The 144,179-nt window shown below is 42.7% G+C and overlaps 1 protein-coding gene across 4 annotated transcripts; it reads right to left on the reverse strand.

Moving 5' to 3' along the window:
• Nucleotides 1–32,929: 32,929 nt before the first annotated feature.
• LOC109866733 (ephrin type-A receptor 7) lies at nucleotides 32,930–108,692 on the reverse strand. 4 transcript variants are annotated; one of them, XM_031800709.1, is made up of 17 exons: nucleotides 108,504–108,670; nucleotides 106,763–106,827; nucleotides 102,942–103,611; nucleotides 87,086–87,241; nucleotides 81,037–81,372; nucleotides 52,155–52,279; nucleotides 49,153–49,321; nucleotides 48,349–48,460; nucleotides 47,318–47,373; nucleotides 45,182–45,307; nucleotides 44,541–44,726; nucleotides 42,777–42,838; nucleotides 42,180–42,389; nucleotides 41,709–41,858; nucleotides 39,952–40,145; nucleotides 39,038–39,193; nucleotides 32,930–38,773 (listed from the first exon to the last, which is right to left on the reverse strand). In XM_031800709.1, exons 1-17 carry the CDS (start codon nucleotides 108,595–108,597, stop codon nucleotides 38,659–38,661), a joined length of 2,982 nt encoding a protein of 993 aa, XP_031656569.1. In that variant the 5' UTR covers nucleotides 108,598–108,670; the 3' UTR covers nucleotides 32,930–38,658. The 4 variants fall into 4 exon arrangements, with proteins under 4 accessions (XP_031656569.1, XP_031656573.1, XP_031656571.1 ...); XM_031800713.1 differs by having other exon boundaries at nucleotides 38,269–38,773; nucleotides 45,182–45,295; nucleotides 48,349–48,457; nucleotides 108,504–108,692; XM_031800711.1 differs by having other exon boundaries at nucleotides 38,269–38,773; nucleotides 45,182–45,295; nucleotides 108,504–108,692.
• Between the last annotated feature and the right edge of the window lie 35,487 nt (nucleotides 108,693–144,179).

The following is a 144,179-nucleotide window of genomic DNA, read 5'->3' on the forward strand; positions in this document are numbered from 1 at the left end:
CTCAGACCTAGCCAGGCGGATTTGTAGAGGCCTGCCAGGCATGCTCTCATTGGTCATATCTGGTAGGCTAGTCTGGGATTAGTGAGGTGGAGAGAGGGAGGCATATTCGCCCCTGTGGCGAGGCAGCCCCTACCAGGCTAGCCCGACCAGCAGGCCTTTATCAGGGTGTGAATGGAGATGGCCTGCCACGATGTCCGACCGCAGAAAGGGCCAGGGCCGTCACCTATTATCCCTGTCTTTTGTTGAGAGATGGTGACTATGGAGGAGCGGGAGGGGGATTTGAGGTATTCTGAGACACGGCTAGGGCCTGTGAAGGCCAGAGTGGAATGTGATCGGAATCCAGCGGTGTGTTTGATGCTTTCGTTCATGTGACCTCTTTTCTCCCTGCCTTGCCGTGCTCCGTGTCTCTGAATCAGTGGTAGGATGGATGAAAGTAGTAGGTCTGGCCCAGGCCCCTCTGGACAGAGCCCCAGCCCCTCTCCCCTGGCTCCACGGTCCACTGAGCCTCACTGGGCCTCACTAGGGTAATGAGCAGGGATCTCCGGCTAGCAGGTTAATGTGCTTTTATTGCCATGGTGGAGGTAATAGAGTTGTGATGACTACACCTGCCACGGCCAGAAGGAGAGGGGAGAGAGAGAAGCCACCGTGACAACTCCCAGAGGTCTAGAGCTGTCTATACGGGCAAAAGTGCAGCTGACAGATAAAGCATCTGACAATGACATATTGCTGTGGAACAACAATAAAAAATGACTAGAATTTTAAAACGTAATCCGTCTCTCTTCTTCACTGTTTTGCCCTCTTGTTTCGGGCTTGCTCTTGAAATTTTACATAACAGCGAGAGGGTAAGAGAGAAAATTACACCCAGACACTTCTCTCTCTACCCCCAATTCAACCCACACGCATCCAAAAACACTATACAGCATTAATAATTCTGCTTCTAAAAAAAAACAATAGAAGCTGGACCGTCTTTGCTGGATTTACAGTGTTTTCTGCCTTGCTCTCCCGTTCTGAAGAATTCCTATTCATTATTGATTACTGGAGGGTTTGCTGACATAATGGACAAGTGTTTTGTTCACTGACCTCTCACCTGATTGCTTATTATTTCTATGGTTAAAATCATTTTCAGAAAAGAGCCACTCCATTGTACAGAGTCATCTCAGCTGGAAAGCAATGGTGTAACATCTGTAATACTGTCAATACAATCACAAGGCTACGGTTGTTCTTAAAGTTAACGGGCCACATTTTGTTCAACTCCAAATTCTTCATCATACTGATCAAGAAAATCCCATATTACAGGGGCCTCTGTGAATATGAAGTGACTTGTCAGATTAAGTTTTACATTTCATTTCACCCCGCTAGAAAATCACTTTGTAACAAATCACTCAACAATTGTGCAAGGGGTTTAACTTGAGGAGGCCTCAAAGCAATGTGAGGTTTTAGGGGGAAAGTTTATTTTGCCAAAATGTAATCCGTTTGGAATTGATTTAATCCCGGATTCACAGGGTGAATGGTAATATGCACTCACATAATGATAGCGTCTCCTGCAGAGTCCAACAGCCTTCTACATTCCTCGTCTGTGAGTCGTAGACTGTTTGCACAGCAAGGCTTTTCATTCTCCTTTCACATCACTTTGACGGCAGTGTAAAATGCATGGAATATCTTAGCACAATTGTTCATTCCTCAACAGTGTCGGCTCAGCCCCAACAATGATCCAACTTATATCCCTCCAATTCGGTTAAAACAACAGATCAGAGCTACTACATCTGATAGGAAGATTTCTGGCTAAGCTTTTTGTTTTTACAATTATTATTCATATCCAACATTTTACTTTCCTACAGTTGCTGTCTGGCTTTGTGTTTGTGTACTTGCGTGTGTAGCTATATCGTTTACATTTGACTTGTCGGTACCTTTATGCTTGCGTGTGCGCTGGCACGTCTTCATTTGCCTGTGTGCAATTTTGAACCTAGGAATCAGTCTTATATTCTGGATCCCCTCCACCGTATTTCAGTTGTGTCCTGGCTACACAAAGGCCTCACAACTGAATAGCACCATTGGACATATTTGTGGTCGCACTGAAAAACTGCCTATTTATATGTGTTTGCCCTGAAATCCAGCACTCCTCTGTGCTCACCACTCCTCTGTGCTCACCACTCCTCTGTGCTCACCACTCCTCTGTGCTCACCACTCCTCTGTGCTCACCACTCCTCTGTGCTCACCACTCCTCTGTGCTCACCACTCCTCTGTGCTCACCACTCCTCTGTGCTCACCACTCCTCTGAAAGTGGGATTATGTCTCCTAAGGGTCCATTAAATCTCTAAACCCCAATTACACTGCTACTAGTTGATTTATGGGTTTATTTTTAATGACACATTAAAATGCAATTAGCATCTGTATCCAGAACAAACTGTGTGTATCCAATGAAGGTCTTTCAGTATAAATGACATGGGTTCCCCTTTACCATATCACAGACAGACTCTTTGGCAAGAATTCATTCAATCCACATGTATTAACTTAGGCTACAGGAAAATAAAGTTTAGGAAAGTGTGAGAATTAATAAATGACCTGATCTGGATTCTATCGTGCTAAGTAGAAAAAGGTATGGTCTGTGGCTATATTTCACCTGCTTCTCTTTTTCTCTCAATCTCTCTCTCTCTCTCACTCTCTCTCTCTCTCACACACACACACTCACACTGCAAGTTCCAGTGATTTGCAGTTATGGAATCCTGTTAGCAAATGAAAATTCATTGATTTTTCACAAAAAATTTTTTCGATCCGATCTAACATGGAAGCGGGAACTTCTCCAGGCATTGACCTCAAGAATTACCAGAATTATTCGATTTACTCTACATGCAAACATTTTCCACTCAATACTGCCACTGACCTGCAGTCAGCAAACAAAAGACTGTGTCCCTTCAGGAAGATAGTAATCTTTACACACAGTGAAACACAGAAATAGCACAGAGATCAGCAGATTGCATTCTGGGATGCCGCGTTGCATACCGATCAAGCTCACCGTAATGTGTTCTCTTTAAAAATGAATTTGCTCTAGACAGGCCTAGAAGACATGTAATGCAAAACAGATGTGCTGTTATTCTTCTGGGTGTTAGACGCATTTACCAGAGCTTGTATACTGCACTTTGAACCTAGAGCTAAAGCCATCTCTTTAGCTAGTTTCCTGCATTTTTCATATAGCTGATCGCTTTTCCTCATCAGAAGATATCTGTATTGACAAGGGGATAGACTAATGCAGGGGGAGCTCACCCGTTCCAATATCCCAATCAGCATATCCCAATCATCAGAGACGGCAAACGTCTGCATTGATTTGTTATGCTCCCTTGATACTCGTGTAATCAGAGGATTCAGATTGTCCATGTGGTCATACTGTACCTTTGAAATGCTCCGTGTGGATGGAAGGGAACATAAGATTTCATATAGATTTATAAGTGCATCAAATGCCATAGCAGTAATCCTCCTAAGTGACGTAAAAGGTGCAGTTGAAATTCACCCAATTCCACTATGTTTTAAGGGAAACTACACAGCAGGAAGAGCCTCCTACTGAAATCACAAAAAAGTTATTGAAAGAATGTATTAATTGGGGCCTGATTCTGTCTTGCTTTTAAAATTCCTTTCATCGTCTGTGTCATGAGGAAAAGTCTTTGTCAGCGACAGGGAAAGTTGTGTTCGACAAATCAGAAGCAACAGGGGAGAAATGGGTATGAGATCAGAGGAGCAGCCACATGGCTGAGTTAGTGTGCGGTGACAGCTGGAGTGAGTGGAGTGACCTGCTACAAGACAGCCTGCGTCAGCAGAGATGACACGAATACAATTGATCTTGCCTCCACTGTTGGAGCGACCTCGTATAAAAAAAAAAAATTCTGACAAAGGGTTTGACAGCATCTTTCCACTGAGAGTCAATGCTACTTACCCTTCCCAGCTCCTCAAGTAAAAGGAGGAAGTGTCACTTTAAATCGGATCCAACACTTCTATCTATCGCTCAATGTAATACTCATAAATAAGCTGCTTGCTGTAGCTTCCACCACTCCTTCACCGGATCATAAACCATCGTAACACAGGTGGAACACGTGGGTGCTAGGGAATACAGTAATCATTACGCAAATCTGCAACGACAAAAGAATTGAGGATTTACTTTGGGTGGAACACATGTCATGGAAAGCGGTCCAAACGGTGTGATGAACTGGGGAAGATCGAGCGTCTGAAGTTTCTCTTTCCTGTTCCCGTATTGCTCTTCCGTCTTTCATACGACCGTACACAGTTATTTAGGGTCATTTGCGTATGGGACATGGGAATATACTAGCCTGAAGATGGGACAAAGTGACATTTATCAACTGAATACATCTTGATAGCTATTACAGTATGAGACATAACAGCGCTCACTCTCCGATCATCAACTGCAAAGCCTTATGGGAGAATAATATTTGGAGGATCCTTTTGTCAACGACTCCACCTATCAATCATGCAAATTACCTCTCACCTTGGAATATGACATTGTGCTAATTGCAGCCATTTCTCAACTGTTCTGATGGTGTGACACATATATCAGATAAGACCCTACCCCCCCCCCCCCCCCCCCATGTTTAGACTGCATCAATCATGTCCCTTTCTTTGGAGGTGATATTACATGTTGATAGAAACAATATTTGGGAATTGAAATGGGTTGTCTTCCCTTCTCCCATTTCCATTCAGTTGTCAAATGTGGAAACAATCGATTTTTTTTTATCTACCCATTTTGTAGCGCGTTGGTTTATTTCAGTTGAAAATGCTATAAAATAAAAGCCAGGAAAAACATCAACTTCAAAATGAATGGCTGTTGAATGATTACATTCACACTCCAACTTTCAAGTTTTAACGTCACGTGTAGAAGTACTATACAGCTCCAACCCCAACAATGCAGTAATCAATAACAATGTAAGACTACAAATAACACAAGGTAGAACAAAAACACACCAGAAAAACTAATAAGAAGTACATAACAAGCTATCTACAGGATCAGTTCCAATACCACATTTACAATTTACAGGGATACTGGATCAATAGAGGTAGATAACTGTAGTTGAGGACGGAAGTTTACATACACTTAGGTTGGAGTCAATAAAACTCATTTTTCAACTGCTCCACACATTTCTTGTTAACAAACTATAGTTTTGGGAAGTCGGTTAGGACATCTACTTTGTGCATGACACAAGTCATTTTTCCACCAATTGTTTACAGACAGATTATTTCACTTATAATTCACTGTATCACAATTCCAGTGGGTCAGAAGATTACATACACTAAGTTGACTGTGCCATTAAACAGCTTGGAAAATTCCAGAAAATGATGTCATGGCTTTAGAAGCTTCTGATATTGACATCATTTGAGTCGATTGGAGGTGTACCTGTGGATGTATTTCAAGGCCTACCTTCAAACTCAGTGCCTCTTTGCTTGACATCATGGGGAAATCAGCCAAGACCTCAGAGAAAAAATTGTAGACCTCCACAAGTCTGGTTCATCCTTGGGAGCAATTTCCAAATGCCTGAAAGTACCACGTTCATCTGTACAAACAATAGTACGCAAGTATAAACACCATGGGACCACGCAGCCGTCACACCGCTCAGGGAAGAGACGTGTTCTGTCTCCTAGATATGAACGTACGTTGGTGAAAAAGTGCAAATCAATCCCAGAACAACAGCTAAGGACATTGTGGAGATGCTGGAGGGAACAGGTACAAAATAATCCACAGTAAAACGAGTCCTATGTCGGCAAGGAAGAAGCCACTGCTCAAAAAAAAAGCCAGCCTACGGTTTGCAACAGCACATGGGGACAAAGATCATACTTTTTGGAGAAATGTCCTCTGGTCTGATGAAACAAAAATAGAACTGTTTGGCCTTAATGACCATGGTTATGTTTGGAGGAAAAAGTAGGAGGCTTGCAAGCCGAAGAACACTATCCCAACCGTGAAGCACGGGGGTGACAGCATCATGTTGTGGGGGTGCTTTGCTGTAGGAGGGACTGATGCACTTCACAAAATAGATGGCATCATGAGGTAGGAAAATGATGTGGCTATATTGAAGCAACATCTCAAGACATCAGTCAGGAAGTTAAAGCTTGGCCGCAAATGGGTCTTCCAAGTGGACAATGACCCCAAGCATACTTCCAAAGTTGTGGCAAAATGGCTTAAGGACAACAAAGTCAAGGTTTTGGAGTGGCCATCACAAAGCCCTGACCTCAATCCCATAGAAAATGTATGGGCAGAACTGAAAAAGCGTGTGCGAGCAAGGAGGCCTACAAACCTGATTCAGTTACACCAGCTCTGTCAGGAGGAATGGGCCAACATTCACCCAACTTATTGTGGGAAGCTTGTGTAAGACTACCTGAAACATTTGACCCAAGCTAAACCATTTAAAGGCAACGCAATCAAATACTAATTGAGTGTATGTAATGTTCTGACCCGCTGGGAATGTGATGAAAGAAATTAAAGCTGATGTGAATCATTCTCTCTAATATTATTCTGACATTTCACATTCTTAAAATAAAGTGGTGATTCTAACTGACCTAATACAGGTATTTTTTACTAGGATTAAATGACAAGAATTGTGAAAAACTGAGTTTCAATGTATTTGGCTAAGGTGTATGTAAACTTCCGACTTCAACTGTACAGGGGTAAAGTGACTAGGCATCAGGATGTAATAAACAGAGTAGCAGCAGCGTATATGATGATTGTATGTGTGTGTGCGTGTGTGTAAAGTCAGTATAAATGTGTGTGTGTGTTCTAATGTCAGTGTGCGTGAGTGTGTAGAGTCCTGTGAGTGTGCATAGAGACAGTGCAAAATACAAAATAAAATACAAGGGTTTACTCAGATTGTCCATGTAGCCATTCTGTTTGCTATTTAGCTGTCTAATGGCTTGGGGATAGAATGCTGCTCAGGGGCCTTTTGGTGTCAGACTTGATGCACCGGTACCGCTTGCCGTGCGGAAGCAGAGAGAACAGTCTATGTCTTGGCTGGCTGGAGTGTTCAATGATTTTCCGGGCCTTCCTTTCACACCGCCTGATATAGAGGTCCTGGATGGCAGGGAGCTCGGCCCCAGTGATGTACTGGGCTCTCCGCACCACTCTCTGTAACACCATTCGATCGTAGGCGGTGCTGTTGCCATACCAAGCAGTGATACAGCCAGTCAAGATGCTCTCAATGGTACAGATGTAGAACCTTTTCAGGATTTGAAGGCCCATGCCAAACCTTTTCAACCTCCTGAGGGAGAAGAGGCGACTGTGAGCGTGTGAGTGGACTATTTTAAGTCCTTAGTGATTTGGACACCGAGGATCTTGAAAGCTCTCAACCTGCTCCACTGCAGCCCCGTTGATGCATTTCCTGTAGTCCAGGACACATATGAGTCCTGCATTTGTCATCACCTCAAGATCGCTTCTCTTCACTCTGAACCTTTGTTTGGGAAGTTATGGGTTTCATTGATTGGTATTTTGAAAAACATAGTTTACTAAATCAGAATAACAAATATCCTTATACTGTATATGGAAATCATGAAATAGGAAATCACTTGAACCTTGTGTAAAGTCACACTTCTTTTCGGCTTTCTCAAAGCCAAGTGATCAGATGAATCGTTTCTCACTGGTTCCAAATCATTTTCCAAAGAATATATTGCTAAGAAATCGCATTCCACAAGGGTGTCTTTGTGCCACCTATCTCGCGAAAGACGTCTGGAGAGCAGGACTACATGGTGTTGTGACTGTCAAACTGGATCTAATTGAACCCTGCTGGAAGGAATCCACTAATCCTCTAATTTTCTGCCCTGTAATTGTTCCCCATGTATATCCAATGTCAGACAACTGAAATATGGGTTACTGCATGTGTAGCAGCAACAACACTAATGATGTCCTTGTACAAAACGACCAGCCTCTGAACTCTGAACTCCGACCTCAAATTCTTCTGTTATCTTTAGAGATAATTGTTTTAGCACTCAAGGGGGACCTGTTGTTTGTCTTGTTCTTCAGTGATTCATGTGTGAGTTTATTCTCGATGTCCCCCCACGCAACCATTCAGCTCTACAAGTATATTGGGGGAAATGGATGTATTTGATGTTATTCAAAGGCATCTCTGTTTCGGCTTAGCTTAGCTCTTTCCCTCCCTCCACCCAATTCTCTGTCTGCAGATGTGTGCTGCTGCTTGCAGCTGACAGCTGAGTTCGTCATGGAAATAAAATAAGCAATTGTAAATAAAAGTTACATTTCTTGTTAACAATTACTGTTGAATGGAGACCAGGAGGTTAAGCTCGGTAATCAGTGAATCTGCATAAACAAGAGAAGTATTGACTTATGTAAACTACAGGCATTCTCCCCCAAAAATAAGACATAGGTTGTTTCCCAAAACGCACATTTACACTGAACAAAAATATAAATGCACCATGTAAAGAGTTGGTCCCATGTTTCATGAGCTGAAACAAAATGTCACGGAAATGTTCCACATGCACAAAAAGCTTATTTCTCCCAAATTTTGTTCATTAATTTCTTTACATCCCTGTTGATGAGAATTTCTCCTTTATCAAAAGAATCCATCCACCTGACAGGTATGGCATATCAGGAAGCTGATTAACAACTTCTTAGGGATAGGGGTTAGTATTTTGATGCCTGGATGAAAAGCGTGCCCAAAGTAAACTGCCTGTTACTCAGGCCCAGAAGCTAGGATATGCATATACAGTGGGGCAAAAAAGTATTTAGTCAGCCACCAATTGTGCAAGTTCTCCCACTTAAAAAGATGAGAGAGGCCTGTACTTTTCATCATAGGTACACTTCAACTATAACAGACAAAATGAGAAAACAAATCCATAAAATCCATAAAAATTGAGCTCTATAGGAGAAAGCGCTGCTTCCAGCTGTTTGCTTAGAAATTCTAGGGACAATTAGGAGGCCTGCGTCGTGTGACCGTAGCGTACGTGTTGGTATGTACGGCAGGACCAAATCGGAAAGATGGGTAGGAGCAAGCCCATGTAATGCTTTGTAGGTTAGCAGTAAATCCTTGAAATCAGCCCTTGCTTTAACAGGAAGCCAGTGTAGGGAGGCTAGCACTGGAATAATATGATCGAAAGGGGCAGGCATTTCACTGGATGTTGTCAAATCTATCCCGCTAAAGGGATTGGCATGCGAAGGGATTACTAACAGGTTAAAACTTCTTAGGGCTGCAATCCTGTTAATGGGATCGATATGACAACAGCCAGTGAAAGTGCAGAGAGCAAAATTCAAAACAACAGAATTCTCATAATTAAAATTCCGCAAACATACATTTATATTATACCGTTTTAAAGGTAATCTTGTTATTCCCACCACAGTGTCCAATTTCAAATAGGCTTTACAGCGAAAGCACCACAAACGATTATGTTAGGTGTCCACCAACTCACAGAAAAACCCAGCCATTTTTCCAGCCAAAGAGAGTAGTCACAAAAAGCACAAATAGAGATAAAAGTAATCACTAACCTTTCATGATCTTCATCAGATGACACTCATAGGACTTCATGTTACACAATACATGTATGTTTTGTTCGATAAAGTACATATTTATAAATAAAACAATCTCAGTATACATTGGTAAGTTACGTTCACTAGTTCCAAAACATCCTGTGATATTGCAGAGAGCCATCATTTTACAGAAAATACAATTCTTAGACATGGAAATATAGATATACCTCTCCTTAATGCAACCGCTGTGTCAGATTTCAAAAAAACTTTACAGAAAAAGCAAAACCCATGCAATAATCTGAGACAGCGCTCAGAATTGATTAATTTTTTCATCATGTTGGAGTCAACAGAAATCAGAAATCACATTATAAATATTCCCTTACCTTTGATGATCTTCATCATAATGCACTCCCAGGAATCACAGTTCCACAATAAATGCTTGATTTGTTAGATAATGTCCATTATTTATGTCCAAGTAGTTACTTTTGTTAGCGCGTTTAGTACACAAATCCAAACGCTCGTGCAGGTCCAGCCGAACGTCGGACGAAAACTTCAAAAAGTTATATTACAAGTCGAAGAAACTTGTCAAACTAAATATAGAATCAATCTTTAGGATGTTGTTATCATAAATCTTCAATAACATTCCAACCAGAGAATTCCTATGTCTGTAGAGAAGCCATGGAACGCAGGTCGCTATCATGTGAAATGCGTGTGACCCGGACCTTGCTCTCTGCCAGACCACTAACTCAAAGAGCTCCCATCCGGCTCCACAACACAGTAGAAGCCTCATTCAAGTTTCTAAAGATTGATTGACATCTAATGGAAGCCCTAGGAAGTGCCACTTCATCCATATCCCACTGTGTATTCAATAGGGGCTGGGTTGAAAATCGATCAACCTCAGATTTCCCACTTCCCGCAACTGTGACTGAGGAGCAGGCCGTTTACTCTGGGCTCCTCTGGGCACCTTTCATCCAAGCTACCCTGCAGCCATAAGAAGTTTTAAACAGCATGATAATTGCATAGGTGCACCTTGTGCTTGGGACAATAAAAGGCCACTCAAAAATGTGCAGTCTTGTCACACAACACAATGCCACATATTGTCATGACTCAGGATAAGACTCAGATGCAGACACAGGAGGCGAATAGTATGATTCTCAGAATATTTATTATAACAAAAGGGGCAGGCAAAAGGCAGGTGGAGGGCAGGCAGTGGTTCGTCAACCAGATCAGTGTCAGGTAGTTACAGGATGACAGGCAGGCTCAGGTCAGGCAGAAAGGTCAGATTCGACGGGAGCCATGATGGCAGGTCAGTCTAGAGGAATGTGTCCATTCCAGTACCGGGGAACGAGCAGAGTCCTGGACAAACATCCAGTTAGCTGGGCCCCCCTTCCCCACCCCTGTACTATATATACACCCCAGATGACTGCAGCCGCTAGACAGGAGGTAGGGAGGATGATCTCGGGGTCAGACAGTGTAGCAACGGGGCTATACAGGCGTGAGAGCGTGTCATGCTTCACATTCTTGAACCCAGGGCGGTAGGATATAGTAAAATTGAACCGAGTGAATAATAGGGCCCATTGAGCCTGCCTTGAGTTGAGGCGAACTGGTTCAACATGTCACGGAGCACATCATTGAACAGGGCCTGGAACACTGTTATGTCCGAATGGCATAACAAGGTACTCGTGGTGCCCTCTAGCCGTGTTAAAGGCCGTCTTCCAATCGTCTCCTTCCCGTATCCGAAACAGATGGTAGGCATTCCGAAGGTCCAACGTTGATACACGGGTGCAGGGTTTTGTACTTCTTCTCCACAAAGCTGAACCCTGCGCGATGCGGAGGGACAGATGTAGCTAGGGCCTTGTTGAAAACCTCCCAGAGGTTCTGGTATTCTGTGGGAATGGTGGAGAGATCTGAGGCTTCTCCCAAGCTGGCAAGAAGACGTCCCGCGCAGGTTGTGCCGACTTCGCGCATGGCAGAATGGGCTCGAACCCATGATAGAACCAGTAGCCCAGTCGTTCAGGGGATTGTGCCTCTGGAGCCATGAAAACCCCAAAACCACTGGTACATGAGGAGATTCAATGAGCAGGAACTGAATAGACTCACTGTGATTACCTGACACTTGCAGGTTAATAGGAACCGTATTGTGGGTAACTCTGCCAATAGAGCGCCCATCCAGCGCTCTGACGTCCATAGGAATGGGGAGAGGTTGTGTGGAGATTCCCAGCTCCGACACTAGGGTAGCGTCCATAATGCTCTTGTCGGCCTCAGTGCCAATAAGCACCTGGAGAGATTTGGACTGGTCACCCCACAACAGGAATAGACTGGTAGATATGTAATGTCCTGTTGTTCTACAACACAGCTCTTGGTGCTGAGTCTGCATAAGCGTTCGGTAGGAGACAATCCAACCCTGCTCGGGTGACATCGGATTCTCCTGATGTTGTAGATGCTGGAGACTTCCGTGATTCCTCGGAGGTGAGGTGGGAGCCGTGGACGAATGAGTGTGACTGAGAACATAACTTCTCTCCCTCCTACGTTCCCGTAGCCGCCCATTGATGTGTATGGTCAAGGCCATGAGAGAGTCGAGGTCCATGGGAAACTCCCGGGCTGCGAGCTCGTCTTTAACCACCTCCGATAAGGAACGTGTCAAATAGAGATTCCGGTTTCCAGGCAATCTCGGTGGCCAAAGTGCTGCGTAGTCTGCCACACAAAGGGAGTTTTGATGCAGTTGAAGTAGGTTCCGAGTAGCCTCGCTCCCAGATAACAGAGAATCAAACACCTTTCTACCCTCCACCATGAACTCCTCCAGACTGAGGCAAACAGTGGATTGTTGCTCCCACACCGCCATGGCCCAGGCGAGTAGCCCATCAGCATTATCATGTACACTATCTTTGAGCGATCTGACGGAATCAAAAAGGGCTGCAGCTCAAAGATGAGGGAGCACTGGGAGAGAAATGCCCGGCAGGTTCCTGGATCTGTAAGGGATTTCCTCCTCTTCTTCCGAAGAGGAGAGGCGAAAAGGATCAGAGGACCAATATGCGGCGTTTTAAGTGTCCATGGTTCTTTTAATACGTAAATGTACACATGAACAACTGAATACAAAAACAAGAAATGTGAAAACCCAAAACAGTCCTATCTGGTGCAAATACAGAGACAGGAACAATCACACACAAACACACAGTGAAACCCAGGCTACCTAAGTATGATTCTCAATCAGAGACAACTAATGACACCTGCCTCTGATTGAGAACCATACTAGGCCGAAACATAGAAATACCCAAATCATAGAAAAACAAACATAGACTGCCCACCCCAACTCACGCCCTGACCATACTAAATAATGACAAAACAAAGGAAATAAAGGTCAGAACGTGACAGGATCTGAAGCGTAGCACTCCGGAGGAGGTAAGCGTGGTTCTCAGGAAGCCAGGGCAGGCTGGAGAGAAGTGTCACTAGTAGCGGGATTACTGTGAGTCTGGGTGGGTTACTGCTCTAGCAATGCAGTGAAAGAGTAGTCATGGTGTCCCGCCAAGGTCTGGAGTCTATCCATAAGGGTTTAAAGTAAGTCCTTGTGTCTTCCAATGGCGGCTCCTTTGAAGGAAACAGAGTTGTGGAGCTGGTCCGAGTCTGCTGGGTCAGTCATGGCCAGTTCGTACTATCTCGACTCAGGACATGACCCAGATGCAGACACAGGAGAAGGATAGTACGATTCTCTGAATATTTATTATAACAAATATGGCAGACAAAAGCAGGTTGAGGGTAGGCAGTGGTTTGTAAACCAGGTCAGAGTCAGGCAGGTACAGGACGGAAGGCAGACTCCGGGTCTGGACAGGCAGAAAGTTCAGAACCAAGAAGATTAGAAAACAAATACTTGATAACAGGAAAAACGGGAAACACGATGGTACAACCGGACAAGACAAGATGAACGCACAAGAAAACGCAGGTATAAATACACAGGGGATAATGGGGAAAATGAGAGACACCTGGTGGAGGCAAGCACAAGACAGGTGAAACAGATCAGGGTGTGACACAGATGTATCAAGTTTTGAGGGAGTGAGCAATTGGCATGCTGACTGCAGGAATGTCCACCAGAGATGCTGCCAGAGAATTGAATGTTAATTTCTCAACCATAAGCCGCCTCCAATGTCGTTTTAGAACATTTGACAGTATGTCCAACCAGCCTAAAAACCGCAGACCACGTTTAACCACGCCAGCCCAGGGCCTCCACATCCAACTTCTTCGCCTGCGGGATCGGCTGAGACCAGCCACAAAGACAGTGGATGAAACTGTGGGTTTGCACAAATTAAGAATTTCTGCACAAATCATCAGAAACCATCTCAGGGAAGCTAATCTGCGTGCTCGTTGTCCTCACCAAGATCTTGACCTGACTGCAGTTTGGCGTAACCGACATCAGTGGGCAAATGCTCACCAACAATGGCCACTGGCATGCTGGAGAAGTGTACTCTTCACCCGTGAATCCCGGTTTCAACTGAACAGGGCAGATGGCAGACAGCGTGTATGACGTCGTGCGGGCAAGTGGTTTGCTGATGTCAACATTGTTAACAGAGTGCCCCATGGTGGTGTTGGGGTTATGGTATGGGCAGGCATAAGCTACGGACAACGAACAAAACTGCATTTTATTGATGGAAATTTGAGTCCACATAGATGAGATCCTGAGGCCCATTGTTGTGCCATAAATCTGCCGCCATCACCTCCTGTTTCAGCATGATAATGCATGGTCCCATGACGTGAGGATCTGTACACAGTTCCTGGAAGCTGAAAATGTCCCAGTTTTTCCATTGTCTACATACTCACCAGACATGTCACCCATTGAGAGTGTTTGGGAGGCTCTGGATTGAAGTGTACAACAGCGTGTTCCAGTTCCCGCCACTATCCAGCAACTTCACACAGCCACTGAAAAGGAGTGGGACAACATTCCACACACCACAATCAACAGCCTGATCAACTCTGAACTATGCAAACGAGATGTGTCGTGCTGCATGAGACAAATGGTGGTCACACCAGATGCTGACTGGTTAACTGATCCATGCCCCTAACTTTTTTTTAAGGTATCTGTGACTAACAAATGCTTATATCTATTCCCAGTCATGTGAAATCCATAGATTAGGGCCTAATAAATATATATAAATTGACTGGTTTCCTTATATGAACTGTAACTCATATAGAAATCAACTGTCTACAAACTGGTTGAGGAAGACGAGGAAGTAGACGAGAAACACGCCTCCACAACCGACATCTCAGATCATACAACCTTTGAGTACAGCCCAAAATCTACACGGGAACATTCTCAGTGCTAGGGAGAAAATAACCTTCCGAAGAAATTCTCCATTTAGGTCAGGGTGAATTGCCATAAGTTGATTTAGATCCTTTTCCAGACAGTTCCCTAACTGAAGTATGATTTACACTCATCTAAGTAATATCAGAAATATCAGTGGCACCCCACATCTCTCCCATTAACCCTGGAGGGCTGATCAAGCTGGAATCGGGGCATGATGGATGTTGGTGGGATTTCGACTTCCCATGACCCTTTGCACCACATACCAAACTTCACTGGCAAAGGTGACTGGGAGCTAACTTATTTTACATTGAATAACACCCCACCAAGGTTATTAGGGAACATGTGCTCCATACATCATCGAGGCTACAGCTGTAAGCAGATTTTCACACAGGAGCAATACACCAAATAAAGAGCAGCTTACTTCATGTATCATAAGTTCCTTCAACATAAATTCTCAATATTCGTACAAGTCCGACAAGAGTTCTGTTGCAAGGTGCCATTTTAAATACTCTCTACGTTGTTGGTTTATCAACTGGGAATCGATCTGTGAGATGGAAAATACAATGTGTCTAAGGCACAGCAACTACTCGGTACACTTTCCAGGAACAAAACAGACCCATGTGGCCCTGTCTTTCTTTCCCCCCCCAAGTCTTTCCCATTAACCCATGGGGAGAGTACTGGGCCTCGATCAATAGTGGCCCCATTAGAGACACCCATGGAGGGTGGGCTCATGGCATTGACTGGTCTTTAGCCATCATAATAAGAGTCTGGTAGCAGCAGTTGTGTGTGTGTGTGTGTGTGTGTGTGTGTGTGTGTGTGTGTGTGTGTGTGTGTGTGTGTGTGTGTGTGTGTGTGTGTGTGTGTGTGTGTGTGTGTGTGTGTGTGTGTGTGTGTGTGTGTGTGTGTGTGTGTGTGTGTGTGTGTGTGTGTGTGTGTGTGTGTGTGTGTGTGTGTGTGAGAGAGAGAGAGTTAGTGCATGTGTGCTAAGGTGTAGAGAATCAGAGCAGTTGGTCAGTCCAGTTAAAGTGTTTATCAGTCTGATGGCTTTGTAGATACTATAGAAACAGTCGCTGAGCCTGTTGGTATCAGACCTCATGCCCCGATACTGTCTACCCAACGGTAAGGGAGAGAACAGCTCGTGGTAGCCCTGTGTGGGGTCCTTGATGATGCTGGGGCCTTCCTCAGGCACCGTTCGAGTAGATGTCCTTGACTGGTAGGAGCACGTTCCCAGTGATTTACTGGGCCGTCTTCACCACCTGCTGGAAGGCATTGAGGTCGCGGACAGAGCAATTCCCGTACCAGGCCGTGATGCAACTGGTCAGGAAGCTCTCTTATTTTGAGAGGACCCGGGGTGGCATGCCGAATTTCTTCAGCCGCCTTAGGAAGTAGAGATGCTGTTTCGCCCTCTTGACACGAGTGGTGGTGTTGGTCTATGACAAGTCCTCAGTGATGTGAACGTTGAGGAACTTAAAACTGCTGATTCTCTATACTGCAGTCTCGGGGCATGTTCCCTCCTCGGCTTCCTTAAGAGTCAGTGTGGAGCAGGTGTTGTTGCCAATCAGGAAGTCCAGAAAAAAATATGAAACAATAAAACATTTTCCTTTTTAGATAAAACTATACTAAATATGTTCACGTCACCAAATACCCAATTAAAACACACTGTTTTGCTATGAAAGTCTACACTAGTCTCAACAACACACTCTAGACTAGCACCATTGTGTAGCTGGAGGACAACTATTCCCCCTCTTCCTCTGGCTACATTGACTTCAATACAAAACCTAGGAGGCTCATATGCCTTACCCCCTTTCATAGATCTACACGGCAATTATGACCACTTCCCAGAGGACGTCCTCCAACCAATCAAAGCTTTTGTAATATGAACTAACATGTTGTCCAACCAATCATAGGATTAGGAACAGAGAACTAACTTAGTGTGGTGTATTGTGGTTGTGCCACAGAGCATTATGGGGGTTCTACGTGTTGAGAAGCTTGGTGAGTTGGTGACATATTGGATAGAGATTGAGAGTGAAGAATGATATTTGAGCATTTTTAGGATATTATTAAATTCGAACTAGGTGAACTTGCACCTGTGGAACGGTCGTTAAGACACTAACAGCTTACAGACGGTAGGCAATTAAGGTCACAGTTATGAAAACTTAAGACACTAAAGAGGCCTTTCTACCGACTCTGAAAAACAGCAAAAGAAAGAATCCCAGGGTCCCTGCTCATCTGCGTGAACGTGCCTTAGGCATGCTGCAAAGAGGCATGAGGACTGCAGATGTGGCCAGGGCAATAAATTGCAATTTCCGTACTGTGAGATGCCTAAGACAGCGCTACAGGGAGAAAGGATGGACAGTTGATCATCCTCACAGTGGCAAACCGCGTGTAACAACACCTGCACAGGATCGGTACATGCGAACACCACACCTGCGGGACAGGTACAGGATCGCAGCAACAACTGACGAGTTACACCAGGAATGCACAATCCCTCCATCAGTGCTCAGGCTGAGAGAGCCTGGACTGAGGGCTTGTAGGCCTGTTGTAAGGCAGGTCCTCACCAGACATCACCGGCAACAACGTCTCCTGTGGGCACAAACCCAGCGTCGTTGGACCAGACAAGACTGGCAAAAAGTGCTCGTCACTGACGAGTCGCGGTTTTGTCTCACCAGGGGTGATGGTCGGATTCGTGTTTATCGTTGAAGGAATAAGCATTACACGAGGCCTGTACTCTGGAGTGGGATCGATTTGGAGGTGGAGGGTCTGTAGTCTGGGGCGGTGTGTCACAGCATCGCCGGACTGAGCTTGTTGTCATTGCAGGCAATCTCCACGCTGTGCGTTACAGGGAAGACATCCTTCTCCCTTGTGTGTTATTCTTTCTGCAGGCTCATCCTGACATGACCCTCCAGCATGACAATGCCACCAGATACTGACTGTTACTTTTGATTTGACCCCCCCTTTGTTCAGGGACACATTATTCCATTTCTGTTAGTCACATGTCTGTGGAACTTGTTCAGTTTATGTCTCAGTTGTTGATTCTTGTTATGTTCATACAAATATTTACACATGTTAAGTTTGCTGAAAACAAATTCAGTTGACAGTGAGAGGACCTTTCTTTTTTTGATGAGTTTACAAAGAGCTTGCAGAGGTAATTGTATGATGCTTTACTTGCTGGACATGTGGAAGTTTCTACTGTCTTATCTGAGATGTTGAAATCAATTCAGAATTATTCATCCATTAAAAGTGAGATTAAAAAGAGAGTTTGATTTAGTGCATTTTTTGGGGCGCGAGCTTAAGTAGGCTTTTTACTTTCCTCCAGTATTTATTTAGAAAGGTGATTTAGAAAGGTGATTTAGAAAGGTGATTTAGAAAGGTGATAACACATAATCACTCCGGGCAGACACAAACAAAAACTCAGTACATAAATGTTGCAGCAGCCTAGACTGATTTTTCAGTCTGATCACCTTTAGGCCACTAACAATGCGCCCTGTCCATCTGGCCAGGGTAATAAAATTGGTAACGTTATGCATTTATAGTCCATTTGTTTGTCAGGAGAAAATGTGAATGGGATCAAATTTGGTTTATATAAAAACATGGGCTGGCTAGGCTGCCTAAAACTTTTACATTCAAAATTATTAACTGGAATGAATCACTCAACATAATAGTTGCACAGGCCTGCATGATGCAAACGGGCCTGCATAAAGCCAGCTCAGCCATGTGGGTTCTATTGTCTATCAGTTGTTGTCTCTATGTCTGGGTAGAGGAAACCCACCTGTTAGCCTAGTCTAAATATAATTCATATGAACAAGTATAAGGTTGCTGCAGTTTGACAAGGTTGTCATCCCCAGACCTTGATTATAATTTTTTTTTTTTTTTACAACTGATAAAATAACTCTCATACCCTATAGGGTCCAGAGTTGTCCTGGTTAGCTTACCAGATAAGGAACAACTCTGGGACCCAGGGGGAAAAAATTGCCCCACCACTCTGGGACCTATGGTGCCACCAGTCTGCTCGCAGTTGTCAGGTATGTGGAAGATCAGGGCATTGTTCAGGAACATTTCTTGTCAAGTGGGCGAGATGCTGTGTTTGACTTTGTGAATTCTGAGATATCTGAGTCTAACTTCATGGAGAGACTTGTTGCGCTGCTGTAATGTAATGCATCTGCTATTTGTATTTACACCTAAGTCCCATCCTGTTCCCTTATTAGAGGTCATGACCTCTCCACTCCACTACCATTGTCAACTCTCTCCTGACATGAACTGCAGCCATGTCTCATGTGCCTGCTCATCCACTGGCACATTGAATGTTTCCTCTCCAAGCACTGTGAGTAGACCTGTCAATTTTCTCTCGTTACTTTATGTTGAGTCAATCTCATACACAAACACAATCACATTATCAAACATAAATGATTTACTCCTTGCTTGGACAAACTCATTCTTAGCTCTTTTGTCTAACTGTGTAGTGTATTGTGCTATAGTTTTTTGTCTTCCCAGTCCAATCCTGCCCTCAGTGGAGGAGTTGCGCTCTTCTCCAACACCATCCACCCATGAGGAGCCTGTCCTGCACTACAAACACCTCAACCCCTGTCCTGCACTACGAACACCTCAACTCCTGTCCTGCACTACGAACACCTCAACCCCTGTCCTGCACTACGAACACCTAAACCCCTGTCCTGCACTATGAACACATCAACCCCTGTCCTGCACTATGAACACCTCAACCCCTGTCCTGCACTATGAACACCTCAACCCCTGTCCTGCATTACGAACACCTCAACCCCTGTCCTGCAGTATGAACACCTCAACCCCTGTCCTGCACTATGAACACCTCAACCCCTGTCCTGCACTATGAACACCTCAACTCCTGTCCTGCACTACGAACACCTCAACTCCTGTCCTGCACTACGAACACCTCAACCCCTGTCCTGCACTACGAACACCTCAACCCCTGTCCTGCACTACGAACACCTCAACCCCTGTCCTGCACTACGAACACCTCAACCCCTGTCCTGCACTACGAACACCTCAACCCCTGTCCTGCACTACGGACACCTCAACCCCTGTCCTGCACTACGGACACCTCAACCCCTGTCCTGCACTACGAACACCTCAACCCCTGTCCTGCACTACGAACACCTCAACCCCTGTCCTGCACTATGAACACCTCAACCCGTCCTGCACTATGAACACCTCAACCCCTGTCCTGCACTACGAACACCTCAACCCCTGTCCTGCACTATGAACACCTCAACCCCTGTCCTGCACTACAAACACCTCAACCCCTGTCCTGCACTATGAACACATCAACCCCTGTCCTGCACTATGAACACCTCAACCCCTGTCCTGCACTACGAACACCTCAACCCCTGTCCTGCACTATGAACACCTCAACCCCTGTCCTGCACTACGAACACCTCAACCCCTGTCCTGCACTATGAACACCTCAACCCCTGTCCTGCACTACGAACACCTCAACCCCTGTCCTGTACTACGAACACCTCAACCCCTGTCCTGTACTATGAACACCTCAACCCCTGTCCTGTGCTGAAGTCAAGCCTCTGAACACCTCAACTCATGCCTCATACCCTCCTTCAATTACTGCTGTGATTCCTTCCCAACACTTTGTCAGTAGCCCTCTCATTCCCATTCTCCATAATATTGTACTATAAATGTCTTTACTAAATGCTTTAGGTTAAAATAATTCATGTTTGACAATTTGTTAAACACACTTTGTCGTGTCCGCGCCTACACCGTAGGTTTCCCATCCTCCTCAATTTTTTTCAAGTCACCAGTCTCCTCTGAACTGTACTCATCCATCAGGCCCTAGTTTATCTCTCCAGCCACAGCCACCAACAGCTCCCTCTCCCAGGTACACAGCACTAATGGCGGCCTCTCATCTATTCTAGTGGGTTTCAGTGTTATTATGAGCTGTGATTATTGGCTACTTAGGCAGCGCATTTATCAGCTGTGTTTATCCAAATCAAGCATCCTGCGAGAGGACAGCCAAACAGCTGTTGACCACTTTCTGCTGCTGGACTACTATGCATTCACAGTGTATTATCTCAGGTCTCAATAAATTGTTGCTCATTTTATTTTAGTCCTTTGGAGATTGTCTTTTGTTGTTTTTCACATTCATAAGGGCTCAGGTACAATACCACTACAAAGGGATAGAGAGGGGAATTGCCGTTAATTTACATATCAGAGAAAATAAAATCTGCACAAGAATGTCATCGTTTTTATAGGGACGGGGTAGCATGCATGTATCGGTGCATAAACAATCATAAAGCAAGATTTCTTCTATATCACAAACCCTGGTCTATCACATTTACCCAGTTACCCCTCTGCGGCCTGAGCCCTTGGCATCTCCTATAGTATCTATTCATTTTACCATGAATAATGTGGCGCATCTTGTGTGAGATGGAAAGATAATGGTGTCACAAAGCTGGCACACATCTCTCTATTGACAATGGGCTACTCTGTGATTTCACTGCCTCTTCATGCCTCGCATTGCTGGCCAATGAGAGGGCTATTTGCAGAGAAGATGCATGATTGACCCTTCAGCTGACCCTCAGTAGGGTAGCACCCACGCAGCTCACAATACTTGACCTCTTGGTGCAGTGGATGGTAAAGATCAGGTCTGATTTTCAAAGATTTCTTCCCCACTTCTCCCCCTCCTCTCATGATTCCCTTGAGGCGTAAAAACAGAATTGCATCGTTATTTTCCAAGGTTTGACTTATTTCTATCCTCCCTCCTTAGAACCCAGCTGAGCAAGTGGTACCAATGCTCCAAGTCTGGAACCAATAGAAACCTGAACAGCTTTTACCCTCAAGCCATAAGACTACCAAATAGCTTCCCGGTCGATCTGCATTGACCCCCTTTTGCAGTAACTCTTTTGACTCATCACATACGCTGTGGCTACTGTTTATTATCTATCCTGTTGCCTAGTCACTTTATCCCTACCTATATGTACATACTGTATCTACCTCAAATACCTCGTACCCCTGCACATCGACTCGGTACTGGTATCCGTTTAAGCAGCAAAGTTATTGTTACTCATTTTGTATTTATTCCTAGTGTTATGTTTTTTTTTAAATATATTTTTGTCTGCATTGTTGGGAAGGTATATAAGTACACATTTCACTGTTAGTCTGGACCTGTTGTTTTACAAAGCATGTGACAAATACAATTTGATTTAATCAATGATCTTTGCACTTTAGCTGACTAACCCTTCTGTAATGTTATAGAATTAGTCATCATCATGCTCTCATTACACTGCAGGGAACAGCAAAATGCAAGGAGATAGATAGGGAATATCTATGATGATGATGATTAGTAAACACCATTGACCTCTCTGAACCCAAGAATTCTGATTTATTGAGGTTTCATAAGAAGGGCGGCTGGACATAAATGGCATTTCAAATCCTCCCTCAGCCCCAAAAAATGTTATCATTAATATATTCCACCATACTATGTGCAGCTACATGGCTTTGTGAGGCTCGTCTTCACAGTCGGCCATTACTGGGCCAGAAATAGAGCCTTGACTAGCTCATGCCATATGAGCTGTCTTCGCTACTGACCAGCAAATGGCAGGGATGCCGTAAATCATTTCTCTCCACTGTGTCTTTGAAGAAACCATCAGATCTGCCAAATCCATCAGCCTTCTCCTCAGAGGCATTTGCCAGCCTGTGAAATTGATCATCTTCCCAGGGGATGGCAGTCCATAGAGGGGGAGCCATATTTTACTAGCCCCTAAATACTTAATGCTGCAAGGTGCCATGGGCCAGACCGTAAAAAGGAAGCCGTGTGAATCCATGGTGTCCAGGCTATTCCCAATCAAATAGCCCGCGGTAGACTGATATGGTAAAAACATCTGAAAGGCTTTTCATACTCAAGACATGCAACACTCTTCATAAAAAAAACAGGATTTTTTAAAAGGTATTAAAAATAAAAAGGATTATGATTTAGTATTCTTAGGGGTAAGACGAATGTCAGATTTGCATCAAAAAAGTGACAATTATCCATTTATCTGCCTTGAGCAAACCAGGCTTCAATCAACTTAGCATGAGTTTGCGGAGGTTTATGTCTTTATTTTACCCTAATAAGGACTGATGATTCTTACCTTGAAGCGTTTGAATGTCAAGCAATGACATGACTCTGCTGTCATTATCTTAGGTGAGCAGACAGAGACTGTGGTTATTATCCAGAAACCTTTCCCTGCACTTTGTTAATTATTTCTCTGCGTTTCCAGGAAATATTATATAAGCAGAGAAATCATAACGTTTCTGTTTGTCTTCTGATGGGAAGTCGTGTCTGAGGGAGATCAGTGAAATCGATGACAGATTGTCTCTTCAATTCATACAATCATTATGTGAATTACATGTTCTCATTAATTCAACTCATATTTCTTAAAGCCAAATGTGTGTTTTTAAAATGTCCTTGTATTGGATTTTCATGCTTTTAATTTGCATACAATCCTGTTCATTTGTCTTTATATGTCAAATAAATCGAGCCCCAGAGGATACATTTCTTCCTTCGAATATAAATATACTTCCTGATGTAATGATCAAACCCGACTGATGATTAAACCTAAATGGAGACGTTTGAGTTTTGGCTCATTCTTCTTACCTGACAGAGTTGGTGCAATATCACGTCCACTGTAGTTTCAATGACATACCTGACAACAACAGACGACATATGTTTTAAAAAATAGTCTTCAATTACATATATTCACGTGTTTTGTGGAAAGACTAAAGACAGACTCTCAAATAATGCTATTAACGATCTCAGACAATGCTATTAACGATCTCAAATAATGCTATTAACGATCTCAGACAATGCTATTCAACATCTGCAGGCTTTGCTGAACAGATATCCACAAATTATAGTGTGTTTTTGAATGTTTAATCAAATCCTTAATTGCTTCTTTTTTTAAAGTATATTTTAAGAAAATGTTATCGGTCTTTACCTGGCTAAAAGAGAAGGTAAAAAATATATTTTGTTTACAGGAACCCAGTCTATATCTTTAGACGAAGTTCTATGTAAAAAAAAAGGACGGGGGCGCTAAGAAACTCAAAAGATGTGATGATAATTAACAATAATTCTGACCTGAATGTGCAAACAGATCTGCAAGGAAGGTGGATCCTTTTAAATATGCTATTGGACCATAAACATGCAGTTGAAGTCGGAAGTTTACATACACTTAGATTGGAGTCATTAAAACTTGTTTTTCAACCACTCCACAAATTTCTTGTTAACAAACTATAGTTTTGGGAAGTCGGTTAGGACATCTACTTTGTGCGTGACACATACTTTTCCCAACAATTGTTTACAAACAGATTATTTCACTGTAATTTACTGTATAACAATTCCAGTGGTTCAGAAGTTTACATACACTAAGGTTACCGTGCCTTTAAACAGCTTGGAGAATTCCAGAAAATTATGTTATGGCTTTAGGAGCTTCTGATAGGCTAATTGATATCATTTGAGTCATTTGGAGGTGTAGCTGTGGATGTATTTCAAGGCCTACCTTCAAACTCAGTGCCTCTTTCTTGACATCATGGGAAAATCAAAAGAAATGAAACAAGACCTCCACAAGTCTGGTTCAACCTTGGGAGCAATTTCCAAACACCTGAAGGTACCACGTTCATCTGTACAAACAATAGTACCCAAGTATAAACACCATGGGACCACGCAGCCATCACACCCCTCAGGAAGGAGACGTGTTCTGTCTCCTAGAGATGAACATACTTTGTTGCAAAAAGTGCAAATTAATCCCAGAACAACAGCAAAGGACCTTGTGAAAATGTTGGAGGAAACAGGTACAAAAGTATCTATATCCACAGTTAAACGAATCCTATATGGACATATACCTGAAAGGCTGCTCAGCAAGGAAGAAGCCACTGCTCCAAAACTGCCATAAAAAAGCCAGACTAAGTTTGAAAACTGCACATGGGGACAAAGATCGTACTTTTTGGAGAAATGTCCTCTAGTCTGATGAAACAAAAATATAACTTTTTGGCCTTAATGACCATCATTATGTTTGGAGGAAAAAGGGGAAGGCTTGCAAGCCAAAGAACACCATCCCAACTGTGAAGCACGGGGGTGGCAGCATCATGTTGTGGTGGTGTTTTGCTGCAGGAGGAACTGGTGCACATCACAAAATAGATGGAATCATGTGGTAGGAACATTTGGTGGATATATTGAAGCAACATCTCAAGACATTAGTCAGGAAGGTAAAGCTTGGTTGCAAATGGGTCTTCCAAGTGGACAATAACCCCAAGCATACTTCCAAAGATGTGGCAAAATGGCTTAAGGACAACAAAGTCAAGGTATTGGAGTGGCCATCACAAAGCCCTGACCTCAATTGAAAATTTGTTGGCAGAACTGAAAAGGCGCGTGCGAGCAAGGAGGCCTACAATCCTGACTCAGTTACACCAGCTTTGTCAGGAGGAATGGGCCAAAATTCACCCAACTTATTGTGGGAAGCTTGTGGAAGGCTACCCGAAACGTTTGACCCAAGTTAAACAATTTTAAAGGCAATGCTACCAAATGCTAAATGAGTATATGTAAAGTTCTGACCCACTGGGAATGTGATGAAAGAAATAAAAGCTGACATGAATCATTCTCTCTACTATTATTCTGCCATTTCACATTCTTAAAATGAAGTGGTGATTCTAACTGACCTAAAACAGGGAATTTTTACTAGGATTAAATGTCAGGAATTGTGAAAAACTGAGTTTAAATGTATTTGGCTAAGGTGTATGTGAACTTCCAACTTCAACTGTAAATTATTCGGTCCAAATAATGAAGATCCACACTTCTTTGAAAATATATATCATAATTTATTATGTTTACAGGCAATACATGAGTCAATTATTATGGTGTGAGATTATAATACGGTTTTAGGTACCTCAATGGACCGTAAAGGAAATCACACTACAATCTATCACCCTCATGCACTTAAGGATATTAAGAATATTATGGATATTGGAACTAGTGGATATATGGAGGTTTAAATATCCTGACCTAGTGAGATACACAGTACATGGCAGAGGCTCAGTCAAGCTGGTTGTCTTGACTACTTTCTTATGTCATTTTCGCTGGCTCCAAAAGTTAAAAGATAGGAGACAGAATGTGGTCGGACCATCAAATAATTTGTATACACGTTACTCTTACAGAATTTCCGCAAGGTCGAGGATATAGGATTTTTTAAAATCAAAGTCTACTGGAAGACAACTTGTTTTTAACCAAGACAGAATAATTTATAACAGACTTTTCTCCTACATAACATGGGTACAGCATATCCACTTATTTGTTCTTAACTGATTTGCCTAGTTAAATAGAGGTTAAATAAAAAATAAAAAATATTTCTATGGGACACTTTTAAATGTGCCTTTAGAGGCTATGCAATTCAATACTCATCATTAAAACAAAAACTATTTAGGTTATAATAGTTTCATCTTAACAAAGGAAATCGAGGAACTAACAGTACAGATAGATGGCAATAAAAGCTGTAACATAGAGGCATAAAACAAGTTAGAGGAAAAAGAAAAAAGAAATGGAAGAACTTATTCAAGAAAGATCAGGTGTATCATATTATAAAAATGAAGCCAATTTGATGGAATATGGGGGGGGGAAATGAACCAAATCGTTTTTGTATGTTCAACATAGAAATGCTACCAAAAATAATTTACAGAATCTTGTTACAAATGACGGAGTCACCCATGATTCACTAAACAATATTTAAAAAAGAGGAAGTAAAGTACTTTAAGCATAAGTTTTCATTTCAGTCTCCTCCATCTCCACTAACTGAAGTTAATTGTAAGGATTTCTTTTCTAATAATAGTGTAAAATTAACAGCTATACAGAAAGAGTCACGTGAAGACCTAATTACAGAGGAGGAACTTCTAGATTCAATTAAAGCCTTCATAAGGCTTCACACAATTGCGTCGTCCGGGGTTAAGGTTCGGCCGGGGTAGGCCGTCATTGTAAATAAGAATTTGTTCTTTAACTGACTTGCCTAGTTAAATAATGGTTCAATACAACAATTAAAAATGTTTGTTTTTTAAGTCAGGGAAAACTCCAGGGCTGGATGGCATAACAGTTGAGGTATATCAAATATTTTTCAATGTTCTCAAAGGTCTGTTTTAACCGCTCCTACTGTTATACTCAGCAAGAAGATGAGATTTCACTGTTACTGAAACAGGACCCAGGTGGTAAAGATCCAGTCCACCTAAAAAAAACTGGAGACCCCTTACACTTCAGTGCTGTGATGCCAAAATCCTAACAAAATGCATAGCGTGTAGAATTCAAAAGGTATTGTGTATTAGTCATTGTAATCAGACCGTTTTTTTTTTTACATAGACCATACATAGGAGATAATATAAGACAAGTATTGGAAACAATAGAACGCTATGACATCTGGGAAGCCACGCCTGATATTCATAGCTGACTTTAAAAGTACGACTGGAATTTATATATAAATGCCTGGACTATTTTTTATTTTGGAGAATCTCTTATAAAATGGGTTAAAGTTATGTATACTCACCCCAGGTGTAAATAGTGAATAATGGCTACTTGTCAGAAGGTATTATATTGTCAAGAGGAGTAAAAGAAGTTTGTCCACTATTGGCATTAAAACCAATAGTGGACAAGCTATTAAAATCAGATCCAACAATAATATCAAGGGGCTAGACATCCAGGGCTTAAAAACTGGTGTCATTATACACTGATGATTCATATTTTCTTTTAAATCCGCAATTTAAAATGTTTTACTTTTACATTACCTCGTAGTTTACTAATAACATTTTTGACAGTGATGTGGACATACACTGTATTTAAATTCCGAAATAAATTATTTCACTGCAATATATTTGAATAGAAAGTTAGCCAAATTAGATAAGATCTTGGTACCATGGAAATGACAACACCTTCTATTTGTAATATTCCACTTTACCTGAAATGGCAAGCCAGACACAATTAAATGGGTCTAAAATAACTATACTTAAATCTGAACTGGTTTTCTAGCAGACTACTAAGAATGGCTCACACCGTGTTCAAGAATGGCCTTTTTCCCTTTATTCAGGTTACAACCTCTCACTTTCGGTTATTATAAAAAGAAATCATCTCCAAAATATTTCTATTTTTAAAACAAGAAAGCTATATATTTTGGTTGCAATTTATGCTTAATCCACCAGAAAAGACAGAACAAATATTACTAAAAATATTATGCTTAAACACAAATATACCAATTGATAATAAAAAATATATATATACATTTTTTTTTAAGTTTAAAAACGGTATAATCTTTTAAAATCATATCATAAATAGGACTGGTGGAGTTATGTCACACATGCAGCAAAACAAATGACTTGGATATGTCTGCTCTATCCAAAATTACAACCAACTGATTGCAGCATTACAACCAAAATGGAGGAGGCAAGTGGAAGGGGAGGAGGTAAGAAACCTGTCTGTTGGCCCTGCATTATAGACCAATCTTGGCTAAGGAAAATTGTGATGAATACAAAAGTACACCAGTTTCATTTAAAACTTGACAGCTGCGCCATACAGGTTTCAAAATAGCACAGTAGAAACATTCATGTCAGCTATAAATCAACTGGACGGTCTTCAGAGATAGATGGGAGGGGTTTTTGAAAAAAGATAACTAATGTAAAATATACTGTGTCCGTAAGCTATAATTAGAAGCATAAGTGTTGTTGTCCATTATTTTACTCAAATTAGGTGAGGGGCGGTAGGGTTGGGAGAAAATAACGAAGAAGCAAAATATATTAAAAAATATATATATTAAAAATAATATATACATATTTACAAAAATATATATATTGGGATTGGAAATGATGCAGACAACTACGTTGATAGAAGACACAATCTATCAGCAATATTGAATCTGATCTACTCCCTAATTTTTTATTTTATTTATAAATAAATACATTTATATTTTGGCTGCATTAAAACCCCCACAAACAAAAACATTTGCATGCTCAGTGTCATCATTATTTAGTATTAACACACTGGGATCAGACATTATAAATAGTCCTGTGCCCAGTCAATTACATTCCCAGATGTCCTTTGATGTAGTGTCCCCCAGCAACATGTACCTTTTCTTTGTTTGGGGATTTTATTCATGTTGTGCAAATGACATATCTGCCCTTGTCTTTTTCATTCTGACAAGTCCACTAGCTCCAGTATACATATTTCAACCAGAAGTGGGTTATATGAGGCATTAAGCAGCAAGGAAGGCACGTTTTCTAGTTAGGCACCTAGTTAGGCACCTACTACACACCTGACTAACATCGTATACTACATAGAAGAAAACATAAGAATATTGAATGGTGAGCACTTCCGTTATATAGACTTTATTGTATCAGAATGGAGTGTCGTTTTAGACTTTATTGTATCAGGAGGGAGTGTAATTTTTAATTTTTTGTTTCTTGAGTGTACAAGGATGGAGTTGTATGCATTCATTCAGTCTGGAATATCAGAGCAAGGAGGGCTGCAGTAAATGAATGATGAGCAGGTGAATGTGTATTTGCATTGTGTCCGAGAGCCCAGGATGACCCTACCCTGTCCTCTCTGTCCTTTCTACAGTTGATGGGAACAGGAGGTCGGTGACCCACACTGCAGGTGCCAGCCCACACAGGCCTGTGGCCCAGCCAGATGAGACTGAGGACCACTCCATAGCCAACCCAAGAAGACCGTGGAGGAGGCCAGACTACCTCCACCACACGTTTCTCAAGCTCTTCAAGGTCTGCAAGCCCCACAAGCTCCTTAAACTCCACAAGCTCCACAGTCTCGTGACAGGAGCAAGGCAGTGCCCCCAGTCCTGCCACAGCCAAGTCACAGTGAACAGGAGAGCCCTGTCAGTCATTGTGTAAATATTACTTAGCTATGTACATCCTAGCTATAACTCTGGGCTCACGAGTGGGGCAGCATTCTAAGGCACTGCATCTCAGTGCAAGAGGCATCACTGCAGTCCCTGTTTCGAGGCTGCATCACATATGGCCGTGATTGGGAGCCCATAGGGCGGCACACAATTGGTCAAGCGTCGTCCGAGGTAGGCCGTCATTGTAAATAAGAATTTGCTCTTAACTGCCTTACCTAGTTTAAAAAAATCTACCTTTATTTAACTAGGCAAGTCAGTTAAGAGCAAATTCTTATTTACAATGATGGCCTAGGAACAGTGGGTTTGCTGCCATGTTCAGGGCCAGAACAACAGATTTTTACCCTGTCAGCTCAGGGATTCGATCCACCAACTTTTCAGTTACTGGCCCAAAGCACTAACCACTACGCTACCTGTCACCAGGTAGCCTAAATAAAGGTTAAATATGTATGTAGATATTTTAAACCCAGTAGGCTATTTAATGCACATGAATCAAAACACCATATGAACAGCTTTGGACAAATACCTAAAAAAGTTAAACTCCCTGTTCACCCATGACTGCGTGGCCATGCACGCCTCCAACTCAATCATCAAGTTTCCAGACGACACAACAGTACTAGGCTTGATTACCAACAATGACGAGACAGGGAGGAGGTGAGTGCACTCGGAGTGTGGTGTCAATGAAATAACTTCTCACTCAACGTCAGCAAAACAAAAGAGATGATCGTGGACTTCAGGAAACAGCAAAGGGAGCTCCACTCTATCCACATTGATGGGACAGCAGTGGAGAAGGCGGAACGTTTTTTAAGTTCCTCTGCGTACACATCTCGGACAAACTGAAATGGTCCACCTACACAGATAGTGTGGTGGATAAGGTGCAATAGCGCCTCTTCAACCTCAGGAGGCTGAAGAAATGTAGCTTGTCACCTTAAACCCTCACAAACTTTTACTGATGCACAATTGAGAGCATCCTGTTGGACTGTATCACAGCCTGGTACGGCAACTGCACCGCCCACATCCTCAAGCCTCTCCAGAGGGTGGTGCAGTCTGCACAACGCATCACCGGGGGCAAACTACCTGCCCTCCAGGACACCTACAGCAACCAATGTCACAGGAAGGCTAAAAATATCATCAAGGACAACAACCATCCGAGCCACTGACTGTTCACACCGCTACCATCCAGAAGGCGAGGCCAGTACAGGTGCATCAAAGCTAAAACAGCTTCTATCTCAAGGCCATCAGACTGTTAAACAGCCATCACTAACACAGAGATGCTGCTGCCTACATACAGACTCAAATCATTGGCCACTTCAATAAATGGTCACTTTAAACAATGCCACTTTAATAATGTTTACATATCTGACATTACTCATCTCATATGTATATACTGTATATTCAACCATCTATTGCATCTTGCCTATGCCGCTCTGTCATTGCTCATCCATATATTTCTGTGTATATATTCTTATTCCATTCCTTTACTTAGATTTGTGTGTATTAGATAGTTGTTGTGGAATTGTTAAATTACATGTTAGATGCACTAGATATTGAAGCACCAGCATTTCGCTACACTCGGAATAACATCTGCTAACCATGTGTATGTGACCAATAAAATTAGATTTGATTTAATTGTAGATTAAAGGTTTTGGTCAGCTGTGAAGAAATGTCATCCATTTGGTATGACTGCATATTATTCTGGTTGCCAGGATTTTGTCTGTGCTAGCAGAGAGCAGAAAGCCTTTGTGTGTTAGCTAGTAAGCGCAGAGAGAGACAGATTGAGCCACAGAGGAGTCTGATTATCTCATCAACGGCATGTACCTGTAGCAGCCCAGCAGGCACATGCACAGATCGGGCTGTACCTGTGCAGATCCCAGTTATCTAAAAGGATCATGATCTTTTAACCTGTGGCGGCATACTAGCATTTATCTAAGCCAAGTATATTCAAATACATTTAAAACTGCCTCTTAAACATTCATCTCAATATCAATGTTGACCTCAGTATTTGATGTGAATTGTATGAATAGTAGGAAACTAGTGCTTCAGATTATTAAAGAAATAAAGACATTTCTCCCCCTTAATCCTCTACTGGCAGTCTTTCAGTTTTTCTCCCTCCCTGTCTGACGGTTGAGTTTAGTGCAGTGTATCTGGGAGACATAAGCTTTTCCTATTCAGACATGGAGAGAAGGCTTTTATAAAGAAGATCACTATTGTAACACCTCAAGCAACTGACTGGAAATAAAAACCTCCCCTTTTCCAGCGAGCTTGCACTTTGCAGAGCTCCTTTTCTTTACTTGTTCTGTTGGCGTTTGCATGTTTTCAGCATGAATGCTATGTCCAATCAGCCTGCAACCACTCAGTGTCCCCATAGTTGTGAGAGAAAGAAAAACAACCTCTAGCAAAAATACCTTTAACATAAATCTGACAAACTAGGAGCCATGAGGCTGGAAGAACACTCTGTGTTCCTATTAAATCAGTCCAACTTTACTGTGTATATCAAAATACGTAAACATTTTCCCATCCCTGTTAGATGGCAGGGTGATAAGCAGGCTGCAGTGTACTGTAGGGATTAGTGGTGACAGAGGAGTAACCATGGATCCTCTCTTCCTCTCCCAAAAATGCATGGATGGGGGCCAAACTCCCCTGGAAACATACATTATGGATCTGTCTTAAATGGCACCCTATTTGCTATATAGCGCACTACTTTGACCAGAGACCTATGGGCACTGGTGAAAAGTAGTGCACTATGAAGGGAATAAGGTGCCATTTGGAACAGATATATGTTTTATGATTGAATTCCATCAGCCTCTGGGACGAGATGTTAAGATTCCACCAACTTAATAAAATAAATATTACAATAATGGGAGATATAATCTTTATAAATCCTTTAAGGTTCCTTTGTTTAGCCTAAGTCCCCCAGGATGGAGCTTAATTAGATTTTTGTGCAAGGTTGGAGGGCTGGTAATGTCTTTTTAATGACACCATCCCTTGCTGTCTTTCTTCATATATACTTTACCCACCCATGTCATTCACACACACACACACACATCACGCAAACACACACACAATCACACACACACCATCATGCAAACACGAAACGGTCATGCATTCCATTTGTTTACATTCAATCAAAACAAGTTTGACCATATTCTTACTTTAACATTCAAAGAACACTGATTAATGATTTACAAAATGGTGCATGCTGATGGATATATGAAACGAGATCCTATGTAAAGACATGACACTAATTACGATGGAAAAGAGTCCAATGAGAGAGGATTTCTATAGAGATTGTATTATATTTCCAAAAATATATGTACAGTCTATTACAAAGGTTACGAAGCAACAAAAAAAAGAAACGTCTATTTAACAAGAAATCGTCTAAGTAATGATTTTACACTTCTGCTGTTTGGGGAAAATACTCTTGACCAATGAATACTCTCAATACTCTCATCACAGAAAAATAAATAATAAATTGACAATTCGTATTACTGTACATTAAACTAAAAGGCAAAAATAAAAACAAAATGCAATTCTAAATGGGAAACCTATCAGCTGTCTTTGGTCCTAAATGAGAAGGTATGTACAACTGAAATCTTCTGGGTGACAGTAATCATCTGCAAGTGAGATAGAAAAATATAGTGCATTTTCAATGTATTCAGAGCTCACTACAGAGTAATGTGTGTAAAAAAACAAAAACAACAACAACAACAACATAAATAAAATGTACACGTTTTACAGTTAGAACCTATACAAAAGTTTCCCTAGGGATCTCTGATCTCTCTGACACCATCAACAGTGCTGAACTCTTTGGAATTATCCACCATCTATGCAAAAGGCGCGTTCACAATTTCAGTTTGTCCAAAAGGTATGGAGAATATTAACCAGTCTACTTCAATATTTTTTTTTTATGACATCTCATTCTTGAATCCAATAAACCCGCCACACAAACTGCCTTAAAAACTTAGTTGAAACACAATAACACACCCATATATTGAGTTAAAACATCCTCAACTACAAAATGGGTTAAAAAAAAAAGTTAAAGCGAACAGTAAAAGGTGACATTTCCTGTGAAGGTTACAGATTATTTGTATGGCGGATCGATTGTATCCACGTCTTAATCTCAATTTGGCTCAAATTGCTGTCTCTACGGGACCCCTGACTCAGAGGGAGAGAGGGAAGGGGGAGTGGGGGGCCTCCAGCACCGAGGTGTGAAGGCCCCCAGGGGCCCGCTGTTTGAGATCAGAGCAGGGGAGAGTAGACAGAGAGAGAACGGGAGAGGGGCAGAGAACGAGGACTGACTGCTGCCTGCCTTGTGAACTGGGGAGTTTTGTGCTGACTGAATGCCTTTGCGCTGGTATTCAATTCAAAGGGCTGGCATAGACCCAATTGCTGAGCTTTGCTGTATGGATAAAGAGTGGCTCTGTCTGTCTGTGACACGGGGCCCAGAGCAGGCTGGGCAAGGTCTGATTCCCAGGTATCCCCCTACCACAGGGGTGAGTCCCTTTGGACTGAGCACAATGGAAATGTATCTAGGAAAGAATAGACAAAATCGCTAATGGCTTTACAAATGCTAAGCTTGCAGCCAAAGTCCATGATGGTGTTTCAGGGTTGGCTTTCCGAAGACCATTTCATTCTCTACAGGCAAATTGAAGGGCATCTTAAATAATCATTGGGAAAACTGCAGCTTTAAAAATCTGTATCTATGATGAGTCCACAGGAACAAAGACAGCATCAGCTACAGCCAAATACTCTAACATTGGGTGCATATACAGTACCAGTCAAAAGTTTGGACACACCTACTCATTCCAGGGTTTTTCTTTATTTTGACTATTTTCTACACTGTAGAATAATAGTGAAGATGTCAAAACTATGAAATAACACATGGAATCATGTAGTAACCAAAGAAGTTAAACAAATCCAAATATATTTTCTTCAAACAGCCATCCTTTGCCTTGATGACAGCTTTGCACATTCTTGGCATTCTCACAACCAGCTTCATGAGGTAGTCACCTGGAATGCATTTCGGTTAACAGGTGTGCCTTGTTAAAGTTCATTTGTGGAATTTCTTTCCTTTGCAATGTGTTTTAGCCAATCAGCTGTGTCGTGACAAGGTAGGGGTGGTATACAGAACATAGCCCCATTTGGTAAAAGACCAAGTCCTTATTATGGCAAGAACAGGTCAAATAAGAAAAGAGAAAAGACAGTCCATCATTACTTTAAGACATGAAGGTCAGTCAATATGGAAAATGTCAAGAACTTTGAAAATTTCTTCAAGTGCAGTTGCAAAAACGATCAATCGCTATGATGAAACTGGCTCTCATGAGGACCACCACAGGAAAGGAAGAACCAGAGAGACCCTCTGCTGCAGAGGATATGTTCATTAGAGTTACCAGCCTCAGAAATTGCAGCCCAAATAAATGCTGCACAGAGTTCAAGTAACAGACATATCTCAACATCAACTGTTCAGAGAAGACTGCGTGAATCAGGCCTTCATGGTTGAATTTCTGCAAAGAAACCACTACTAAAGGACACCAATAAGAAGAAGAGACTTGTTTGGGTCAATAAACATGAGCAATGAACTTTCAACCAGTGGAAATGTGTCCTTGATGAGTCCAAATTTGAGATTTTTGGTTCCAATCGTCTTTGTGTTTGTGAGACGCAGAGTAGTGTGAATGGATGATCTCAGCATGTGTGGCATCCACCATGAAGCATGGAGGAGGAGGTGTGATGGTGCGGGGGTGCTTTGCTGGTGAAACTGTCTGTGATTTATTTAGAATTCAAGGCACACTTAACCACCATGGCTACCACAGCCTTCTGCAGCGATACACCATCCCATCTGGTTTGGGCTTAGTGGGACTATCATTTGTTTTTCAATAAGACAATGACCTAACACACATCCAGGCTGTGTAAGGTCTATTTGACCAAGAAGGAGAGTGATGGAGTGCTGCATCAGATCACCTGGCCTCCACAATCACCTGACCTCAACCCAATTGAGATGGTTTGGGATGAGTTGGACCGCAGAGGGAAGGAAAAGTAGCCACGTGCTCAGCATATGTGGGAAATCCTTCAAGACTGTTAGAAAAGCATTCCAGGTGAAGCTGGTTGAGAGAATGCCTAGAATCTGCAACGCTGTCAAAGGCAAAGGGTGGCTACTTTGAAGAATCTAAAATCTAAACTGTTATTTAACACTTCTTCGGTTACTACATGATTCCATATGTGTTTTTCCATAGTTTTGATGTCTTCACTATTATTCTACAATGTAGAAAATAGTAAAAATAAAGAAAAACCCTTGAATGACTAGGTGTGTCCAAACTTTTGACTGGTACTCTATGTTCAAAATACTGTGAAACCCCCCCCCCAATTTTTTTTTTTTACACAACTGCAGTTGGAAATATCTATATTTTCCTTACTTTTAATGAGAAAGAAATGAGTGAACCGACCATTTGTCGGAGAATAATACATTGCTGAAGACATATATGATAACATTCATTTTGTTGTAAAAGGTGAAGACTGATGGCACCATTAGGTTGGCTTTTTTTTTTTGCACATCTTTGCAGAGCCCATTCCTAATCTCTGTGCCCTGATTAGCATACAAAGGGGCAGGGAAGTTTTTTTTAAAAAGGGGGAAAAAAGCATAGAAACACTTTTATGCATGTTACATCACCCATACTGTTTGCCTGGCTCTCCTGAATGGCTAGGGCTGGGACGGTAAGTGATTTTCACAGTATGATCATCGTAATAAGGAGTATCAGGATTTTTCTATATATCATGATATTGGGTTATTAGATGCTGTAAGTACCTCATGCCAAACTGAAGGCCTTCAAATGAAGTGTGGTGCAATGGAAAGGATGATGTCATGACTAATGCGTGTGCCTCTCTGCTGCTTGAATGTCATTTCACCCCACGGTTACAGCCATATGTTCCAAATATAGTCATACACTGTGACCTTGTTATTAAGTCATTAGCATATTCGGGGATACCATTTCGTAAGTGGCATTACTATTGAATGATTTGATAACTTAAGTATACCGGTATATTATCCCAGCACAACAGGCATTTCTGTAAAACCTAGCACCTTCAAATCTCTGAGATGGACCATTTCTACCTGGACTAATTATTGCTTTGTTTGGTCAAGCATCAATCGTGAAATTCAACATACGCAAGTGTGCATGATTTTCAAGTTCAGGATGAATGGAGCAGGTTGGCATTTACTTTCATGAGTCTTGCCTTGGAGGCAGCTCTGCAGGGTGGTCACTAGCTTGCACAACCACAAAGTCATAAAACCTGATTTGAAACCTAAACTCTAACCTTAACCCTAGCCTTGAGGGGTTGGGTTAAATGCGGAAGACACATTCCAGTTGAAGGCATTCAGTTGTACAACTGACTAGGTATCCCCCTTTCCTTTAACCACACTGCTAACCCTAATGTCTAACCCGTACCCTTCATTTAAGACCAAAAAGCGAATGTTTGTTTTCATGAATTTTTACGATATAGCCAATTTGGATTTTGCAGCTGGCCCATCTAGCGGAAACTGCTCAGTTCTGCCTCCAGGGAAAGATTCGTAACAATAAACGTCAACCTGCATGAAATGATACCACAAAGAAAATGGGGAACCTTTCCATTCAGACACAAGACATGTCTCACTGAACTGCAAAAAACATTGCCATTGAATAGCCTAAAAAGAATGTCAATACATTAGTCTAACACATTTTAAGGCATTATTACTTCTAGAAAGTGCGTACACAGCATTTCCTAGATTCACCCTCAACCACCGTATTCACTAAAATACGAAACAAATGCCATTTGCTGCAACATTTTTTGTTGGGGGGGGGCATTTCAATGGCAACACCATTTGCAGTGGATCAAGTCATCTCATTAAGTTTCAATACAATCCTTCTGTAGAACAATCTGTCTGTGGAAACGTTCAATTGATGAATTGAATTCAACGACGGAAATCATAGTTCAGATTGAAAGCACATTGGACAATACGATCAAATGATTCATGTGGTAAACATGAACATGTCAAGAATGTTGCCACTTTGATGCTTGATATTAGATATAAAAGTTGTGATCAATCTCAAATCAACTTGAATGATTGGCGTCATACTGTTTCAAAATCTCGACATACAAATTTGAAATCTGATTTTCCATCACAAAATGGGAGCATCTGTGTTCAGGCAAATGCGTACGAGCAAAGCACTCCTGTAAGCTTCAAACGACCGAGAGAACACTACTATCTCTGAAGTCACTTCTCTGAGGTGCAGCATACCGTTGTTCACTTCAAAAACATCAGGAAGAAAAAAACACAACTCACTGCAAACAGTTAAAACAGCCAGTAGTGTCTCAAGACAAACTGGTCAAAGTACCTCGAAATCGTCTCCACCAAAATGTTCAGACCACCATACTCATCCTTTTGGATGGGAGCGTTTACCCTGTTGTCAAGTCCAAAATAGAAAAAAATAAAATAAAATTGTAAGGGGAAAATAAAAATGAAAGATTACTGTACGTACCACACCATATCACTGTGGCTCCTGACACTAACAAAATGAACAAACTGGTAAATAAAATACTGAAAAACCACCGCAAGGGGAGTAAACAAATTGTTTGAAATCTTCTTTCTTTTTCCTTTTTTTGAAGTGAAATCCATTTTCATGGTGCACAAATAAAATCATTCACGAGGTTAAAAGAACAAGGTAATACGTAACAAACTCATTTTCCAAAGCTCCATCTCTATTTGATATGTTGTTGAGAGTTCCTCAGAGCGTTTTAAGTTCGGCATCATGTTCAGGTAGTATTCTGTCATTCTCTCCTTAGTACCCGTTCTAAAGAGGGGTTAAAATCCTTCGCCAAGGATCACAGGAATTATTTCATTCCGAAACATCCGGAAAAAAAATAGTCAGATAGGAGACGACTTCACGTCACATGATTTTCAATGATTATCCTGGGAGGTTTTGCCTTAGTGCTGCTCTAGATAGCCCGTCCACAGGGGGCACTGTAGTCTGTCATCACACCTGGATTCCTGTGCCATGGAGATGCAGCATCTGGGCTCTCATAGTCTGTATGCTGCTCATGATCTTCTTCTGATGGCCCACTAAACTGATCCCCAAGCTCATCACATCCCTGCAAGACAAGACGGCCAATGATAAATCACAGCAGTGGACAACAGAGAGGCTCAAAACATCCCGTGGCGTATAGCAGCACCAGGTATTTCATTAACGGAGAAATAGATCTGAAAACATGACAGGCTTGTTTATGAATCACAATGATGAAATAAAAATGCAATACTGCCATGTCCAAGGATATTGAATGAGAAAATAATTATATGACCGAACTGGCTATATTGGATTTGACCTCCACACGTGTTTTAAAGTTCAGGTTTCTTACTCAATTGACATCCTGGCCACAGAGTCCAGTGAGCTGTAGCCAGCGGCGGTGAAGTTGTCTCTGTATCTCTCCATCTTGATGGCCTCCAGCCACTCCCCAACCGAGCGGAAAGTAGTGAAGTCTGGTGTGCTCTGATCTAACAGGGGACTAATCGGTCTGTTGGATGAGCAAGAGGAAGCCATTAACGTCTCATGCGAAAACTGAAACATTCCCATAACAAACACAAACTGAGCCGGGAGCAAGACACAAAAGACAGCCAAAGACATCCCGGGGTAACAGTAAATTGCATGTGAAAAAGAAATTAACACATTTCAATCGATGTCAAATTCAAAAGTGCCAATGCCATCTGATCCTCTTTTTCAAACAAATGTGTGTGCTAAGTAACTATCAAAAACTCTCAACATCATATGGATGGTAATTTTACTTCAAACCTCCACAAAATGGCCTTCAAAAATGGAAGCACTTTCTAACCGTTTTTTTGGGGGGGAGGGGGGGGGGGGGGTTACACTGTCAATCTCACCCAGGGAGATTGTGTTCTGAATGTAAATAGAATTAATTTGACAAATGTCCCAGAGGGTTCCAGAGTTCCCACAGCACTTAAAAACCCCAGGAACTCATTACAGGGATTGATTTAAAAGCCCTGCTATTGACCATAAAGCCATGGAAGCTGCTTTGGCTTATTGATTCTCCGGGATTTATCTTTCATCTGTGAACTCCTGTGGATAAATCAACCCCTGGATGCTTTGGATTGTCCACTAATGTAGCTCCATAGGAAAGAAATATGAAGAAGCAATACATACTTCCATATGTATTACAGCTACTTTGGTCAAACGTTATAACTGAAGCTGCTAATTTATTCCATTGGAGTTGTGTAGTGCTCAGTTACAGGGTTTAATGAGACAAGCTTTCCTTACCTCGTGCAGGTTCCCACCGGGGTTTTCAAGGTATTGGGATTGCGAATCATCTTATCAAGGATGCCAACTATTTGATCAAATTTGGGACGATCGGCCCTGTCTTTCTGCCAGCAGTCCAGCATTAGCTGGTGCAGGCCTGGAGGGCAGTCCATGGGAGCAGGGAGGCGGTACCCCTCCTCTATGGCCTTTATCACCTGGGGAAACCAAAACACAAGTCTTTAAGGGCTATTACCACTACGATTACCACCACATTAACACAAGTCACCATTCACTACAGTTCATTTCCATTTCATTCTCTAATCAAGATGATTGTAAACAGGAAGTGTCAGTACAAGTCTTGTGTGGTTCCCTATTTACAGAAGTGGTGCTTTGAGAAGAAACAGGCCTAACCAGATGTGATCACTCAGTCTCAGCTTGTTAAGATGACGGTGAGACCCAAGGACCCAGAGTAGCAAGACCCAAATGAGGATATATTGAGAGTAGCATCTAGTGGCCCTGTCTGATACAGAGATGGGTCTCTAGAACACCTGCCCATGCCTGTCATACTATACAAATAGACCTGATTGTAATTAATTAAGCAAACAGTGGCTCTGTTTTCCCTTAGATGCATCCTTCATATTGTTTGTACTCTTTGTCCCATCAATAGACTGCATTTACACAGGTCTAATGAATAATGAAAATACACAAAGTTGCATATCTTCAAGCTACATCTATTCTCACTCTGTCAATAGCTAAAAACAAAGTCCGTTGAAAGTCAAGGGGGTGAGAACTAAACATTAAACATTAGGGGCAATGGGCACCTTTGATTTGAGACTCAACCGTCTCTTCCTCTATTTCGGGGAATGTGAGTTTGTTTATTTTCTGCACATGTTCATCTGTTATTCCTTGTCAGGGCTATTCAAACAAGACTGAGCTACGGAAGAAAAAGTGTCAAAGGAGCTGTTTGCCAACATCTTGACAGAGGAACTGTAATCTCTGACGTTGATGCCTGTCAAGCACGCTTCTTCCATAACCAATCATGTTTAGCATTTCTAACAGCTGATTGTTCAATCAGCAGGCCTCCCATTAGGAGGAGCTGAGCGTAATATAATCCTATTTAGTCTTTCTGCTGAGGAGAAGACTGTTTGTCCTACTGGATTATGTCATCTTTAACTTCGCCACGGGAGAAAACTACCACTGGAGCATCTTTCAGACAAGTACTTGCAAACAGCGGCAACTTAAACCCTTTTACCGCTTAAGTATCACCATTACTGACTTTCAAATCGGCGACCAAACCCTTCTAAAGCCACTTTTACGATCAGCACGGTGAACAGATTTGCAATGTTCATCTGTTCCAATTTAGCCTGAAACGAAGCAGCGGCCGCAGCTAAAACTGAAAGTTCTACATGACTAACTAGATAGCTCGGGCATTATTGAACTCTGACAAGTAAGGTTCAATTATCATAACTCAGTATAAAGGTTCAGAGCAGTTTTGAAGTCCAAAGAGCATTTTGTATGCCAAGTATCCAGTCTGTTTCTTTATATTATCATATAAAAGCATTCGATGAATATCAATCTCGGATTAAAACAGAATGAATTAATACCTAACAATCCTCCTCATTCAACTCTAAATAGTCATTGTGGCTCACGTTTTAATCAGTCCTAAGAATTCAGCTAATTCTGTCCATTCTGTAATACGATAGCCAGTCTCTGAGTAACATGCGAAACCTGACATGTATTTTTATGAATGATTGACTTCGTGTAACAGAGCAACTCACATCTTGATTGGACATGTCCCAGTAAGGCCGTTCCCCATAGGACATGACCTCCCACATGACAATGCCATAACTCCACACATCACTAGCGGAAGTGAATTTACGGTACTGGATGGCTTCCATTGCTGTCCATCGAACAGGTATCTTTCCACCCTGTTCAGTAAAATGCAGGTCAGTGGCTGGAGTAAAGATCAAATTCATTATATCCTGCATCTTCCCCTAAAACATCAATTAGAATAGAGTTACAACTTTGCACACAGGGTCAGCAAAACTTCCAAACGTACAAAGCTAAAACTTCACCAAAGAGACTGCAGGCCTTGCATATTGAATAACTAGGCCCAGACATGCATGGGCATGCATGCGTAGTTTATACTCCATTCCCATGCACTGGCTGTTGGCTTGATTTGAGTGTTCAGAGAGAGCTCAGGGAGTCTAGGCAGGGAAAGCAATACGGGGCTGGTTTAATTGACTCACCGTTGTTGTGTAGACAGCCTCGGGATCGTCATCGATCACTCTTGACAGGCCGAAGTCAGACACTTTACATACGAGATTGCTGTTGACAAGTACGTTTCGTGCAGCCAGATCTCGATGGACATACCCCATGTCGGAGAGATATCTCATCCCCGCTGCTATGCCCCGCAGCATCCCCACTAACTGGATCACTGTGAACTGACCATCGTGTTTCTGTACACAACAGAGGAAAACAGTCAGCTAAGCAAAATCCGCTCAGTTCACAAAGGCATTGCAGTGGTATTATTTATAGAATATGGAACTCTTAATGCGAACATACTGTATTACACATAACTGGTAAGGGAGTTGCAGTTGACTTTTTTTTTTTTTTACAGTGAACCTTTCATTTAACTAGGCAGGTCAGTTAAGAACAGTGACAGGCTACCCCGGCCAAATCCGAACGACGCTGGGCCAGTTGTGGCGCCGCCCTATGGGACTCCCAATCACGGCCGGATATGATACAGCCTGGATTCAAACCAGGGACAATAGTGACGCCTCTTGCACTGAGACGCAGTGACGCTGCTCCACTCGGGAGCATTGAACACGTTGAAAGGTACTCACCCTGAGAAAAGCATCTAACGAGCAGTTTTCCATATATTCAATCACAATCATCACCGGTTTGCCTGAAAACAAGGGTGACACATCCATTATTTGACAACAACAAAAAAAAATGGTTTATTAACAGCTTGCTAAATTACATTTCAGCCTTTAGTGTTATATTGAACCATTTCCTTCATTGGTTTGTAATTAAGTGTTAATATCTGTTCCTTATGTTAGGCTGTCTAAATGAGACAATATAAACCAGGGAGCAAGCCTAACTTTATCAGAAACACTACATGTACAAAAGTTTGGGGTCACCCCTTCAAATTTGCGGATTTGGCTGTCTCAGCCACACCCGTCGCCGACAGCTGTAGAAAACTGAGCACGCAGCCATGCAATCTCCATAGACAAACATTGGCAGCCGAATGGCCTTACTGAAGAGATCGGTGACTTTCAACGTGGCACCGTCATAGGATGCCACCTTTCCAACAAGTCGGTTCGTCTAGCAGGGCAGATTTCTGATCTGCCCCGGTCAACTGTAAGTGTTATTATTGTGAAGTGGAAACATTTAGGAGCAACAACGGCTCAGCCAGCAAAGTGGTAGGCCACACAAGCTCACAGAACTGGACCGCCGAGTGCTGAATCGAGTAGCGTGTAAAACTTCCTTTGGAAGCAAAGACAGCACAATAACTTTTTGTTGGGAGCTTCATGAAATGGGTTTCCATGGCTAAGCACCCGCACACAAGCCTAAGTTCACCATGCGCAATGCCAAGCGTCAGCTGGAGGGGTGTAAAGGTTGCTATTGGACTCTGGAGCAGTGGAAACATCTGAAGTGGTGTATCATGCTTCACCATCTGGCAGTCCAACGAACAAATCTAGGTTTGGTAGATGCCAGGAGAACACTACCTGCCTCTATGCGTAGTGCCTACTGTAAAGTTTGGTGGAGGAGGAATAATGGCCTGGGGCTGTTTTGAAGGGACATTTTAATGCTACAGAATACAATGACATTCTAGACGATTCTGTGCTTGGTTTGGTGAAGGCCTTTTCCTCTTTCAGCATGACAATGCCCCCATGCACAAAGCGAGGTCCATACAGAAATGGTGTGTCGGGATTGGTGTGGAAGAACTTGACTGGCATGCACAGAGCCCTGACCTCATCAAACATCCTTTAGGATGAATTGGAATGCAGACTGTGAGCCGGGCCTAATCGGCCAAGATCAGTGCCTGACCTCACTAATGCGCTTGTGGCTGAATGGAAGCAAGTCCATTATTAATACTTTTGGTCTAGAAAAAAAAAAGTATGTGCACACCTGCTCGTTGAACATCCCATTCCAAGATCATGGGCATTAATATGGAGTAGGTCCCCCTTTGATGCTATAACAGCCTCCACTCTTCTGGGAAGGCTTTCCACTATATATTGCTGCGGAGACTTGCTTCCAATTCAGCCACAAGAATTTGACAAATTTGACAAACTGACTTGTTGGAAAGGTGGCATCCTTTGATGGGTGCCATTTTGAAAGTCACTGAGCTCTTCAATAAGGCCATTCTACTGACAATGTTTGTCTATGGAGATTGCATGGCTGTGTATACACCTGTCAGCAATGGATGTGGCTGAAATAGCCCAATCCACTAATTTGAAGGGGAGTCCACATACTTTTGTATATATAGTGTATGTACATATTAAGAATGGTCTTTGAGTGCACTTGCTTTACTTTCTTGCTGCAGTTGTAGGTGTGTGTGTGTGTGTGTGTGCGTGTGTGTGTTTGAGAGAGAATGCAGTCCTTACCTCTGGTCACCACTCCCTCCAGATGGACAACATTGGGATGGTCAAACTGGCCCATAATGCTGGCCTCACACAGGAAGTCCCTCCTCTGTTTCTCTGAGTAGCCCACCTTCAGGGTTTTAATGGCCACTGACATGTCCCGTTTCCCTGGGAGCTTCATCCGTCCACTACACACCTCCCCAAACTCTCCTGTGAGACGGACAAAGAGACAAAACCACTCATGGGTCATGAACCTTCAGAAAAACAAGCAAAGGAGCAAACGAGCACTTTTTTTTACAAAGTGCTTAGTGTATGTTCAGAGAAAACAGCTGTGCTGCAGGAGATAATAAATTGGAGTATAACATATTGTTCTGCTCAAGCTGTGGATATATAGATACTCTCATTGACTGCATCTCTAAAACTGATGTGGCAGCAATTCATCAGCCGTGAAGCATCTTTGCTATTGTCGTACCTTTTAAAAAGATGCAGGCCCACACATTAACTGCAATGAACCCCCCCCCCCCCCTTTTTGCAATTGCCCTATCAATATACAGCGAGGATAAACCGTGTCCCCATTCAAAGTGTAAATATGTGGCTGTCATTGTGATGTATGAGCGTACGGTATGACTAAACAGAGAGAGCTGGGAGACACCAGCCAGACTCACCTGCTCCAATAACTCGCTCAATCTTAATGCAGGACGCGTCCAGCTCCTTGGCAAATTGATGGACAGCCCTGTTCGGGTCCTCGTAGGTTTCAGGGTCAATGTATGTTTTGGTGCCTGGAAATTTAACTGTAGAAAGGTAAGGGGATTACTGTTACGATTAAATATGCATACAGCATGCCGGGCCGACCGGGCGCTTGTCAGACACACCATAACCAACGGCAACCATTCAGAAGGAATTGCTAAACAGCCAGCTGATGGAAAGCACCTGTGTCAAAAGCTATTTTTTATGCAAACACCCTTATACCAGACATTTACTATTTTCCCACTTTTTTTTTTCTCTCCTCCGATAGAAATGACAACGTCATTAATATTTTCTTCTCAACCACCTCACAAAAGGACCAACAAAGATTTGAGCAGCCCAGAATGAGCGTTGCCCGCCAAGGTTGTCCGCTATATGGAACAGGGGGTTTGGAGCTAGCTCAGTCTATCGAGCTCTGCCAGCGAATGAAGAGTCTGTTAGACAGACCCTGATACACAGTAATGCCCGTCATAAATGCAAGTTATTTCCCTACGGTCCTTTCTGTGGCTTGATTAACCTCCTGGATCGTACGGCCCGGTTAATGGTGACTGCAGTTATATCACAGTTAGATCAGTACAACGAATACATGTTCCCGAATCATGTATCGCCGTAAAATACGAAGATACACAATGATACTGGAATGACTCGTACCTATTCACGCACACGTAGGGCAAATGGGTAGTACAAAGAAACATAAGCATTTAGCTGACCGTGGTTTGAGAAAGAAATGTATTAAACACCACACTCATAAATTACACTGTTATGGTACATGAGTGTGTTCCCGCTGACCTAATTTGTTCATATCAAATCCCCCACCTAATTACAACATAACCTGCCAACTACCATACCACAAGCTATTTAATGAGATGCATATAGCTGAAGACAATAACATACAAGGAGAGAACAGACACACCAAAACACCATAATTAAATTACTAATCAGCTCCGGGCTCAATAACGACAAGCAGAAGAAGAAAAAAATCTGCAATATCCTCTGTTTGCGTCCCGGAAAGCCATATTGGCCCATCCACTAACAAACACTATGCATTGTTTTCCAGCTAGGAGCTCCAGCGATGGCAGCTGATATTTCCCTCCACTCGCTCCTATAATTGCTTCGTCCATCCAAGCTGTCACTGGATCTGATAGGGAGACGTCTTATCACGACTGCTCGCGCTACACCGCGGACAAATTAAGCCTACATGTTGAATTCACGCACTATCTGGCTTCTGTCGCCCTGGCAGCGTTTCCTCATTTAATATTGTAGAGCAAGTCCCTCTATTAGGCCCAACAACAGCGGAGCGCTCTTGTTTGTGTTTTCATCACCCAGTGTTTTTAGCAAGAGGGCCTGTGCCTTCCTACAGCTTGATCTGTCAGATACTTAGCAGCCGAGGACCGTGGAACGCCAACACAGCCCTCTTTCTACCGCTGTGGCCATGCCGACACCCTGAACCTTTGTTTCCAAATCGTCAGTTTGCCTCCAGCAACAGATCATTACGGCTTCGCTTGGGCAGATGTCTGCGGCTGCATCTCCAGGGGCATCGTTAGGACAGGGTGGTGTGGTGTGGTGTGTGTGTGTGTGTGTGTGTGTGTGTGTGTGTGTGTGTGTGTGTCGGTTAAAGGAGCGTGGAAGGAGAACCTTAGGATAGAGTGAATGTATCTCTATCTCTACGCCAAGGAACACCGGGAGACGAACAGTATACGCCGAGCATACGAAAGAGCCTGAAAAGTTAGGGGTTTTTCATTTTTAATGAAGACTTATCACTTTGAGCTCAGCCCTGGCTCACGGCTCTCTCGCAAATCTCATACGCATGTATTTGCAGTTTGGAACTAGGCCTAATGTCCTCATCTCAACAGATTTGTCCATTAAATCGCAAACAGATGCTCGTGCGAGGGTTCCCGTCTTTCATTCGAATAAAAACCTATCAAATGAAAGGGATCAAACATTACGGCGCGGGGGGCCTTGTTGTTGGACCCATTTTCCGTGTCGCGGCGAGGCCGTGCTGTAGTTGAGGTGTTTCAATGTGTGCGTGTGAGCTGGCGGGGAAAGAAGGGACTCACATTGGAAATACAGCTCCTCGTCTCCTTCCTGGTCCGCCTTGCTGTAGCCACAGTGTCTGACAGGGAGGGAGGTAGAGGGACACACAATCAACTGATTGGGCAGAGGCAGAAGGCAGTCTGTTTTGCTCGAATCTTAATGCAGCCATGACACTGTCTATACAGATACAGTACCAGCGGAGAGGTATGAGTGTGGCTGCTGAAGTTGAACTAAAGTACCCTCGTGTGGTACTACTACATGCTGTTCTCTGTAAAAGACTGATCAGCATTCCTTGTAATGTTCATTTGCAACACTGATGTATTGAATGCACCCTCAAGCAGGTAATTAATTGCACTATACAATAGTGTTTGCTGGCAAACTGAAAATTGGATGGATGGGAAACATCCAAGCCACACATAGTTGACATGCAGGTTAATATGTCAAATGTATATAGAGATTCCATGTGTACAAGGCTCTACCCCCATGTAAGGCATGCTGTGATGAAATGCTATCCATAACAGTAATGAAGCATCATTGGAGGAGCGCACCAGGAAATGCCGGTAATGGTGACTGACACACAGGAGGGTTGCTCTGGTAGGAGATGGCAAGAAGCACTGACAGACAGTACTTCATCCTACCTGAGTGATTTACTGTATATAACACCACAGATGTAACACATGCACACACATACATACACAAACACATGGGTTAACGGACACACGCGCACACGGACACGCACTCGCCATCACCCTCTCACTCACACAGAAATATGAGCAAAAACCTTTCATTTTAGAGTACACTTGTCTCTATAATGGATCCGTTACAACAACAAAAAGACATGCAAAAAAAATATATGGTCCGTTTTTCTTCACAGTGTGAGGACTGGGAAAATGATGCATCACAAACCATTAGCACAGCATGCCACAGATGATGGGTGCGTGTGGTGTGTGGTGGCCTGACTCCACGGCTATGGAGGCCAGTGAGTGACAGTAAGGCTAATTGACAAGCAGAGACTCACAGCAGCGGAGAGTCAATGGGGCCCGCGAGAGCGTACCTTCTCCCAATGATGAAGCCGAACACCATGAAGACCAGGATGATGGTCCCCGCCACGGCCACCACCGCGATGATGATGACGGGATTCTGCTCGCTGGAGACAATGGTGGCTGCTTGGAGAGGGACACACACACACACACACACACAAAGGGCACACAGTGTGAACTTTCAGCACATCAGACGTTGGAATCTACAGGGCATAATAGAACCAATGAGGAGTGAGCGGGGAGACTGATAACCCCCTTCTCGCCCTTTACCACAGAGACAAGGGTGTCTAGTTCTATTTCTAGCCTCCGCATGCACGGCTCCACTGTTTCAGAAAGTGGGCTTAATAGTCCCAGATGGTAATGCTGGTGCCCTTCTCCTGAAACAACGACACATTCAGGTTGGATTGTCTCCCATTCAGAGACACATTAAACTGCTAGACTATTTGCATTGACAAACCACCAATTGCTCAAAAGAATGGGTGCAGTGGCACTTTCTGTTGTCAGTGCAAACGGTGCATTACTGGGAGAATTCTTGCATTTTAAATCAAGTGAGTTCAGTTGCTATATAAACACCAGCGAGAGAGGACAGCAATGATTTCTGAGCCCTGCCACTTTAGTTGAGACCTACTGCTCCTTGTGGACGATCCTCAAGCATATTTCTAAAAGGGAAAATTGGAGCTATGAGATCAGCAGTAACTCGGCGAAGGTCTGAACACACTAATCATCTCTATAGAGTGTGTGTGTGTGTGTGTGTGCTCATGCGTGTGTCCGTGCGTGCCTTTCGTGTGTGCACGCCCATGCATGTGTTCTGCTGGTACCTGAGGCCTCCTCCTTGGTGGTGACCTCCAGCCGGGGTCCATAGGTGCCGTAGCCGGCCGCGGTGAAGGCTCGGATCTGGAACACGTAGGCAGTGCTGGGCTTCAGGTTGTTCACTGTGGCTGACGTGGACCTGGACTTCACTGTGGAGTAGATGCGATCCTTCTGGTCCTTTAGAGAGGAACAGACATTGGCTTTGTGTTATGTTAAATTAGTCCTGTCAATCATAGACACCAAGATACAGCCATTTTTGTAACATACATATGTATATATATATTTTTAAATTTTACCCCGTTTTCTCCCCAATTTCGTGGTATCCAATTGTTTTAGTAGCTACTATCTTGTCTCATCGCTACTCCCGTACGGGCTCGGAAGAGACGAAGGTTGAAAGTCATGCGTCCTCCGATACACAACCCGACCAAGCCGCACTGCTTCTTAACACAGCGCGCATCCAACCCGGAAGCCAGCCGCACCAATGTGTCAGAGGAAACACCGTGCACCTGGCAACCTTGGTTAGCGCGCACTGCTCCCGACCCGCCACAGGAGTCGCTGGTGACTGATGAGACAAGGATATCCCTACCGGCCAACCCCTCCCTAACCCGGACGACGCTAGGCCAAAAATATCTGGCAGGTAGGCTACCTGCACTAGCTATTCCTCACAATCGAAATGTTCAGCCAGAGGTGACTTGTTTTCCGAAAGAAACTCCGACTCGGAGATCATAAAAACGACCCAAAAATGACCCAACACTTTAGCCCTGGAAAGCCAGCGGACCTCTGCATGATAAAGCACCTGCTGCTGCTTTCCCGTAATGGCAGCTGCCCCATCAGTGGTCACACCGACACACCAATCCCACGGAGCCCAGGAGCATATCCATTGTGTTAAAGATATCCTCTGCAGTGGTGGTGGTGGGCAAATCAGCACTAAAAACGAACTGCTCCTCGAAGTTATTACCCAAGACGTGACTGACATAGACCATTAGAATTGCATGGTTGGCCACATCTGTGGATTCATCAAGCTGCAGTGCGTAATGGTCATTTGCACTGATGCGCTGTGATATCTGGTGCATTGCGTCATCAGACATGTCCTGGATTCTCCTCCTCGTGGTGTCATTGGATAGGGGTGTGGTTTTAAGTTTGTTGGCGGCTGACTCTCCCACGATTTCAGTGCACATATCAACCACAGCAGGGAGTATGAGATCCTCTGTGCTGGTGTGGGCTTTTCTGCACTTAGCAATGCGCTGGGCCACAAGGTATGATGCGTGAAGTGCTTTTTCTTGTACCTTGCATACGTTCTTCAATGAATCTTGTGAGGCCTCCAGATATTGACATTTTCCTTTTTAAAAAGTCAGCTGTCTTATCTTTGTGGCTTGGATGCTTGGTGTCCAGATGCTTTTTCATTTTGGAGGGTTTCATGCTATCATTAGCTAACAGCTCATTGCATAGGACGCACTGCGGTCTACACTCACCCTGCCTGTCTTCTATATACAGTACCAGTCAAAAGCTGTCATCAAGGCAAAGGGTGGCTACTTTGAAGAATCTCAAATATAAAATAGATTTGGATTTGTTTAACACTTTTTTGGTTACTACATGATTCCATATTATTCTACAAAATATTATTCTAGAAAATAGTCCAACTAAAGAAAAACCATGGAATGAGTAGGTTGTTGGAAGCAGCAGAAGATGAAGTGGGAGCTGCATGTTTTAAAAAGTTGTCCATGATTTTAGCCTACATGAGTTAAGTGACAGCTAACTATCAACACGTGCAATGCCTGCAGAACACATCTGCATAGTTAGCTGTCAATCAAGCCAGCTGTCTGAAGAAAATCTGTATTATCTGATTGGACGTGTCACATTTAAAACAAAACAATGTGGCAGAGTGCCATTTTTATTGGATCAGTGTGTGTGTGTGGGGCGAGGACATTATTGTATTGGTCAGTGAGTGTGTGCAGCGCGAAACCCTGCGAGTCAGAGTGTAGCTAGCCTTTTCAGCACTGCGGACGCGCTGCACGTGTACAGTCTGCACCAATAAGCGGTGCGGCGGTATCCTTTCAAAATAAATGTTTTGGTGCAGCGTTTACCTAGCAAAGTAATGTTTTTTTGTGTTTTATTATTCTATCTTTTATGTATATATATATATATATATATATACTTGCACAAGTCCCGCAACCCCTTAAAATCCTCCTGTGACCACCAGTTGAGTGAGAGTCACTGCTGTAAACGCTTTCTATCAAAGCCAATAGGCAGAAAAGAAGCTCTGCGATGCCAGGCTCGGAATCGGTCTGGAATCTACAGACTGCGTGTACTGTGTATTTTGTTGTTGATCTGTAAATTATTTTGTCGGCAAAAACACCAAATGGATTGCCAAAGACTATTAGGAGAGAAGTCATGCTTGTTTCCAATTTTACAGCTGGGCAGACTACAGCCACAGTACGTGACACAGGAGACTGATTCCTGGCAGCCTGAGAGGTCGTGCTCAACAGGGTCTGGAACCTCAGGAGCCATGGAATCTAGCCCTTTGATTTGTTGTGTTAAACCCACTCTCCTCAACCTCATCAACCTCCTCACTCATCTGTTCAGAGTTAAAGTACACGGGAGCTCTATTATATATGAGGGGGCGAGAGAAGATACAGTAAGAGATTGTTAATGCTGGCAAGGTAGTGCAAAGAAGTGTGTGCTGCCTGGCATGCGTGTGTGGGTGGCTGTGAAGGACCAGGGACTGATTAAAATCTTATGAGCATCTCATTCAATTTTGAGACAAAGGAACGCACTCGCAGAATCCTGCTGATTCTACTCGCAGCGTCTTGCAGATATAATGCAAAATGAAGAGTAGGCTAAATGAAACTAAGAAGAACAGGAGAGAGATAGGGGGAGAGGGTTGAGGAGAGCCAGAGTTGGTATGTGTTCAAAGCTGCCACACACAATCAGACAGACAGACTGTCTCTGTCTCTGTCTCTGTCTCTCTCTCTCAAACATTAATGGATTCAGCGGGGCATCACACACTCACTTTTTCGTAGTACTTGATCTCATATTCGGTGATGACCCCATTGGGCTGCTCAGGCTCCTGCCAGGAGAGCTGGATGCTGCGCTGCTGCACTCTCTCCTTGATGACTTCACTGACTTGGGAGGGAGCTGTTGGAAAAAGGCGTGTGTCAATACGTGATGGGCAAACATACTCACAACTCACATCGTGGCACCTGTGTGCTGGAGTCTTTCTCAACTAAGTATACTTATTTTACTTTCTCAAACTCACAGTCACACACACACACACACACACACACACACACACACACACACACACACACACACACACACACACACACCACACCACACGTCTTGCAAACTAACCTTGTAGGGACACACTATTCAGTCCCATTCAAAATCCTATATTCCCTAACCCCTTAACCTAAATCTAAACTTTACCCTAACCCTAAACCTAGAAATAGCACTTGACCTTGTGGGGACTAACAAAATGTCCCCATTTGGTCAAATTTTTGTTTGTTTACTATTCTTGTGGGTCCCCATAAGTATAGTTAAACATGTCCACACACACACACACACACACACACACACACACACACACACACACACACACACACACACACACACACACACACACACACACACACACACACACACACACACACACACACACACACACACACACACTCCTCCACTAGCTGCTAAACAACAGTCTTTCTGTGGCCCTCGTGGCTTTGCCACCACTCTGATGAATATTCACATGGCCACTTTTAAAATGTTTACACCTCATAATGGAAATTTCAATTACTGTCGAAACAGCGGAAGATAGCGTTATCTCAACCAGTGTAAAACTGGAACGTGGGTTATGAATGACAATTAAGTTGAATTAATTCCGTTGATACTCCGGATGGAACAGGCAGCACTTATTCTCCCACATGGCAGAGGCATTCAAAAAGCATTTCGGAGAAATGTACCTGTTACCTTGTGACACCTAGTTTATAGCTGAGTAATTATCTGTTGCACTGGGCATGAACTCTGAAAGTTGGTCTATTTTTTACTACGTCTACTGCACAGACAGTGTATTGTTGCTGCACCTGGTGTGACGAGCTATGAAGTTACGATTGTAATTGTACATTGTAGCAGCTCTGAATATTGAAATTCTCACACATTTAAAAAAAAATACAAAAATAAATGTCCACAGTTAAACAAGAGGAAGTAAACACATAGACGCCTTTCTTTAAGCAAAGATAATAAACCCAAGACATTAAATTCCAATATTTGTGCAGATGGGACATGCATTGCTCATTGGTGGTGTGAGCTTGAAGACGGACAGATTGACGGCTGATACCCTACTCCCATCTACAGTATCAACCACACAGTCGTGCCTCAAGGCCAGCTGGCTTCTGAATGAAATGACGCTTTTATTTTCACAGAACCACAAATTGCGGTTCCCCGATGCGGTTCAACTCCGAAACTTCAACAGAAAATAGTCCTCGTTGAACGTTAAGTTATTGATATTGTAAGAATATGTCGGAAAATACACAACCCAGAGACGGAGGAAAAGAGGTCAAGAAGATGACAAGTCAATAGAATTAACAATCAATGGAAATAGTGTATTTTTTCTGTAATGGGGAATTATTTATCAATGGGTCAGAGTCATGGCAGGAATTAGTCTATACAGTGAGCCTGAAATAGGGTACTTGTTATTTGGCCATTGGCCCAGTTGTACTGCAAGGACTTCTAATTGGTCAACCACAGGCTAGTGCTGGGTAATAAAACAAGATCCTGTCCCTTTGTTCTGGGGAGATAATCACAGGAGAGAATCACTGGAGAGAACCACTGGAGAGAATCACTGAGAGCATCACTAAGGACAGGAGAGCATGACCATCTACTTCCAAGCTTAAATTGCTAACAATATTGAGCAGCCATGCTCAACTGGCGGACCGCAGTTCAGATTCGGACCCAGAACGGGTTCAATATGGACCGAGGGTCCCGACAAAACACAAAAATCACATTTTTAGGAACTCAATTGGGCTTTTCACTTTCTGAACAAGGTTCAAATTTGAAATGAACCGGCAGTTAACCTCTTGTTATGTTACAACAAAAAGCCATTTTTAACCTGTCAGAAATGTCCATACACCTTAGCCAAATACATTTCAACTCAGTTTTCACAATTCCTGACATTTAATCCTAGTAAAAATTCCCTGTTTTAGGTCAGTTAGGATCACCACTTTATTTTAAGAATGTGAAATGGCAGAATAATAGGAGAGAGAATTTTTTATTTCAGCTTTTATTTCTTTCAACAACATTCCCAGTGGGTCAAAAGTCTACATATACTCAATTAGTATTTGGTAGCATTGCCTTTAAATTGTTTAACTTGGGTCAAACGTTTTGTGTAGCCTTCCACAAGCTTCCTACAATAAGTTGGGTGAATTTTGGCCCATTCCTCCTGACAGAGCTGGTGTAACTGAGTCAGGTTTGTAGGCCACCTTGCTCGCACACGCTTTTTCAGTTCTGCACATACATTTTCTATGGGATTGAGGTCAGGGCTTTGTGATGGTCACTCCAATACCTTTACTTTGTTGTCCTTAAGCCATTTTGCCACAACTTTGGAAGTATTCTTGGGGTCACTGTCCATTTGGAACACCCATTTGCAACCAAACTGTAACTTCCTGACTGATGTCTTGAGATGTTGCTTCAATATATCCACCAAATGTTCCTGCCTCATGATGCCATCTATTTTGTGAAGTGCACCAGTCCCTCCTACAGCAAAGCACCCCCACAACATGTTGCCTCCACTCCCGTGCTTCACGGTTTGGATGGTGTTCTTCAGCTTGCTTTTTCCTTCAAACATAACTATGGGCATTATGGCCAAACAGTTCTTTTTTTTGTTTCATCAGACCAGGGAACATTTCTCCAAAAAGTGAGATCTTTGTCCCCAGGTGCAGTTGCAAACCGTAGTCTGGCTTTTTTATGGCGGTTTTGGAGCAGGGGATTCTTCCTTGCTGAGCGCCCTTTCAGGTAATGTTGATATAGGACTCATTTAACTGTGGATACAGATACTTTTGTACCTGTTTCCTCCAGAATTTTCACAAGGACCTTTGCTGTTGTTCTGGGATTGGTTTGCACTTTCTGCACCAAAGTACGTTCATCTCTAGGAGACAGAACGCGTCTCCTTCCTAAGCGGTATGACGGCTGCGTGGTCCCATGGTGTTTATACTGGCTTACTATTGTTTGTACAGATGAACGTGGTATCTTCAGGCATTTGGAAATTGCTCCCAAGGATGAACCAGACTTGTGGAGGTCTACAATTGTTATTCTGAGTTCTTGGCTGATTTGTTTTGATTTTGAGTTTGAAGGTAGGCCTTGAAATACATCCACACGTACACCTTCAATTGACTCAAATGATGTCAATTAGCCTATCATAAGCTTCTAATGCCATGACATCATTTTTGGGAATTTTCCAAGCTGTTTAAAGGCACAATCAACTTAGTGTACGTAAACTTCTGACCCACTGGAATAGTGATACAGTGAATTATAAGTGAAATAATCTGTATGTAAACAATTGTTGGTAAAATTGCTTGTGTCTTGCAAGAAGTAGATATCCTAAACGACTTGCCAAAACTATAGTTAGGTTAACAAGAAACTAGTGGAGTGGTTAAAAAACGAGTTTTAATGACTCCAACCTAAGTGTACGTAAACTTCCGACTTCAACTGTATCTAAATATTGTCGTTTTCACAGCCAGATTATGTATCCAGTGACCTCGACCCCCAGGGGTCCCCATTGATTTCGTGGTATCAAAACACACAAGACATGGCAAAATGTGTAGAACTGACGGAAATTTGCTTTAAAACTGCAAAATGTTCTATCTGCCCCATGGCATGGTGTTGAGTTGCCGGGAATGAGTTTAAAAATGGCAAATCTTCTCCAAGCCCACAAGAGGGGTGGGAACATTTTGAGGTCAAATGGGTCACGAGGTTGGGGTTTGTTACTACGCCGATAAACAACAATATTAATCCGAACCTTTGACATCTGAGAAAAATGTGTGAACGGACCTTTTAAAATAGTAGTTGAGTACCCCGGATATAAAGTATATCCTATATCCTATAAGAGGAGATGGCAAAGGAATTCCTCATAGGAAGGAGGGGAGGAAAGAGCCCTAATTGTGTGGGAAGGAAGGTTGGTGTTGGAGCTAAAAGTAGATAAAGTGCTGATGTTTCTGTGTCATGCTGCTCAGTGACCCGGTGGGAGAGGAGCTCTCGGCGCTCTCTTTGCCCTAACACGGCCTGACCCCAGATTTGTTTTAAGATGCCCTCCCCGCTAATGACTGCTGCTGGATTAAAACCTTGTTCGGGCTCATCTGCATTCCTGACAATAATGCACACGGTGGACAGTGGACACCAAAGACCCTGTCACAACCCCCTGTTTTGACATGTCACATATAATCCCATCAACCCAACCAAAACACGTGAACAATATATCCTTCTCACGATGGCCCGGGCAGTTACAGGGACAATTAAGTTTTCCTTTCCGGAGTCACAACAAGCGGTTAGGGCAGCTTAACTTGGACCAGCTTTGATTGCTTGTTCTCTGCACCCTGTCATGTGACTAGCCCTTTAATAAGTGCAGACAGCCTCCCTTCTCCTGATTGATGTAAGTCCTGGTTTTGAGTTTAGAACTGCCTCAAGACACCTCTAGTGTGTGTTCCTCTCTGAGGTTCTGCTCTGGCATTTTGTTTTCATATAAACGTGTCAATTACCCTGGGAGGATTTCAGCAGCCATTGACGTGGGTAGATAGATAGATAGATGCAATCTAAAGTGACATTTGTACAGCTGAAAGCACTTGTAGCTCAGTAATTGGATCTTTTTACACTTTACTGTCGGTTACTTGGCCTCCATCGACTATTTGTTTGGAGGTTGAACGAAGACGCTGGCTATTGTGTGTCTCTCTCTCTCTCGCTCTCTCCCTCTTTTCAGCTAAACTAGGACAGCAGCAGCAGCTTGCGTGAGCCACCGTTCCTCAAAGAAAACATGACAAAGCCAATAAAATAGATTGAGACGTTCAGTCTCTTGTCTGAGATCTGTAATTATACTGAGGTGTTTCTATGATGAGTTGTAACACTGTGACACACACACAACCAGACCTCATCATCAGCTTCACCTCATTTAGCCCCCTCTGGCCTTAGGCATTCTGCTGCTATGATTCAGTCAGTCACCCAGCAGCCCAAAAAATGTAACTCCTCCATCTCACCGCTCCCTCCCCTCCCTCCCTCGCCTCCCTCCCTCCCTCCCTCCCTCACTCAGCCATGGGTGACATAGAGACAAACAATTTGCAGATCAGTTCCACAGGAGAGAAAACCCTAATTCCAGGATAGTAATTCCAAAAAGTAAAGGGTAGCATTGGCCTTTAAGAACCTGCTTCTCCCCTGTGGATTACTACTCAGGCAGCACCCTGTGACAGCCATTAACGACATACTTCAAATTATGGAGGCCAGAACCCAGTCAGCCACTCTGAGACTTTTAACATACCTGAGGGGCTTAGTGTACCAGAAAATGGTATAAGTGTTATGCCTGTCTCTAAGTGACTGTTTGGGGGAAAGCATTTGTGCAATCGCTCACTCTGCAATATTATAGATCTTATTAGTGACCCCCCCCCCCGACACCTCCCCCTGTAAAGCTAACTGATCCAGAAACCCACTCTCTCTCTCTCTCTCTCTCTCACGTGCCGCACTTGAAAACCTTCATGAATACATTATGCAGGGACATTTTAATATCCGCTTCTTTCACTCAGCCGGTTGGTTCTGAGTAAGTCTACAGTGGCGAAAGCCGTGTCAGAGGCAGGAAAAAAAATGGCAGCTCGTTAACGAAGCTTCTTTCTTTCTGCTCCTCCGCTCGGCTTGTGAACCAAATCTAGGCTCTAAACTACTCGTCTTTTAATTACCAAACTACTGAAGTCACGCTTGAGTATCTTACGCCCACACTGTTGATTGATTATACTAGATGACTTACCGTATACCATCTTAAAAGCCACAGCTACTTGACAGCATTTAAATCCAATACAAGGGGTAGATTGCTGCATCTATTCTTCAACAGGCTCTGCGCAACAGACAGGAAATCTTCTGACAACAGGGACATTTGAAATCAAATGTTCTTGGTCACGTGTGCCCGAATACAACAGGTGTAGACTTTGCAGTGAAATGCTTACTTACGAGCCCGTTCCCAGCAGTGCGTTAAAAAAGTAAGCCACATATATGATGAATTTAAAAAAGGAAAGAGCAACACAATAAACACAACAAATACAATAAATAACGAGGTCATATACAAGGAGTGTCAGTACCGAGTCAATGTGCAGGAGTATGAGGTCGTTGAGGTAACTGAGGTGATAAAACATGTACAAGTTGGCAGGGGTAAAAGTGACTAGGCAATCAGGACATAATAAACTGAGTAGCAGCAGCTTATGTAGAGTGTGTCTATGTGTGAGTGTGGCGTCAATATGCATGTGTTTGTGTGTTTTGTATGTGTGAGCGTATGTAGTGTGTGTTTGCGTGTGTGTGTGTGTGTGTGTGTGCGTGGTATGCGTGAGTGTGTGTAGTGTGTGTTTGCGTGTGTGTGTGTGTGTGTGCGTGGTATGCGTGAGTGTGTGTAGTGTGTGTTTGCGTGTGTTTGCGTGTGTGTGTGTGTGCGTGTGTGTGTGTGTGTGCGTGGTATGCGTGAGTGTGTGGGTTGAGTCTAGTGAGAGTGCATAGAGCCAGCGCAAGACGGTCAGTGCAAAACAATTGAGATAGATAAATAAATAAGTAATATAGGGGTCAATGTAAATAGTCTGAGTAGCCATTTGATTAACTGTTCAGCAGTCTTATGGCTCGGGGGGCAGAAGTTGTTCAGGTGCCTTTTGGTCACAGACTTGGCACTCCGGTACTGCTTGCCGTGCGGTAGCAGAGACAAAAGTCTATGCCTTGGGTGGCTAGAGTTTTTGACCACTTCCTTTGACACTGCCTTGTATAAAGGTCCTGGATGGCAAGGAGTTCGGCACCAGTGACGTACTGGCCGTACACACTACCCTCCGTAGCCCCTTGCGGTCGGATGCCGAGCAGTCAAGTTGCTATCAATGGTGCAGCTGTAGAACTTTTTGTGAGGATCTGAGAGCCCATGCTAAACTTTTCAGCCTCCTGAACGGGGAAAAGGCATTGTTGTGCGCTGTTCACGACTGTGTTGCTGTGTTCGGACCATGATAGGTTGTTGAAGTGGACACCGAGGAACTTGAAGGTCTCGACCCATAATACCACAGCACCGTTGATGTGAATGGGGGTATATTTTGCCCTCCTTTTCTTGTAGTCCATGATCATCTCCTCTGTCTTGCCCACGTTGAGGGAGAGGTTGTTGTGCGGGCACCACACTGCCAGGTCTCTGACCTCCTCCCTATAGGCCAGGTCTCTGACCTCCTCCCTATAGGCCAGTTCTATGACCTCCTCCCTATAAACCAGGTTTTTGACCTGTCTCCTCTTCATCGTGTCTTCGGCAAACTTAACGATGGTGTTGGAGTTGTGCGTGTCGTGGATGAACCCATGCAGTCGTGGGTGAACAGGGAGTACAGGAGGGGACTGAGCACAAAACCCTTGAGGGTCAGTATGGCGGATGTGTTGATGCCTACCCTCACCACCAGCAGGCGGCCCGTCAGGAAGTCCACAGATGTGAGTGGTTACAGATGTGAGTGCTACAGTGTGTTAGTCATTTAGACAGGTTACCTTGGTGTTCTTAGGTACAGGGACTAGGGTGATTTGCTTGAAATCTGGCCTCCACAATCACCCGACCTCAACCCAATTGAGATGGTTTGGGATGAGTTGAACTGCAGAGTGAAGGAAAAGCAGCCAACAAGTGCTCAGCATATGTGGGAACTCCTTCAAGACTGTTGGAAAAGCATTCCAGGTGAAGCTGGTTGACAGAATGCCAAGAGTGTGCAAAGCTGTCATCAAGGCAAAGGGTGGCTACTTTGAAGAATCTCAAATATATTTCGATTTGTTTAACACTTTTTTGGTACCTACATAATTCCATATGTGTTATTTCATAGTTTTGATGTCTTCACTATTATTCTACAATGTAGAATTTTAAAAAATAAAGAAAAACCCATGAATGAGTAGGTGTGTCCAAACTTTTGCCTGGTACTGTATCACTGTGGGGACAAGGTCTTCGATGCACTTATTAATGAAGCCGGTGACTGATGTGGTAAACTCCTCAATGTCATCGGATGAATCCCTGTTTCGCTAGTTTAGCATCCGCTTCATTGGACCACTTCCATATTGAGTGCGTCACTGGTTCTTCCTGTTTGAGTTTATGCTTGTAAGCAGGAATCAGGAGGATAGAGTTATGGTCCGATTTGTCAAAATGGAGAGCTTTGTATGTGTCTCTGTGTGTGGAGTAACGGTGATCTATAGTTTTTATCCCTTTAGTTGCACAGGTGGTAGAAATGTGGTAAAACAGATTTCTGTTTTCCTGCATTAAAGTCACCGGCCACTAGGGGCGCCACCTCTGGATGAGCATTTTCTTGTTTGCTTACGGCCTTATACAGCTCATGGAGTGCGGTCTTACTGCCAGCATCGGTTTGTGGTGGTAAATAGACAGCTACGAAACATACAGATGAAAACTCTCTTGGTAAACAGTGTGGTCATACTCAGGTGAGCACAACCTTGAGGCTTTCCTAATATTAGAGATCTGTTGTTAATAAAGAGACAAACACCACCACCCTTGGTCTTTCCAGACTCTGCGGTTCTGTCCAGCCGATGCATGAAACCAAATTGATTTACATTATCCGTGTCCTTGTTCAGCCATGTCTCCGAGAAGCATAGCATATTACAGCTCTTAATGTCCTGCTGATAGGATAGACTCGAACGGAGCTCGTCCAGTTTATTCTCCAGCGGTTGCACATTCACCAATAGAACATTTGGATAGAGGCGATGTATTCATTCGCTGCTGTAGTCTCACAGCGCCGGCCTCTATAAGGTCTTGTCCGGGGTTAATCAATATGTCATTCGCCTCACCCTCCTCCTAATCGAGGTTAGCTATTTTCGGTCAAAGGAAAACAATGGCGGAAACCGGTGGAGGCTGCTGAGGGGAGGACGGCTCATAATAATGGCTGGAACGGAGTGAATCGAATGGCGTCAAACCATGTGTTTGATATATTTGATACCATTCCACCAATTCCGCTCCAGCCGTTACCACGAGCCCATCCTCCCCAATTAAGGTGCCACCAACCTCCTGTGGCGGAATCATTATGCACCAAAAAATACACAAAGTAGCAATTGGTCAGGAGCCCGTATAAAACGGCCGCCATTCCCTCCCGCGCCATTCTTTTCCCAACACCATAAACACCTACAAACAACATAGACCCGCATTGGCTTATTATATAAATATTAGACTACGGAAATGGGTGTGATATCACACAGACAGCAACCACCTCAGACCTGTATTACACAAGTAAGTTGTTTTTCGTCTGTCCAGCGTCCTCTGGTTTTCATCCTTGTAGAGACCATAATTTTGATATTTATGACCCACTTTGTTAAGGCACTCAACTTTAATAGACTGGGAGCTTTTTTTAGACATCTTTTCCAGAAGTCTATGAAAACATCAAGATCGGCGACAGAATGGTCCCAGGGTTTACGCTAACGAGCTATGACATAATTCTGATTACTTCCCATTTGACATTGTGACTCCCATAAGAGAGAAAAACTCCCTGGTATTAAATGTTGGCGGCGCCCAGGAGAGAGAGGGACGCTGAAGCAGTGGGCCAGGGGAAGTATAACTGGTGTGTGTGTGTGTGTGTGTGTGCGCGTGTGTGTGTGTGTGCGTGCGTGCGTGTGTGTGCGTGTGTGTGTGTGTGCATGTGTGTGCGTGTGTTTGTGTGTGTGTGTAGGTAGTGGTTGATCTCCCTCATTGTTACACCTAGGTTCCCGAAGCTATATAGCTTGATTGGCTGTGAGGCAGTGTAGTGCTGCCTGGGCTGAAACCAGCCGGGGCCTAGTAGCCTAGTAGTGAAAGGTATTCAAATCACTCAGTAGGCTGCACACTGGGAGCAGACATGAAAAAGAAGAGCGAGGGAAAATTCCCTTTTTGTGTTCAGCGCAGTCAGTAGAGGCTCAGTGAGTCTGGAAATAAAAACCTCAGACAATGATAGGCTCGGCCTTTGATGAATGTGAGTGGAACTATCGGAATTGGCGTGACAAGGTTCTGGCTAGTGGGCCTCCACCCGTGAGTGTCCTCCGCCCGCCCTCTCTCCTGCCTGCCCGCCAAGACGAGCCACACACGGAAATGTGCTTCCCCATCTGCCGCTCACAGCTTTGTCGCCTCCATTTAGAGCCGGGGAGGGAGACAGAGAGAGAGCGACCACTGCCGATGTAAATCGTTCAGCCAGTTAAGTAACGCTTTCGTTTTTTTTTTTGAGGGCTTCAGCTTTCACGTGGATGACATCGCTGAGTGGAGTTCTTTGTAACTGAGAAATGCCCAAGCTCTGCTCGGGCACCTTCAGCTAAACGAGGCCTGTCTCCTATCACTGCCATCACTTGGCAATCTCATTCTCTTTTCAAACCAGACATTACGAACAGACAATAAGGATCTATAAATTGTAGCTAAAGCTATAATGTCACATTATTCATCGGTAGGTTACACTTCATTGATCACCTCTATAGTTGATCTGATTCTAATTCAGTGTGAGTGCTATGTATAAATGAGGATGTGTGAAAATACCCCATTTTTATAAGTACCCTTGATGGGGTGTGATTCAAAATAGAGTTAGAAACGGCTCGAGGACAGACCACTGCCTGCATAATGACAATGCTGGAATATCGGACACCTTTGCAAAGGAGGTCACGGGGGAATCTGTTTCAAAGCAATTAGCAAATACTGATTTGGGGAGGCTGGCTCTTTCATGTTCCATCGGAGAACTGACAGCTCCACAACTGAGGTGCCAATGATGAATACATATCTAACACTTCAGTACTGACAGCTAGACGGGAGCCTTCAAAATGACATTTTCACATCATTATTTTCCCGCTCAAAGACCTTTTTAGGAAACCCAGCCTCCCTATCGTATATTCATTTGTATTCTCCTGGATCAGTGAGATATCGAATCCAAATTTCTTGGCTTCAGAACTTTTCTGAAAGTGTCACCGTCTATCATGTACTGTATGTTACTACAATTTTTTTTACATATCACGTGACAATGATATACTATATCTTTAAAAAACTAAAATTGAAGAAAAGCTTTCGGGACCGGAATTTGAATCACCAATGAATAATTTCACGATCGCCCAATTTTATGTCTGCAAAGAAATGAGATTTAATGCGTTTCAGTAGGTCTCATATGTGTCACCCTCCATAACAACATGAGTAGAGCTTTGTGCCGGGCTGTGAAGCTGTGTGTGTGACTCATAGCAGAGGGTCAGCGTGGAAAAAAATTGCTTTAAATGTTCATGCTACACTGACATTATGCGCCATGCGCATCATTCCCCCTCCATCGCGTGCTGACAGGGAGTTCGTTCATTCGACCCTGCCCCTCCATGGCCGGCCCATGCTGTGTGAACACTGTCCTAATCTGTAAATAGCATTCGGTTGTGTAACAGATGCATAAATCACTGGTCAACTTTGTTACATAATTGTTTAGCCAGCAGGGACCCCACTTATTTAAAATCCACTCCGCTGCTCTGTGTCAGTGGCCAAATTAGGGAACAGGGCTAACCGGGCTGGCAGCCTATCATCAGCCTCTCTGAGACACACCCCGATTCCTCCAAGAGAATAAGGAGAGTTGAGGTTTTGTTTTCAAGGCCAGGGGCCATAAGAATTCTGTCTTCATTAGGACATTTCCCTGCTTATAATAGTCAACTGGGCTAATGTACTATAATGATGGCACAGACAATAATACATGTCTGACCCCAGAAAAAGAAAGACACTGTAACATACGGAGTAAACAAAGGTTTGTGTACTACAGTACAAACCACAACACTACACCGAGACCATGCATTCACCCCTGAAGTCAAATTTGGCCCCTTTACATGCAATAACTTCCTCATAAAATGTGCACTTCAGCTACACATTTCTGTCAAATCCTCTGTTGCTCACATCGGGGAGTATACGAGAGCTCAATTTAACGCAATACATTTTACTAGCTGCCAAATGAGGGCTTTCGTTGACTTCTGTTGGCAATCAAAATTTCACTGACTATAAACAGAAGGCCTGGATGTGAGAGGAGAAGAATGTCAGCGGCGCTATAAACGCAAGCGTGTTTCACGGCGGTCGTCAGAAGTCAATGACAAGGTCAGAAACGGAGTGAGAGCTCTGCGGCTTTGTAAATAAATCCTGGTTTTGTTGAGAGTCCATCTGAACTCACTTAATTAGATTAAATCCCAGTTGGAGAACAGAACAGAACAGCCTTCCTGGAAGATGTACAGTGCCACATCCCGGATCCCTGCTCCTAATTGCAGCATTTCCCCAAGATCAACGGAATTCACCGCCCAATAATGAAGTCATAAAAATATGTCATTGCCCATGCTCCTCCAAATCCCTTTTTTTTCTCTCCTTGGGAGTCGTATTCTAATGATGATATCTAAGTCCTGCTCAGCACACTGAATGTCACAGGGAATCGTCTGTGAAACAACAGATGCGGCCCAGATGAGAAATGAAAGGAGCGGGACGGGCGGTAATGTACTAACGCAAGACGCTTGGTTCTGCTTATCGCCCGCCTCAATGACCTTTCTACTGCAGGCAGCTGCCGGGCATGTCTTTTCAGATACACTAACAGGCCTGAGCAGAGATATGCGTTTGCATACACAGTGGCGTCGTCATTTATCTTAATAAAACAAAGGGGCTCTGGCGTGAAAAGGCACAGAGGCAGATTACAGCAGTGGCTCACGCGGACAAACGTTCCTAAGAGTAGGTCTGACCGCGACTGTGGATATTTACAGGATCCGCTGCTAACCAGCCACAAGGCCCTCCACCTCCTCCTTGCTTCTATTAAAGGTCAAAGCACAGCCCCAGGCCCCCGGCGCATGCATCTGAATCCTTGATTGGATATTCAAGCCATACAGGGATTGAAACGCAAGATAATTCATAAAATGCAGTGTGCTGGTGACTGATGGGGCCCTGCTTGGGTCAGAATCCAGGCATGGCTATTATATAGGGGTTTGGAGCATTATGGCTACTTATCTATGCCTTCCCACAGAGGCAGCTCTGCCTGCCTTAAACTGCCTTAACCCTGCATACTCATTCCCTTATCAGCTGCGAATAAATCTTGTGTTTTTGGCAACGCCGCGGCAAATATTAACATTTCAAATTAGACCTCCACACAACCGTTTCGCAGGAATAGGGGGAAAATGTGATCGCCGAGGGTTATCATCATAAACATCCATTCTAGAAATACCTCTGTCATCACCAAGATGATCATATTAATCAGTTCTTATGCCCTTAATCACAGTCTTGGACAGCATCCATCGCAGGGAAATCATATCCAGAGCCCCTCCAGCCAAGTCTGTAATTTTGCACTGAGCACTGGTTGGACGCATTGTGCTGATTGCCAACAGATCCAGGCCAAGCCGACAGGCCTCTCCCTGTCTGCCTCTACCTTTTTGGAAACACTGAGTCAGGCCCATACCTGTGGATTCCAGGCCAAAGGCAGACTATCGTTTCCCCCAGTGTGGGAAATAACCCTGCCTACTTGAAACAATTTGAACAGATGCAGGGGTGCAGTATGTCGGGAAAGAAAGAGATCATCATCACCCCTGGTACTGTTGTGGCCAGCGTACCAGAGTCTGTCCAAAAAAAGGTGAAGCAGGAGCAGCAACAATCATCAAGGCTGTGTTTTCAAACACCACGTATTTGCGGTAAAAGTGTTTTTTTTTTGTTCTGTTTGGCAAGCAGACAGGAAATGATCAGTGGAAAGAGGGACACATCTGTGCGAGTGGGGAAATGGTACCAAAATTGGCATCACGGAATCACAACAGTGAGATGAGAGGCGAGCTGTGTTCTATTCAACAAACACTTGAATGTCGACTAAACAAAAAAAAAGCTCAGAGTATTAGCCCCCCCCCCCCCCCCCCCCCCCAAAAAAAAAAAACGACAACAACTACAAATATTTTAGCCAACCTCAGTAGTTTTCACCACAGCTCTGACACCCTCCAATTACTGCCAGCTCTTGATTCAGGTGATCTGGGTTTCCAAAGCCACAGGTCACGCTCTCGGGAGGGGAGGTATGCTGCCCCACAGCTCTCTCATGTCGGGCCCGTAAATCCCCCCCCCCCCCCCCCCCCCCGCAAATCCAATAAATGCCTCAGCCACAACCCCACCTAGCAACCCCGCCTAGCAACACCTCATTCTACCTCCTATTTCACCACGCCATCAATGTTACCTCCGCCGCTACCGCTGCAAACCACAACCCGGCTTTGCGCTGAGGTGATAATGACCGTACATGGAAGTCGGAGGAATAGACCGAGTGGGCGTAGGACGGAGCATAACTCATTCCGCCCGTGACAGGCGAGCGTGCCTGTCCATGTAAAAGAAAAACATCAGCTTCAGCTGTGCCCCATCCGGGAAACGAAGAGAGAAGAGAAGTGCATTACTGGAGTTAGTGTGCCTAGCGATGAGGGACAGAGCTGGCACGCCCACCCAACTCCAAGCAGCCAGTAATGACGGGGAAGGCCCCACATACTAGCAGCAGTCCCACACTGGGGGAAGATGACTAAACCCTGCCTCAGACACCCAGACAAACCTAGCCCTCAGCCCGCCCTCCGCTGAGCCATATAGACAGCTAAGACACAGATTGCGCAAAACAGTCTGCTTAGTCACGGCATAGTTTTGGAGGTCGGCTTTTTCAGTCTGTCATCGACGGTGAGCTGCACTATCATTCATCTGTCTGATGTGAAGCAAGCTTGATGTCTTCTTTATGTTCAGACAAAAACAAAATGACAGGCCATGACGAAAAACAGACACAGGCACACACACATACATTGACAGGGTGTGGCCCCCGTAGCTCACTTTACACTTCAACGTCATGCTTCAAACATAGTTCTCTCAGAGAATAAAGTAGAAATGCACAGTATTGACGGTTCATCCATCTACAGTATATAGATGCGCTGATGACTTGAAATGTGACGGTCCAACCAAACGGAAACACAAACTGATTGTGATTGTGAAACCCAATGTGTGTCTATGGGGCTTTCCCATATACAGTAATACAGCCTTCCCTCCCCCCTGGGATTTCAAATGGCTGTGATGTGCTACCTGCTAAAAACAATAACCTCACTCAGGTTGCTTAGCCAAACCCAGAGCTGACTTAGAGAGGATCTCTCTCTCTCTCTCTCTCCTCTACAAAGACCAGTCAGACAGTGTCCTTTTGTCCCTCCTCCGCCCTACCAAGCCAGCTTCCAGGACATGTGATTGGCCATAATTCGCTGGGCACAAATCGGCTTCAGTTTGCCGTGAGAGGCGCAACACCACTGTAATACCCAGCAGATAACCAGGTTAGCTCATTTTCCCTAGAAAGCAGCCCCCTAAATCCTCTTCAACACTGTGCTATGTGGGATCAGAATCACAATCAAAAACGAGAGTGTTTGAAGGTAGCCGCCCCACCTCTCAGCTGGTGGGATATTGGCTAAGCTGTACTGTCCACAACAGTACGACCCTTAACCCAGGAAATAGAGCCTCAGGAGGTTCTGTCTGCTGATGTAGAAGGATGTGGTCTGTTTGCTGTTGTTTTGTATTCAGTACCTGAACTGCCATTGGTTAAACTAATTCCCCCAGACCGCAGCTCTCAGGAAAATAACTGATCTCTCAACACAATAGCTGAAATGATTCTACTGCTACACATGTCAGGGAAATAATTAATGGGGGAATTATAAATGTAGTATTTTTGGGGTATTCTGACAATACTAGTAAGTGCATGTGTGACTGTGTGAATATGAATCTGTTCTCACATTTTGACATAGTGCCAGAGCCCAGGGTCCCTATCATTATGAGTTACATTGGCATCATTATTTCATGGTAATTATCCCTCAGAACGTTATTCAGTCACCTGATGAGAGGATATATTTGGTTACTAACTCTTGGACTTTGTAATGACTCTTTCCTCTCCCATCAATCTCTGACATAAAGCAATACATCGACACTATCAGTTAGGTAGCCTACGGCACTGTCACGGAATTCTTCGTCCTCCTCTGACGAGGAGTGTGAAATGTCGGACCAATGCGCAGCGTGGTATGTGTTCATGATGATTTATTTTACTGAACACTGAAAATACAAAAGAACAACGTGAAAATAAACGAAAACCCGAAACAGTCCTGTAAGGTGCGTAAAACACTAAAACAGAAACTAATCACCCACAAAACACAGGTGGGAAAAGTATGATTCTCAATCAGAGACAACAAACGAACCATACCAGGCCAAACACATAAACACAACATAGAAAAAAAGAACATAGACTACCCACCCCATCTCACGCCCTGACCAAACTAACACAAAGACATAACAAAGGAACTAAGGTCAGAACGTGACAGGCACTATGAATAGAATTACAAGGAAGTCTCTAGTATTGAATGACAAACGTTATAAAAGCTACAAATCAAAATTTGACTCAAGGTTGAGAAACGTTTTTTTCTTTGTCGAGGACAGACCAGCTATATTTATGGAGTCGGATTTTAAGTACCCGCAGAAAAGCAGGACAACTTTTTGTAATTGTTCCATTAGCTGTGTAATGTTTTCTGATTTGGATGACCAAAGCGAGACATTTGAATGGCTTTACGATTAAGTTATTGATAGTTGCTTAAAATGACACCCCCCCCAAGGAATGGTCCAATGAAATCCGTTTCTCTGGTTGTATGAAAGGAGGAACACGACCAGCGGAAAGTATTGAAATGTAATAGGGGAATAGAAAGGCTGGCAAAGGTCTTTGAAGTCTGATTAAAGTTTGGAGCTTGGCTAGATACAAAAAAAAACAATCCTACTCCAAATTTTCTCTCGGGAATTGTATTTTATTTCTCTCAAAAGAGAGGGCAGGTGCAGTATGAACACAAGTTTCTTTCACGGGGGGGGGGGGGGGGGACACATTCCCTAATCTAGTACAAATGAAATCGCACTCTGGTCAAATAAAATTCTCAGTCCTCCAACTGGAACTAATCAGTAGTCAATGCCTTGAATCACAATCTCATTGTGTTGCTTCTCAGGGCGTTTTCACACGTGATTCTGAGCTATAGTTCCAATCAGATCGTTTGACTATTTGCTACATTGTATTGTTGGTTGGTTTCACATTGCCACAGTTTAAACAAACTAAACTGCCTAGACAAAACTCTGTGTCCATGCAAGTCCATTTGGTTTATTGGAGAAAAATGCTCACGTTAAATCCATCTATGGATCATCATGTAGCATCACTTACGTGTCCTAATCGTCATATTACTTTCGCTTTGGTCTTCCAACAACACGCGGGAGGAAAACAACGCAATCGACGCTCTAACTGCGTCACGCAGTCAACACGATATATTCAGTTACCTTTAACCCCTGTGTAGCCCTGGTTTCCTCTAATCTGTTTCAGAGTTATGATAATGTGTGCATTTAATCAAACGCTCGCAGTCAAACAACAAATAATACTGTTCGAATCGAGTTATTTTAGTTTGGTCCGCACCAAGGTTAGGAGCGAACCCCAGTGCGTTGTTTGATGTGCTCCTGATTCTGGACAGAGTGTTCACACCAGTCCAAACTAACCGAATTAAGGGGGCAAACGCCTCAATGTGGATTTAGGACAAGCGATGAGGGGTAAGGGGGCTAAGGGAGCGTTTGTAATGCAGATCGATATTCTACACCGAGTAGGACCACCAGCAATGCAGATAGCACAAACACACCACTTTTACACAGATAGTAGATTTTTTTCCCCCCCTAACAATGGGCCCAAGGGATAACAAAATTATCTGAAATTGGACTAAGACGGCTAAATGCTGTGCATATAGCGGGAGTTAGTGACCGAGGATCCCTCAATTGAGAGATCCAAGTAAACCTTGTTGATGAAGATGAGCCAGGTGTCACTTCTATCAGCCGTTGCGTATTAGAGGGAAGGATTTGCCATTACAGTAATTGGTCATTTCTGTGCGTTGTGAGACAATAAGGAATAGGCTTAGGCCTAAGTGGGAGGGCTGGACAATCGTTTGCTTTCAGGCCGTTGAGCTTGTCCCAAACCCCCTTCCCAATTACCCCCACAGGCACAGTGACAGACCGAGGCTTTCGCTTCTCTTTGTGTCACGTCGTATGTTTTTCTTTAGCAAATCCAAATCCACTTTGTCGCCAGTTAATTGGCGGACGTTGTCGTATTATTATGTAAATATCAGGAATGTTCACACAATTTAACACGAGCTACCTTTCAGTTATCTGGAGGTGACAAACGAACAGAACTGCCAGTCTGGGAGATCAGCCTCTCACCTGCAAGCAGCAAGCTTAGTAAAGCCATCGTGGAGCAGTATACCTTTACAGTATCAACCCATGTGCCAGTTACCTGTACTGTTGTATCCACAGTGAAACAAGAAGGTCTTGCCAAAGTGTATTAGTCTAGCCACTATGTGAAAGTATTTATTTTTTGGGGCCACGGCTACTCAGTGGTGCGACAGCGAGGCAATTTGAGAGGAATTCAACACATTTCATTATGTCGGTCTCTGAGGACATCAGCTCCTCCAAGTTTCATTTAAATTGAATTTTTCCTCCGAGAATACTTTTCAGAAAACAATCCCCAAAAAAACACAATCCTGGCTCTCTTCAAAGAAAAAGATATTGATAACTCCAGTAAGAAATATGGTCGTTTTATATGCATGAGGAACTGTGTGACCTAGAAAGCACTTTTTTTTTTGCCTAAGCTTTAGGCACATCCACACAATCACAACAAACAACAAACACAAAGAATATCAAAAAGACTGAATCTGGTCATGCAAGAATAATGCATCCCCAACACAGACTATTGTCTAATGTACTACCTGAAGAAATATCCTGAGACACCACGGAGGGTAATTAAGCCATTTATCAAGCAGTGTTAAGTTGTGAAACCATGTTTTTGGCACCTGAGTATAAAAGTATTACATTTCACTGATGCTCAAGGTTAATTAGGCAATTAAATTCCCTACTACATGACTCCCTAGCTAATATGGGACACCGAGCGGACCCTTCAAAAAAAAGTATTTCTCTAGATCATCTTACAGAACTGTCGAAGGACTTCGTTTAAGACAACCAAAGATGACCACAGAGATGACTCCACTCTCTCCTCTGGGCATGGATACTGAAGAAAAGGAGGCAGGGAGGAACGTTGGTTTCAAAGCCCACAGAAGGTCACTTCTCGACAGTTAGTCCCAGCTTCTCTCCAGCCCAGATGTGTCCCATCTGCTCCACAACCAGTAACCAACTCTGCGAACTCTGCGGACGCTATAATCTTTTTACTGTTGTTTTTATATCAAATCATTCAAAGCAGCCTAGCAGATGGCTGTCATATATTCCCCGTGCTTTGATAAAAGACAATGTGTTGTTGTTACGGAGCTGCTGGTGTAGCTACGTTTGGGGAGGTGAGGGGCTCAGTTAGCACAGCTGAGGAGACTAGCAGCTAGTGAGATGAAACCGAGCCATAGTCGCTGTAAGGCTTTTGAGGCGACAGCTTTGGGGTCAAGAGGTCGACCATAATTACCAGCGGGCCTTTTCAGAGGTGGCAACTGCTGTTTGAAGGTTTCCTGGATTTTTGTTCTTTTTCATTTTTCCTCACGTTCTGAGCCGAAGTGTTCTTCTGACTCAAACTCATTATTATTTCCAAGTGTGATGATCTGAATAAAGGGGGAAAGGGTGAAGCATGGGGTTGAAGACATAATTAGTTCCTCTCACTGCAGGAGACAGTATGCTGATGAGACAATGAAAGAGTGAAACAACAGACCTGTCAATCTGCCTCTATTCTTTTCGTGAGCAATGCTCACAGACACAGAGAAAAATCTCTCTCTCTCTCTCTCACTGCTATCAAAATACATTGTTGTGTTATGCAACATACAAGTTCTGCCAAATCCCTTCCCATAAGACAATCTGTGGTTCTCCCAAAGCTGAGCAGAAAAGAAGAAGAAAAGTAAGCAGGTTGCAGCTCCTGTTCTGCCGCACAGAGTTGTTTGCTTGTTGCAGACAGGTTGCAGCTCCTGTTCTGCCGCACAGAGTTGTTTGCTTGTTGCAGACAGGTTGCAGCTCCTGTTCTGCCGCACAGAGTTGTTTGCTTGTTGCAGACAGGTTGCAGCTCCTGTTCTGCCGCACAGAGTTGTTTGCTTGTTGCAGACAGGTTGCAGCTCCTGTTCTGCCGCACAGAGTTGTTTGCTTGTTGCAGACAGGTTGCAGCTCCTGTTCTGCCGCACAGAGTTGTTTGCTTGTTGCAGACAGGTTGCAGCTCCTGTTCTGCCGCACAGAGTTGTTTGCTTGTTGCAGACAGGTTGCAGCTCCTGTTCTACCGCACAGAGTTGTTTGAATAGAACGTTTCTCTCTGTATAAAAGCCTTGGTGACAAGTTGAAATAGACTGCAAATGGATATCAAAATGTCCTTTAACCTCAGGCTGACCGAGCTGTTTTCCAGTGTGTGGCAGTCTAAGCAGACAGAGTTAAACCTGTCACCCTGAGTGAAACTGTCTGGTTCGTATGAAAGGTATCCCCCGAGTCTACACCCACAGCAGAGCTGGGAAAATACCCTCTGTAAAAGGAACAAACCATCAAGGTCTTGAGATTGGGGAATGGCTTCGTGGGAGTGTGTGTTTTTTTTCTCTCTCAAGTCTATGGGGATTTGGCAACTATCAGGCACCTATGACATGCATCACTATTTAGGTTTTATTACCAAACTCCTTTAAGTTCTTCGGGCAGGAAATGAAACACTTGAATGGCTATTCTGCAAAGTGCTGGAGCCCTTTCCAGCCAGGGTATCTAGCATGGATGAGCATGTGTTCCATATAAACACAGTGCCTGGGAGTCACAGGTGCATGCTGAGTTTGTGTGTGTGTGTGTGTGTTTGTGTGTGTGTGTGTGTGTGTGTGTGTGTGTGTGTGTGTGTGTGTGTGTGTGTGTGTGTGTGTGTGTGTGTGTGTGTGTGTGTGTGTGTGTGTGTGTGTGTGTGTGTGTGTGTGTGTGTGTGTGTGTGTGTGTGTGTGTGTGTGTGTGTGTGTGTGTGTGTGTGTGTGTGTGTTTGTGTGTGTGTGTGTGCATGTGTGTGTACATATCAGAGAAATAGAGAGAGTGTATGAGTGTTTACTGGGGCCTCTCAGTCCCCGCCATGGGCAGTAAAGGGAGTAGAGCCTCTGCATAGCATCACAGGCCAGCCTCGGCTTGCTCCACTCACTGGGGAACTGGACTCATCCAAAGGAGCTCGCTGGTCCATCGTAAACACAATTTCTGTTTCAAGCACTTTACCTTAATAAAGTTGTTACAACGTCACTTCATTCAGCCAAACCTCTATCTTTTGATCCATTTGTCGCCGTGGATGTGTACTGTATGTATACTTGTGTATTGTATACGTACTGTATGTATACTTGTATGTATATTTTTGATTTTGTATTTATTAGGGATCCCCATTAGCTCTTGCCAAGGGAGCAGCTACTCTTCCTGGGGTCCAAACACATCAAGACAGGTACAATACACATAAAGCTAAATGTAAAACAGTACATCATATAACATCGCTAAACCAACACATATCCGCAACACAAACTGCACAATAAACACTGTCAAATAAAACCACAATGTACGTGTGTGTAGAGCGTGTGTGTGCATATGCCTGTGTCGGTACCTGTGTGTGTGTGTGTGTGTGTGTGTCTCTTCACAGTCCCCCGCTGTTCCATAAGATGTATTTTTATCTGTTTAATAAAGAATCTGATTCTACTGCTGGCATCAGTTACCTGATGTGGAATAGAGTTCCATGTAGTCATGGCTCTATGTAGTACTGTTAGCCTCCCATCGTATGTTGTGAAGAGACCTCTGGGTGCATGAAGAGACCTCTGGGTGCATGAAGAGACCTCTGGTGGCATGTCTTGTGGGGTATGCATGGGTGTCCGAGATGTGTGCTAGTAGTTTAAACAGACAGCTCGGTGCATTCAGCTTGTCAACACCTCTTACATCTTGAAGGCGCCGGAGGTAATTACACACAAGAGTTTCATACTACTGCCGAGTACATTCTCAACAACTCAGAGGTATACAAAAAGTGTGACGTCATTGAAAACAAAGGGTTGTGCATTGCGAAATCCATTCCTCTGCATAAGAATGAAGGCATTGTCTTTTCGTTTCATTGTTCGCAGGTCATGCTGTTATTTATCCCAGCCATCATCCGCTATTTCCACCCAGCCGTGGACTGCTTCATTTTAGGAGCTGTCAGTCAAAGAAACTCGTTAATAATAAGAGTCCAATCAAATTTTAAATGAACTATATTAGAGTTCCAGATATTTCTCAAGTAGACATTTACTTTGTAAGGACATTCATTTCACTGAGCTCATAATCTATACTACATGGAATGTTCCTATATGCCAGTATCTCCTATATGCCAGTATCTCCTATATGCCAGTATCTCCTATATGCCAGTATCTCCTATATGCCAGTATCTCCTATATGCCAGTATCTCCTATATGCCAGTATCTCCTATATGCCAGTATCTCCTATATGCCAGTATCTCCTATATGCCAGTATCTCCTATATGCCAGTATCTCCTATATGCCAGTATCTCCTATATGCCAGTATCTCCTATATGCCAGTATCTCCTATATGCCAGTGCTCTTAAACAAATGAGTATATATGAAAAATGTAGATTTCTTGTCCTAGACATAAAAAGTGAAAATTTGAATTGTTGGAACAGTTGAAAACTAGCTAGATGGCTTAATCTGGCATATTTACAGAAATGTTGATTTGATGTGCATTGTCCCTGTCAAATGCATGTAAAAAAGTATATGAATATGATGGGTGTAAATGTTCTGGGACAGTGAAGAGTTCAGTTGCTGTTGCTAAGGTAAACGATAGTTAGCCTGGGAAAAAATGTGTGGCCTCAAACTGGTTTGCAGTTTCACAAGCGTCTCAATAATGAAACTGGTTTCAATCCTGAATTCTGTGGGAAACACCGGCTAGAAGATAAAACTGAATAAGAATCAGTGCCGTAGACTTTTAACTTTGACGAGATTCCCAGCTGAGCAAAACAACATCATAATCACAAAAGAATTGCAGTTCCCGGCAGTGTTTTCAATCCAGATATCAAATAACATTATTTTCTACAAATGTTCACGCATCACTGCAAACGCAACACGCTTAGACACACACACATAAACACAAAGGAAGTATAGAATGAGAGATTGACAGATACTGCTTTCGTCAACATTATCCCAGCTATGAACGAGTAGGGAACAAAAAAACAAACATTTTAAATGCTATTTAGTGGACGGTAACAAATGTGTTTTTCACAGCTCCTCAACACAGTCTGACCGTGTCTGTAAATGTGTCCTTTCCGAGGCAGAGAGAGAGAGAGAGAGAGAGAGAGAGAGAGAAATGGGTCTGTAATTCCGACAGAGTGCATGGAGCGCTTAAACTCTGTGTGTTCTCAGAGAAAGGGCCCCTCTGCCACTGGGCTGTCCACTGGTGGTGATAGGCACCAAGTCAAGGGGAAAGAGGGAACACTGTGGGGCTACTGTGAGAGAGAGCTCAGTCATGCACGCCAGATTCAGGGGGATTTAGGTGGCTCGTCTGCCAGCAATAAAAGACTGAAACAGGATACTTGGGGAGATTAATTACCTAGATAGGCCACGATAATGCCATTTAAATAGGAAAGTAATTAAAGTGCACCTTCCATCAAAATTATTCATTGCTGACGGATTGGGTGACAGGCAAATCAGGAGGCATTTACAGAAAGCAACAGGTTAAGTGCCGGAGAGCTTGTGCTTCGGGGAGACTGCCGCTGTCTTATTGCAGCTGTTGAATCGGACTGCTTTGCCCGGCTCTCATCAAATTACTGCATGTGGAGGGACAGAGAAAAAAGAGGGGGGGGGGGATGGGCTCCCAGGTAACATAAAACCACTGACAAATGCAACAAAGGAGGATCCGCTTAACTTTAAAGTGACACCGGCCGCGATGGTGGTGGTCAGTGGGGAATCCTCCGAATCAAATCCACGACAGTGTAGGACATTAAAAAGAACATTAAAAAGAATCAATCAATGGGCCTTTGTTTCCATAAGTGTTGCTCTCACCAACACTTTGAGAAATATCCATTTTGCAGTGATAAAGTGGAGATAAAGTGACCATATACTGTATATATTACCGTTGGAGAACCACAGAGTATCAGCTTGCATGGTTGCCCGTTTAAACACGTCTCACTCCCAACATTTATCCAACTCATTTCACTGTGCTAAAGGGGCAATCAGCAGTTGCTACATCCCTTTTTTGGACTTCAATTTAATGACATGTACCCATTGATTCTTGAAGAATATGACTCGCGATCAACTGTCGTACCCCCATCAGAACCCCAGATAAAAGCTTGTTTTACTCCAATGTTTGTAACAAAGAAAATGTAAACAAACACTATACAGCCTCAAAAACACAGTTGACACTATAAGTTCGATATCATGGATGGTCAAACCTTGCGTCTATAGCTCGGCCAATGAATTTTTGAGAGTGATGACATTTCTCCAGCCCCTTCCCTCAGCTTTGTTAATGTCTCTACTGCTGATTGCCGCTTTAAGGGAGATTAATTATCCCATCACAGCACTAATACTTGTTGCTATAGACCGTCATACAAATGACTGACAGCAAACAATAACGTAGTCCTGACAACACTAGCAGCCCAACAACTTGTGTTGAAAGGGAGATATTTGCTTCTCACGCAAGGCTAGAGCATAGAGGCTTCTCAGATCAAAGTGAAATGCTTAGCTGACACTCACGCGTGCCACAAAGCATTTTCTCACCGAGTAAAATGGTGGCAAAGGGAATAGCCCGTTGTTCCCTTTGAGTGTTTAAATAGGTCTGCACTTGAGGACACTCTGATCTCATTCGAAGTAAATATGAAGTTACACAACAACAGTCCTGAAGGAGATGATCTAAAAATAAACCGGGAAAGCAACATCGTTTTTCTGAATCCATTAATCTACAACAATTGATTTAAAAACATTTTTTAAAAGGCTATCAACGGTGCGATCTATTACAGTTACAACCATGAAGGAGGATGAAAGGAAGAATAAAAGACAACCCCCGATTTTCATCGCGGTGTAAATAAAAACATATCGCTAAGTTATATCCCAATCCCACGCTGACTCATACTAGAGGGCTCTGAACACAAACAGCAACAGTAGACGTTTCTATCGGTATGTAACCTGTTCCCTGCTCCTGGCTAATATGAGCAGTCAGCATTCAAATCCATTTCCACAGCTTCCCCCCTTTCCCCCTTCAAAGGTGCAATGTGCAGAAATTGCTTCGCCATTTCCTGGTTGTTCATATGACAAAACAAGCAATGTAGTCTATAGTGTAGATCAGTGTTTCTCAAACTCGGTCCTGGGGACCCCGAGGGGTGCAAGTTTTTTTTTTTTTGGCCTAGCACTACACAATTGATTCAAATAATGAACTCATCGTTAAGCTTTGATTATTTGAATCAGGTGTGTAATGCTATGGCAACAAAAAAAAAACTGCACCCCATTGGATCCCCAGGACTGAGTTTGAGATACGCTGGTGTAGAGAATAACATATCAACCGCTGTGAAATATCTCTTCAATGATCAAAAATATAGCACTTTCAGCTGTTTGAAGCTGCTATTAACTTGACAACGGGAGGCATAGAAATAGCGCACATAGAACAGATCTACCGCTTCTTCGACTTCAATGAGATGAACCTACAGCTCACATTTCTATGCGAATTTGGTCGGTCGCCAAAAAAAGTGACACATTGCAGCTGTAATACATTGTTTACGCCACTTTATGCTCACACCTTAGCAGCATCATCCACTGTTCTGTGGCTGAGTGTCCCGTCACACATAGTGCTCCTATAGCCATTCCCCTTAACCAATTCCAATCATATTTCTACCGTGGTTCTCCACAGGGAATTTTCGGGTTGAGATGTGATGTGTTGAGATGTGATGAGATGACACACTCTCTTGAATAAATATGAATGGTTATTCCATCAGCAGTTCTCACTCACAGGCTTCTGAGAGAACAAAAAGTCCTTCTCTACAAGTGTAGCGGCATGAAAGCATTCGGAGTATGGAGGATCTTCGAGGGCAGCTCTCTAGAGTTGTCAAGCGACAATAGTGCCCTGATTGAAATGCACTCTCCGTCTAGCTAGCCTAACTTTTTTTTTCCGGAAAAACTCCACCTCGTCAAGATGTGATGACAAGTTCATATTAATTTACCTGTGTATGAGGACGTGGTGAGGATGCGAGGGGGAGAGTCGAAGACAAAATATGATGATGAACTTGCAATTCGCCACATCTCCAACAGTAGTTATTTAAACACACTTATAGACAGAGCTGGGAGGTCATTTGGTTTCCCCGGGAACAATAAGCACTCAGCACCTTGTGCAGATCCTCGACTCATCCACGGCTGCAGACTGCCTCACAGCCTTACTCCTTACACGTCCTTTGGTATAATTAGGGGAGGTGTGAATTCCTAATCAGATGAATCACCATCTGCATTTTCGCAGTCACCCTGCTCCTCTACTTCTCTCCTCCTCTCCTCTTCACGGGTTGATTATCCTTCAGCAGGAGAGAGAGGCATTACCTGCTCGATGGTCTCTCCTCTCCTCTCTTCCAAGACTTTTTCAGGACCACGGCTCACTCTCTCGCTAACTCCATCCCGAGGAACGGTTCATCAATTCTGGATGGTGAGGCGTAAAAGGGTTTATTATTGCAGTCATTCATTAGCAATGTGGCCCGACTTGTACATGCTTGCTCGGGAAGGGGGCCATTGTTTTAGGAAGCAGCCGACGTTCCAATTAAAAAGCGCTGGAGCGTTCCCTAATGGCCCGGGCACAGGATCCGGACACGATGAAGGCCCAGTGGCCAGTGCTGAAAAGCACTGCAGGACAGGGTTAACGTCTGGGCTGCAACCCGCGCAGCAACACTGATTAAGCTCGCTCTCTCACATGAGGATCTCACTAACAATATGTGTTGGCGCATCATCAAACTGAAGCCAAGCAGTATGCTACATCCCCAATTCTTCAAATGTGTCATAGTGTATCTAGGCTATAGGGTAACAAAACATCTATAAACACATCTAATTACATTAAATAGCAGTGAGCATCTCAAACTATGCAATACTTGCTTCAAATAGTAGCCTAATGCTAGCTTTAAGACGTAAACCTAATTTCTTCCTCATTCCCTCTATTTCCCACTATTTCTGATGGCTAAATATACCGCAGGGTTAACAGAGCAATTGTCTGTTGTCAACATGCCACGTGTAATTATAAGAGGCTCTGAGGGAGCCATGTGTTAATTGTTTCCCCCATCTTTCCCTGCAGGTCTCCCTCCTTGCAGTGTCCTTGTGTCCTTGGCAAGGCAACCCCTAGAACCATCCAGCGTGTGTCTCTGTCATGAACCGTGTCACGGAACATACATCATTCCCTACAGTTTAACCCACATTCATGCTGCTGCCTGGCCACAATTATCCATTCTCTCTCTCTCTGTCTCTCTCTGTCTCTCTCCTTTTGACAGTCTTAGAATGGGGGGGCTGTTTGCGATATTTGTTCTTCCATTTTGACTATTTGATATATATTTCTTAGTACACGCGAACAAACAACACAGTAGAGTATTCTAAACGAGTGCACTCAAAAAGGTCTGAAATAAAAACAGATACCGTATGCAGATTCATCTTACTAGGAGAGCATCACAGGACATGGCTGCATGTTCAGGATTGACCCAATTCTTTCAAGGAAAAAAAAACGAAAGAGTTGCAGCTCTTCTGCAGTCGTGTATAGGGCTGGGTTGGGGTGAAGTCAAGTCTAAACAAGACAACATCAACAAGTCTAATTTCAGGTCATCTGAAAGGTGGTTCAAAGTCAAACCTCAACATATACCAACAAGAGCCTCAGTGTGCGCCACACAAGTCCCCGAATTCTCGTAGCTACTGGTTAGCAACATGGTTATGATGATGATATTCCCCAAACACTCTTTACAAGCTACAATGGCTGTGCAACCCTCTTTTAATGACCCTAGTTAGTATTCCCTTTTGACTCCAACTGCGCTTCATGGACGCTTGAGCATGAAAGATAAATCTTGTTTGCTGGATCCATAGAAATAATGAATTTAAGAAAAGGTGGAGTGCTGGCTTCAGTTGGAGTGTGTCACCAAGAAAATACAACATTTTAATTATGCTAGGTTCCCAGGGGAGCTAGCGACACGCACTGTTTCCGATGGTACAACTCGCAGCAAGCCTTGCTATGCTACTAATGTTTTCCACCGTAGCTCTGACACACATATTAAATGAATCTGGGTAATATGCCAACTGTAAATGCTGTGTATCAGCCTATGGTCATTAATGCCAATGAGGTATGATTAAGGTACTTAGCGTGTTTTCAGTTGAACGGCAGACCTCAGCGCAAAATAGCCATTGGTTTGTATGTGAAATGCGCGAAAGTTTGTGTCGTGCAAACGCTAAGTGCAAAGGTTTGACATGATTCTGTATCCTAAAAGGGCCAGATCTGTCTTGCTTATCCTGAACATCTAGGAGACCATGAAGTACTGCAAATGAAAACGTGTGTTTCTTTGTAACTTAATCATGAAGGCAATTCTAGACCACACCAGCGGAATATGAAAGTGCAAGGAATTTAGCAATCGTTATTAATTAAAGTGTACAAGGAAGGGTGGATGTTAGGACGTAGGACCGTGTTCTGGAATCTAGCCAAACCCCCAGAATTTGATCTCTCTTCAGCCAATCAGACTCCTTACTTGCTTGACTGGTGGCGATGCTGACTGCGGCGAACAGCCTCTGGGTGCGGCTGAGGTCAGATACCCCGTTGACTGCCTCAACCTCGAAGGTGTAGTTGGCGTGGGCCAGCAGGTCCACCACGCTCACGTAGGTGTCCACTAATCCCGCCTGCTGGGGGGAGTATCCCACGTTCCCCCCGCACGCTACGCACTCCTCGGGCTCCCAGCTGCAGCGCCGGCACATAATCCTGTAGGTGACGTCGTTGCGGCCGCCCGTGTCAGCCGGCGGGCTCCACTCCAGGCTGACCGTGGTCTGGTTGATGTTGTAGACCAGGTTCTGTGGCGCCGAGGGAGGTCCTGTCAGGGCGGGAGGCAGACAAAGAGGGAGAGGAGGGAAGGAAGGAGGAAGAGGAGGGAGAGTTAAATAACGGAGTGCCAGGGAGGGAAAGTGACAGCCGACTGGGTGTGCGTACTGACTGGATATGCGGTTCACTGTTCTGCTCTGTTCTCTCAGACTGACTGGCACGGAACATGCCAGCTCTGACCCTTTGGGCCACACTGACACGCAATTATAATAGAGCTCAAATCTAAAAAGAAAAACTAGTGCAGGTAGGTAGAGAGGAAGTCAAACACCAGCAAAGCCAAGGTCAATGAGGAGTAGGCTGCGAAACTGAGACAACACATGGGGACAATTACAATGCATAACGACTGCATTCCTACCACTCTGATTTGATGCGGGTACATGCTAAGTATGAAGGTGAAGGTGTTACGTATCGCTCATTTGTCATGTCAACTGTGTAATGGAATTGCCTTTCGAGTGTGCTTTTAGCACTGTTAAAGAACAGGTACCTGTTTAAAGGAGTGAATGGTTCATGCGAGGTGAAGGCAGGTCCTTTTTGGATGCCCGTTCTGTTCATTCAATAACCATGCATTCACAAGTCACGAATTGTCGTTAACTTTCAAACGTGGAATATATCAGAAATGTAACATTGGCAGGAATATCCAGTTGAAATGATTGAGATGTCATTCCATTGTAGAACTATTTATCCTGAACAGGGGGATCAGAGGGAGGCATTATTAGCTCTCCCTCAGTCCTCCCCAATATACAATTATCCCAGTGTGAGACAAAGGGTTTCCTTTCCAATGAATCGCAGAGACAAGACACTTAAAGTTGATGTTTTTGAAAAATAGCCCCCGGAATTTACAAGTGAGATTAAATCTTGAGTTATCGCCCCACAATAGCCTCTATATAGAATATCACTGGAAGCACACTACCCACGTGTTCAATAAATGATCCGTCCTTCACTAGAACATAAACCATTGTCCTCTGAACAATAACAAAGAATTACCCTCTTCTCATAAAAACAATGATTTACAAATTGCTGCTTTATTCACTCAAATTCAAGCCCTTGTTTTTTATGACCCAGATGTTTATATACTGTAGGATTCCAATTGAGTGATCGTTTTATGTCCCTTTTAATGCACTATAGATTATGACTTGTATTCCTTGTTTTTAAACGCATCTTTCATTTTCTCTGTGAAATACTAAACGACTCCATTTTCATCCAAATCCAAAGAGCTTCTCACCACATTTATTTAGACAAAAGTCTTTACAAATTGGTAATACTTATGCATAGAGCCAAAACTATAATTGTCTGAGTCATTATTTATATTATTTTATTTAACCTTTATTTAACAAGGCAAGTCAGTTAAGAACAAATTCTTATTTTACAATGTCGGTCTACCCCGGCCAAACCCTCCCTTAACCCGGATGATGCTGGGCCAATTGTGCACCGCCCTATGGGACTCCGGATCACGCCAGTTGTGGTAGAGCCCAGGATCGAACAAGGGTCTGTGGTGACGCCTCTAGCACTGAGATGCAGTGCCTTTGTGCCACTCAGGAGCCCAATATTGCACATTAGGTTATTTTCCTAATTCCTCCCATTAAGAAGAATGAGGCAGGCAGAACAGAGCAATCCATATTCACGGCTACAGAGGGAAATGATGAGATGGAGCCAGTGATACTCTGGGCTCTGGAGATGAAAGAGACACATGTGGCAGCTGAAGAGGAGAGGCGGCACGACTCTCTAGCTAGAGCCAAGGCACGACTTCAGCACTGTCACCTACACTGGACCCGGGCTCATAAAGGACTAGTTCACTATTTTACAACTTGATGTTAGACAGTTTCTCACCCTGGAAGTCGTCTATGGGCCAGGAGTAATGTAATCCAGGGTTCAGTCTTCTTTAAACAGCCACTACAAAGTTCTGCTAGCCTTAGCCACCACAAGCTACCAATCAATGGAAGCAATGGGGGCATGTGTTACTTAAAGGTGATCTGGCAACAACAACTAAAATGTACATGCTCACATGCCACCATCAACCCCATTCCTTATTAGCTTGTGGTGGCTAAAGTTAGTAGTGGCTGTTTAAAGAGAACTGAACCATGGATTACAGTTTCTCCTGGCCCATAGACGACTTCCAGGGTGAGGAACCAGCTAACATCAAGTTGTAAAATAGTGAACTAGTCCTTTAATCCTCTTCAGGGACGAAGAGCGAGAGTCACACACCTACACGCACAAACACACGCGCAGGCACACACTCATCTCTCAGGCGTTTGTTTGTACTGCATTACCATGGTCACGGTTACCAACAGACAATAGCTTGTTTTATTTACTCAGCCACTCTCATTGAGTCTCAGGTGACAAAGATCAGGGTAGTGATTTCAGAGATAACAGCTGGAGGAGGATATTGAATTAGAATGAATTTGAGTGGTCTGTGTTTTGGTCTTGTTTTGCGGACATGGAATACAGTGAGTGCTTCCCTTCGCTGTCCTAGACTAGACATAGTGCTTCCTGTTCCCTGGGTTGGCTTTGTTCCCCCTGCCACCACACAGTTCTCTCCCTGCCTCTGTAAGGTGAGGTGACACTGTCCTCCCCGTCTTACCTGCAGCTAGGAGAGGCGACATCCTGAGCCTCTGCCGTCTGTCTGCTGATCCTCGTAGCTCAAGGGCTTGCCGCCCTCGCTCTCTCTCTCTCTTTTTCCGTCTCTCACTCCTCTCCTCCCGGTGTCTTATCTCTTTACGTTTTCTCCTCTCACCCCCTCCTCCCGGTGAAGTTTCATTTCACGGATTAGCCTTCCATAGCCCTCACAGTCTGAGACGTCTCAATCACAAGCTTCTTCCTTCCAACACCGCATTGTGTGTGTGTGCGTGTGCGTGTGCGTGTGTGTGTGTGTGTGTGTGTGTGTGTGTGTGTGTGTGTGTGTGTGTGTGTGTGTGTGTGTGTGTGTGTGTGTGTGTCTGTGTGTGTGTGTGTGTGCGTGTGTGTGTGTGTGGGTGAATGTGTCCTGTCACCTCCTTCTTATAGCGTAATACAGCTGATTCTCCAGACACTGGGTGAACCTGTGATATTGCTGATGAATAACCGCCTCTGACAGCACATTCACTCGTTAACCAAATCGAATGGACCTTTTTAACTGAATGATATGGCATAAACCAAGATGGCTGACTCTTTTTGGATAATAGCAATAGTTACTAGATAATTAGGTCATCTTGCTGAGCCTGTCTCTCTGTGTAGAGCTGAGAGACCTGAGTTAGTCAGAGGGCTTAGGAGAAAAGACTAATGTCCTGATTTGCTGTGAGAGAGAGCAGAGCTAAAAGAGAGAGGTGCTTTTGGCCGTCTCAGCCCTCCACTGCCCTATTAGGGGGCTACACACTAATTGGAGGGATGGAGGGAAAGAGGGGAGGCTGGGGGTGAACGGTATTCAAATCAGCCAAGCACTCATCCTTCATCTGCAAACATGTGTCGTGACCTTTGACCTGGGTGGTTTAAAACCTGGCTGAGTGAAGCCATGTGGAAGAGAGGGAGGCCGTGATAGGAGGAAGAAAGGAGGAAAGGGACTCCTACGTTCCACTGGCCCTCATCCGTCCCCTAGCAACTACAGGCTCCAATCAGGATGGAATCTTTCTTTCTCTTTCTCTCTCTCTCTCTCTCTCTCTCTCTCTCTCTCTCTCTCCATTTCTCATTATTTCCTTCTCCCTCTCTCTCTCTCCCTCTCCCTCTCCCTCTCTGTGAGATGTCAACTTGTTGAGGTTGCAAATTTGAGTGGGACGACGGGGGCGAGATGGGGGAGAGGGGTGGAAGGGGGAGATGGCTGCTCACAACTGCCCTTTTCAGACCCTGCTAGAGCCAGCACTGCTCACAGCTGTCACATGATTGATGCCCACTCCCCAACCTGTCAGCAGCTTCAAGGCTTTGCTCCGCTTCTGGAAAAATGCTCCCAGCCTTCCTGCAGTGCCATCCCCATACATTTCTCATTATCTCCTGGCTTTGCATAAGAATGGAGTGAGCAAATATTGGAAAAACAATATCATACAATGTGTTTTTCCTTCTCTCTCAACACGCAATATTTGCAACAATGATAATGGAAAATATATTGTCCGACGGCCTTTCAAAACTAGTGTCTTAATTTCCGTTTTTGCCTGTTGCAGTGAATTACCTCTCCCAATATATCCACGTTTCATCTTTATCTTCCTCCTCGTCCAATCTTAGTCTCATAAAGACATTCCTAATCCATGTGCTGCAGAGATCTGTCTCTCTGTTTGTACAGAGCCTAAGATAAGGGAGGTTTACAAGCGCCCATTTAAAAATCTGTCAATCAAGCTGTTTGCTCAAGCAATGTAAATTCACTTTCAATTACTATTGAATTCTACCCCCAGACCAGACCAGACCAGACCCCACAAAGGCTGGCCCACATTGGGAAAAATGTAGGGATAATGGCGCAGCACACCTTCTACAAAAAGAGTCGCATTCAAACTAGGGATTTTGTGGCTAATTGAGGTAAAACAGTAATTATGTTCATAGATTATGCATGTATGAACTACACATTGAAACATCCAGCTCAAAGCGGGAGGTTTAAAAAATCAAATGTAGTAGTCGCCAAAGTTCCAGAGCTCATCTTTATGTAGATAAACAGTGGAATCTATTAAAAAGTCAACTTGGCCATTGCCATTTCACATGTCTGTTTCCACCAAAGTGATTCTTCACAGCAGAACAGACAGAGGGCAACGGGAAATAACAGAATAATATAAAACTTCTTCGTGGTCAATTGCGTAGCAGTAAAAGTGATTGTTTTCATCTTCCGACAGTAAACCCACAGGACAGGCTTGGTGGGGAGCGAAATGGATCAGTCTTTCATAAAATCATCTGAGTGGTTACCGCGGAAATGTGGGCTTTTTGTTTACTACCGGGTTCTGATTGGAGTAGCTAGGGGTTGGGAAAGGGGGAAGGGGTAAGTAGAGTCGGTCCTGTCTTTGTTTCAAGTCAAGGACTGAATTAAGACTGGCCAGAACAAATATGGACAGAGAGAGAGAGAGAGAGAGAGAGAGAGACGCTGGGATAAATCAGACTTACAGAGGAAGTCCACTTTTCCACCTCTCCTTATTAGCCCAGTCCTTGTACCACCCTGCCCGCTCTGCTGTTCCTTTTAAATTAGGCCTCATTTCATTACCTCTGTGTCCTCCCTCCCTCCATCTCTGTGGAGCCAGTCATTGGTTTGAGGTGGTGGTGTAGCCCTGTAAAGGCCCCCCGTGAATCTACCTGTTTGGGAGCAACAGATGTGGATTTTGGAGCAAATGAGCCCCACCCTCTAAAATGAATCCCCTGGCCTGTGTAAACAGGTCATCAATGCCTGTCACATAATTGCAACACTGACCAGAGCAAATGGAGACACAGGGTGCTGCTGTTGACTGTAATTGCAATCTTTTAGACGGGAAATGGCAAATTGCTCCTCTGATCATTAACTACCAGCCGGGGGAGGGGGGGGGACACACACTCAGGCCCATGAACATAATTATAAAGACATATTGGGAAGCAGAGGCAGGGGACTGGTATGGGCTCTGGAGTAGATTAGATGGTGAACAATCCTCCAGATTGAACATTCTCAGTGTGGCCAGTGGAGGTCTGGAAGGGAGACTTGCATGTGCACGTGCAGGCGTGTGTTCATGAGAGCATAAATGCAGAATCTAAGACAGGTCCTTCCTGTATTTACCTAGCAACGCTCCCGTACTTACTTGTGCAGGCTACAGAGGGTGGGTCCGAGAGTCCCCGGTAGTAGCCGTCCTCACAGTCGCAGCGCCACGAGCCCTCCCGATCATTGTAGCTGTGTGCTGGGCAGCGCGAACACTGCAGGTCCTGGGACGAGGACTTGTAGAACCCACGGCCACATGCTATAATCAGAGGAAGAAGGAAATGGGGGGGGGGGGGGGGGGGGTTAGTTCACACTTGAATTCGCAGAAAAGAGAAAGGGCATGATAGAACAGAGAATTACACTTTTGTTCACATCACAGAACAGCTGGTGTTCGGATCAACCTGCCCCTCTGGCTTCATCAACCAGCTTGACAAAACCCCACTTAAAAAAAACGCATCACAAATATCACCATGTCAAAGCCTGCACTGAATGAGGGAGAAAAAAATGACTGCTTATTAACCTGAGAGGCGAAAATAGGGCTATTTATGTTCAGTTTTTTTTTTATATCCCCTGGTCAGTAAATAAATACGTGTTTAGTTTATCAAAGCCCAGTCTGAGCGTTGTCCTAGTCAGGCATGCAGTGCTAAGTGAGGTGTGAATAGAGAAAACAGACAAGGTTGTAGAAACCCTTAATGGATTATTGGAGCGTTTCAGCTTCGTGAATATGCTCGTATCCCGGGGATAAGAGACAGTGTATGAATTCATCCCATCTGGTCACATGGCTGTTTGTGTGATGGGTAAGAGCCCTGTTTTTTGGGGGGGTTGGTCATGTCACATGACCTGGATTTGAAACTTTTAAGCCTTTTCCAGTAATGAGAATTATGCCCCCAAAAAATGAAAGCGTTTGTCTGAGGATGGCGCTGGACCATCTGACATGAAAAAAAAAAAGTTTGATGAAAGTAAAGTTTCAATTCCAGGTCACGCGACACGATCGACCAAACAACGGGCCCTTAGAGATGAGTTAACTCAGCCACTTGTGAGTTATTAGGGATCATTGTTTTATGCATCAAATCAAACACTAAATCTGGAGGGGTGGGGGGGGGGACAGGGACAGTAACTGACAAGATCCAGCAATAATGCAGCAACAACAACAAAAACAGAACAATTCCTGTATAACAAATGAAACGATTCATACAGAGGGCTTTGTGAATCACATGCATGTTCCAAATTCACTTTTAAGCATGAGTGAATAGGGAAATGTCTATTTTTGGTCTGGCTTTTTCAGTCTCAACACTTCAAGACAAGCAAGCCACAGTGACCCGCTGTTTGTGGAAAATCCAACGCTAAGCCTTGTGGGGAAGAAGGGAAAAAAAAACTCAATCTAGGCCACATGATTTCTGTTCCAATCTGCAAAGGATTGTACATGCCTGTAAATAGCTCGGCATACAAACTATCAAATTATACAAAACATTTATTTTACATGAGCCGCTGGGGAAATGGGCAACGTTTTTTTTTATACCGAAGTCCCCTCGTTTCACATCTCCGTTACACCATTTTCCCCCCGGAGATTCAGGATATTTGGCCGTACTTCTGTGACAGGTCTAAAAATAGAGAGGATAAAGGAACCTGGTTTCCCCTCATTCTAACACCTCCACAGCGCAAGGAGGAGACCGAGGGACGGGGTATCCCCATTTCAGCAACATGAAAGCCCTGTCACTCTCTATTTATCTCACCGCACCAGCCTCGTGAAACAAGACCTTTTTTCGGAAGAGGGGAAGAATAGACGATTTTATCTCGAATACTTCCTCACCTGAGAACGGCAGTAATTGAAAACAGGGTTTTAAAGCTGCGAGAGAAGTGCCTTGTGATGGGAGCTGTGTGCTGCCTACCGAAACATATTAATCACACAAATTCTCATGTACCAATCCACCGTAACGTTAGACATTAAGTGCAAACAATGTACCTACACGTATACCCACACCTAACGCACCACACAATCCTCTGATAAGACTACGTAAATATTCACATATGTTAGCTTGTGCCTGTGATAACACCAGAGCAATCCATTTTGCAGAACGTTCAAGAATGGTCAGCGGTGCTGTTTGAAAGGCTGCTCTCTCCTCTCCCACCACGCATGGCTGTTTAAACACTCTTGTTTGCCTTTGGGTTTGGGTAGTGGTGCTCCGCTGGGTGGCCAGCAGTGTTGAGGGGAGGCCCAGCTCGCTCCCATTGCGACTGCCATCTCTGCCTGCCTGGCTCTCAGGCATCCAGTCTCCAGATTAGTGCTATCTCAGCCACTAGGAACAACAGGGCTTTCAATAGTAAACAGTACTCCAAGTTAAAGTTCCCATGGAACAATATGGTTTATTTCCCGTTTCTTTTCTTTTTGTTGTCTTCCATGATGGGCCCCTGTGTTTATCAATGTGTCTGACCGGCTGTTTACAGAAGCAACGAGGCGGCAAAGTAGGGCATCAAATCAAACAGCTGTGTGACATGGGTAACCATTTTTCTGGGCTCGCCTTGGCTCTCCTTCTCCCGTGCTCTCTCTCGCAGTGCACTGAGTGACAAGGGCAAACACAGCCATCCCAGAGCCTGCATTCCTGTCCAAGCAGCGCAGACGCTCTTGGCCAGTCCCTGGTCCTGGAATCATCAGCTGAAAACACACTCTGTAACAGAGATGTTGAAGCATTAGATGAAAGCGATTGATAGTGAGTGATTTTCCCCTCCTCTTTCCTTTGCAGCCACATATTTCTTCAGAGGGGGAGAAGGGAAAAAAAAACTCTGCTGTATAATTACCCTGGGTTCACTCTCTAGTGCTTGTCTGTAATATCAGGGCAAACCTGGGGGCGCCTCTCGTACAGTACTTGAGAACTTCGCTAACAAAGTGTTACACTGGCAGTGAAACACTTTTAGAACACTGTACGAGTCTCCCGACTCACGATAATCCCTAGCACACCCTAGATTGATCACAAACCAACAGACAAACGTATAATTCTGCGCATGTGAGGGGGCGGGGGGGGGGGGGCTAATAGGCTGTGCTTGTTGACACAGGCGAAGGGGGAGGAAAAACACTGAAAACAACCAGCCTCATTTACACTGCGAATATAGCCAGTCCTTAGAGAACAGGGCTGAGGTTGGAGCAGAGAGAGCGAAGGAGGGAGGAAGAAAACACCAAATCTGACATTCCACCCTGCTCTTTAGCGAGGAGTAACAGAGCCAGCATCTGTCATTTTCCTTCCAGTGGTCAAACGCTCTCATTCAGCGATGGGGGGGAAAACAGTGTGCAAGTCAGCGGTTTTATGCACCGCACTGATAGAAGAGAAAAGGCCTCAGTTAAGAATGACTTTGCCCCGACTCACTCTCACGTCCTCTCTTCTGAGGACGTTTAAATCACTCTCCGCATTGTGTGAGACAACGAGAGGATAAAACAAGAAGCCGTTATCTGGAACAGACACACACTAAGAGACGAAATTCTCAATATTTATTTTTCCTCAGAGTCTGGCTTCTTAACATTTTTGAATTGCATCCAGACAGCGGCTCTCACTGTTTGGCGATTAAATGACAATCTGGATAAAGGACACAGAGGCGGAAAGAAGGGAAGAGGATGGATGAGATTCCTGCGTTGACATTTTGTGACAGGCTGACATATCGCTTCCTGTGGCCTTACCAGACGATAATTATTCCTAATGTCCCGGCGCAATGGCACTTGAACTATATTTCCTGTGTTTAATCTTCCACTTAGATTGACAGTTTGCATTTAATTTCAACTTCTAGCTAGTGTTACCATTACAGAAAAGCAACGGTTTTTACCTTTGTTTTAGAGAGTCGGTGAAATATGTAAACAACCCCTCTTCCACTTCCCAATTAACCCTCACAACTAATCAGGTTCTCCTTATCAACTATTGAGGACAGAGGGGACTTCAGGGTCTTAACAAGCTAGAAGTAATATAGAGTTTCTCCACATCGGTCTCATTGTACTATGGTAGGCCTTCAGAGGGACAGGCGTAGCCCCGAGAAGTAGTCCCAGTAATCCTGCCTCGGTCGAGAGTGGGGGGGGAATGGTGGTGGTGGTGAGTGTTGAGCTCAGTGCTGTGCTCCAGCTCTCCTGGCCAACAGTGCGATGAGATGGACTAGTGTGTGCCAGTCTGTCTCCATGGCATGCCGTGATGATCCCTGTCAGAGCCGGGCCTTCCCCTGGCCACCCTCCCATCTAGCTTGATTATGTGTTAAATCCGCATTGCGTGTCCCATCTAGCTTGATTATGTGTTAAATCCGCCTGCGTGTCTTTCAGGATGGATGTGGAAAGAATGCAAGAGTCGGCCGGCCGGCAAGAGAGGAGAGGAGCGAAGGCTACATAGACCCGGCAGGAGAGAGAGAGCAGCGTGGAGAGGATAGCACGAGGGAGAGAACTGCAGCCGACAGGACCAACAGGCAGGCCAGGCTCTGCTCGCTGATGAATGCCAGGTGGAGCGGGTCAAACGCGATAAAGGAAACAGTTTATTTTCTTATTTCAAAAACGCCATTGCCTTTCCTTAAACAGTCTCCGTCGCCACCGCCACTGCTACGATAGGGAAACGTCCTTATAAATATCAACTGTAAACACAGGCCCCACGAAGGATGGGATTCTAGTCTACGCTGCTTTTTATTCATCCATTTCCTCCGGGTGTCTTTCTCTCCTTCCTTGTTTTCCTTTGTTCTGACCTTGGTGCTTAGTTGTCTGGCTAGACAGCATAAACACATCTACCTCCTATTCTCTCTGCTAGACATTGTTTCATCAACTCCATTATACTGCTAACTCACTGTTAATATTACCAGGGACATTCTTTGCCAGTAAATATATATATATTTTTTAAACGCCCTGTTTCTAAATGTTCGCAGAGCCATGACATGCTATTTCAGAATCATTGCTTTAGATCCATGTTTGGGTTTTTATTTCTAAAGCATAATTAAGCAATAAGGCACGTGGGGGTGTTGAATATGGCCAATATACCATGGCTACGGGCTGTTCTTAGGCGGCGATGCAACCCCGAGGTTGTTGCTATTATAAACTGGTTACCAACATAATTAGAGCAGTAAAGATAAATGTTTTGTCACCCGTAGTATGCGGTCTGCCATACCATGGCTGTCAGTCAATTAGCATTCAGGACTCGAACCGCCCAGTTTATAATATACAATTATGACCGTGACACTGTGTCGTAGCTGGAAAGGGATGCCAATAGCTCTGGAGAAGCTGATTTCTTCTGCATTTACTTAACATTGGCTACAGGGTGTATGCTGTGTGGCTTAGATGTAACTTGTGTGCTTGCCTGAGTAAATAGTATGTGTTGGGACATCCATCAAGCTCTGTTTACTGACATGTTATGTACGCTACACTCTCTTTTATATGCTAATGAAATGTTGTTTTACTGCGTCCGCCTAGCAACAGGTGTTTTTACACTTTTCCACCTCTGTGGAAGAGGAAAACAATATTCAGGTAGCCTTTCTATTAAATCTCCCTTTTTTAATCTATAAAGAAAGAAAAGAAATAGAAACTAAGCTGAACAACTGGGCTTTTTCCCTGAGACATGTTCATCTTTCACCTTTTGAAAGGCGAGGCGCCTAACCAGCTCCTGGAAACAGTGGCACAACACACACAGAAGTGGAGGGAGACAAAACTGAGACCCTGCTGGAACCCTCTTCGCAGGGGACGCAAATTTAGTTTGAATGTCTAAACCCTTCCAAACAAGTTACTTTCAAACACCTACACCTCCTGTGGGCTTTAGATGGTGGGGGGGAACAAGGCTACAGGGAGCGAAAAACTACAAAATGATCAGATTAGGAGTCTTAGCTAGAAAGAACCAGATTAAATGGCTAAAACACCTAAAAACTATCATATTGTCGATAATTCTTCCCACATAGGCCCACCACGCACAGCTGGATTGGCTGGCTTGGCACATCCAGACAACTGCTCCATTCATCGGTGCTAACTGTGCTTAGGGGGAGATAAGTAGCTTTACCATGAGAAACAAAGAGAAGATTAGCATTCCCTTACACTGTGTTAGAGGGCGCACTCCCTGAGGAAGTGTCTGGTTAGATGTACCGAGCTAAGATCAAAACTAGCCTACCGATTATTATTATTTTTTAAATCTACTCTGTTCTGGCTAACCAAACATTCCATATAATTTCAGTCTTAAAGTATTTGGGTTGTAGAATTAGAAATATACACATCATTGGGAATGAAATCTAACAGGGAAATATGGTTTCAATTTCACAGCAAAATAGAACTGATTTAAATGATTTAGGCCGCTGATTTAGGCCCAGAGCAACAACAAAAAAATATCATGGGTTTTATATACTGTATATTTCCACACTTTGGAACAATACTGTTAAATTGCGATTTTTTTAAATGTAAGAGCTGTTTGAAAAGACCGCCTGAAATTTCCACCTGTTTTGGTGGGAGGGAGTTTCGGCATTCCATGGTGACATCACCATGCAGTACATTAGTTAATAGACCAATAAGTAAGAGAGTTCTAAACCTCTCTGCCAATAACAGCTAATTTTCTGTTTTCCCCTCCCCACTCAGACCACTCCCAGACAGTCCTAGCAAAATTCTTGCTTGAGAAATTACTAAGAAGCTATTTTTGTTTATTTTTGATGATTTTAATTGAAAACAATCACTGCAAGGTGCTTAATTGTTACCCAGAAATGATTTGATATTGAGATAAAAACCACTGCATTGGACCTTTAAGTAAAATAGCAGGGCAATCTAAATACTACTGAATACATTATATTTCTGACATTCACATTTGTGTTGACTCCACATTGTCGTCCGTAGTACCAAAGGAAGTATCTTTAGCCTCACTTGTAATTGTTCAAGTGTTAAACCTAAAGCCAAGACATCTATGTTAAAAATGAAGTCTAGTATCGGGTGTGGTGATAATCATGCCAGCACATCTGATTCAATAATCAATATGTACCGTAGTTTTGGTAAATGTCGCAACAGTTACAAAAGTCACATGATAGGTGTGAAGAAAACATAACATCATTTACTTATAACCAGTTCATAACTAGTTTCCAAACTTTTCAAAAGACATCTGCTCTTAATGCATTACAGCCTGTGCTGCTGCATGTTGTCAGAAATACAAATAAGCAACAATAAACTCCAGCACCTGTTTCCTCCCTCAGCTTTCATATTGATTTACTGCATGGATCTGCAGATGGAAAATGAAGGATGTTATCACATTAAATCAATTATATTACAGAATTTATAGCTCTGGTCCCGCCTGAGCAGAAACTGAACATTGCGTCCGGAACAAAACTATAGCCTCTTCCAGAGAAAGAGAGAGGTCTTCACTTCTTTAATTCATCATGCAGGGTAAAGGCTTTCCAAATGAATTTCCAGTGACATGGAAAATGTCCCTGCCTAATCGTCTTTTATTTAGTTCATTTAACTCGCATGGCGACGGGAGAGAAAAGTCTTAAGGGCAGCTAGGCCGGGCAGCTACATTTTAATGGAGGATGTGGTCAGCTCTGAGAGGACCTCTGCTGAAAGACTTCTAAGGAAAGGAGAAGAGACTGTGCTGCTCTGGAGATAAAAGCAGTGGGCCAAAGGTTTACCCAGACCCAAAGCCCCCTGCAGCCACAACGAATCAGCACTCAAAATGTCCCCAGTCAGCAACTAAGCATTATATCCAGATTGTGCCAATGCCCCCCCACTCTCCCCCCTCCCTTCCACCCCACTCCAATCCCCATGGTCCCACTACTGTGACAGAAAGGACTGAAACACAGGGACAATGTCAAACCAGCCGCTAGTTTCCCCACCGTGGTCCAGCCCCCTTGGCCTCCAGTGACACAAAGGTGTCCATTTGCCCTCAGATGGCCGTGCTGCCATGCACGATGCTCCAGAGACAGCCAGAGCCCCTCAGGAGGCCAAGAGAACCATCGATCAAGATTTGACAACCAGCCACACCAAATATATACCCAGTTCCTGTCCTGACAACCAACCACACCAAATCTAAACCCAGTTCCTGTCCTGACAACCAACCACACCAAATATATACCCAGTTCCTGTCCTGACAACCAACCACACCAAATCTAAACCCAGTTCCTGTCCTGACAACCAACCACACCAAATCTAAACCCAGTTCCTGTCCTGACAACCAACCACACCAAATATATACCCAGTTCCTGTCCTGACAACCAACCACACCAAATCTAAAACCAGTTCCTGTCCTGACAACCAACCACACCAAATATATACCCAGTTCCTGTCCTGACAACCAACCACACCAAATCTAAACCCAGTTCCTGTCCTGACAACCAACCACACCAAATATCTACCCAGTTCCTGTCCTGACAACCAACCACACCAAATCTAAACCCAGTTCCTGTCCTGACAACCAACCACACCAAATCTAAACCCAGTTCCTGTCCTGACAACCAACCACACCAAATCTAAACCCAGTTCCTGTCCTGACAACCAACCACACCAAATCTAAACCCAGTTCCTGTCCTGACAACCAACCACACCAAATATATACCCAGTTCCTGTCCTGACAACCAACCACACCAAATCTAAAACCAGTTCCTGTCCTGACAACCAACCACACCAAATCTAAACCCAGTTCCTGTCCTGACAACCAACCACACCAAATCTAAACCCAGTTCCTGTCCTGACAACCAACCACACCAAATCTAAACCCAGTTCCTGTCCTGACAACCAACCACACCAAATATATACCCAGTTCCTGTCCTGACAACCAACCACACCAAATATAAACCCAGTTCCTGTCCTGACAACCAACCACACCAAATATATACCCAGTTCCTGTCCTGACAACCAACCACACCAAATCTAGAACCAGTTCCTGTCCTGACAACCAACCACACCAAATATATACCCAGTTCCTGTCCTGACAACCAACCACACCAAATCTAAAACCAGTTCCTGTCCTGACAAACAACCACACCAAATATATACCCAGTTCCTGTCCTGACAACTAACCACACCAAATATATACCCAGTTCCTGTCCTGACAACCAACCACACCAAATATATACCCAGTTCCTGTCCTGACAACCAACCACACCAAATATATACCCAGTTCCTGTCCTGACAACCAACCACACCAAATATATACCCAGTTCCTGTCCTGACAACCAATCACACCAAATATATACCCAGTTCCTGTCCAAACAAATGATTTGGAATGGGGAAAAACAGACGGCTTGAGTCAAAAGAACATGATCTGTTTTATAATTTGTTATAACTTGCTTAAATGTTTTATTTGGTAATAACCTAGCACAGAAACACACTCATTGTCTGCCTCACAAAGTAGCTTGTATTCCTCTGTGCAGTGCTTTTGCTCTTTGTAACCCCTAGTTATGAGAAAAGGGCAGTTTCTTCTGCTTCTCATTAGTGTAACGTAGCATGGTTCCTTCCTCAGAGAAATGTAAAGAGCACAAAATGGTTTAAAATGTGAATTTGGAGAGCTTTTGAATTGTACATTTGGACAGTTAACAAGGCATTCATTTTAATGTTGGATCCAATGTCTCTCCCTTTTAAATATATACTACCACTTCCCGAATGAGAAACAAAATAATACAAAATGAAACTTTCCCCTGGATATCAAGTCTCCTAGCGGCACAATGCTGCCAGGCCTGACATTCTGCAGGAACGTCCACATGTCAAATTAAATGCAAATGCCTCGTTTTCCTAACAAAAAAAGGTTTTACTGGGCTCACTCTTTTCCATTCATTTTGGTTTGGTAAATATTTGTTTCAAAGTCATATGCAAAACTAGAATAGCCGATATGCATCGATTCACATGATTATAGGCCTTAATCTAACATTAATGCATATTGGGTTAGGGCAATATCAAACGAAAAGAAAACTCTATTATCTTTCATGTTTGCTCCTACTGTTTGTCATTCTTGCAGATATTATATTTATAGATAAAAGTGGATATAATGAGGGTATAAAATCCACACCTAAAAGTATCCGGCACAAGTCTACCCCGCAGACAACACGTTGTTGCTCGCTTGCTGCCTGGTCATTGGTAAAAGGCTTTTCTTTCACCTCGCTTGATAAGCTGCTGGAACTAACTCATGTACATATGAATATAAATCACATAGTAAAACATAAACCACTTAAAACTTGTCGGGACACACCAACGTGTCCAGAAGACACTAATAGATGACATTTATTTAACCCCCTTCGCTGAATAACTGTTGATCAAATGGGGAAAAATCAAATATATTATCCCTCTGCTCTTTGAGTCATGCTAGTTCAAAATGGAGAGTAACTAACTGACACACATTAATCATCTATAGATATGTCACTATAAATAAGAGCTGTCAGGCCAAATTAGAGACCCAAGTTGAATTTCATGAATAGACAGAATCCTAGTAAACCTTCTCTGTTTTAAAGCAAACAAAGACAACGAGGAGAGATATGTGGGTAGACATTGTTGACCCTAAAATGGAGACCTTTGCTATTTTGTGTCAGATTGTGTCATTTCCAATGTGACACTGGGGTCTCTCATTGGCTATGCATAAGGTCAGGGAATATTAACTTCCTTTACACATGGCTACAAACAAGGACGGGCTGGACAATGGAGGCCTGCCTCTTGCGCTTAGTAACGTGAGCGCCCTGGATGACAGGACACTGCCAAGATGGAAGATGGATGATCGCAGCAGATGACCCTTGGTCATCAAAAGAGTCACCTCTCCGGCTCCCTCTCTCTCCGCACAACAATAGCCCCTTCCGCGTGCCTCAGCAGTCCTCATCTCCACTTGCACTAACAGGTTCAGACACCTCCATCGATCCCCAGTTCCATACCTCTTGAGATTGCGGGCTTTACTTCTCTTTGGCTATCTAAACTGTGGCACAGATGTCTTTTTTTGTAATTGCTCAGCCGCTGACTCTTGGGAGGCATGCTATCGGACAGGCGAACACGATGTCAGAAGACAACGTCTTGCCATTTAGTGGTACTGTCCCTGTGGGTGAAAGTGATATGTGACTGGGCCCGGGGTCTTAGCACCTAGCTGTGTGTCAGGGAGGGCCTTGTCTGTTGTCAGCGAGGCTCTCTCCTCTGGGAGCTCTGCAGACTGGTGGCTCTGCACTTCAATCTTCCTTTAAGAGGAAAATCAATAACTTATTACATAAGCTCACACTTTTTCCCACTTACACCCAGAGCAGGCAGAGGGGGGACTTAGAAATGTGCTTGGAAGTGCTCTGTAGCATGAAAGCCTAGTGTTTTTTTCCCCAGTTTTTCCCTTGTTCTCCTTGTACAAAACAGGCACATGCTCTATTACACAGTAACTATACATTTGGGGTGTGTAAATAGGTGAGGGTGTTTACTATCTAGGTGTCTCTCCAGCTACTAACAAAACTACAATTTCCAGCAAAATGAACAATAATATCCCAAACTTGGTAAACACGTATAAGCCAACATACTATTTAGATGAATCCGCCCAAAATACAAAACAAATTGATTTTCAGATTCGATGTAAGCTGTCGACCATGTTTGTGTTCAAAAGCAATAGATACAATGGCACATCTGTGCCTATATCACTCTGCTACCTGCCAGGTCAAACAAAAACCACAGGAACAACCCTGACGCTGTTTACAGGAAGTTAGCCAACACTGGCGGTGACAAGACTAGCCACCATCTATCCCCAAATTACTTCAATCTTGAGTGATTTGAATCCAGTTGCGTCTCCTGGTGATTCCGTGTGTACCGTTATTTGCATAATTAAGCTTGGTAACGGTTACAAAGGATCGCCATTTGGAGCATTAAATTCACACCTTATCAATCAGGAGGAGCGTCAGATGCATGGGGTCCCCTGACTCCTGGCTTCCTTTGAAATGCTAAGTAGTTGCCTGGGCCTGGAGCCGGGCTGGGGCCTCTCTCCCCTTCACACAGACACACCTTGGCTTCTGTGGTCAACCTAGGTCCTTCCCTCAGGGGCCTCGGCCCATCAATCAGCCCCAGACTAACTCCTGTCCGACTTCCTGACACCCCAAGATGGATGGTATCAGTGTATGCAGGATGCTATATCCTTTCATTAATTCTCATGTTAGCATGTAGTGATAGCTCTGGGATAAGGTTTTGTTTTTATCTGTTTACTGGAGGTACCAGGCCTTTCACACTGGAGAAATAGTTGAGCAGGTCAATAGTTAATCAGTTTTCAGGATAGGCTACTAAAAAGGGCAACTCCGACACATTTAACATTTGGGTTGCTATAATGAAGTATTTAGCAATCTCCTACACAGTTTCAGTGTATATCATAATTTCATGTATATTGATTCTTTAGTGATGAGGAGGATCCCTGAGATGACAAATAAAATCTGTGGTTTTTTGATCATAGTGGAACTCCCTGCTATATGTTGCTCTGGTTGTCCAATAACATCTGGAAATATTTCAAACAGACACTCAGAAACCTAATGACATTTACAGCCAGCTTACTCCAATATACTTCTGTTGTTCAAGGCTCAAAGTCCCATAATTCCATTCTGCAAAACCACTCCCACCATCACCGATGTAGTTGCGTGGACATATATTTTTATGGTTACTGCTATCCGGGATCCTTGAGACGTCACTACCCTGAACCCTAACCCCTATCCTTACCCTAACCTTAACCCTTAACATTAACCATTTGAAATGTCAACTTCAATGGGCTAGGCACGTCCCAAGGATCACTAATTGCAAGGAACATATTTTGGTAGCGAATTACTTGTTAACTTTTTTTTTATTCGTTCCAATAGGTCTTCAGTGTTGTTGGATGGGATGCTTGGACAGTTCTTAAGGTTGTATTTGGCTTCTTTTTTTAAAACACTTTATTTCAGATGCAGCCGGGTTAGCTATGTAGCTAGCTAGCATGGCTAATATTAGCACCAAAGATACAGGCTTCAAGCATCAGACTAGGATTCCGTAGTGATGTGCCTGTACATTTCATAACACGCCTGCATGTTTGTTGACTGTTGTTTAAGACAGTCACTAAGATTAAACTTGGCTGTAATTGTTGCAAACACTATTATTTCTGATATAGCGCTCGGGCTAGCTAACTATCAGATACAGTAACTTAGGGTTAGCAATCATTAGAATATAAATTCTAATTATTTTTGAGTGTAATTCAATTGATTGGTGACAATGACATGAACATATATTCAGCATGATATTCATGTAAACATTATAATATATTTACAACCCAAAAGTAAAGTGAAATTGACTCATAACTTATGACATAAGCTTCACCTGAGCTTGCTTGGAAGGTGAAATGCACTCTTGGGAGGTGAAATGCACTCTGGGAATTGTAGTATACTGTATGTGAGGGCAATGCAGATGATAAAAAAAAATACAAAAACAAGGAATTGTGCAATATGACTAACAAAAATGTATATAAAATCTTACAGTTGTGCATTTATACTAATATCATAATAACTGGTTCTAAAGTGGTGGAATTGTCCTTTAACAACATAATTATGTGTTAAAATTGGACAACATACAGGTCAATAGTTATTCAGCTCTCAGGAGTTGGTTGCTTAGGAACAATTATGTGATGTGTTAAAATTGGAAAACATACATTCCTGGGGTTCGAGTACAACTCAGAAGGGCCCTCACTCAGTGGCTCCATTTCAGTGAGTGGGCCACTGCTGAACAGAACCTGAACATGATTGCCCACTATTTTAACACCACACACTTGTATGCAAATAAACCCTGCGCACGCTGCAGGACACTTCAAATGGGCCTTTTTCAAAACATTGAATCTCCTAACACTGGGAGAGAGAGAGAGAAAGACAGGCATTTATAGTGCTGCAGATTGCCACACACAAAGAGTTAAACAGAGACAGAGACAGGGAGGGAGAGGACTGAAAGACATGCAGCCCTTCTCCGGTGACGGTGATGAATGAGCGGATCACAACGCGTTCTGGAGGAGGCTGCTGCATCCACCGGGGGGGGGGGGGGGGGGGGGGGGGGCTGCTAGTCCTCGAATGACATGACTGACAGCTCAACTCACTTGCTCCTCCTTCAACCTTCTCCTCGATATATCACAGACGGCCATTTTATAGTTGGGGGATACCGTAGATATTGAAAATGGGACAGTGGGGGAACGTATGAGGGAATGTGTATCTCTGATCTATATAGCGAGGCGCAGTATCCGTTGAGGAGGCTAAAAGGGAGGCCTGGGTAAAGACTGTATGAAATCCAACGCAAGTACTTTAGCTGTACTGTTGTAGGGCAATGGCCTGTAGGATACGCTAGTCGTGGTTACAAGGGACAAAAAAACATCTTCCATCCTAGGCCCCATTGCAGTGGTGTTCAACCGATGGAAAACTTGAGTATTTTCCCCTTTGATTTGCTCCAAGAGGAAACCCCTGAATGGGCAGTTTAATATCACCACATATCTGAGAAGCTGCTGATGCTGCAGTATGATGTTCATTTTATTTAGATTACCTACCCCCATAATACAATAGCCAACCATGCCCAAATCCAAATAAATCTCTTATAAAGTTAAGGGCAAGTTTTGTTCTTCGTTGGATCAGTTCATTGCATGGGATGGGCAACAGTTCAGTACAAGCAGGCCATGTGCACAATGCTATACAAGCAGAAGAGCAGGAATAAAGCAGGCATTTTTTTAGACAAAGCTTTTATACTATATATGCTACATTGTTTGCTCCTTTGGAAGTGAATCAGAAAATGGCCCAAATTACTTTTTAATGTAGCTTTTGTCCCTGGGGCAGAATTGCACACCTACTTACCAAAATAACATAAACAACACTAGAAAAAAAGACTCCCGGGTGTTGAACGAGCTCTACCACATTTGAGGGAACATAACTCAAGAGGCAATTTTTTATTTCTGATAATATCACCTAAGTACACTTCACAGGGTAGAGGGTATATGCCGAACACGCTGGTGAAGGACCGTGTTTGGCAGTAGTGGCCTAAAAGTGGCTGAGCCTACTTGGACTTCTAATTTGTGCTGAGACACATTCTCTTTAATTATTACTTGTCAGTACCCCTCATAAACTGCTTTAATGTTTGGCTGACAAGACAGGGCACTTAAAGCTATGTGACCTAAAGTAGTTCTCCTTTAATCCAACGTGATTTTTTTAATTTTACAAGTCAGGTGGCCACTGAAAATAATCCTTTGTGCAATTATAGTGACATAAAGCATTTTAATGCTAATTGCCGAGGCTTGGTGCTAGGACCAAACAACACAGCCAAGCTTGACTGTAATTGCGTTTCCTGTTAGGTCCCTTCGTAAATATCCCGAGGCCTACATGCCACAGTATGGCGGCTATTTGTTTCCCTTTCTGTCAGGGTCGTATGGATTGGGCAGAGGGATACTGAAATATTGGACGGACTTCCTTCAGACCTGTGTATTCTGCGAGTGATTGCCTTGGCCAGTAGCCATCCATAGAGGTAAGTGCTCTTGCAGAGGAGTATTGAGCTAAACTGAAGTGCAAGTTATCATTTAATCCCAGTGTCAACAGAACCACGGATATAAATTAAGAGCCCGCTAATCAAACAATTAACATGGATTCCAATTATAACACTGAGGATTTCTGGGCCTCCATACTTTATCCATCATTATTATTGCCATCAAATCAGCTGCTTTCATTTTATTTGCCACCACAACTATTCAATGTGGCCTAACTTGTAATTTGCATGCTTTGCATAATTAAAAACTAAAATGCTCAACAGATTTTTCTGGTGTTTAGGCATGGCATGGGTGATTCTGTGCGATAATGATTCAAAGGGGAAAAAAATTATTCTAAACATGTACATTTGAATGAGGCACATTTTCTGCTTACCAATAAGTTTAATATTTCCCTAATTAAAACAATGTTTGGAGTATTTCTCAATATTGCAAACTGACGTTTTTTTCAGAGGATGGAAAAATCTATGCCACTAATGAAAATTGAGTATGGATAGAATATATACAGCGAGGTTACTATACTGTAACTGTACTCACGTTCACATGCATCGCCCTTCTGATGAAATCCCGCTTTGCATATACATTTCCCTATAGGCACCAGCCATTCCCCCTCTGCGCTGCAGTGCATCTTGGGAGAGTTGTCGGCCTCCTCCTCGGCGTCACTGACACACGTGCCCTCGACCTCGACCAGAGAGGAGAACTCTGACCCCGTCACTGTGTCTGGGAAAGTGGCCAGGTTCTCAATGATGGACCAGCACTTCTTGTAATAAACTTTGACAGAGACCAGAGCGATGCATGCCCCTACATCCTGGAAGGCCAGGTAAAACCCTCGTCTGGACAGTGGCCCAATGATGCGCACTTCTGTATTCAGCTTCATCTTCCTCTCTCCCAGGTCCCCCTGGGTGAAGCTCTCGTCTGCTGCGATTGTGTCAATTTTCACATACTGGTTCTCTCGTATATTCCTGCCGACTTCCGAATCGGTTTCCTGATAATACAAGTTGAATGTCTCCTTGCACGTGCCCACCACACCGGGTAGACTGTTACAATCCCTCAAGGTGAACTTCAGTTCCACAAAAATCCTCTGGGCATCGCCCTTCTCTATCCAGCTAGTCCGAAGCCAGTTGTTCTGATTCGGCTCCATGACCTGACAAACCTGGTATGTGCGAATGGGGGTGTAGTTTTCATCCAACCCGCTGATCTCTTCCCACTAAACAAAAAAAAGAACAGAGCACAAGTTTGGTAAATTGATATTGATTGGCTCTCATCAGCGATATAATTTTGCAACGAAATCAACACCCGACGATGTAAATGACGGACGTTTTTTTATGTCCTACTGTGGTATTGCTTCAACGCAGTGTCTTTGTATGTAATACATGGTAATGAAGTAGTGTGAAAGCTGCACAAATGAATAATAAAGGTGCCTAAAGGTGGTGCAGCAAAATGTTATTCCAAGTACATAAGGAAAGAAAAGACCCATTGTTGGAGCACTTTCTGAAAAATGTGTCATCCATCATGCTTTTAATCTATTTGTCAACTATTATACATAACCCATAAACGTATCCCTGTTATTCTGAAATCAGGCCCAAAGAAATATTAGGAAATACTAACAGAAACTAACAGAGTAAAATATAGTGCCTTCAGAAAGTATTCATACCCTCTCGACTTATTCCACATTTTGTTGTGTTACAAAATACATCTACACGCAATTCCCATAATGACAAAGTGAAAAATGTGTTTTTAGAAAGGTTTACAAATGTATTGAAAATGCAATACAGAAATAACTCATTTACATAAGTATTCACAGTCACATACATGTTAGAATCACCTTTGGCAGTGATTACAGCTGTAGGTCTTTCTGGGTAAGTCTCTAAGAGCTTTCCACACCTGGATTGTACAATATATATATATTTTTTTATTCAAGCTCTGTCAAGTTAGTTGTTGATCACTGCTAGACAGCAATTTTAAAGTCTTGCCATATATTTTCAAGCTGATTAAAATCAATGTCACCTTGGTAAGCAACTCCAGTGTATATTTGGCTTTGGGTTTTAGGAAATTGTCCCACTGAAAGGTGAATTTGTCTCCCAGTGTCTCTAGGATTTTGCCTGTGCTTAGTTCTATTCAATTTATTTTTATCCTAAAAAAACTCGGTAGTCCTTGCCGATGACAAGCATACCCATAACATGATGAAGCCCACATATGCTTGAAAATATTAATAGTGGTACTCAGTGATGTGTAGCGTTGGATTTGCCCCAAACATAAAGATTTGTATTCAGGACAAACATTTCATTTCTTTGCCACATTATTTGTAGTTTTACTTTAGTGCCTTATTGCACTAAAGTAAATATGCATGTTTCCTTCCTCTCCGGCAACTGAGTTAGGAAGGGCACCTGTATCTTTGTAGTGACTGGGTGTATTGATACACCATCCAAAGCGTAATTAATAACTTCACCAAGCTCAAAGGGATATTCAATATGCTCGACTGAGGGACCTTACAGATAATTGTAAGTCTTGGGTACAGAGATGATGTAGTTATTCAAAAATCACGTTAAACACTTTTATCGAGTGAGTCCAAGCAACTTATTATGTGATTTATTAATCTATATTTTTAATCCTGATCTTATTTAGGCTTGCCATAACAAAGGGGTTGAATACTTATTGACTGAAGACATTTCAGCTTTCCATTTGTAATTAATTTGTAAGAAGAAACATCACTTTAACATTAAGAGGTATTGTGTGTAGGCCAGTGACACAAAATCTCAATTTAATCCATTTCAAATTCAGGCTATAAGACAACATCATGTGGAAAAAGTCAAGAGGTGTGAATACTTTCTGAAGGCACTGTAAGTATACCTGATAAGCTTAAAAACAAATGATGGCTCAAATGAGATTACTTCCATACCTGACTTTCCAATCAAATTACTTAAATTTGTATTTATTTTTTTTAAATGTTTTTATTTATGAAAATGTAAAAAATATTTAGGGACAAGCTATTATGGAAAGTTGACTTGAGGCCTAGGCTACATCAAAAACAAAATGAATATCTCTTCACTTAAATGCCACCCATCCAATAGATTTTCAGGACTGCTACTACTGACATCAATTAACATAAACAAACATCCCACCCAAATGGTTTTTGTCGAACTCAGTCTGACACTGTGGAAATTTGAAAAGGCTTGCCTCTGGATAGCGTGGCTGTCAATTACCGAGAGGCACATATGCATGGTAATGAGTCAGCCAGATATAATTATACTGGACCGTGTTGAAATTTCCCATTCCAATTAGCCCTAGATTTTCCTCGTTAGTAGGTCTACAAAGCCCATTCCCGACACCAATAAAGAAAATCTGACTACGAGTTATGAGATAGTATGTCATAACTATTAGATAGTAAGTCATTATTATGAGATATATAAATCATAATTCTGAGATATATAAGTCATAATTCTGAGATATGTAAGTCATAATTCTGAGATATGTAAGTCATAATTCTGAGATAGTAGGTCTGGATTTTAAAGGGGCAATCTGGGATTCAAACCTAAACAAAAACAAAACTTAATCCCTGCCACTTTTTTGGTAAACAGCTGAGGAATGGTGCAGGAGAAATGTAACCACTCTCATAAATAGACAGAAGGACTCTCACATATGGAAGCAAGGACCGACCATCCATGATAGTTTAACCATGTTTTGAAGCTGTACCGTTTTGTTTACAATTACATTGTTTACGAAAAATGGAGTAAAATAAGCATATATTTGGGGTTCTGGTGGGGTAAGAACGTTGCTCATGCATTTCTAAGTTACATTCATCAATAATAAATGGCTATACAGTATATTAATAATTTAAAAGTCTAAAAATCGATGTACCAATCCCAGATTGCCTCTTTAATTGAGGCACCAACTCACATTAAAAAAAAAACATTTTAATACATTAATATGGAACAATATCACCACAAACTCTCTCTATCGCTCTCTCTCTCACACACACACACACACACACACAACGTGTGATTGACTTTAGGACATACGTAAGGTTGTCCTTGAATGTTGCGGAGGGCCTGATGCAAAGTGCACATTGGATTCATGTAATACAGATCGCCTAAATGCATATCATTGTAATGATTTACATATCTCATAATTATGACATGCTATCTCATAATTATGACTTACTATCTCCTAATAATAACATACTATCTCATAATAATGACTTACTTTCTCATGACTCGTAGTCAGATGTATTTATTACTTGTGGTGGGAAAGGACTTCCACATGGAGCATGATAACGGTGAAAATAATAGGGTTGATTTAAGTATTTTATGTTAATGTCCTCAGAAGTGTGTAGGCTAGTTAGTGTCCGTCCCACTTACCCCACTAGGAGGATAGGATATCCACTCCAGCTCTGTCTGCTGCGCCTTGGAATCCAACAGAATCACTAGCGACAGGAAATAAAATGGTAAGAGCAAGCGATTAAATCTCTGAAAGTCTGTTGGCTGAATATGACTAATAATCTATGAAAGTCTACTTTGCTGCTAGATGAGTAGACAGACGTATGACCCACTTTCTGCAGCCAGCTATTTAAAATGAACATTTACAGGCTGAGCAGACGGGCATTGATGGCAATACCTTTCACCTAAATAACACTGCATGAGAATACTGCTATATATTCAAGACATTGCAGCACCAAACACTGGATAAACACATGTTCCTTCCTATAAAGACTTTGGACAACTTGTAACGTTATCTTCATTTATCTAAAAAGTAAGTGTTGTGTGTGACAACTTTGTGTTCCATGTAGCCTGGAAACCACATAACATGAGGTAAAATAGCAGAAAAATCACAATCGATCTGTGTGTCTTTTAAGTATGCATGCATGCTGGTGCAATAAGGTCAGACGAGAACACCTGCCTCTATACGTAAATCTAGCACATTAAAAATCAACGCATGAGTCCTTGCTGTGCCCGGGCGACAGGCGTACGAACAACAGGAAAATTATCCCAAAACAGTTCAGATGTAGTCAACCAACGGCGACATGAATTTGGTGTAAAGTGTCACTTGTAAAATATATCGGGTATAGGCATTCAATAGATTATTAGCGGGTAGTCACGGCCGAACCATTCACCGAATACAGCCTGAGAGCGCACTGCCGATTTGTCTCCATAGAACGCAGGGCCGTGAGAGAGTATGTTTGATAACGGCGTTATTATATGCTTAATATCTGTTAAATATATTGATCAGACATACGACCATTTATATAGCCCTATATGCTTTAAAAAAATAATTTACACAGCCAGTTTCAAACTTCAGACGGACACTTCAGTAGACTATGTCAGAATCAATACAGTGTGTTTACAAACACAATAATCCCCGTATAAGTGAAGGTCAACAGCTTGGTGCCATTTTAATCTTATTTCTCTCCTTCCAATTGTATTAATTTACTAATACGCGTATTTCTTTAGCAAGATGAACATAACAGCCTTTGGTTTATTTCAAGTGCATAGTGATCTTTCTATCGCTCTATGTATGTGATATAGACTTTCCTTGCGCGCTCTGAGCATGCCAGTTTGTAGAAAAACTGATTTATTTAAGGTATTTCAAACACGAACTCTTGTAATGACAAGGAGGTTTACTGTGTACCATATTTATGGTGTCTAATGCGATAGTAATTAGCTTATCCAACGATCATAGAAGTTAATTCCTAGTCGTAATGTATGTATGATATGACACTGAGTGGCATGACAGTCTTCCTTAAATGTAGACTTGTAGCCTTGAAAACTAAAATGTAACCATCGTCCGTACGGAGCCTTATTTTTGATTGGATGCCATGCGTAAAAGCCTGCTAAAATAGCCTACAACGGACCGTTTGTCACACAAACGCTGGGTGAATGCGCACAGAGACTGCGATCTACTGAGTAACAACACTCTAAGTCACTGAACTAATGTCATGACATATTGCATTTGACAGATTTCACAAATACATTAATGATCGTTCGTGCGCAAGCAACAGAATGTCAGGTTGTGCGCTGTCTTTGGATATCACTTCGCGCCATTGCCGATCCGTTTTCGGGATGTAGCCTGGATGATGAGAGGATATCAAACTTTATAACATACCTTCTTTCGCATTCTGTGCTTTTCCAGTGTCCATAAAACAACATAAATGAATGCAAAATGTAATCCACAAACACGGAATCGACGTGGAACCCATGTTGTAAATGGAAGTTAGCTAGACAGTATTCGCTTTTCCACCGTGGCGTGTGCTTCCCATTGACGACGCTAAACCCCCTGCTACTTTAGGTTAATGTACAAGAAACTGCCGTCTCTCACTCAAATAGCATCAGCAGCTGCTGGGCGGGGACTGTAACACAACCGATGTCACTAAACTAGACTGATAGAGGGATTATCCACTCACGGCTCGTAGAAAAAGATCATGTGCAAGCTTTGTGACCAATACATTCTTTGCAGATTCTGTTCTTAGACATAAGGCATAAAGTATGATTTTAGGAAATGTTACAGTCTAGTCCTCTTTGGCCAAGTTGGACATCTTTTGGGTAATATGATGATAAAAAAGCTTTTATTTCTGTACAAGACAACACATATTTTTATCAGCATACATTTCCTTAGCCTAGAACAAAAATATCAATAGGCCTATTTGACACCGTCTCTCTCTCGCGCGCTCGCTCTCTCTCTCTCTCTCTCTCTCTCTCTCTCTCTCCCTCAATTCAATTTTAAGGGCTTTATTGGCATGGGAAACATATGTTAACATTGCCAAAGCAAGTGAAGTAGATAATAAACAAAAGTGAAATAAACAATAAAAAAGTAACAGTAAACATTACACTCACATAAGTTCAAAAATAATAAAGACATTTCAAATATAATATTATGTCTTGTAACGATTTGCAAATAGTTAAAGTTCAAAGGGGGAAATAAATAAACATAAATATGGGTTGTATTTACAATGCAGTTTGTTCTTCGCTGGTTGCCCTTGTGGCAACAGGTCACAAACCGTGCTGCTGTGATGGCACACGGTGGTATTTCACCCAGTAGATATGGGAGTTTATCAAAATTGGCTTTGTTATTGAATTCTTTGTGGATCTGTGTAATCTGAGGGAAATCTTTCTCTCTCTTTGTCTCTCATCTCTCGAAGAAAGGGTTTGAGGATGAGGGTTAGAAAAGGTAATATACTCAATGGTGGAAAAAGTACACAATCATCATAACCTTAATAGGAAATGACTCAAGTAAAAGTGAAAGTCACCCAGTAAAGTACTACTTGAGTAAAAGTCTAAAAGTATTTGGTTTAAATATACTTCAGTATAAAAAAGTTAATGTAATTGCTCAAATATACTTAAGAATATCGAAAGTAAAAGTATAAATAATTTCAAATTCCTTACATTAAGCAAGCCAGACGGCGCCATTATTATTATTTTTTTTACGGATAGCCAGGGGCACCCTCCAACACTCAGACATCTTTTACAAACGAAGCATGTGTTTAGAGAGTCCGCCAGATCAGAGGCAGTCGATGACCAGCGATGTTCTCTTCATAAGTGAGTGAATTAGACCATTTTCCTGCCATGCTAACCATTTAAAGTGTAACAAGTACTTTTGGGTGCCAGGGAAAATGTATGGAGTAAAAAGTACATCATTTCCTTTAGGAATGTAGTGAAGTAAAAGTAGTCAGAAATATAAATAGTCAAGTAAATTACAGATACCCCCCAAAAAACGACTTAAGTAGCACTTTCAAGTATTTGTACTTAAATACTTTACACCACTGGATATACTCTATATCAAAGCATGTGGTGCATTAACCTGAAATAACAACATATATACACTAAACTTAAGGGGCATCTGGGTAAATAATGTTGTGTTCATAACTTGTTACCATTGTTTACCATGTCACCGCTTGATTCTGTGCTGTGATGTATTGAATTGAAATCAATTTATTTGGGGTAACAAACATATAGAATATAATGTACAATGTGCACCCAGAGGATATCACTTGAAATGATCAATTAAAACGCTTGTTTCCAAAGTGGTCCTCGACTGTAAAAACAACAGCACATATAATGCAGCTCAGAGTAACATGCTAGTCAGGAGCCACCATTTTAAACTCCACCGTGCCATGTCCTTTTTTGTATTTGCTGAGAAGAGTGAGTAGAGACAGTGGGACACGGTTGCGTGCATTATCTTCAGAAGGTCACCTTTAAGATAGGAGGAGTCCCACTGAGTCTGGTCATTGGGAGGAGGAGAGTTTGACTCATTATGCTGTGTTGTGTTTCTGCATGAAAGACTGCTGCCATACAGATTGAACAAACTGCATCCTGGGGTTCTAAGTAGCGCTCTAGAATCAAGATAAACACAAAACACAATTAAAAAGTGTAAAGTTCATTTCCAGTCGCTCAGATGACTTGGCAAATCACTGATAAATTGCAGCATAAAAGAGAAACTCATTAGCCCTTTACATATACAGCATGTGTTTCAGGTCACTAATTAATCTCCATTTACCTCATACCAAGTAAAAAACTGCTATAATTACGACTCACAAATATTGATTAATAAACGATGTACATCATGAATGGATGGTAGGAGACAAGGACTAACTTCAAGGTTTATTTACATCAATCTTTTGTTTGGCCTGTTTATTATGCAAATGACTGTTAATCCTCTTTACCCTTGATACATGTTCCACCATGGCATTATTCTGTATGCCGCATAATTAGAGAATTAAAATGTATTAAAGTTAACTTCATTATACAGCATTTGGTATTATTTATAGCTCAACTTAACAATATAAATGGTGCCTTTTTTGATTCGAAGAAGAAAAATGAAGGAAATATTAGGAGAAAATATAATGTTCAGGGGGGCCTCGTTTCAGACCTGTTGCTTGTGTTGTTTTACTGTACCACTGACTGTCAAAGGTAGATAGTACTCTGCCACTTGGATTTGTGTCAAAGGCGTTTGAATATTCATGGTTATTGGTAATCCACTCTCCATCTTTTGCTTGATTCCCACGAGACAAACTAAGGCATTACAAGGCTTCCTCTTCCATTTCTCTAGAATAGACTGAAACCCTGGATAATAGATTCATGAGGATATATACAAAGAGTAAGCAATCCATATATGTTTGAACATTTACAATAGTTATGTGTAAGGCGCGGTGCAGTCTTTTTGTGATATTATTAACACTTGGGCATTGTTACATCATAGAAGATCTATATTCTGTATCATGCCACGGAATTGTCAAGTTAGGTCAGATTTCAGGTCATTACAAGCTTCTGAGATGAATTAGCTATATTTGAGTTTATTATCTGTTGCTTACTGTTACCATGGCCCTCTCTAATTGGGTCCTTGTTATTACACCATGCTGTGGTCAGGTGGAAGTGACACTCTGGACAAGGGAATACGGACTGTATTAGTCGTGTGTTCAGTGTTTCCCAGTAAAGCTATCAGCAGCAGCTAGTCTATCCTTTGGTCTGGGTTGTGGATTGGTTATTACACAGGAACCCATATAACCCATACAACATGTGACAGATGAATTCTTAGTTTTTCAAAGGTTTAATATTTAAATTATTGTGGGTGAGAGTTACACTTGAAGCTAATTCAGATTGAAACGGCTGTCCAACTGCCCATCATATGGGGAAACAATGATGAGGGACTGTCCGGAGGGAGAGATGCAGCTGTTGCTGCAAAACCAAGTGTTATTGCAAGCTGTGAACTGACAGACACTTACCGCTCCCATTCAGTCTGTTTGAAGACCCCCCTAGTTGTCGAGATATCAGTGGAAATTAATGTGAAATCATTAGGCAAGTGAACGTGTAGCTAGACCCACTCCCCAAAACCAAAATAAATCATAGAGCCTGAGAAAAAATGACCACCTGTGACCAATAATTCACAAGAGTAACTACAGGTTTAATGACACAGACACAATAGTTTATTATACAGTATTAAACATTCATTACTTTTCTGGTTCCCTCCCAGTGAAAGCCAAACCTCCACCAACCAGACTGTCCTCATCAGCAGGAAGTGACACGCCACTTCTTTTAAAGCTTCTTTCCCTGCAGGACTGAATGATGTGGTTCTCACTCAGAGCAACCTGAAGACTGCTGCGATGTAAAGAGGGTGAAGGACTACTTCTGTATACAGCTCTGTCTTGTTCCCATGTACCTCTTGCTGTGTTAGTAAGTAGTGGGAAACACCTTCACAGCAGCATGCTACAGGCTGATCCTGGCATCCTGCATGGCTGGGCGGGGACAGTCTGAACATCTGTGAGGCCCTGGAGGAACACACCACCCAGAGGTTTAATAGCGACAATGAGGAAAAAGCCACGAGGCCCTGTCAAATGGTGGTTGGATTGGTCTAGCAGGTAATTCAGTTCTTTTTATAGTTCCTTAATATGGAATTGTGGTCCCATAGGAAATCTCAAGTGTTGAAAATTCACTGGGGCTGTGGGGCAGCTCACACCCATTTGCACCTGACACCGGTTTGTTGATATAATCACATTCCTGTCGGAGTCTGTCTCTGTTAAAAAAAAATGCAAAGCACTGAAGAAACAGTAATCATGCCACCCAATTTCCCCAGTGCTAAAACAGATAGAAGCCTCATATTCATGCCTTGGGTCACAATTAAGTTCACGTGAAATAGGGAAGTATGCTGGAAATCCTAAATATGCAGTGATCCAATTAAACTGTTCAAATAGAGCGATATGCAAACTTATCTTTATTAAGCATGTTCCTATCTGGCATGTATGTCTATTCCGAGATAACAGGAAGGATGTGGCAGGAAGGTTCCATTCGAGGCATATGTATAAAAGAGAAAGCATAGACTGTGTTCTAGGCTACTTGTATAGGCCATTGGAACCACCAGTCCGGTGATCTGTCAGTGTATAAAGGCAGGCTGGTTAGTGTGACTAATTGTCATAGCCACATACAAAAAAACGATTCACTTTTTTATCTTTAATTTAATTACACGAAGAGCATAAGTCAGAATGGAAAATTACAGACACAACCGAAGACTAATGGAGCATCAAATGACACAAGTGTCACCAGAGGAGGGAAAAATAACATGCATTGACCGATGTGCTCATATTAAAGTTAAGCAGCAACAAGACTTGTGCTCTCAATTTTGAGCATGTTATTTCATAGAGATTGGAGATGAATTCAAACTCTCAAACACTATCTGCACTGTGTACGCAAAAGCACTGCCTTGATGCAACGATTTCAAATGAATCTGACATTTTACCAACTCCAAGTGGGGATAGAGCCAGTTGCTCTGCTTTCCGTCAACATTTATAATTCAAGTTCCAGTAGTTTGAAGGGGAGCCCTTGAGATCTGCTTGTGTCCTGTGAGTTCTGCCTCTGCGTGTCGGTTCCTTAGAGGTCTTCCTTACTAATGACTGGGTCAGTGCCTGCACCATGGGTCTTTGGGCTAGCCCAGACATGGAGGGATTCTTCTAGTGACAGCTGAAGACATCCAGACATCAATATGTATGGAAATCATGTGGTTGGTATGTTCCTCCTTCATGTTTCAGGAGAAGCAATTTGATTGGCTCAGCCAGGATAATTAATGTCTCCCTGTGTATTTTGGCATTGTGAAAAAGACCCGCCTACACAGCCTCAGATGTTTACTTTAAACGTCTGCCACTTTGCAGCTGGAAGAATTAGGAACAATAAGGTAGCTTTGAGCCAAGAATACATTCTCAAATCAACCGTTTGCATAAACTGTAGAAGGAAGGGTGGGGCATTGTTGTGATCAATGATTGAGTCGTTTTTTAAGTGTGAGAACATTGTGTTGTAGCAATGAAATACATTACAATTTGTCTCCCTATACCTGACAATAAATGTGATCTTCACATCCTCTGAAACACAGATGAAAGCATAAGGTGAGAATTGATAAGGTTAGAACCGGATCATATTATAAGGCCGCTATATCTTCTTGTGATATAATGAACCCTGCGGAGTTTAAAAGTTAAGACTGAAAGGATGTGAAAGGATGAGGAGTCACAATGACACTAAGAACCTATAAGCCTCCAATTACTGTCCATGTTGCATGCAGATCACTGTTCCACGAACTGTACACGTGTACACTATTCTTCTCTAATAATTCATGCAAACATAGTGTCTATGTATGTATTGTATAATATAAAGTGTTACCATGCATGTATTAATAACCTGCTGAAGTACTTAAGCATGGGGTGTGTGCTGCAAGGTTTATGTGGTGGAGACAAAGTCACAACTGAACTCATAATTTAGTTATCATTATTCAGCTGTTCATGCAATGATAAATCTAATTTTACCGACAAAAATAGGTACGGATTGCTGGGCTCAAATAAAGGGTACCGCGTCCCAAATGGCACCCTATTTCCTAGATAGTGCACCCTGTTCCCTACATAGTGCACTACTTTTGACTAGGGCCCAAAGTCTCTCTCTTTCAGGTATTGCAGCTCTGTCAGACTGTTACTGCACGTGTCACCAAGATCCAGACGTGGTAACAGTATAGCATTACTCAACTGTCTCTTATAAATCAACTACCTCAGAGAGACAAAAACAGCCAGGGAGTTGGTAAGGCTTTCCATAGCGTGAAATAGTAGTCGGTGGCCCCTGTGAATCTGAAGGATGCCCAGCAGAAAGGTGTTTTATTTCACTGTTTCTCCAGCTGCCTGCTCCAAAATGCTGACGGCATCCACTTTGGTGATGGTTGGCTTGCGTCTCCCTGGCCTGTTCAGTCAGTCAGCCAGGCCAAAGGGGGCCCACAGCCCAGACAGAAGCCAAGCTCGGCTAGCTGCTGTCTGGCAGCCATGGCTCCTGAGAAATATTACATGTCCTGTCCTCCAATTATGGTTTAATCAGTTCCCTGCACAACATATTGACCAATTCTAATTCCTTTAGGTCTTTTGGTTTTGGATATTGCAACAGTATCCTCTTGTGCCATTGTCTCACTCTGTGGGGAATGTTATTAGATGGCAAGGCTATTTTGGGATAATTTACTTAGGGGCTTAGTCTGTAACAAACTTGCACAAACCCCAAACGTGTCAGAAATAAGAGATTGTGGAACTTGCTCAGTGCAAAAATAGTGTATTGACAGGAAAATCATAGGGGTTCAGCATAAACAACAAAATAATGATTCAATAATCATCAACAAATTAATTGAAAACTTTAGTCCTACCAGAACCTCTGGTTGGGTCTGAGTCTTGAATGGAAATCCAAGTCCAGGTCCAAATAACTATTTGTAATCCAATGGAAAACCCCTAAAAATACAACAACAAAAAAATCCCCGAAAAATCCTGGATATTATAGTTTCGCCGGTCGGCACAACTATAGTATGGGATTGGTTGAAGCTCAATGTTAAATTCAAATATCCCTACCATTAAATGTAAGCCAATATGACTTGTCGATGAAAATGTGCAAATCAACTTGATTGTGGGTACACAAAACTCTCTTCGCCTTTCATCATGATCAAATAACCACTTTACCTGATTTTTGACAGTGTCATTAGCATTAGGGTCGCCAGACAATATTTTGCCCAAACCTAGCTCAAATTCTAGACGTTGGATTAAAACGAGGCTGCAGCGTCCATAAATTGACCAATAGACTTAGATACATTTGGACTAAATATGTTTGTAGGTGCAACACATTTCTGCCCAATAAAAAAACAACGATATGCTACCTTTTTGTAGCATGTATGACAATGCTAAAAAAAAATCTGCCGAATCTCAGTGTTCTAAAACTGGGTTGAGCAACTTGGTTGCTGTGCAACATTAGCAGCTAGCTAGTAGAAGGATAGCAGCTGTAGCTAGCTAACACCAGTTGGATGAGAAGCAAAAGAAAGGTATATTCTGCTATGGAAGGTTTTTCATAGTCATCGGTGTAAACTGTTGAACTGTGGACAATTGCATATAATCAGAACACCAACAAATAAGCAAGTGAATGTCCTTGACTGCTATTATATCTGACCAGTTAGATACGCAAAACCTTGGGAAAACTGCCACGCTGCTAAATTCTGTCAGTACAATTTTCTTAATGTCATTAGAATCCAAATTTGCACTGACTTTTCAATGTGCTCCCGAAAACCTGAAGTCGCCATCCGCGAGTAAAAAATAGCAGGGGTGCAGGTTGCACACGAAGCATCCAGGTAAAACAACAACAGCATCATAATGATCGTTGCTTGCTTGCGCAACGTATGCGCAGTCAAAAGAAAACGCCATGCTTGCTAACTTGGTTGGCTATGTGATCAAATGAAACTGTTTTCAACACTTCAACTGTTTTACACAACAACAAAAAAGGACCAAACAAGATAAATAAACATTCAATCAGTACTGGGTGAATTAAAAACATATATAACTGGAACGAACACGTGCTGACATCACCAGACTGTCCATTTAAATAGTGTCAAGTTGACAGGTGTTTGTAGAGTAATGGTCAGTGTCACTGCCCTGGGATTTGGTTCTGGATTTGCCTACCAGAGGGCATTTATGTTTATTTTTACCCCCCTTTTCATGGTATCCAATTGTTAGTAGCTACTATCTTGTCTCATCGCTACAACTCCCGTACGGGCTCGGGAGAGATGAAGGTCGAGAGCCATGCATCCTCCGAAACACAACCCAACCAAGCCGCACTGTTTCTTAACACAGCGCGCGTCCAACCCGGAAGCCAGCCGCACCAATGTGCCGGAGGAAACACCGTACACCTAGCGACCTGGTCAGCGTGCACTGCGCCCGGCCCGCCACAGGAGTCGCTAGTGCGCGATGAGACAAGGATATCCCTACCGGCCAAGCCCTCCCTAAACCAGACGATGCTAGGCCAATTGTGCATCGCCCCATGGACCTCCCGGTCGTGGCCAGCTGCGACAGAGCCTGGGCTCGAACCCAGAGTCTCTGGTGGCACAGCTAGCACTGCGATGCAGTGCCTTAGACCACTGCGCCACCCGGGAGGCCCCAGAGGAGATATTTTAACCATTCTCCTTCATGTATAGTTTTTGACACCCACTTCCTTTCGCGACACACACACATCGGCACCCACACATATGCACGGTGTTTGCTTATTTTCATTTATTAGGTGCCTCTTAAAAGAGCCATTGGGTTTGTTAGGCATCATTGAGGTGGCAAGGAACAGGGAGTGTGACGTGTACTAGTAATAGTGCATGCGTCTTGCTACTACGTAGGAGAGAACGGTGGAGAGACCAACTTTCAAACTATCAAGGAAGACTTCATTGCCCTCATCCGTCAGATGCACGCCATCCCTACGGTACATCCTTGAGACAGTTGATTACCCCCCCCTCTACCGACATGCAGGGAAAGCCCCAGTCTGCTTAATGACCAGGATAGATGCCATTTATAAAAGTGTAAACGTGTACTCTATGACTGGAGTTGGACAGCTGTGTACAGCATTACTAAGAACATTTGTAGCTAAAGGATTTAGAGCATCTATGCCATGTCATATTTGTATCTATGCTTTCTTAAGTGTTAAGTGTTTTGTACTTGTTAAATGAGTTTGTATTTTACAGGTGTTTCTTAGCAGTTTGACATTTGTCACAGTGTTTGAATCAGGAGTTACCAAAATTGCTATGGACGAGCCACAGGGTTATGCATGTTTTTTTGTTCAAGCCCAGTGCTACCACACCTGATTCTACTACTCAGCTGTTCACCAAGACCTCATCTGTTCATCGAGACCTTGAATAGTAGAATCAGGTGTGGCAGAAATGTCTATATACAGTGAGTGCAAATGAGGTAAGATAAAGGAGTTAAGGCAATAAATAGGCCATGGAGGTGAAGTAATTACAATATAGCAATTAAACACTGGAATGGTAGATGTTCAGAAGATGAATGTGCAAGTAGAGATACTGGGGTGCAAAGGAGAAAGATAAATAAATACAGAATGGGGATGAGGTAGATAGATGGGCTGTTTACAGATGGGCTATATACAGGTGCAGTGATCTGTGAGCTGCTCTGACAGCTGGTGCTTAAAGCTAGTGAGGGAGATATGAGTCTCCAGCTTCAGTGATTTTTGCAGTTTGTTCCAGTCATTGGCAGCAGAGAACTGGAAGGAAAGGCGACCAAAGGGGGAATTTGGCTTTGGGGGTGACCAGTGAGATATACCTGCTGGAGCGCGTGCTACGAGTGGGTGCTGCTATGGTGACCAGTGAGCTGAGATAAGGCGGGGCTTTACCTAGCAGAGATTTGTAGATAACCTGTAGCCAGTGGGTTTGGCGACGAGTATGAAGCAAGGGTCAGCCAACGAGAGCGTACAGGTCGCAGTGGTAGGTAGTGTATGGGGCTTTGGTGACAAAACGGATGGCACTGTGATAGACTGCATCCAGTTTGTTGAGTAGAGTGTTGGAGGTGATTTTATAGATGACATTGTGAAGTCGAGGACCGGTATGGTGGTCAGTTTTACAAGGGTGTGTTTGGCAGCATGAGTGAAGGAAGCTTTGTTGTGAAATAGGAAGCCGATTCTAGATTTAATTTTAGATTGGAGCAAACTTTTTGCGACTCTCAAACCCGGATCCGGGAGCGTAATCATCGCCTCAAACTAATTAGCATAACGCAGCGGACATAAATATCCCTAGAAAATCTTCCTATTCATGAAAATCACAAATGAAATATATTGAGACACAGCTTAGCCTTTTGTTAATCACACTGTCATCTCTGATTTTCGAAATATGCTTTACAGCCAACGCTAGACAAGCATTTGTGTAAGTTTATCATAGGGTAGCATAGCATTATGCCCGGCTAGCAGCAGGCAACATTTTCACGAAAATAAGAAAAGCAATCAAATTAAATAATTTACCTTTGAAGAACTTCAGATGTTTTCACTCAGGAGACTCCCAGTTAGATAGCAAATATTCATTTTTTCCAAAAAGATTATTTTTGTAGGCGAAATAGCTCCCGTTTGTTCTTCACGTTTGGCTGAGAAATCGACCGGAATATGCGGTCACTACAATGCCGAACTTTTTTCCAAATCAGCTCCATAATATCGACAGAAACATGGCAAACGTTGTTTAGAATCAATCCTCAAGGTGTTTTTCACATATCTATTCGATAATATATCCGTCGGGACAATTGGTTTCTCATTAGAAGCGATTGGAATAATGGCTACCTCAGTACATTACGCAAGATTTTCTGCGGGAGCCATCACGTGACCACTTGCTCCATGTGGTCCCTTACGGCTATTCTTCAACATAAATGCCTAAAAAGACGTCACAATGCTGTAGACATCTTGGCGAATACGTAGAAAACGTAAGCTCATTCGTAGCCCATTCACAGCCATAGAAGGAGTCATTGGCATGCAGCGCTTTCAAAATATGGGGCACTTCATGATTGGATTTTTATCTGGGTTTCGCCTGTAACATCAGTTCTGTTGCACTCACAGACAATATCTTTGCAGTTTTGGAAACGTCAGAGTGTTTTCTATCCAAAGCTGTCAATTATATGCATAGTCGAGCATCTTGTCGTGACAAAATATCTTGTTTAAAACGGGAACGTTTTTTATCCAAAAATGAAATACCACCTAGGTATTTGTAGATGTCTATGTATTCTAAGTCAGAGCCGTCCAGAGTAGTGATGCTGGACGGGCGGGCAGGTGCGGGCAGTGATCGATTGAATAGCATGCATTTAGTTTTACTTGCATTTAAGAGCAGTTGGAGAACACGGAATGAGAGTTGTATTATTACAATGTTGTATAATAATGTTGTATAATCACCTAAAAACCACGAAAAATCTAAAAAAAGAAACAAAGTTTTAAGTGAGAAATAGGTATTGGTCTAAAGCCCGAAAAATAAAGGAAATTCCCATGATCACCACAATGTGTACTTCACCCATGCTCTACCAAGATTTTCCAGCACAAAGCCTTGACCTACTACAGTAGCTATGTTAGTCTATTGTACTTCCAACAATGTGTAGGCAGATTGCTTAGGATACTAACCTTCTCAAAAAGCCCAATTCATACTCTTCAGAGTGATAATGGATTTTACAGTGTCCTGCTATTCAAATAAAGTATATACATATCTACAGTATATACTATACAGTTGAAGTTGGAAGTTTACATACACTTAGGTTGGAGTCATTAAAACTCGTTTTTCAACCACTCCACACATTTCTTGTTAACAAACTATAGTTTTGGCAAGTTAGTTAGGACATCTACTTTGTGCATGACACAAGTAATTTTACCAACAATTGTTTACAGACAGTTTATTCACTTATAATTCACTGTATCACAATTCCAGTGGGTCAGAGGTTTACATACACTAAGTTGACTGTGCCTTTAAAAAGCTTTTAAAATTCCAGAAAATTATGTCATGGCTTTAGAAGCTTCTGATAGGCTAATTGACATCATTTGAGTCAATTGGAGTTGTACCTGTGGATTTCAAGGGATACCTTCAAACTCAGTGCCTCTTTGCTTGACATCATGGGAAGATCAAAAGAATCAGCCAAGACCTCAGAAGAAATTGTAGACCTCCACAAATCTGGTTCATCCTTGGGAGCAATTTCCAAACACCTGAAGGTACCACGTTCATCTGTACAAACAATAGTACGCAAGTATAAACAACATGGGACCACACAGCCGTCATACTGCTCAGGAAGGAGACGCGTTCTGTCTCCTAGAGATGAATGTACGTTGGTGCGAAAAGTGCAAATCGGTCCCAGAACAACAGCAAAGGAACTTGTGAAGATACTGGAGGAAACAGCTACAAAAGTATCTATATCCACAGTAAAACGAGTCGTATATTGACATAACCTGAAAGGCCGCTCAGCAAGGAAGAAGCCACTGCTCCAAATCAGTCATAAAAACGGTTTGCAACTGCACATGGGGACAAAGATCGTACTTTTTTGAGAAATGTCTAGTGGTCTGATGAAACAAAAATAGAATTGTTTGGCCATAATGACAGTCGTTATGTTTGGAGGAAAAGGGGGAGGCTTGCAAGTCGAAGAACACCATCCCAGTGTTTGCACAGTGTTGACAGCATCATGTTGTGGGGGTGCTTTGCTGCAAGAGGGACTGGTGCACTTCACAAAATGGATGGCATCATGAGGTAGGAAAATTATGTGGATATATTGAAGCAACATCTCAAGACATCAGTCAGGAAGTTAAATCTTGGTCGCAAATGGGTCTTCTGGCAAAATGGCTTAAGGATGACAAAGTCAAGGTATTGGACATCACAAAGCCCTGACCTCAATCCAATAGAAAGTTTGTGGGCAGAACTGAAAAAGTGTGTGCGAGCAAGGAGGCCTACAAACCTGACTCAGTTTCAGCAGCTCTGTCAGAAGGAATGGGCCAAAATTCACCCAACTTATTGTGGGAAGCTTGTGGAAGGCTACCCGAAACGTTTGACCCAAGTTAAACAATTTGAAGGCAATGCTACCAAATACTAATTGAGACAAATGTAAACTTCTGACCCACTGGGAATGTGATGAAAGAAATAAAAGCTGAACTAAATCATTCTCTCTCTATTATTCTGACATTTAACGTTCTTCAAATAAAGTGGTGATCCTAACTGACCTAAGACAGGGATTGTTACTAAGATTAACTGTCAGGAATTGTGAAAAACTGAGTTTAAATATATTTGGCTAAGCTGTATGTAAACTTCTGACTTCAACTGTATATGCACTATAACAGTACCAGTTAAATGTTTGGACACTCCTACTCATTCCAGGGTTTTTATTTATTTTCACTATTTCCTACATTGTGGAATAATAGTGAAGACATCAAAACTATTAAATAAAACATATGGACTCAAGTAGTAACCAAAAAAGTGTTAAAGAATAATATATTTCATATTTGAGATTCTTCAAAGTAGCCATCCTTTGCATTGATGACAGCTTTGCACACTCTTGGTATTCTCTCAACCAGCTTCATGAGGTCAAAAGTTATTTCCTCTTAATGTGTTTTAGACAATCAGCTGTATTGTGACAAGGTAGGGGTGGTGTACAGAAGATTTGGTAAAAGACCAAGTCCATATTATGGCAAGAACAGTTCAAATAAGCAAAGAGAAACGACAGTCCATCATTACTTTAAGACATGAAGGTCAGTCAATACGGAACATTTCAGGAACTTTGAAAGTTTCTTCAAGTGCAGTTGCAAAAACCATCAAGCTCTATGATGAAACTGGCTCTCATGAGGACCGCCACAGGAAAGGAAGAACCAGAGTTACCTCTGCTGCAGAGGATAAGTTCATTAGAGTTAACTGTACCTCAGAAATTGCAGCCCAAATAAATGCTTCACAGAGTTCAAGTAACAGACAAATCTCAACATCAACTGTTCAGAGGAGACTATGTGAATCAGTTCTTTATGGTTGAATTACTGAAAAGAGACCACTACCAAAGGACACCAGTAAGAAGAAGAGATTTGCTTCGGCCAAGAAACACGAGCAATGGACATTCGACCAGTAGAAATCTGTTCTTTGGTCTGACGAGTCCAAATTTGAGATGTTTGGTTCCAACCACCATGTCCTTGTGAGATGTGTGGGTGAACAGATGATCTCCGGATGTGTAGTTCCCACCGTGAAGCATGGAGGAGGAGGTGTTATGGTGTGGGGGTGCTTTGCTGGTGACACAGTCTGTGATTTATTTAGAATTCAAGGCACACTTAACCAGCATAGCTACCAAAACATTCTGTAGCGATATGCCATCCCATCTGGTTTGGGCTTAGTGGGACTATCATTTGTTTTTCAACAGGACAATGACCCAACACACCTCCCAGCTGTGTAAGGGCTATTTGACCAAGAAGGAGAATGATGGAGTGCTGCATCAGATGACCTGGCCTCTACAATCCCCCGACCTCAACCCAATTGAGATGGTTTGGGATGAGTTGGACCACAGAGGGCAGGAAAAGCAGCCAACAAGTGCTCAGCATATGTGGGATCTCCTTCAAGACTGTAGGAAAAGCATTCCAGGTGAAGCTGGTTGAGATTATGAAAAGATAGAATGACTGAGAGAATGTGCAAAGCTGTCATCAAGGCAAAGGGTGGCTATTTGATAATCTGAAATATAAAACATATTTTGATTTGTTTAACACTTTTTCGGTTACTACAGGATTCCATACGTAATTTTTCGAAGTTTTGATGTCATCACTGTTATTCTAATAGCAAAAATAAAGAAAAAGCCTTGAATGAGTCAGTGTTCTGTTTCGTATAATAAAAAAAGCTTGAAAAGGTAGTGGAATGGGGGTAATGTCTTAGTGTGGGAAGCATGTAATACGTTACCTTGCATGCGGTACAAATTGCATTATTCTGGGAGCACCTCCTCTAAGAGTCTGAATTAGGCTTTATGAGAAGGTTTGAATCCTAAGCAACCTGCCTTCATATTGTTGGAAGTACAATAGACTAACAAAAGAAATGGAAGGTGGTGAGAATTCAATGTATACCAAAACAGTGGAATATGGGAGGAAAGAGGCCAACGGGCCTTAATTTTCATTGTATGCTTTCATTTACAACTCTACTATACTTCATTGCAATTTACCCCAGAAGTAACATTCACCAATTCAACAGATGGACACACACTGTCATTTTTCACTGCATTAAGCTGTGAGATGGTAAGTGTAATTTCAGAAATTTTGTCCTAAAAGGCCAATTAGTACTTACAGTACTCCCTATCCATCTCTATTATTAATTTAGTATGTCTTTACCCATGGAGAAAAATGGCCAAGGTCCTTAATCTGGTGAGTCAAAGTAAAATAATTCTATCCTCTCTAGATTTTGCAGAAGCCCTGAGCTTTCATATAATGAACGAGTGGCCTTGGGAAGAACCTGATATCATAAAAAAAAAAAATGGTCAGTCTGCCTTTCTTTCAGCCCTTTCTTTTTACTCAGAAAACCCATTTTCTAACCTGTATGCCTTAGCTCAGAAGGGAGACAAAATAAGGGACCAGGAAGACATCCTTTAACACCGCCTCTAACCTGTGAGACACGTTAATGAGATACCACTGGCTCGCTACAAAGTTTCTGCTCATCTCTGTCATTAAGGCACCCGACTTGACTTTTGACTTCAGATTTAGTTCATTTTTCCTGCAGGGAAACAAAAGGGATCATGTAAGCTTTAAAGAGATTGGCTCGCATCTAGCCCTGCTCCTCTGCTCCGTTTCATCTCCTGATTGGGTCAATTTTTGGTTGGGGTAAAAGAGGAGAGAGAAGTGCTGAGTGATAGAGAGAATGACTTTGAAGCAGAGCCAGACATGCCATGCTGCAACCATACATACACTGTTTTACCAGAGCCCTCTCTCTGCTCAGAGTACACAGGCTGAGGAGCCACTCTCCTTCTCTTCTCTCTCTCTCTCTCTCCTCTCTGTCCGCCTCTCGTTTCTTTCTACACATCACCATGTGTCCACTGTCTCTACCTATGTTTCCTCACCTCTCTCTCTCTCTCTCTCTCTCTCTCTCTCTCTGGCTCTCTGGCTCTCTCAATTCAATTCAATTTAAGGACTTTGTTGGCATCGGAAACATTTGTTTACATTGCCAAAGCAAGTGAAGTAGATCATAAACAAAAGTGAAATAAACAATAAAACTCTCTTTGCGTGCCTGTATTTTGCGGCAGCTCTCACTCTCTTTGCACGGCCCCCACTCCCCCTCTATCTATATGTACAGCATTATGTGAAACTTCCTCCTTTCCTCTACTACTCCCTCTGTGAAGCCACACTCCTTCATTTCTTCCTGTGTACATCAGTTAGAGAGAGCGAGAGAGAGAGAGAGCGAGAGAGAGTCTGACTGTGCTTGAGCTGACAGCCATGCAAACCCCAAAGTCACATGCGCAAGTTAACAAGTGGCATATTTTCATATGCTAATTCAGGCGCCCTGGGTAGTGTGGGTATGCAACGGTGATCTCTCTCCGAGTCAATGTACGCCAATAGCATATTAATGCCAACATGAACATACTCCAGGGGTAAATTACACTAGTAGGGCAATACCTACATTTTAATCAATATGATGTATTATTTCACATTTAGGGTGTTTAAAATGTCCACTTACTGTAACATGAAAGGACAAGAAAATAAATGCAAGATAAATTACGCCAAGCAAGCCCCTAAGGGTAGTACTGTATTTGCATTTTTGTCCCCACCCCAGAAAATACAACAATCATCACAAAGTGACCTCAAGAACCGCCAGACTCCCACACTCACCTACAATCTGAGAGAGAAAAAAATGCTTCTAATCGAGAACCTAAAAGGGTTCTTCGGCTGTCCTCATATTAGAACCCTTTAAAGTAAAACCGGTTTGGGTTCCATGTAAAACTCTTTCCAGGGTTCTCCCATGGGCACAGCCTAAGTACCCTTTTGGAAACCTTTTTTTCAAGGCATCCTGAGAGAGTGTGTAAGGTGGTAAATGTAATAAGGTGCTAGACCTACCAAGCCAACATTGTCACAAGATTGGATAGATAACAGCTACAAGACAGATGAGGCACCTAAGGTCATGAGGCCTGCTTTCCCCCGACACACATTTTTACCTTTGTCTCAAATGACAAACACGGTGGCACAATACACATTACAATATTTTTTTTATCAATGAGATACCTGTAGAAAGACCTAATACAACATTTTCCATGTGTAGCCAGAGGTTGACATACTGCCAAAAACGGACATTGTCAAAACGAATATTATCGTATGTGACCAAAAGGGAAAAAAGCAGATAAAGCATCAAAGGATTTGATTTGAAGATAGACAAAAACACACCATTAACTTTATGACCCCGAGAACTGTTGGGAAAAGGGGAACAAAGTGTTTGGGCTCTTGTGAGGATTGACAAGACAGATCCAGATACCTGGGATTTAATTGGAAAAGTAAACGTCTTTACAATGTTATCAGATAATTAAATCATGGAACAATTGTGTTTCACATGTCCTTAAATGTCTGATTCAACATGTGAAATCTAAACCGGCACTCAGAGACACAAAGCACAAAGAGAACAGACACGTTTAATTCCCAGCGATAGCTCAACATCAGAGGATTAGAAAGCTCAACGTTGTGAAGAATTACATTACCAATCATTCCCCGTTCCGAGAGCTTTCGCTTAATAATAGCCACTGCATAACAAAGAGAGCACTAAAGTGCACTTTATGGGTTTAAATGGATATAGTTATATTTGCTGTTAAAAAAAATACATTCCTGTTCCCTTGACATAACAGATATGGCATTGAAAATAATAATAAGTCATTTTAACAGCTCATCAACATTGCCCTGCTAGCTTGGGCTCTGCTCAATGGACATTTATGTCTCTTTGGCTTGAGGGGATAATGTACTTCCTGTCAAGTTGGTGGTAGAGTGATATTCTAAGACAGCTATTAGACATTCCCTCCTAAGCCTGTCTTTTATTAATGTCCTCAGAGTATGAAGATGCAGGGTGAGACAGACATTGTTTAGTGAAATGATCCTTGCTCCATGCTGCTTTCTCAAAATAAATGTTTTCAAACTCCCCTGGGCAAGTCATCAGTGTTAGCGTCGTATCACCACATGACACTCATATTAGTTCCCTCAGTTACATAGCGGTGCACTACTAGACTTTATAAAACTGTTAACATTTCTCTCTAGGCCCATGCATCTGCAGCATAAAGATGAGCAAAAAAAATTACTATTAAAACAATTTTTCAAATACTGAGCTGTATTGTATGCTAAAAATATGGTACATTATATTATTTTATAGTCATACAATTACCCAGAGAAATATATTTTATTATTATATTTTATATCATATTTAACATTTCTCACAAAGAGCCTTTTTCTGAAATGTTTTCTGAAATTGGAGAACACGTTGGTAGGGATCTTAGACCATTACTCCATACAGAATCTTTCCAGATCCTTGATATCCTTCATCTGCACTTATGGACTGCCCATTTGAACCAATGGGTTGGTTTTCCAATGGGGTTCAAGTCCGAAGAATGGCCATTGCAAAATGTTGATTCTATGGCCAATTGACCCTATAAAAAAAATCAGCTTTTCATTTATCTGTATGTCCAGCCCTTATGTTTAGCCTCACATTTAAGTGTTATTACCATTTTCTTTTCAGGACAACCAGGGCTACAAGTAGAACACAAAACTATCTGACATAAATAGTTGCATTCATGTGTTTTATTGACAAATGTCCTCCAAAAAAAAATCTGATAAAACAAATGAATTTATATGAATGCTGTAAGTACAGAAACTGAATATCCAACTGAATATGAATGTCAGTGACAACTGTGTGGAGGTTGGTGTTTGTGACAGCAACTATGTGAGTGTCACGCCCTGACCTTAGATATCTCTGTTTTCTATATATTTTGATTAGGCCAGGGTATGACTAGGGTGGGTACTCTAGTGTTGTATATCTAGGGCATTGTATGTCTAGGGTTGTTGTAGGTCTAGGGTTTTTTGTATTTCTATGTTGGCCTGATATGGTTCTCAATCAGAGACAGTTGTTTATTGTTGTCTCTGATTGGGGATCATATTTCGGCAGCCCTGTTTCCCACTTTCAGGGGTGGGATCTTGTCTACAGTAAGTTGTCTTTGTGCACTCCAGTAGCTTCATGGTTCGTTTGTTATTTATTGTTTATGTTCGGCATTCATTTAATAAATAGAGAATGTACGTATACCACGCTGAACCTTGGTCTCCTTCATATGACGAACGTGACAGTGAGCTTATTACAGTATGTAGACACTTATGTCCTGGGCTTTCCTATGACCTTCTATGACTCTTTCCTATGACCTTCTATGATCTTCTAACGACTCTTGCGTAGCTTGATGTTATGGGGCTATTTTGCTTCCACTGGTCTTGGAGCCCTTGTTTAGGTCAACAACATCATGAACCTTACCCAGTATCACAACATTTTAGCAAAAACCTGGTTGACTCTGCCAGGAGGCTGAAACTTGGCCGCAAGTGGATCTTCCAGCAAGGCAATATTCCTAAGCACATATCAAAATCCACACAGAACATGTTAATTGACCACAAAATCAACATTTTGCCGCCTCCGGACTTGAACCCCATTGAAAACCTGTTGTTTGAATTGAAGAGGCCAGTCCATGAAGGATATCAAGGATCTGCAAAGATACTTTATGAAGGAACGTTCTAATATCCCTCCCAAAATGTTCTCCAATCTCATAAAACATAGAAAAGGGCCCAGTGCCATTATCCTCGCAAGGTGACGTATTGAAAAGTATCATTTTGAACCCCATATTTTTTTAGAGAAGTGTTATTGTTAAACATGACTGCTTAGTATGGCAACATCACCACCATCGATGGCATGACGCTACAGAGGGTGGTGCGGACAGCCCAGTACATCACTGGGGCCGAGCTCCCTGCCATCCAGGACCTCTATATCAGGCGGTGTGAAAGGAGGGCCCGGAAAATTGTTAATGACTCCAGCCACCCAAGACACATAGAGCACGTGCCCTCATTAATTTTTGTTAGTTAATCTCACTCAGAAATCATTAACATGGCTTGAGACATGGCAAGATGTGCTTTAAAACTGCAAACATTTCCCTCGACCACATGGCAAAATGCGCTTCAAAACTGCAAACATTTCCCTCCACCCCATGGCAAAATGTGTAGAATTGCAGGAAACTTGCTTTAAAACTGCAAAAATGTCTCTTTACAACGTTGCAAAATAAGTAGAATTGCATGAAATGTGTTATACAATTTGCAAAATGTTCTCTCTAACTTCCAAAAATGTTGCCTGCTTGGTGGGGGTTCCTCCCAACCAAATCTCACTAAGGGCCTCCGAAAAGCCAGAGCTGGCCCAGTGCGACTTGTGGAGCTCTCCTAAATTCAAAGTGTTTGTGTCTTCAATATTAAATGACTCTAGGCAAAACGGTGAAGTTGAACATGCAGAAGTTTAGTCCTGCACAGGCATGTCGTCGATCACAGCGTTGTGCTTTTCCCCATGCCTCTGTGTTGAAATACTGTTTATGTACAAAGGTCACATCCATTTACATCTCTCTCACTGATCAGACAGAGCTGACCATTGTGGCTCACTACACACATAATGACATTTACCCTCTGGCCTTCACAAACATAGTCATCAGCTGGTAATTGCTTAATGGTGCCGGGGTGCTAGGTCAAAATAAATGTGTTGCTGTTAATAGCTGAGCCTCATGCTGTCTGTATGCACCAATGTAATCTACATGATTACCTTGACTCTGTAATAATACAGTGCATTCAGAAAGTATTCATACCCCTAGACTTTTTCCACATTTTCTTGTGTTACAGCCTAAATTCAAAATATATTAAAAAAAGAAAATATTCTAACCTATCTACACACAATACCCCACAATGACAATGTGAAAACATGTTTTTAGAATATTTTGCCTATCTATTGAAAATGAAATACATAAATATCTCATTTACATAAGTTTATTTTTTACCTTTATTTAACCAGGTAGGCAAGTTGAGAACAAGTTCTCATTTACAATTGCGACCTGGCCAAGATAAAGCAAAGCAGTTCGACAGATAAAACGACACAGAGTTACACATGGAGTAAAAACAAACATACAGTCAATAATGCAGTATAAACAAGTCTATATACAATGTGAGCAAATGAGGTGAGAAGGGAGGTAAAGGCAAAAAAGGCCATGATGGCAAAGTAAATACAATATAGCAAGTAAAATACTGGAATGGTAGTTTTGCAATGGAAGAATGTGCAAAGTAGAAATAAAAAATAATGGGGTGCAAAGGAGCAAAATAAATAAATAAATAAAAATTAAATACAGTTGGGAAAGAGGTAGTTGTTTGGGCTAAATTATAGGTGGGCTATGTACAGGTGCAGTAATCTGTGAGCTGCTCTGACAGTTGGTGCTTAAAGCTAGTGAGGGAGATAAGTGTTTCCAGTTTCAGAGATTTTTGTAGTTCGTTCCAGTCATTGGCAGCAGAGAACTGGAAGGAGAGGCGGCCAAAGAAAGAATTGGTTTTGGGGGTGACTAGAGAGATATACCTGCTCAGTATTCACACCACTGACTCAATACTTTGTAGAAACACCTTTGGCAGCAATTACAGCAGTGAGTCTTTCTGAGTAAGTCTCTAAGAGCTTTCAACAACCCGGATTGTGCAACATTTGCCTATTCTTTTTTTCAAAATTCTTCAAGCTCTTTCAAATTGATTTGTTTATCATTGCTAGGCAACCATTTTTAGGTATTGCCATAGATTTTCACGTAGATTTCGTTCAAAACTGTAAAAAAAAACTGGCCACTCAAGAACATTCACTGTCTTCTTGGTAAGGAACTCCAGTGTAGAGTTGGCCTTGTGTTTTAGGTTATTGTCCTGCTGAAAGGTGAATTAATCTCCCAGTGTCTGGTGGAAAGCAGACTGAACCAGGTTTTCCTCTAGGATTTTGCCTTTGCTTAGCTCCATTCCGTTTATTGTATATCATGAAAAACTCCCCAGTCCTTAATGATTACATGCATCCCCAGAACATGACGCAGTCACCACAATGCTTGGAAATATGGAGAGTGGTACTCAGTAATGTGTTGAATTGGATTTGCCCCAAACATAACACTTTGATTTCAGGACAAAAAGTGAATTGCTTAGTCACATTTTTGCAGTATTACTTTAGTGCCTTGTTGCAAACAGAATGCATGGTTTGGAATATTTTTTATTCCGTACAAGCTTCCTTCTTTTCACTCTGTCAATTAGGTTAGTATTGTGGAGCAACTACAATGTTGTTGATCCAGCCTCAGTTCTCACCAATCAAATCAAATGTAATTTGTCACATGCGCCGAATACAACCGGTGTAGGCCTTACAGTGAAATGTTTACTTACAAGCCCTTAACCAACAATGCAGTTTTAAGAAAAATACCTCAAATAAATAAGGAAATAAAGTAATTAAAGAGCCGCAGTAAAATAACAATAGTGAGGCTATGTACAGGGGGTACCGGTACAGAGTGAATGTGAGGGGGAACCGGTTAGACGAGGTAATATGTACAGTTGAATTCAGAAGTTTACGTACACTTAGGTTGGAGTCATTAAAACTTGTTTTTCAACCACTCCACACATTTCTTGTTAACAAACTATAGTTTTGGCAAGTCAGTTAGGACATCTACTTTATGCATGACACAAGTAATTCTTCCAACAATTGTTTACAGACAGATTATTTTACTTAAAATTCTCTGTATCACAATTCCAGTGGATCAGAAGTTTACATACACTAAATTGACTTTGCCTTTAAACAGCTTGGAAAATTCCAGAAAATGATTTAGAAGCTTCTGATAGGCGAATTGACATCATTTGAGTCAATTGGAGGTGTACCTGTGGATGTATTTCAAGGCCACCTTTCAAACTCAGTGCCCCTTTGCTTGACATCATGGGAAACTCAAAATAAATCAATCAAGACCTCAGAAAAAAAATAGTAGACCTCCACAAGTCTGGTTCATCCTTGGGAACAATTTCCAAACGTCTGAAGATACCACGTTCATCCGTACAAACAATAGTACGCAAATATAAACAACATGGGACCACGCAGCCGTCATACCGCTCAGGAATGAGACGCGTTCTGTCTCCTAGAGATGAACGTACTTTGCTGTGAAAAGTGCAAATCAATCTCAGAACAACAGCAAATGACCTTGTGAAGATGCTGGAGGAAACAGGAACAAAAGTATCTATATCCACAGTAAAACGAGTCCTATATGGACATAACCTGAAAGGCCGCTCAGCAAGGAAGAAGCCACTGCTCCAAAACCGCTAATAAAATATCCAGACTATGGTTTGGAACTGCACATGGGGACAATGATCGTACTTTTTGGAGAAATGTCCTCTGATCTGATGAAACAAAAATAGAACTGTCTGGCCATAATGACCATCGTTGTGTTTGGAGGAAAAAGGGGGAGGCTTGCAAGCCGAAGAACACCATCCCAACCATGAAGCACGGGGGTTACAGCATCATGTTGTGGGGGTGCTTTGCTGCAGGAGGGGCTGGTGCACTTCACAAAATGGATGGCATCATGAGGTAGGAAAACTATGTGGATATATTGAAGCAAAATCTCAAGACATTAGTCAGGAAGTTAAAGCTTGGTCGCAAATGGGTCTTCCAAATGGACAATGACCCCAAGCATACTTCCAAAGTTGTTGCAAAATGGCTTAAGGACAACACAGTCAAGGTATTGGAGAGGCCATCACAAAGCCCCGACCTCAATCCCATAGAAAATTTGTGGGCAGAACTGAAAAAGTGTGTGCGAGCAAGGAGGCCTACAAACCTGACTCAGTTACACCAGCTCTGTCAGGAGGAATGGGCCAAAATTCACCTAACTTATTGTGGGAAGCTTGTGGAAAGCTACCCGGAATGTTTGACCCATGTTAAACAATTTGAAGGCAATGCTACCAAATACTAATTGAGTGTATGTAAACTTCTGACCCACTGGGAATGTGATACCAGGCAGTGACTCGATGGTGCAGCTGTAGAACCTTTTGAGGATCTGAGGACCCATGCCAAATCTTTTCAGTCTCCTGAGGGGGAATAGGTTTTGTGGAGCCCTCTTCACGGCTGACGCATGCTTGGAGCATGTTAGTTTGTTGGTGATGTGGACACCAAGGAACATGAAGCTCTCAACCTGCTCCGCCAATGAGAATGGAGGGCGTGCTCGGTCCTCCTTTTCCTGTATTCCACAATCATCTCCTTTGTCTTGATCACGTTGAGGGAGAGGTTGTTGTCCTGGCACCACACGGTCTGGTCTCTGACCTCCTCCCTATAGGCTGTCTCGTCGTTGTCGGTGATCAGGCCTACCACTGTTGTGTCATCGGCAAACTCAATGATGGTGTTAGTCGTGCCTGGCCCTGCAGTCATGAGTGAACAGGGAGTACAGGGGGGACTGAGCATGCACCCCTGAGGAGCCCCCGTGTTGAGGATCAGTGTGGCGGATGTGTTGTTACCTACCTTTTGTACCAGCGGCCGGCCCGTCAGGAAGTCAAGGATCCAGTTGCAGAGGGAGGTGTTTAGTCACAGGGTCCTTCGCTTAGTAATGAGCTTTGAGGGCATTATGGTGTTAAACACTGAGCTGTAGTCAATGAATAGCATTCTCACATAGGTGTTCCTTTTGTCCAGGTGTGAATGGGCAATGTGGAGTGCAATAGATTGCATCATCTTTGGATCTGTTGGGAAGGCATGCAAATTGAAGTGGGTCGAGGGTTTCTGGGATAATAGTGTTGATGTGAGCCATGACCAGCCTTTCAAAGCACTACATGGCTACAGATGTGAGTGCTATGGGTCGGTAATCATTTAGGCAGGTAACCTTAGTGTTCTTGGGCACAGGGACTATGATGGTCTGCTTGAAACATGTTGGTATTACAGACTCAGACAGGGAGAGGTTGAATATGTCAGTGAAGACACTTGTCAGTTGGTCAGCGCATGCTTGCGGTACACGTCCTGGTAATCCGTCTCATCTTGCGGCCTTGTAAATGTTGACCTGTTTAACGGTCTTACATCGGCTGTGGAGAGCATGATCATACAGTCATCCAGAACAGCTGATGCTCTCATGCATGTTTCAGTGTTACTTGCCTCCAAGTGAGCATAGAAGTAATTTAGCTCGTCTGGTAGGCTCGTGTCACTGGGCAGCTCTCGGCTGTGCTTCCCTTTGTTGTCTGTAATAGTTTGCAAGCCCTGCCACATCCGACGAGCGTCGGAGCCGGTGTAGTACGACTCGATCTGAGAACTGTATTGACAATTTGCCTCTTCGATGGTTTGTCAGAGGACATAGCTGGATTTCTTATAAGATTCCGGGTTAGAGTCCCGCTCCTTGAAAGTGGCAGCTCTACCCTTTAGCTTAGTGAGGATGTTGCCTGTAATCCATATCTTATGGTTGGGGTATGTAGGTACAGTCACTGTGGTGATGACATCATCGATGCACTTATTGATGAAGCCAGTGACTGATGTGGTGTAATCCTCAATGCCATCGGAAGAATCCTGGAACATATTCCAGTGTGTGCTAGGACAACAGTCCTGTAGCTTAGCATCTGCTTCATCTGACCACTTTTTTTATTGACCGAGTCACTGGTGCTTCCTGTTTAAATTGTTTGCTTGTAAGCAGGAATCAGGAGGATAGAATTATGGTCAGATTTGCCAAATGGAGGGCGAGGGTGAGCTTTGTACAAGCCTCTGTGTGTGGAGTTAAGGTGGTCAAGAGTTTTATCCCTCTGGTTGCACTTCACAGCCATTTCTCTCTAGCAACTGGGTTAGGAAGGACTCCTATATCTTTGTATTGACTGGGTGTATTGATACACCATCCAATGTATAATTAATACATTTTTATTTTCATCCATCTGCCAATAGGTGCCCTTCTTTGTGAGGCATTGGAAAATCTCCCTGGTCTTTGTGGTTGAATCTGTGTTTGAAATTCCCTGCTCGACTGAGGGACCTTACAAATAATTGTATGTGTGAGGTAACAGAGATGAGTTAGTCATTAATAAATAATGTTAAACATTATTATTGCACACAGAGTGAGTCCGTGCAACCTCTTATGTGACTTGTTAAGCACATTTTTACTACTGAAGTTATTTAGGCTTGTCATAGCAAAGGGGTTGAATACATTTCAGCTTTTCATGTTTAATCAATTTGTAAATATTTTGAGAAACATAATTCCACTTTGACCTTATGGGGTATTGTGTGTAGGCCAGTGGCAAGACATCTCAATTGAATCCACTTGAAATACAGGCTGTAACACAACAAAAGTTGGGAAACGTAAAAGCGTGTGTATACTTTCTGAAGGCACTGTAGGTCTCATTAATGCTGGACTGGAAGCTTTCGTTTCATGACTTCATTGGTGTTACCTTTTACCTTGAAGCTTTTCCTCTGCTTGTGATTTGTTATCTTTTCTCATCTTTCAGATCCTCCTGATATCTCTCCCTTTCAACGTTCTGCCCTTTCTTTACCTGTCAGATGAAGAAGTGCAAGCTGTCAAAGGGATGCATCCAGTCTTTGTCTTTCTTACCCAGGACACACTGCAATCACACACTCAGATAGGTTTTCCATTCCTCGCTTTTCTTTCACTTCGTCTGGAAATAGCAACTGTAGACTTCAGGTCAGGACACCGGCCTATCCCATTTTGACAACAGACACGCACAATAATTTATCTTCTTAATGTCTCGGGAAAACAAAACAATTTAGACATTCCATTAGAACCCTGCCCATATCATTTCCCAATGTAGTTTTCTTCCGTAGAACCAGAACAGAAGAACTAAGCTAGGAAAAGCCTGAGTGCAGACGTCAAGTGATTTGACACTGACGACAGCCCAGATGACTAGATCTCCCAAGAGAATGCTACTGGATAGTATGCATAGGTGGAAAACTATATAACATGCTTTTGATGCAGTGTCCTCTGCATTTTGCAACTCAGCAACATTTTGATACAGGCTAGTCTAAAGGGATACTTCGGGACTTTTGCAATGAAGCCCTTTATGTACTTCCCCAGAGTCAGATTAACTCACGGATAGCATTGTTATGTCTATGCAAACATTATGAGCCAATGCAAACTAGCGTTAGCGCAATGACTGGAAGTCTATGATAACAGCTAGCATGCTAACTGATTGCGCAAACACTAGTAGCAGTTGAGCTAACGCTAGTTAGCAACTTCCTTCAAACTGCACGCAGAGACATAAAAATGGTATTCATGAGTCCATCTGACAGTGGGGAAGTAGATAAAGGGCTTCTTTGCCAAAATCCCAAAGTATCTCATTAAAAACATATATCCAGCAAGTTCAAATATTTTAATATTACAAAACATTTACAAACAATTATATCTTATTACAAAAATCTAGCTTTTAAACACCAGCAATAACAAATCTGTACATAACCATATATTACATTTTGTTCATGTCACATTCATTTCTGACACATAAACCTATTTCAGGCGTTCTAAACGATTACAAGAGGGCGTACAGCATTATCAAATTCAGACCTGAGACATGACATGAGCATCATCTGTGGTCATGTGATATCATTATGAAATGTTACAAATGGTTTTGGTGAGGAAATGTATATGGCTATTGCACCTGGTAATATGGGGCTAAACCACAATGATTTTTATGGACTATCAGTGGCTTCAAACATAATTGAATGACCTTTATAATCAAGATATATCTCCAACAGAGTAGATTGTTGTAGGCTACGACATTGCAAACATTTGTTCGCAATTCTGTCATTGCCATTGGCAAAGACAATGACCAGTCAATGCAGTTTGTATTCAAATGCATTGGTCCTCATAGGATTTACTGTCATTCAAATGCATACAGCCTTCCACTTATAAGCCTAAACCCCCACCTCCCATTCTCATCCCCATCCCAACAGCTAACCATGATCTGCCTGAACATTGATACACACAATACTGCACAAAGCTAATTAAAAGTCACATGAGATCATTGCATTCCCTATCATTTTATTTGAGTCATCTGGCACAAATAATAATTTGACTCACGTTTGGATGATTCCACAGATGTGCCCCAAATGAATACAGTAAATGGGTATATTTTGGGAATCAAAGTAATTTAATTGTGATTTCCTGTATTCACTCACTCGTGAAAACACCACTCATTGTCTATCCCCTTTTAGATTGAAATCAGATGAGTCTAACATGAAAATATGAAATACAGTACTGCGTCATGAGCAATTGATGTTGTCTTTAAAGAGTGCCCTCTATCTTTGGAGCGTGGCCACCGGCTTTGGAATAAGGTGGTCACCCCCCCACATGCTGCTGGGAGGCTTTTAGGAAGTCCTGCAATAAGCAAAGCCTTATGTCTCTGTGTGTAACGATCCCAGCACTTCCACTTTTTGTTTTGGGTGTGACACACCCAGCAATGAAAGCTCGTAGCCTGAAGGGAAAGGGCTTCAATCGGCTGTCTGTTTTGTGCAGGTCTGCAAAGTTTATATCAGAGGGCGTAGGAAAAACAGAGCAGATTCACAGGATCACTTCTGTTACCAGATTTCCCAGCAGGTCACAGGCCCAGATTGCTTATCTCCCCACCTGGGTGTTCTTCCCCTCCGCATTCCCAGTGGCTCCTGAGCAATGACGCCGTGTGGACGTTTTGTTCACGTTCTTGGGCTTGTGTGTTGTTTTAATGCACTGTACATGCTGCCAGCGCTTCATACAACCTGTCATTCGCACTGGCCTAACAGATTTGATGTCCTGCTTTTGGAAGAATGCACTGAAAGACATAAGTGGTGTTCTTTCTCTCAGGGCTTGAGAATAATGTGGGTTTACTTATTCCCCGTAGTGCACCTGCATTGCAGTCCTGTTTCCTATGCCAGGGATACATTTTCTGTGTTGTATTGTGTTTCGGACGATGTTAATATAATACAAGCCATTTCTCGTTTTCTCTTCTCTAATTCAGATCCGTCTGTCGGTGGCAAGTAGTGCGGGGTTCTTGCAGCACTCCCAGTGATCATTTCAGACACAGACCTGGCTTTGACTCACATCTGTCACTTGTATCTTCAGAGCTCCTTCACAGACGATTACCATGGCAGTACACGCAGACTATGGAATGAAATGGGAACAGTGAATGTATGTTAATCAACCACACAATATTTGTCCCACTTTACGGTGCCTGTTCTCACTGAGTCAGTATTTTGTATTCTGTTCTCACTCCACACCATGCCTTAGTGATCAGGGAATCAACGGGACAGAGCATACAGTTCGGGAACTGCATTTTTTTGTCCCCTCCCAAAAAAATCACTACTTATGAGGTCCAAATAAGACTGACTGAATAAATTGTGGAGGTGCTGTGCAGTAGTCTGGATTTGACATTCTACTAAATGGCTCTGTCTGGGCCCTTGCATTTGCAGCGAAGCATTTAAGGCACTGTGCACTGCTAATAGATCCACAGTTAGGACTGGGAAACCAGAGCACGACGACGACGACAATGTCTGTGGGTCTGGGATCAGACGTTACGCTGAAGTCTTAACTCCCTCTGGTCACATGGCACTTATCTCAAAGAGGATTATCATTAACCTCTGCATACTGGACAACTTCTCTGCCCACTTCTCTCATTGTCTCCACCTAATTATCCCCAAGTTTAATTGGCTAAATAAATCACAGCCAGGCCTTAACAACTTCAGTGTCGGGGACTAGTCTGGAACCCAATGGGCAGTGTGAATCAAATCACCCAGGTGATTTAAACATAATTGGGAAACATAGGTCACTTCAGGGCTTTTGTCTTAGTGTACTATGGTGTTGATTGTGGTAGAATGCTAACTTGAACAGATATTGTATAGATGTTTCTTTTATTTAATAGATAGCCAACATTCATGTTCGTATAAGAGAGTTGTAATGGAGTATCAAGTATGGTTCCCAAAGGGGTGCCATGTACTCCCTTTATACAAACCATGCAAACTCAAAGGGTTACCTGCAAGCGGTTTGATTAAACCATGGCTTGGTTCAGAACAAGGTACAAAAGGTTTTTTGAATTGCAGGTGTAATGGTAGTCAGCTATTGAAGTCCCACTATCAGGTGGTAAACATGTTGTCAAGCAGAACCTGAAATATCTGTGGTGGATTGAAGGCATAGCACCCTCCCCATTTCATGCTGCAACGGTTTAAAGAATTCTAAGCAGTCAATTCATGGCTCAGGTTAGACACGATCTGAGGTGCACCTCAGAAATAACTGGTGAAATCGGTCACAGATGAAAACCATGTTTAATAAAGCCACTGTGTTGTCAGCTCATAACCAGAAAGCTTTTTTTCACACCATGCCATTTGATCATGGGGGATTTTCGTGCTCTCGCCTTTTTGTTGTTGTTGTTGTTGCAACTGCTTAACCCTGTGAGACCCAACATTGCAAAAAACGCATCCTAAATTGCATCCTGTAGAGGGCCTAAGCCAAAAGGTAATGTCAAAAACACTACGTAGTGGATCTTAGACCCAGAGTCTGTGTTGTGTGTGTTCTGTGTTGTGTGTGCTGTGGGTCAGTGTGATTATGGTGGCCTCTGAAACATTTGAAACTGTCCTCTCATCTGACACCACACTTGTGCCCTGCACAAGCATATGTTGTAGGCCATCCATGTAAGTGCATGATTTCGACGACAAATACATTTAATCCCCTGTCTTCTCTAAGATGTAGTGATGGTGTAGAAAAGAAAAGAAATTGAGAAACAAACATTCTGAGCCAGAGCTAGATGTAGTTTGTAAGTGTTGCAAAAATGCATCATCGGGCTTAAGGACTGATTGAAAAGACGGCCTGAAATTTCAGCCTGTTTTGGTGAGGGGGAGTGTTGGCCTCCCATGGTGACAACACCATGGGGTTTATTAGACCAATAAGACAGAGAGTTCCAAACCTCTGCGTCAATAACTGCACATTTTCAGTTTTCCCCTCCCCACTCAAACCACTCCATATTGAGAAATGTTTCTTTTGCTAAAAAGCCATTTTTCTTCTTATTTTTTAAATCATTTTAATTGAAAGCAATCACAGACAGGTTCTTAATTGTTACGCAGATATTGCGATAAAAACCGCTGCATTGGACCCTGTAAGCGTTCTCTCTCTTGGTGAGGTAGAAAGTGCAATGCAGTGGGTCAGCATGGGTCTCTTGTTCTGTGGGCAGGAAATGTATGATACTAGATTGACTCTGACACATTCTTTACCAACTATCTCTTTGTGATAGAAACCAATGAATAAAAATCATAAGATATTTGTTGTCCAGTAGAGAACACTGAGGTACGGAGGAAGTATTTTTTAATCCATGTAATAGGTTATTGACTTTGACCCCTTGGGAGCTCAGTTTGAGGACATTGGTGTTCCTATTTTACTTACATTACAGTTCTGCAATGAGACAGTCAGAAAACACCTATTTACTTTCATCTGTTTAAGAATTTGAAATGCATTTGAAGCATTTATTTTCCAAGGGTGAAACAAATTGCTTTCAGAGCCTATATAGGTGTGTTGACTGCTTTGATTTATCCACTAGTTTTCTCTGCGTCTCAGGCAGACCAGGAAGATAAAGGCGAACACATACACTTCTACAATTATTGTTCAAACACAAATACCATTTACATTTGTTACGACAGCTTTATACTTTTCTCAATTTCATCCGTGAATTTGACTACAAAATGGCATTTTATAAATGACAGTGAAGTCAAACATCAAGAGATCTCTAATTGATCTACCTCAATATTCTAAAATAACATTTTCAGCAGCCTACATGTTCTATGGAAAACTGCCATGTTAACTATGTAGTACACACATTTTGGATGGACAAACTACAACACGAGGCAAAAACGATGCTATAGGTTTGCTACATCTTTTAATTAGTTGGGGAATACGCATATGGAATATCACCTGTGGAAAGCCATTACCTAGTAGCGTAGAAAGGCATTTGTGATTATGTTGATTGCCACTGTCAAAATCTCATGTCAAAGTTTGTTTTAATTATACTAAACAGGTGTTGCTAAGCAAGAGACAGATAACGGAATCATGAACCACATTTGCAAAACAATGAACATAATGCAACAGATTTGGCTGTCATTTTAAAGACTTTGCATAATTACGCTCCCATTGAATAACTCTCCATAATTGCCCATGCACTAATGCTCACCAAGAATAACACACTATTCAGTAAACCAGAAACCAGAAGTGTGTTTGTCTTTAATTGCTGTCCATTCTTTTTAACCTCATCTTCAAAGGTCAAGTGTATTTAAATCTATTATATTGTGTTTGCATATATTTTACACGTGACATTGTCTAATAAAATGCATGAAATAATATTTAATGAAGATAATAGTAAAGAACGAATTCAAGGTGGACAAAGGTGTCAAATCAGCTATTCTCCCATAAGCTGTTCATTAATATTTTCAAAGGTGATTAATGTGTCCTTTCTCCCCATCCCTTCTCAGTAACACTGAATGTGTGTGTGTGTGTGTGTGCGTGCGTGTGTGTGCGCGCCTGTGTGTGTGTGTGTATATTGAGTTGGCCTGAGGAATATGCTAAAATCCAGGGTCCATACAGCCCATCTCTAGTCAGACTCTGGCAGCCCCACTGGGCCCTAAAGCTTCAGACAAGGTGATTTCAAACCCACTATTGTCCATTTCACATTTCTGCCTTGAAAAGGTAGAAGAAAGCAGACGTGAGTGTTTTTTAAAATGTATTCGTGGAAGTGCGGAAACCTGAAGGTAAACAACCTACAGGACAGCACGGGGGTCAGCGGCGTGTCTGGACCGAGCCTCTCCCCATAGACTGAGGCTGTCAGAGGCCTGGCTCAGCCTTGTTTGGCTGAGCCACCTGGGCTGACTGTCTGACACGCCGTCAAGCTCCGGGGCAGCGATTGTCATGGAACAGAGCTGCCTCGTGAATCCCCCGCCCCTTTTAGCATGCAGGGTTCGTACGGCATGGCTCATGTTCTGGGAGCTCCCTCTTGTCAAAGGCCGGGGGTGGCTTTGGAGGGCTAAATGGCTGGCCAAATGAACCCATAATCCCTTGCAACCGTTCAGAATGTATGGGCAGAGAGAGAAGACAGGGGGCTCAAAGGGGGGTGGCCAGGTCTATCAGAGTTGGGGACTTCTGGAACAGCACATCAGCAATCTCATCTGTCGCCCTGCAGGTAGCCTCCCACCCAGCCTCAGCACTGGAGACATGCAGAGCTGAAATAGCATAGAATGTGTTCCTTCTCTGTGCCCCTGAGGAAACAAAGTACAATGTCACCAAGTTAGTTTCAGGATCCGAGTTTGCGGAGATCTGTTCAAAGAGTGAACTGAGGGAATTATGTGTGGGGGTTGTTAAGTAGTCCTATCAACAATATCAAGGTTCACATAGGGAGATGTTTAATTAATAGAACATATTGTATAACTTCTCTCTTTTGTTAGTCACTATGAACTACTTGAAATGAGATTTTTCAAACTTCATTCAGTCTTTCACAGATTGTATAACGAAGAGGACTAAGTAAGTAAGTGCAATGCCATCCTCACACTGTCTGACCTGTTTGAGCTGGAGGTTATTCAATATGGTCAGATCTTTAAACAGGCTCCCTTTTTAAAGTCACAGTGAATCACGACTGGTTTGAGTGTCTTTCACGTCAGTCGTCTATGTGTATGTAGCATTAGATTCAGTTAATTGATCCAGAGCGTTCTCAAGTATCATGTTGATGGAATCGTCATTTGAATTTGCCCTTGAGACATATAGAGGCTATGAATCTGGTTTTGAATGAGTCGGCAACATTGTAATATTTTCTATCCAGTCCAGATATGTTATGAAAAATTAGAATCTTCCTGATGGATTTCTTCTCTTTGTGAACAAAGAGACCAAAACCATTTATGTAACTCACTTTGGATGGCATCGTCTGATCACATTGAGACCCTGACTGTTGTGAAGTTCCCACCTCTATCCACTGAATCAAAACCCAGACAGTTTAGCTTGTTTAAATATCTTTGTTGGGAGAAAATGAAGCAGTGAAACTTTCTCAGACCCAGCTGACTGGGAGCCCCCCCGTTTCAGGGAGATTAGTTTGCTTGTGTATCAGCTTAAAACAGGGGACAAGACAAGCACCCTGATCTGACCTTTTCACATCTGTAGTGGGCCTGAATGTCCTGCAAATCACTGACATGGGCGGAAGCATGTATGTCCAAGAGCTTAGAGCTCAGTAAGACCTGCAGGGCCTAGGCACTTGACGACTTATTAAAAGCATCACCCCCTCAATAAGGCACCAGATGTCACCCAGGCCAGCCTTGTTCCTATGGCATTTGATTAAACCATCATGACTTGTGGGGAGAATATTGGGTAACACTTTACTTGACACCAACCGTCATAACACGTAACTTTGTCATAATATGTCATTTTATTTTTTTTTTATTTTACCTTTATTTAACCAGGTAGGCAAGTTGAGAACAAGTTCTCATTTACAATTGCGACCTGGCCAAGATAAAGCAAAGCAGTTCGACAGATAAAACGACACAGAGTTACACATGGAGTAAAAACAAACATACAGTCAATAATGCAGTATAAACAAGTCTATATACAATGTGAGGTGAGAAGGGAGGTAAAGGCAAAAAAGGCCATGATGGCAAAGTAAATACAATATAGCAAGTAAAATACTGGAATGGTAGTTTTGCAATGGAAGAATGTGCAAAGTAGAAATAAAAAATAATGGGGTGCAAAGGAGCAAAATAAATAAATAAATTAAAATTAAATACAGTTGGGAAAGAGGTAGTTGTTTGGTCACAATATGGTCATAACACTGTCATGACCCATATATTTACACCTGTTGTGACATTGTATGGCTTGTTATGACACCAACATAAGAGTGTCTTTTTTTCCCCGCCAATAACTTTTCCTTTCATTTGAAAGTTTGTTTCTTAAATCCGTTGTTGTTGTTGCAATTAGTTCTTTAAAGTCATGATTTTACACTTTATGTCACTGTCAAGAAGCATTATGACCCTCTTGTGTCACTTTGACACTTTATGGCCCGCCACAGGACTCGCTAGTGCGCGATGAGACAAGGATATCCCTACCGGCCAAACCCTCCCTAACCTGGACGACGCTAGGCCAATTGTGCGTCGCCCCATGGACCTCCCGGTCGCGGCCGGCTGCGACAGAGCCTGGGCTCGAACCCAGGGTCTCTGGTGGCACAGCTAGCACTGCGATGCAGTGCCTTAGACCACTACTTCTGTGTTTTGAGTCATTGTCCTGTTGCATCACCTAACTTCTGTTGAGCTTCAATTGGCGGACAGATAGACTAACATTCTACTACAAAATGTCTTGATAAATTCATTTTTTCATTGATGATAGCAAGCTGTCCAGACCCTGAAGCAGAAAACCAGCCCCAAACCATGACGCTACCTCCACCATACTTTACATTTTTTTCTCCACACATAATGTTGTGTGTTCCTTCCAAACAACTCAACTGAGTTTCATCTGTCCACAGAATATTTTGCCAGTAGCACTGTGGAACATCC

The sequence above is a fragment of the Oncorhynchus kisutch genome, linkage group LG21 (assembly GCF_002021735.2).
Source record: "Oncorhynchus kisutch isolate 150728-3 linkage group LG21, Okis_V2, whole genome shotgun sequence".
In the NCBI taxonomy this organism is placed as follows: domain Eukaryota; kingdom Metazoa; phylum Chordata; class Actinopteri; order Salmoniformes; family Salmonidae; genus Oncorhynchus; species Oncorhynchus kisutch.

Excerpts from the sequence above, each read along its gene's own strand:
- LOC109866733 (XM_031800709.1), bottom strand. The coding sequence starts at position 108,597 with ATGGGTTCCACGTCGATTCCGTGTTTGTGGATTACATTTTGCATTCAT. Across the intron at positions 106,828-108,503 it reads AGCACAGAATGCGAAAGAAG|TGATTCTGTTGGATTCCAAG; the intron begins GTATGTTATAAA and ends TCCTGTCGCTAG. Across the intron at positions 40,146-41,708 it reads GGGACATGTCCAATCAAGAT|GTGATAAAGGCCATAGAGGA; the intron begins GTGAGTTGCTCT and ends TGGTTTCCCCAG.